Source organism: Aythya fuligula, chromosome 5 (assembly GCF_009819795.1).
Source record: "Aythya fuligula isolate bAytFul2 chromosome 5, bAytFul2.pri, whole genome shotgun sequence".
Lineage (NCBI taxonomy): Eukaryota > Metazoa > Chordata > Aves > Anseriformes > Anatidae > Aythya > Aythya fuligula.
Window position 1 is genome coordinate 36,871,498 of NC_045563.1, and position 129,475 is coordinate 37,000,972.

Below are 129,475 nucleotides of genomic sequence, written 5' to 3' on the forward strand. Positions count from 1 at the left end.
CTTGGAAAAAAAAAAAAAATCAGAAAGGGAGAAATGTTTGTCCCAATGGGCAGGAAGAGCCATGGAGTCCTTTCCCCACAGCAAATGGGGAGCAATCTGATAGTCTAACCATAACACCTCACTGTGCTCATCACCTGGATCCAAACCACCCCCCTGCAAGCCTTTGAGACGTGTTTACCCATATGGCAGTGCCAACATAGTAAAGTATGTGCCACCAGCCCTCACTGCCAGGGTTTGAAAAGAAAAGTTATCTGCATTACTCATCTCAACTGGCCAAATTCCTAAACTGCCCCAAGTACTTTCCTTTTCCAAAGAGCTTCCTCATGCTGGTCAGAGGTTGTGGGTGAAGGTTTGTGAAAAGCTACATTGCAGTGCCCCAGACCATCTGTCACCCTGCACACCCTTGGCCTCAGCCACTTGCCCCACAAAAACACAAGGAATGCCAGAAAGTCTAACAGACCATCTTAAACAGTTAGATACCATTCAGGCAGCCTCCAGCTGATCACCTCCACGGGCACCATAAAAAGGCCAGACAGAAATTACTCCCCTGGGAGTGGCTCCATCCTTAATTTATTCTGATGCCCAGTCAGAAGAGGCAGAGGGTGAATGCTGATTATTTCTGTGATTAACAGAAGATGAGCTCTGTAGGATGGCATATTTGCCAGCCAGGACAGAAATACCTTCTGGTTCATGGTTTCTGGCTGATGTCCAAGCAGTAAGGTGGTGGAGGGCAATGGCCCAGGTCAAAGTTAGGGCAAAGAGCGTACAGTTAACCAGGAATTGGAATTTTAATTGCTTAACAGTGCAATTTAATACAAAGCATCCTCTTAAGTGGTATTTAAGGACACTGTAACCTTAAAGTTATCTTCATGAAGATTTTTCTTAATGAAAATGAGAACTGAAGAATTCCCAATAAGCTATAATTAACAGGTCTGCAATGCGCTTGTGTTTCTCAAGAGAGAAGCACCTGCTGAAAGGCTAGCCATGGTCAGATGAATCTCCTTTGAGAGTCTGAAGGAGCCAAAAGTCTTCAGAGATGGTTATCTGGGACACGGGACCCCTGGGTGAAGGTGCCATTAACCCTCTATGAGGAGCGTCCTTTATGCAGTGAGGCTCCCTAGGATCAGTGTGGGGTGTCAAAAGGGTAAAGTGACTGATGGATTCAGGAGGGTGACCAGCAGGGCTGCAGACCTTTGAATCCAGGTTTTAGCTCAGATTAAGAGCAGCACTGTGGCAAGTAATGGTTCCCATTAGTGCCCCAAAACTGCCCAAGCAATTGTTGCCCACCCAGCTCTGTGCTGAAGCTTGCTCATCTCTTGGGACATAGCTCAACACAAAGATCTGTTTTCCCTATGGCAGAAGCCAGTCACATCCTGGTGCAGCTGAGCCTCTGCAGTCAGAATTGCACAGCCACATCTTCCAGCTGGGGCTCTGGAGACAACTGAGCCGATCCTGGGGCAACCCCTGGGCAGCAACTCAACACATCAAGGATAAAGAGGAATGGAGTTAGGGCAGAATCAGGCAGGAGATATCAACACACACACACAAAAAAGAAATCACTCTCAAGTAATGCACCCATCGTGAGATCTTTTGAAAGTGTAGAAACAAAATAAATATTTAAGTAGAATAAGTCATATATTAATGCAAATGATTGAACTAGAAGATCCACTTATAATCAACTTGATCAGCTTTATGAGCCTGACTTACAAAAAGCAGCAGAAGGCAGGATGAGAACTTATGTCCCTTTCTCGCCCCATATCATTTGCTTCTCCTACTTGCTGTATCTTGACTTCCCTAGGACAGGGATTTATTTCCCACCTTTATGGTAAAGCACGTAACACTTTTCTTGTGCTCAGAATTAATTAACAATAAAGTCTCTTTATTACAATCTGATGACTATTTGCTCTCCTTTATTGGCAGCACATCACAGTGCTGAATGTGACCTGAACTGCAATTTAATCCTCATAGAAATTCTAAGCTTTTAAAGCTCAATATAGCCACCAGGTTAGTGCTCATAATAGCCCTCTTAGCTGCAAAGCAGAAGCAGCTTGCAGTGCTCATCTGGCACAGTGATGAAGCTCCAGTCTCCCACTACAGAGGATTTCCAGACAAAAACCACTGCAGTCTGGGAAATAACCTGTGAAAAATATCCTACCCAGTTTCTCACATATCCCATAAGAGCAACTCGCGTCGTGCACAGCAAGCTGGGTTCAAGTCAAGTGCACTGAAAAAATGCTTAACTTTCCTAAGAGTCGCAGCAACATACTTATTTTTGAAGCTCCATCCCTCAAAATAACCCAGACAATTAACAGAACACTTCTCAAAACATTCCAGCCCTGGCACCGAGCATGAGAAACCTCAGGCTGAGGGAAACAGGAGCCGTGGATTTGACAGCCCCAGAGGCTCCACAATACCCCCGATATACAACCTTGGCCAGGTAGGGTCCAGACCCACCTCCAGGTGGGAACTGGAAAGGGAAAAGGAAAAAAAAAAAAAAAAAAAAAGAAAGAAAAATTTTGGAATCTGGAGGATATCAGGAGTAAGCATCCATCACATTAAGCTGGGGGAAAAAAAAAAAAAAAAAAAGAAAAAAAAAAAAGAAAAGGCAGAAATCCAGCATGCTGGTGCTTTCCAGCTTATTGAGCTTGCAGGCAGGGGGGCCTTGCAAACTCACCCCAGCACAGACAAACTCTGTTCAAGGGCAAAACACGGCCACCTCAGCAGAGCCCAAGGCTCCCTCCCAAGGTCACAGGATGCCCCTTTCTGTTCAGCTGCCTCTGGCTGGCAGTAGCGCAAGGAGGACCAGCACAGCACTTCCCATCTGCAGCACTTTCAGTGCCTGAGACTCCAGCCAGATGAACGCAGCACTGAAGATTTACCACTTTCTGCCTTTTCCTTTTCATGTTATATTGGAACATCGTAACTCACGGGAAGGCAGGAGTAAGGGATTTCTGGGATATTTATTGAAATCACAGCCTCAGTGGAACCACAGCCAAGGAAAACTGCCAAGCTGAAGCTTTCACAGAAGCCGAGCTGATGTCTTCTCATGAACTTTATGAAGTCTTCCAGCACAGAGACCCCTCGTGCTGGGATCACACAGGTCCAGCCGCTTTGCAGAAGCTCTCAGCAATGACAGCTCTGCCCAGCACAAGTTGGGTGATCCAGCCCCTGCCCAGGTGCCCCTCGAGGCCCTGCCAGTGGTGGGACAGCAGAGGCTGCATGTGAAGCATCCACCAGCCCCTTACCCAGCTGTGCAGAGAACTTCTCATTCGTTTTGTCAGGAGCAGTAGCAGCAGCCACCTCACTGCAGGCAGCAGGGTCTCAGCACTGCTCCACAACCTCCCTGGCAGCAGCCTGAGACAGAAACTGTGAGGCTCTGAGAGGTTCTGTCCAAGTCCCACAGCAGGCACATGAGGCTCTCTGATTTCCAGATAAGGTCTCACATGGCAAAATAAATAAATAAATAAATAAATAAAATTAGGAAGTGCAAACATGAGGGCAAATTTCCTCTGAAGCTCCCCAACACCGGTGTCTGAGGAGCCAGCCTCACCAAGAGCATACCTGATGCTAGGGGATACCTATTACAAAACATCCCAAAGGACTGGGCTAGAAGAGTAACATTTGGTCTTGCTGTTCCCACTAGGATCTGTTCATGGTCCTACATTCTATAACCTGTTTAATATAAACCTATAGTCTGTTAGTAGTGTCTGCAAGGTCCAATGCTTCACTGTGTCCTTCATGGTCTTGTCCACTCAGCCAGCCTCCCAAAACTGAGGTATCTCAGACTTTGTTTCCCCTTTACAGGCAAGGTGCCTGACCATTAGGAAGCCATTTTTATGGCCTGCATGATACAATAAGGCTACCTAATAGAAATTTATTTGCAACATTAACACAGAAAGTCAGATTCACATTCTTTAGAAATTCACATTTTAGGACAAATGTTTTTCTCCCTAAAGAGAAGAGTGCTTTATAAGTGCTGAACAAAATGACCTCCCCTATTCTCACGTAGAAGAGAGGAACAAGAATTACAGAGAAAGAAATTCCACTGTTTAAAAAATGACCCCTCATTTTTGCTCGTAATTATCTCCAATACCTGAATGCGAGGCTTGGCAATAAAGAGCTGTCACTGCAGGAGCACAGCAGCCAGAAAAAGGAGTGAGAAATGGGAGGAACTGCTTAAGCCACTGTGAACAGAAGCAATACTATTTCATTTGAAAGGCTGTGTGTCTACAGAGATGCTCAGCACATCAGTGCAGCTTTTTTAGATGCAGAGATACATCAACACACGAGCATAAGAACGTGCACACGTGTTTCACACACTCAGATTAGTTCCTAAATCTAATCTGAGCTTCCAGCAGATACTGCATCCTCTGCTGCTAGCTGAAAACAAGGAAAGTCTCTCCCGCAGGAGCTAAAAGCCATCACAAACCTGACCATTTCTGTTTGAAGGTCACAGCAAGATTAAAGAAATGTGCCATCTCCAGAAAATATATATGATCACTGGCGCATGCAGCTCCTCTCTAAGCACGTGCACTGCAACATACTTGCAGTGCAACATGCTCCGTGGAGAGAGGATGAAAAAGGCTGTGTGCAACAATTGCAATCATACTGCTTGATGGAATACTGGAGAACACTTAGGTGTTATTTTGGCACAGTAAAGCCTACAAAGACCAAAATAACCATACTGATAGCCCCCTGCTCCCAGGTTTTACATCCCCATGTAGAGCTGTGTGCAGCCTCAGCCTCCTGGGAGGCACACTGCCATTCATCAGCATGTTACCAACATTTACGCTCCATAGCCCAGCTCTGCCCTTCTTCAAGCTCAGACCCCATTGATACAGGACCACAAACACACCCCGTGACTCTGCCCAGCTGAGCAGTAGCCCCATGCCCACTCCTCCATGGATGGGATGCAGCTCATCCCAATAGCATCCCCAGAGCACCTAGGCAGGGACCAGCAGGCACAAAGAGCTAAGAAACTGTACCATTAGCACAAGAGAAATACTCCAGAAGGAACATATAGAGCACAGAAAGCAGCCTCCACTTGCCTTTATCATTTGGTGCAGGGAGGAGCTCAATGAGAGGCAGCTGTGGCCAAAGAGGACAGCTGCATCTTGTAGGGCCGTTTGGTCTCTGCCAAGCTCTGAAGGACGGGTTTGCTTTGACAGATTTCCAGCCCTCAGAGATCTCTGCATCCCAAGAAACATAATCTAGGATAAAACAGATTTTATCCACTTTATTTTTTATTTTATCTCTCCTGCTCTCCAAACATCACATCCTCATTCATCTCTGAAGGCTGTTGTGCAAGTAGCCTCGTTGCACTGGGGGATTTGGGCAGTGGTTCCACTCTCCCAGCTCTGGCCCACCTGAGACCACTCTCACCACATCCCTGAAATTAAACTTTGAAGCCTAACTCTAAAATTTACTTCCCAAGCCTGGGTTTTCCAGCTGTCCCTCTCTTTGTGTCACCCCCCAGGGCATTTATTTCTTTTCCAGTGTTTGGAGTGAAACCAAGATTCAAATTTAGCATGGTTGGTAGTATAAGAGCACAGATCTAATTTCATTAAACTCTGCCCTGAACAGGGGCACCAAGGAGAAGAATCACATCTCAGACATCCTGGCTGGGAGAGAACACGCTGCAGATAACTACATCTCAAGGAACGGCCTGAGACTAAAGCCTCTCTGATGCTTGTGAGGGAAAAACTGCTTCTCATTCTTAGGGGATATAAATAACAATGTTTGTCAAAAAGGAGACATGGGAAAAGTGGGAGAAAAAATGAAACATGTACATTTCTGAAGGATGAGAAAGGAGATTTGTTTTGTTTCTCAGAAACACTGTTACTAGTTGGGTTTTAGGAGCTTTACAAAAAAAGTATCTGTAAATTGAAAATTGAGCTGCTCAACCTTCCGTCTGTAACTCTTCTTTTCCTTGCAGATGAGCAAATACACCATGGCTGGGATGAGCTCCCCAGGGCACTGCAGGGGCTGGGTGTGGGAGTGAGGAGAGGCAGGGGTCAGATGTGAAGGTAGAACGGGGATTTCAAAGAGTTGAAACTTCCTCCACAGAAGGGATGTGGGGAGATGGGTAAACCTCAGGGCTTGTCTCAGTGAGCCACTGGTGTGGGAGAGCAGCAGCCCCTTTCCCATGGACGTGCACTTGCCAACGAGCAGAAGCTCAGCCAGCTGTGTCCAGGGTGGGCTGCTTATTTCATCTGCAGGCAGCCCTACTCCTACTGTTCCAGTCCTGTCATCACATCCCATGCACAAGTTTAATGTGAGCCCTATCTGGCATGGCTCTTCTGATCTCATCACTGCTCCTAAATCCTTAGGATTCACCTGAATCTGGAGGGGGCCTTAGCAGACCTGGGACCAGCTCACACAGTGATGAAATGGAAAATGCTATGACAGCTGTGGGACAAATCCATCCCAGGCAACCTCTGCAGCCTGTGGAGCAACAGTGACACCCTACCAGAAACACAGGGCTTTCCTTCAGCATCCTGTGTGTGCACCAGACATGGGGGCAAAAAACACTGCGAGGAAAAGAGACCTGGATAAAAAGAAACAGATGGAAAAGGATGGAGGTTTGCTGAACAAGCCAGAAGGAAGCAACCATGCTCAGAAATGTAAAACCCCAGTCCTTAATGGACAAGGTGAAGCAAATGCTCCACTTTGTCCCATCTCCCTCCTCCTGCTTTCTGCTACTCCAGGTCCTTCCTTGCACCTGGATTATAAAAGAGAGCAAGGAAGGGCACCATTTTCTGTTCACTAGCAGAGATCTAACCCTGTCACTAAATAAAGAAAGGCTGACAGCTTTTTATGACATGAGGAAGTGGAAAATGAAAGGTCTGAGACAGAAAAGCCAAGAATGACCAACGGGCATCGCAGTGAAACACGTCTGGCAAATCTGGAAATGGAAGCCCATCCGCATGGAGCCCGAGGGGGAGCTGACAGAGAGAGCATTTCAGAGGAGGGATGTTGTGCCTGAGGGGCAGGGCAGGCGTTCCCCAGCTGGGTGTCCGAGGCCTGGCGAGGAAGAGGCAGGAGGCCACTCCTCACACGGCTGCTCCACACCATGGAGGTCTGTGGGAGGAGGGAGAAAGGTCTAGGCTCTGAATTAGATCACATCCATCTAAATCTGAGTTTCTTTTAAATCATCTGCAAGAGAAATGATCTGTGATGGCATCAGACTGTTAGGCCTTTGCCCATTCATCATGAGCTGAGGCCCACCCAAATCTCCACTCAGGGTTAGGCCACAGCCCACTGCAGCATAAACAACAAAGCTTCTGGTTCATTTTTGGCTCAGACATTTCTTTCACTAATAAAATATTGGAACCAGTGACCTGGCGCTGCCTTCACGGACTGGCCTGAGGCTGACTCTGCACATTTGTTCAGGTGCCCAAATTTAGTCCCTAGACTGGGCCGAAGTCTGTATGTGTGCTGCAGGCAGTGCCCCTAAGTTTGGAAGGGTGTCCTGATACTTATGGTTTTGTCATTGCTTGTCCTCAGCCCACACATCAGGCTTTGCTTTGGGTTTACTGAAGTAAAGCATTCACAGCTTTGAGCAGGATTCAGGAGAGAATTGGTGGATGAGAAACAAAGTGGGACACAGACATGCCTGAAGGGAAGCGCTTTCTCCCCCTCTCTGAAGAGTGTTCAGATGTGGTTCTGAAAGTCCTGTTCAACACTTGTTCTCAGTAAAATACCCCAATCTCATGCTTTTTTGTGTGCTCTTTCCCCCACCTCAAGCTACGGTGCTGCATGTGGGAACCCTTTTTTCCAAGACTTTTACTGCTACACTTCAGGTGCAATGCCCTACCACAGCCCCACCTGAGGAGACATGAGCTCAGCTACTCTTTAGGGATTTGAGGTGTCAGAAATGAGACACCTGAGCCTTATGGCAGTTTGCAAGCACAGGATTTCCCTAGGGAGCCATCTGATGGAGCAGTGACACATTTCTGACATTCATTGTGTATGTTTCAGGTCTCCTTGATGTGAAAGCAATGGGGAGTAGGAGCAAAAGGTGAAATCATGAGGTCAGTGGTGGGTACAGTGAGAAACAGGAGCTCAGCTCCTCAGGACTGTTCTCCTGCTCCTTCACTCCTGAGGCAGAGGGCCTCTGTTCTCAAACAGCCTTCCATAATTTTCTGGGGGCACTCCAATGCCTGGCTCATCTGCAGGTTCCTTTGTCCAAGTCTGCTGGGCTACAGCAGGTCCAGGCTGCTAGCAGGGCATAAATATACCTAGCCAGGAGCTCAGGGCAGGGACACAGATTTATTCTCAGAAGAGAGAGAGAAAAAACAAGTATTTACTCACTGTATGTTTTCACTGTTAAAAGAAAGAGAAGCTTGTTGATACACAAGCACTACTGCTTTAATATACTGACAGCAATAAACCAGTACAACTCTCTCAGGATGGACACAGCTTCTGGATTTGAGGTGTTTATAGCACTGCACTGCCAGGGGAATAAGCTATAACTACATAACAGGCCTTTGTACACTCCCCCCTTGACAGCAACAAATCAAATTTCAGTTAGATAAAGAAACAAACAAAAAAAAAATCAAAAAATCCACCCCCAATCAAAATAATAATTAACAGCATGTAAGCAAGGTCTAAATTTCCGGTAGTCGTCAGCAGACAAAGATGGGTCCAGAGGGTCCTCTTCAGATGGCCTGGAGCAGCGCAGCAAGTGAGTCACTTCACACACCTCAGCAGTCATTAACAGCCACAGCTAGTAAGCTAGTAAGGACCATTGACACTGAAGCACTTCACTGCTAAATACACGGCCACGGTGTTCGTCAAGCCTGAACAGATGACATCCATTCGTCTGCCTCCTTGCAATTACTGTCTACCTTCCCAAATGGCTCTCCATAGAGTTACAGAAAACAGAGCTCCTCAAAGACCAACCTGTGCGAAGACCCAGAAGTTCTTCCTTGCAGAGTGCTCCGTTAACACACCGGCTGTCCCTCTGTGCAGGAGCCTTGCAGCCAAGCAAGCCCAGGCCACCCCCGAGCATGGGGCACCCTGCCAGCCCTCCTGCTGCTACTTTAGATGAGGTGCTGGACCCAGGAGCTGTGCGGTCTGCAGGCGAGCATCCTGTACTCCTGTACTATGGAGTAGAAAAGTGGGCTTCTACGTTAAATACCAGCACAGGCTGTTCTACGTTAAACACTAACATAGGTTTTTCCCCTATTTCTGAAGCTGCATTCACATCCTTTTGCCAAGACCATTCATCTTGAATCTGCAAAGAGTTGGCTATCACATTTCTTGGTGATAGGAGACTTGCTAAAACAAAACACCTCTCCCTAGCTCCTCTCAAACTAACACAAGAAATATCACTCAATTTTTCTCAGTCGTCCCTGAAAATATGAAGTGTGAAAAACAAACTATCTAGAGAGAACCAAGTTCTCACCGCTGACTGCTATGGCCAGATAAATTATCCTGAACTAACTGGACTTTGGCTTCAGTCCAGCACAGCAACTCTGACATCCTCATCCTTGTCCTCAGGGATCATTTGGGGGTACTTTTTCCTTTGTGCCTCTTTTTATTATTTTTTTATTTTTATTTATTTAAATTTGCCTTGTACACCACACCCCACTGCTTTTGGGATCCCCCTTTGCTCCAAGCTGATTTTGTTTTTCCAGGCTTTTCCCTTTGTATCTGTTCAAGACAAAAGTATAGTCCCGTAAGGATAGCAGTGGGATTATCATCCTGGCTTTACTGTGTTCCCATCTTCATTCCAGCACAATTTGTTTCCTTGTACAGCAGTTCCATTTAATTTCCCAGTAAAAACAAACAAAAAACACAAAACAACAGGGATTTATAGAAGAATAAGGCTAGCGAAGTTACTGACTCCATCCCCTAAATAAAGTTCTGAGATTTAAGAAAAGAGCAAATATTTAGCAAGAGAAAGTTTGTTCAGGGCTGGAAGGGTGGTTTTTGTATTTCTTCTCAAGGGAACAGGGATTTCTGGAAAGCTACTAAGTTACTTTAAAAAAAATTTGGCTCATGGGTCTTTTTTTTTTTTTTAAAGCATTTGTCTGGAAGAGCAAAGTGTGGTGCTAAAACACAGTGAGAAGAGCTAAGGGGAGGGAACACGTGCCAAGGTCACGTCCGCAGCGGTAGCAATGGCCAGCTGCACAGCAGCGATATTAAACCTCTCTCTGACACAAGATCCTGCTCACAGCTACTTTTTTAGAGCTATAAAAATCCAGAAGAGGCACACATTAATTAGAGCAGTTCACAGAGGAGAGCTGCGTGTCTGTCTTGGCAGCTGGTGACTGCAGGGCACGTAGCGAGCATGGGAGCAGCATGGCCGTGCATGGAGCTAGCTGGAATATTTTCATCACCTCTGGGTTCGTCAGTACAGACAGGGGCAGTACAGATGGCTTGCAGCTGGGGAGCCACTCAGAGCACTTATAAGGAAGAGATGGGACCTCTGTCAAGAAGCAACATGCACCATAAAGCCCAAAATCTCCCTTTTGTTGGCATTTAAGGCCATAACCTGCTGTCCTAGCTAGAGTAGACTAGAAAGCTGACCAGGAACCCCCCTTCCTCTTCACCACAATCTTCTGATTTGTCTCCTTGTTCCTTAGTTCTTTATTCCCCCTGAGTTCAGTTCTGGGCTGTGCTCAAAAGCCAGATTTCTGTGCCGGTGTCCCCTGCAGAGCACAAGACTGACCTTCCAGAGCTTCCAAGTGGCAGCTTCCAAGCAAAAGCCCCCATCTGGGCTACCCTTGGCTCCTTTCCCTCCAAGGTACAGGCAAAGAAAAGCTGTTTGAGGTCATTACCCTAGCGCAAACCTGCTAGCTGCAGTAATTTATCTTCCTTGTCCTCCAATGCAGTCCCCCCGAGAAGTTAGCTTTTACTATAAACCCTCTGACTAGCCACCACTGGCACTGAAATACCTCCAACCAAAGGATGCTGGCTAGCAGAACCCTTTTTTTTTTTGTGTGTGTGTGACTATTTCAGGTGAGCAAAATAAAGATAACACACCTTTTTGTTGGTTTTTAAAGCATGGTTGGAGACATCAGCTCTTCCATCTAACTCCTTGTACTTACCTCGCCTCCTGGCTTCTTTGCTGTTGCAGCAGAACTTCTGCACTGCAAGAGCACCCCCTAATATTTCAATACAAGCTGCAAACGTAGCAACCTAATGCCTAGTGGGCATTAGGATTCTTAATCTAACTTGCAAGGCAGAGGAAAAAGATACTTGGGTATTTCTGAGGGTCTAATACTCAGCACCATCTAGTGGTTGTCACCTATGCCTATCCTGCACAGAACACGCACAAGGCATGTTTGATTTACAGCAGCTTTCTCCTCCAAAGGCAATTTGTCAAGAGACAGGCAGTCTAATCTGATATTTTCCAGGGCTCTGTAAGGATTTCTTAAGTTCTAATCTTATTTCCTGGGCTGACTCTCTTCCTAGTGAGGAGATATTTTTCCTGCGGGAAAAGATCTGTAAAATGGAGCCGGTCTTTAAGACATCTGCAAAGCGCTATGAGATGTGCAGCTGAATAACATCTAGAATTGCTAGCCATATATCACAGGAGAACCAGAGGAGGGAAGAAGAGGGTGTAACGCTTGTAAAACATATGGAAAACATTATCCAAATGGCAAAAATCTGACATAAAGCTATATGCACAAACTTACAGCTCTGATTTGGGTTTTCCATAGCCTTTGCTATACAAGTAAAGATAATGTGTGTTGTTTTTTTTTTTTTTATTCACGGTGCATTTAAAGGAGGTCCCACTCTCATTTTCACAGCTTGCCACCAGCAGTCAGAGTCTCTCTGCTTTTATTTATTACTAAACATCCTGGATAGAGTTGGGGCACAAAGGAAAAGATGAAGAGCAATTGATAGATCTCAGCTGATGCAAAGTACCGTTCAGCATGTTACAAAGGATGATCAATCAGAAAGCACACTGCCGTTAATCAATGTGATTAGAGATACATGTCAGATCCCTACAGAGCACACAATGCAAAACAGCTTCTTAGAGAAATGCATTTTTGTGGAGGGGGCTTGGGGATGCAGTTTTTCTCTTAAGCCTGCAAGTCAGGCAGCTGCCTACTACTACCTTTTTCCCAGACTTGTCACATTCGTGCTGAGATATATAAATGTCTTCTCTCTTGTGCTCCTCCATCACTACACAATCTTTCCGTTTTTAAGCAAAGAAAGATAGAAGCCATATTTTGTACCATCTATAGCTGAAGCTGGAGTTTTTCCTGTACGAGGAAATGGTTTCTTATTATCTGAAAATTACATCTCTATTTTACAGTAAAAGCCCCAGTCCTATTTTTTGTTTTCACTCCTCTTTTCTTCCTCCATCTCCAGAACTGGACTAATCTAGTCCCTTTGCAAAAAATAATAAAAGAAAGATGGTTTTGCTCTGTTTCCTGGCGACCAGCACTGCTGAGACACTGGGTAGTATCACACTGCCTAATTCAAGGCAGAAACAAGCACGGTGATGGTTAAGTGGGAAGTGAGGGTGCAGCACTAACCTTGGTGCAGAAAATCCTTGCCACAGCTGCCTGCAGTTCATGGTGCAATTCACAGTGAAAGAAAAGCCTGCTCTGAATACAGAGAATTACGTCCCACGTGTGCTTATTTGGCTGATTTTTTATTGTTATTTTTCCTTAGTAAACTTCACCATGTTGGCTCTCCAGCATTACCCTCTCCACCTGTAAAAGCACGTAAAAAAATGATGTTGATGCTGGGCTAATACAAGAGGGCAAACTGTGGCTCCCCTAAAAGCTCCCAGAGGAAGCAGGATGCTGTCTTTGCGCTCATCTTAAACTGCCTCCCCCCTTCTCCAAAACAACGTGAAAGGAGGAGGTGACCAAAGAGTAAGTGATGGAAACTGACCTACTGGTTCAGACTGGAGGTGCCTCTAATCACACTGCACAGTGGCAAGGGCTGGTGGTGACTCCTTATTAGAGAGGCTCCCTCTGCATGTGCAAAGGTCCCAGCTCCCCAAAGGCACCTAGGCACAGAAGCTGGGCACTGAGGTACTTTTCACGGGTGGTGGTGGTGGGGAATGACACAAAACAAAAACTGTTACAGACAGTGCAGAGCTGAGATACTCCCTAGGGAGCCAGAGCAAGAGCAATGCAACAGGAAGATGGCTTTGCATGCCTGGCATTAAGGAGCACCAAATGCAAGAAGCCCACGGGGGTATGTTGTCTTCAGTCCCTGTCGGTCATGGGATGTGACAGCTGAGACCTTTAAAGACTGTCAAAGGAGGGAAATCAAGGCACTCCAAATGCCGTGTCTGTCTACAGAATAATTAATGTGTCGTGTGTGGACTGTTCACAAGTGCAGCACTCGCTGCATCTCATCCACCAGACTATGGAAAATTCTGCTCACCCGGTACTTGGTGCACCATGTAATCATGCCAAAATTGCTGCAAAGCCATGAAAAATGCAAAGTGTAGTGTTTGGGAGGGCGGAAGTCAGTTTATATCCCATGCAGGAAGGTTAGCTAACATATTACCAGTGCTGTTGTTGCTCCAGCTCCAGAGGAGCATCTCTGGAAACATGAACCCAGTCATATTCTTAGAAAAGTACTGAGTAAACCATAGCTGCTAGGGCAGCAAAAAAAATCTTACCTCAAGGCTTCACAGCAGCATTACAAAAATTGAAGTTATTTTGTCATTATCCTCTGGAGTGGCAAAATTTCTTGTGTAAGCCTGTGCAGCTGTAAGAACAAGGGGAAGAGGACTGCAGGCTGACTGTCCTTAACTCTTTGCTTTGCCGACTTTCTTTCAAGCCTTCCTCAGGTCTCACATGGAACAGAGGGAATCTCAGAGGCACCCCAAGCACATCCACTTCACAAGGACAAAATGCCTGAAATGGAAAGGATTGAGGCAAAAGCTGCAGGGAATTCATAACCCAAGGCAGGTTTTGAGGACCACAGCAACTGGAGGATGCTCCCCACTAACCTGCACAAATCGCTTTGAGGCAGGTAGCAGCAAGTGCCAGGTGAAAAGGAAACATTCTCTCCCCATCTCTGGCAGCGTACCTTGGGCAAACTCACAAGCATGAAGTGACAAGTGACTGAAAGAAAAATCCTTTGTTGTGAAAGCCAGCCCACAGAGAGCTCTGCCTCCACAGGAAGAATGGATGCACTGTTTATTGCAGGAGAGTCCTACCATAGGTAAGATGCTAGGGGCAACCTAGGTGAGTCCTCAGGTTGAGCCAAACCTAAGATTTATTTTAAAAGAGGCAGCCGACACGACTGACCAACGTAATCAGGGCAAGGACAGTACCTGAATCCACCTCAGAACAATTCAATTCTTCCTGAGCAAACTTGCCATTACATTGCTGAGAAGTACAGTATCCTGGTACCTGGGGGGTCAGCTGGGAAAGGCATTGAAAAAAGAAATCCAGATGATGGACTCACAAGGACAGAGTGAGACACAGGGACATAAGAGAAAAAACAGGCATGCAAAAAAGGAAAAAAAAAGAGCTTGACTGATGGTTAAGTCTGGTAAAAGAGCAGATTTTTACTGAATGTAACAATGAAGACATATGTAGATTTTTAATCTGTAGGCTGGTTTTGCTCTTCCTCTGACCACTGTACATTCCAGAGCCCGAGCAACTCTACAAGGAGGAAGCAGTGTACTCTGAGAATAATGTAAGTCATCAGTACATTCTGACCCTGCCCGTAGAACTGCTACTACCCTGTAAACCAGCAAGTGTTCTTGATAACCACACGCAAGACTTATTGACCAGAAAAAGCAAGCATATTCTATTAAAAGGCAAAAACATTTTAAATCACAATCATATAAAAATAATCGTTTTCTACACAATAAATATACCATTTCCCCCCTCTTTCAGGTTGACTTAAAATCATGCAAGTTAAGGCTATCTTTCAAACAATGAAGAATATTAAGTAAGAAAATACTTATGAAGGAAGTTTTCCTTGCAAACTCCTATTTCTAAACAAGTGATTTGAGCAAAAAAAAAAGTTATTTAGCGATACCACCAACTCCTTAAGTTTAGAGGACCCTTAGTCTAATTCCTTTCTCAACATCATTTTCTTTTCTCAGTAAACAGAAAAGACAACAGCCCTGTTGGCACCTATGGGTTCCTGTAAACCAGGGCAGCTTTATCAGGAGTTCATGCATCAGAACAAAGGGAGAAAAACAGAGCAAAGAAGTGAGAGGGACAGTTTGTACTCCTGATGGCTGAAAAGGGTTTTCAGAACCATGCAAAGAGCTCTCACCACACTGACCTGCTATAAAGACAGGAGATAACACCACCTGAACACATGCTTAAAATGCTTTGGCAAGAAGTAGTTACATCCAAGCTCCTGCTGTAGACAGGAGGTTCTTGCTGAGATTACAATCAGCTGTGTGAAAGAGCACAGTGACAGAACACATCGGCTTCATCAGTTTTTGTCAAGACCTGTCAATGGTGCAAGAAAGACATAAAATTGCCCTTATAATGAAAATGGTCTTGTTTGTGGCTCAGTGATAAGTACTATTTAACACAAACCTTTGATTCCTTTTGATCGGACTGCTTCTGCAGCTCCTCTGGGATGACATTAACGCACAATTTCTCCATGGCTCCTACGCATCTCAAACAGGCTCTGCTACAAATGCGTTTTTCAACCCCTGGCCTGGGAAATTTCTCAAATAATCTGATAGAGGAGACTTTCCACCACAATCACAGCAAGCCCAATGGCATTCTGCCCAAAGGTTATTACGAAATATGGGTCAACTGTGCTATACGCAGCAGCGTGAAGCACGGTAAGAGTCTTACCAAAACTTCTCCGCAGAGGCTTATAGAAGTTGAGCATAGTTTCATTCAGGAGAAGCACAATCATCTCATGCAATCAAAATCATCAAAAGTGATTTCACAGAAATGGATATGTACTTTTAAAAAGTTGTATTTTAGCTAGGGTCTAACACCAGGCAAAAAGCATGTCTATTTATGAAAAGTCAAGACAGCAGCACAATTTTAAAAACAACAATAATAATTAGCACACACTGGCTCATGTTTTTAAAGCATTTTACAAAAATCTTGATTAATTAATCCTCACAACACCCTTGTGAGATAGGTAAGTATTATTAGTCCCATTTTAGAGACAGGCATGGAGAGAGTATGACCTGCTCACCACCACACAAGTCAAATCCAGGAACAGAACACCAGATTTTCCAGTTTCCTGCCACACATGATCTGACCTCTTAAAAAATGCTGGTTTTTAATAACATTTGTTTCTTCTCATCCCTTTTAAGACACCTGGCTGCATTTCACTCTGATGTGAAAAGGTACCTGCTGAGAGCTACTCAGGATAAACAAGTAGAATTGGTAAATCTCTATTTATTTATTTATTTCTAAACAGACTCTGAGCTGCTGGAAGCTGTTTAAAAACTTGACATGGGCACTGCCACAATGCCAATCTTCTCCTCAAGCACCAGGACAGTGAGGCCTATCGGGAATGCTGATACAGCTCAGAATCTGAAAAGAAAAATAAAAATAAAGGTAAATTATTTGCTACTTCCAAATAAGGAATCTCTCTAGTGGGTAGTCTTCTCTGAGAAGAACTCATGTGAGTACAACTGCACTGAAAGCAAAAAAAGATTTTTATCAGGAGATTCTTGAGGTGCAGCCAAGGTGTATATATACATCTCTCAGAAAACCTGGAAACGTGTACATATTGTGCTCTGTGCTAAAAGAGATGGCCTGGAGGCACCAGACATCCCGGGGGTAGAAAATAACTCCCAATAGTCAACTAGAGAAGGATAATTCCCTTAGTATATCGCTCTTGCACTGAACTAATCAGTGAGTCTAGGATTAAAGATTCCAAACCACCTGATAAAATTCAAGTCAATGGATTTAGCTCCTTATAAATGCCAAATCTGGCAGACCCACTGCTGCCTGTTCACAAACCCAGGCTCAGGTGTTAGTGGAGAAACAGAAATAAAAACAGTCCTTCCACCTTCGGTTACGTATGTCCATTAGATCCTATCTAGAGTCCAGGAAGTGACTTTCATGACAGCTCGATCTGAAGATCCTCCCCGTACTTTCGGATCAGCTTTGTGTGGTTATGGTCCACTGACCACTGCTCTGGGAGGTATTTGGGCTGCATGCTGTCCAAGAAGTGCTGCCGCCAGCGTCTCTCCAACTGCATCAGGGAGCGCAGGCCTCCTTTGGCAAAGCACTGCACCACCTTCAGTCCGTGCGGCATGTAGCTCTCATTGCAGATCCTGCCAGGACAAAAGCAGAGTTCATTTTCACACAAGCCCACTGTCAGACTCCTGACCTGTCTGCAGGAAACAGCAAGGCACTGAAGATGATTTCAGTTGTGCGGTTTAATTACAGCCACATGGTGTAAGCTAACCAGGAGGGGAGCTGGGAGAGAAACTTCTAAGGCTTGCTTCAAGGCCAGGCTGCTTTCTGGAACACAGCTACACCGGAAAGCTGGCATCTTTGAAATGAGTTGAGTGAATTCTTTTATAACAATACTAAATAAAGCTCTCAAGGCCCATTACAAGCTCCTCAGGAGACAGACTGCCGACTTCTCAAGGCAAGAACCACACGATATTCCAGAGCTCTGACCCTGCCATTGGATTCCCTGCCTGGATAGGCACTGAGATGTTACATAGGCACATCACAAACAAAAAGTTTAACAAGGAGAAAATACTGTCTTCATGCAGACAAAGATCAGATACTAGTTAAGAACAGGTATTTGGGGAGGCTTAAAGACAGGAGACTTCTGATATGATTGTCCTTCAGTCTCCCTCCCCGATCCATCCTTCAAAAGGAAGCAGCAAATAGTAAAGGAGAAGAGGGATGAGCAAGAACAGAAGGAGATTGCTGGAAGAGAAATGAAGAGAGGAAAACAAGTGCTGCAACCCACAGACCACTACCAGCATGAGGGGAAAAGAGGATAAACAAGTGCACAATAAGAAGTTCAGGGTATGACTGTCTATTTAGAGCCTTAGGATACAGCACAATTACCTTCTTTCTCTGCTTTCTAGTTAAGTGTATGAGTACTATAAATCCACACTCTGCAGGCTTATGCAGGCGATAAAGTTGTGGTTTTAGGGGCTCTTTTTGCCTGTGCAGATCAACTGCTACTAGTCTCAAATTCAGATATTCCTTAACTTTACACCATGATTTTATGAAAGGTACAATCATATCCCAAGGAAACCAGCAATAGGTCTTATTTTCATTAAAAAGCTTAGTGGTAAAAAGCCAGCATGTGTGATCCTCAGCTCTGCAAATGCTGATGGATTTTATTTTGTTTTGCTCCATAAATATTTACCCAAGGTTGTGTGAGCAGACGCCCTTTTGTTGAATTTACATGCTCACATAAACAACTAAAATGTTACATCTACTGCTGGGCTTCTTATACCTGGTTTCCAGAGCAGCTGCTTCCTGGAGCATCTCCGGGGTCACCGCTTCTGTGTTGAAGAAGTCCTTGATGCCTTGCAGAAGTTCTGCCCTTCGGGGATCAGGCAGGCTGTCTGCATTCAGCAGAGCTCGGGCCCCTGAGCGCACCTGCCTGCGCAGAGGGTCCTCCAGCATGCGCACTCCCTCCTCGGAGCCAATGGGAGCACCAAACTCCTCAGCCAGCTGCTGCTTGAGGTGGTTGTCGTAGTAATTGGAGACGGCGTGGCAGGACGTGCAGAGAAGTAGCACGTCATGGGAGTTGTGGTCCTTCATCTGGATGGGGAAGTGTCTTCGGTATTCGTGAGGAACAATGTTCTTCCTGGGGAAGACAAATCAGCCAGCTCATTATACCTGCCTGGAGCTGCTACTCCCTGATTTCTCCTCTTCCTGGCCCACAAAAGTACAACTAATAATAAAAGTGCAGGAAAACAAACATCAGCAGTGCCAGGATTCTCAGTGCACCACAGAAGTTTCAGAAATCCCTCACCTGTACTTCTCTCTCCAGGTTTTCTACATTTCTCTTTTTTAAGAAGCACACCTGCTACTTAAACAGCAGCAAAGTCAAAAAGCTCACCTTTTGTGACCTCATAAAGTTCAGGCTCACCTAAGCCTTCCAAAAATATAAGGATTAAGTACCAGAAGGCATAGCATATTTATTTTCAGAAGAGAATGCCATCAGAACAGTATGTGTTTGCTACTACTGCCCCCTGTAATTCAACCAGCAACACAACGTTCTACCCAAGGACCAATTCCTCCACCCTCTGTAAGAGGAAAGGCTGACCTGGTCAATGTCAAACTTACCCAGATACACGTGACCAGAGTATTCAAACAGCGACAGACCTTCTCGGATGTGAACACACATATTTCAGCCCACTAACCACGCTTCTGGATGCTGAACTAGATGCAGACTTCAGTCTTGTTGTTATTTTTGTTTTTAAATTAGATACAACTTTTTCTTACCCCACTAAGCAACTCACCGGATGTAGGACTCCCGTTTGCCACACACAACACACAGGTTCTCTTTGACTGTCAGATAATAATCGACTTGAGACTCGGGACGTCCTGAAGGCTCAAACCGCAGCTTCACAACGAACGGGTCTGTGCTAACTAGGTCTGAAAGAGTACAGGCAAGCAGAGAATATTCAAGACAATGTTGTATTTGAAAGCGAGGATAATGATGCTAAAACAAGGGAGACATCCTAACAGAATTTTCAGTAAGAAAGGATAGCAAAAAAAGCATGCCCAGTTATCAAAGAAACATGAAAAAAATGCTGTATTTTAAATATCAACAGGGAAGTTAGTGTGCTCACCTCCGATCCCCTTGTCCAGATACCACTGAGCCTTCTTGCGATCGCAGGTGCAGAGGGGCTGTCCATCTGGTGCGTGCAGGAAGCAGTTGTCATACAGTGGAGATTTTCTGTGAAACAAGGATAACATTGCAAAAACTATAATAACATGCCAGAAAAACAGCTCTCTACAGTGATGTGTTCCACACTGCAACTCCTGCAACCTCATCCAAATCACAGGAGGGAGAGGAGCCCTTAAAGACATAGTTTATGCTGCTGAGCACTGCACAGGCTGCTGCTGAGGGAAGCAGAACATCTAAAAATGTATCTGAGGTTCATGAACTGACTGTAAGGTATCTTTGCTCTCCTAATGCCAATAGAAGTGCTAACTCTGAATCCCAGTTTTCAAGAGATACCACTAATGACAACGGTTTTCCAAAAAAAAAAAAAAAAAAAAAAATTACATTAGAAAAAAATAGATGAAAAGTCAAGAACAAAGATGAGCTCCAAGCAAGCTGAAGGAGTGTTATCAGCCTGTAGACAAAGCCATTTCAGGAATCTGCTACCAGCTACCTAAGCCCATGTTGTAATGATTTATGAAGATGATTTTTCTAAAACTTAGTGTTAACAGCAATTATTTCATTCATCCAAGAGCAACATTAGGAAAAAAAACAACCATTGGAGTACTGGAAATTCACTCAGTATTCGTTCAATTCACTGAGCATTCACTCAGCAGAGCTCTACAAGTTAGAAAGACTGATTCACAGGCCATGTAATCTAACAAAATGGTCTCTCCTGATGTCAGCGGGGGTGTGTGGGAGTAAAAAAAAGTTATAATGATACAGGAGATCTCTTCCCACCAAACATCAGCAGTTGAGCTCAATCACCATCATAATGAGTGCTTCCCAACTCTAAATTAATAAACATTCAAGCATGCTTACAGAAAGGAAAATAGAAAAGGACTTCTGAAATCACATCCAGCCTTACCCGAACTGGACTGCTGGAGATACTGCAAGAAACAGCAGGTCTACAAATCTCTCATGAAATCAAGCATGGTTAAAAACAATAAATTAATAACCAAGCAACCATAGGGAGATATCAGTTTAGTTTGGAATTCAATTGTGTTTAAATTTTAATCCTCCCATAAAGTATAGTCCTTCTGTTTTGTATGACAGGCTCCAAATTTAAGTATATATATCTGAAGGGACTTTTTGTGTACAATACAGTATTGTTAATGATTGCTAGTGAAATCTATGTTATTGACTACAATACAAAGGACTCTACTGCCAATCCTGTAAACTCCACTGCCAAAAAAGAGGAGAAAAATACCAAAATGAATCTTTTTCTTCCCAAGTAAAGGTGAAGGTGGGGCAGGAGGGTGTTCAAGTTCCTACATCCATGTGATTGATTTTATTAGAGTGCACCCTAATGTAAACAAATATACTAGGTCTCTGTGTTTCCCACTACGCTGAGCTTAAAGAGATCACTCCTACTTGTTTAATCTAAAAACAACTGAACTCACAATAGCAACAGGCCATAATAATTTAGCATTTGTCCCACAGAAGAGCCTGCTGGCTGGGGATCCTGAATCCAGCAACAGTTGCCTCTGCAAGGGCAAAGTAGAGCCATTCCCTCCTCCCTCCCTGGCATAAGGAGAAGCGCAGTGCTTTGATGCTGCTACAGATGGTTCTCCCTGTGCTCCCTGGCATCTCACATAATCCCTCTCACCCCTGGTACTGGTAGCTTTCAGGTCTGCTGTCCCCCGACATCTCTGTGACCACAGTGACCTGGAACAGCACAGTACGAACCAGCTCACGAGGCAGATCCTGCTCACAGGACAATCTCTGTGCAGCTGCCCCCTTGTCCCTGGAGGAGACAGGGTTCAGCTGTTTGGAAACGCCACCCAGACAGCCAGCTGGCTCCTGCTGGGCCTCTGCTCCTGAGCTAAGGCCTCCATATTGTAAGGGAAGGTAAAAACTGAAGACCTCCCCTCAATCTATTATGTAGTACAGACCCGAGTTCCCCTGTCACTTCCAATACAGAAGAACTGGGAAAACAGAAATAGGATCTGGCTCTCATGACTGTTTGGTGCTGTGTCCCTTCTCAGCTCTTATTGTCCTCTTTGTTTAATAAATAGAGCAGGAAGTATCAATCACAGTTTTTTCACCTGTGGTGCAAGGAGTAAAATTTGCTCACAAACTTACCTTGCAGAATATCCCACACCCAGAGGCTTTCGCTTCTGCCTCCGAGGATCTCTCACTTGCTGACTGCCAGAGGACTGGACATTCGCAGAAGATTTCCGATTCTTTATTTTCTGAGGGGAGCGTGCCTCTCCACTCTTCTCTCCTGCGCTGCCACTCCTCCTCCCTCTAAATGGGATATCCACCAAGCCCTGGCATTTGCTCAGTACTTTTTCCCAAGTAGCAGCAGAGTTTTCACCGTCAGATACAGCAGGGAGGCAGGCAAATCCCAGCAAATGGAGGAACAGAGCCACTGAGATCTGGGCATCCCTAGCAGCATACAGTACCTGCAGAAAAGCACAGACACTGGGATACTGGCAAGCAGCAAACACTCCCCCAAACACCATCAGTCTTTAACACTAGATTCAGTAAAGCCAGAAGCTGGATTTGTTTTCCCTTGTTCCCTTTTGGCACAATGCCTACTACCGTCCAATGTGATTATTTATCCTGTCACTCCCTCTACTGGTCACTGATTTTGTAGACATCTGCAGCATGACTAAAGAACACAAGCAATTAGGGAAACCATGATAGGCTAAAGATGGTGAACAAGGTTTCCAGGGTCTTTATCTGATATTGCACTGACTGCTATAAATTGGAGGAAAGAAAACAAACGAGTGCGGCTTTGGGTGCACAAACCGCTGGTTCAAGGGATCTGGCCTTACAGATCTTCCAGGATTAAAGGAAAACAAGGGTCAAGAATCCAGAGAGAATGACAGAAAATTGTCTTCATGGAAAAGGAGGGAAACTCAGGCAGAGGCTAAAATGGGCTTCATATCATAGTCACACAGAAGCTATTGAAGCAGAACTCAAAGAAGGACACGATCTCCCTGTTACAATGCCTCTCCTCTAATAAGAAGTTTGCTTTTCTTCCCAAAACACAGAGTTGAAGTGGAAGACACACCTGATGTTGTGTCAGTTCTTCTGCCTCCCAGTTGCTGCAACGCATATGAGGAGACTTGTCAAGTGGGCAGTTCAGGACTTTTTCAGCTAAGGACTTAAGGCTAAGGCAGTTGTGAAGTAGATCCTTCCTTCAGTTTTAACAAAGAAAGCAAAAGAGGCATATTAAAAATGAAACTAAACACTCATGCAAATTTAGACAGCCTCACACAACCTGGTTCTGCCAGAACACAACGCACTCGATGCACGACTCCCACTCAAGCAGCATACAGGCCCTCACCCTCCTCTCCACTAAAATGTCCGACCTAGATTTGGTAATTACCTAGTGTCTGCAATATGCAAAACAGGCAAGGCTGGGAGCTGGTAACATCTCAGACTGAAGTATCTGGCTCTGAACTACCTGCTTCTGAAATAGAGAGGTCTGTCATAGAGTGAAGGACTGTCTGCCCTAGGGATTCATCAGCCACTTAATAAACAAGCCTGGAGACATTTTCTGAGGAGCATGAGAGCCAGGAATGACTCAAGAAGAATCCATCCTCAGTGCTAAAAAGGCACCATCAGGTCACCAAATCCATGCCCCACGTCACTAACAATGCACATTGACTGAATATGAAGAACATTCCCAAGTAAAACTTTTTTTTTTTTTTTTAAAGAAAGAACAGAGGATGATAAAATAGCATCACAACTGTAACCTATAATAGGAAACACTGATATTAGAACAGAAAATTGGAGCTAGTTGGGTTTTTTTAGCAATTTTTCAAGAAATCCTGTAATTTAACAGTTCCACTTAAGTGCCACTCACACTTTTACCCCATAGTTTCAGGCAGTGTCTTCAAGCATCTGTTTACATTGTGAGCTCTCTGACCATCTTGTATCACTGTGCCTGGACTTCTTACAAGACAAGGCAAGATACTCAGAAAAGCCCTTACAAGTATTACATGAGAAGACAAACTAACACAATTAGCATTCATGATTTCATTTCCTTTAAGGCCACAGAATACAAGCCTGCCCATGCTCTAAAGAAAGTGTCCCATCCCAAGAACACCAAACCTACCTGCCTGACATCATCCAGCACACACAAATTACTTTTTAATATTTCAAACTCAAATGGTGTACTAGAAACAGAGCTGCCTCTGTCTTCAGACACTTACCGCTGTCTCATGGCTAAATATCGGAGATCCACGCTCCCTTTGACTGGAAGACCATAGTCCTGAAGTAACTTGCAAGCATCTTCCCAGCATCCCACCCCTACTTTCAACACAGCACTATCTGCCATGATGTCCAACAGGGTCTTTGGGATAGTCTGTCCACTGGCAACAAGCCTGGGCAACCGGATGAGGACACAGAAGCCACTGGAAGAAGCCATTTGTAGAAGGGATACAGGATTTGCTTTTCCCTCCACAGATACCTGAAATAAAGGTAAAAATCACAGCTGGGTTACTAGCAGTACTGCAACTGGACCAAATTGTAAAACAGCCCACCAAAGACAGGAAATACTTATCAGACTATGCAATTGAAAGCTTTTCCTGCACAAATTATGTGATTTGTTTCACAGTATTACTGTCCCACAATTACTTCTTGCTACAACCTCACAAGAGAAATTGTCCTCCTTTCACCCTTGCCCCTCACAGCTGGGCTGGCAGAAGCAAGCAGACACATTCCTTAATCCACGTCAGCACTACAAAAGTGTTTATAGCACACTGCTTAACTGCGGCTTGTACTAATGAATGTGGGGTGAATAAACTTCCAGCCAAAATGATGGTGAAGACAAGCTTCATAAATGACTCAAAGTCTGTTCCAAGAGCTCACACAGGCAAACATACAAGCAGCAGATGAATACTGCTTTCTGGTATGCCCACAGAGGTCTATCTTCTTATCAGCATTATCCTCCTCTTCTGGTTTATTAATTTGAAGAAACTCTTTGGTACACAGATGGACTTAAAATATTGTAAATCTGAACTATTTTAGTAAACTACGTGAAAAGAGATACTATATAAAACGTATGGTGCTATTTAGCCATGTTATCACTGCACGTTTAGAACTAGATTTATCACAGAAGTTCAGCAAACAAATGCAAGTATTGAACTAAAAATTTACAGCCAGCAGACTTAAACGTGAGCACAATCAAAACTAGTGGATAATTCCCTGGTGTCACGATAGATAATCACGGTTTCGATAGCCAGCCGAGCCGTGCCCATTCCAGCAGAGGCACAGCTCCTCCCTCGATGATTCCCTGCTGCGCTTTGCAACCTGGCGGCGAGGCCCTGCGATCACTCACCCACTCACAGTCGATCCCAAGCACCGGCCGCTGCTCCAGCTCCTTCTTCAGCAGGGGCTCGACCCGCTCCCACTCCTCCTGCTCGGAGACGACCACGATGTCCGCACCGGGGCTCCTCTGTGCCCGGGACGAGGCGGGCGGCGTGCCGAAGGCAGGCACCTCCTCACCCTCATCCTCAGCCTTCAGCAGCGCCTCATCTCCCAGCCCCCTGCCCGCGTCCCCTCGCGGCTGCCCGCAGCTCGCTGTCCCCCTGCGGCGCCGCGCTGCCCTCCACAGCGCCAGGCCCCCCACCGCCACACCCAGCAGGGTCGCCACAGCCACCGTCACCGCCGCCTGCCTGGGCATCCTTATCCCTTCCCTTCACCCGCTCGGCGCTTTATCGCGGCCTGCGAGGAGAAAGCAGAGAGGTGGCAGCTCCACGGGCCGGCCCCGGCCTCCAAGCCTCGGTCTCAGCCGTCCCCGCACCGGGCAGCCCCGCCGCTACCTGCGGGGGCTCGGCGGCGGGCGGCGGGCTCCGAGCCAGCCCCTCAGGAGCCGGCGGCCCCTGGGCGCCGCCATCTTGTAGGGCCGCTGAGGCGGGGCGGGCGGCGGGCCGGCCTCCAGCCCGGCACCGGGCGCTGCCGCCTCCAAAATGGATGTTTTTGGTGTTAACTTGGCCACTTGTAGCGTAATTGTCACAGCGGGGAGGAAGGGCTCCCCAGGAGAGCTGGCATTGAGCAGGCAGATCGCCCGCAGGGTGCTCCCAGAGGAGCAGGGTTTCAGCAGGATGACCCATCCATCCCCTACAGCTCCAGCAGCCAACAGCTCACCCTAAGGAGCGGGGCTCAGCCCAGGGCAGCGAGACGTCAGGTCTCACAGGCGATGGGATCAAGTTGGGAAAAGTTTGTTTTCCATTGAGTGGTCTGTTTTGAACACACAAATGCTTTAGTAACAGCTCCTGTATCTTTCTTTTTTTTTTTTTTTTTTCTCTGTAAAGACCCTCAATCTTGCTCTGCACCAAATAAATTTTTATCCACTTTGATATTAACCCCCCGGGCTTTACAGAGCAGTGCAACTTTGCACGCTGTAGCAACACACCTCTTGTTCCTGTTCGCTCTCCCCTACAAGAAGAGGTGCTCCTTCCTCACAGCCATACCCGGGCCACAGCTTCTCCTTCCATCCCAGATCCAATGCCCCAGACCCAGCTGACAGCTGAAATGCACGTCACAGGGCAGGAGGCTACGGCTCTGAGCTCATCACACAACGCAGGGTGTGCACAGGAGAAAAAGCTGGGGTGGCCTGGCTCTACCTGCGAGTTCCCACAGCCAGATGGAGATGTTCTCCTTCCCTCGCTTCATTCCCCTGCCTCCCCCGAATTGTACAATGCTTTGTGTTACATGGTCATTGTAACCAAGTACAGACCTGGAGCACTGCTTGGATTTTACCACAGTTCCCGTTAAACCCGACTGACTGCTTGCTCCCTGCTCCCTTGCTCCAGCACTAGCATTTCCTTAATGACAGGGGCATTCAGGCAACTGATCCACCTGTAAACTAATCCAAAGGGAGAAGAAAAAATAACATTTGGGGTCACTACAGACTTATTTCAGAGACCACATACCCAAGTCCCGAGAAGCCTCTGTGACTGCACTTCAAGGTCCAGCCACCCTGTTGGGTGCAGGCAGTGCATCTTTAAGCACTCTGTCAGAGACTCAAGCTCAGAATAGTGACCAAATCTGAACAAATCTGCAAAGTTTATTCATATCCGCATCCATTTGTAATAAACTGACATCCACCCAGAAACAGGCCAGTGAAGACAGGCCAACGTGAAACAGGCCAGTCTTCCCTTTTACAAAGTGTTTATTTCAGTTTCTAAGGTAATAGGACTTTTGTGTAAAGAGAGGGAAAATAAAATATCCTAGCACTTATTACACAGTACAGAGAAAATATGACATAATGTAATGCCCAAGCCTTGCTTTTCAATAATAACAAGATTGTATCCTTGGCTGCACCTAAAGCCTTTGTTTTTCATGCTATCACTGACACCGAGTCCTGTAAACCACAAGTCTCTTTAACAGCTTGTCTTACTACCTACATATCCATTTATTCAAGTGTAAAGGTTAAATTAAAAATAAATGAAAGCAACTGATGCATGAGTGCACTCTGGAAAAAAAAAAAAAAAAAAAAAAGTTCCCAAAGCCTGATGGGGACATTGCCAAAGATGAGAAGGTAACCAAGTGAGCAAACACCAACTGCTGGCTTAGCCTTACTTACGAGAAATCTGTTGCAGCAGGTAACTGAAGCCTTTACATGGTAAACAGCAAAATTTACTTTTCTTTGTCTCTCTGTAACCTGATCTGAGATCTCTGCAGAGATCGATGTCAGAAGACTCATTTTTAGCCTGATTTCCTAAGGAAAGAAGGCTTATGCAATTACACTGTCTGTTGGCGTTTCTGCCTGTGGGTCCCCTTTCTTCCTGCCTTTCCTTGCCAAAAAAAAGGCACGTTTAAGCCATTGCCCAATTCCATCTAAATTTGTACAAAGAGATAGAGCTTTCAAAGGTGACTTCTGTGAAATGCAAAGCTGAGTCAATGAAACAGACCCTAATAAAACTGCCACTGATAAAATATCAAGCATGTGCAGACACTGCTTAATATACATCAGAGAATCCACACAGCGGTGCCACATCAGGACAAGTCCATAGGAAACCAGGCTTCACTTGTTCTGCTGATCACAGAAAAAAATATTTTTATAATCCCATTAGCTCATCCTTTAACAGGGAGAAGACTAGAGTAAATGACTCAGTGTTCAAAGGAAAATCAATGATAGTGGAATATCAAAGGAGAGAGGCTCCAGTCAAGACCTAAATTGCTGCGAGCAGACAATGAGCAGGGAGCTGCGTGGAGTCCCCACTAGCTCATTAATAACCCTGCATTTGGGGCCCCATCCCAAGCTACATAAGAAAGCCAAACTCACATTTCAGCTCCTAATGTGATTTATCTTCCTTGTGTCAATGCTGGTAACCCCATGACTACATCTTCAAACCAGTCATTTCGAGCAGGATTTTTTTTTTTTAATTTTTTTTTTAAACAGGGCTGGTACAGGGAGGTAGTAGGACGACTTCTTTTGTCAAAAAGTCATAATGAGATCAATTTGAAATCAACTGTGAAGCCACATCCTAAAGGTGGAGTTTCACGCTGTAACAAGGTGGATGGAAGGTTTAGCTCCTACTGAAAAAACAATTCTGCTTCCTCCTACCTGTAGTCTTCCTTCTACTGCCTTCCTTCTGCGAACATTGGTGCCAGCCTGATTTAAGGAATTTAGTGAGCAGAAAGCTAACACAGCAAAAAATAGTTTTCTCCTGGTTTAACTCCTTGGAGTGGCTCACCACAGAGCCAGATCTCAGTGAAACTACATCCCAAGCCAAAAGATGAATCAGCTGCAACTCCCTCAGTGAAGGGATCTGCCAGAGTTTGCAGGTTTTGCAAAGAATCTGAAACAACAGCCCTCAGAGGTGTGAGCTGCCAGATTGATCCCATGAGGATGAGCTGTATTACCATTAATCATCACCAACATATTTCTCCATTAATTGCCAACTCTTTCATTGTGTATGTAGGAATAGAGAGGAATTTCACATTTTTGTTTCTTGAAGGGCTGCTAAACTTACCTCAGTGGTTGAGTTCCAGAAGACACAGTAAGTTGGCCCCACAGTTCATGCTTGCTTAAAAGGTGACAACCCCCATCTCCCAAAATCCTGCTCCCAGCTGCACCCTCCTGACTGGCCTGTGCTAATTTGGGCATCCATTGGGACACCTCCATGAACCAAATGAAATCAGTAAAATGTTAGACAAACAGGCCCAATGAGCAGCAGCAGCAGCACAAAGAAAGGGACGGAACACATAGCCAAGAAGAATAAAGCCTCCTTTCAGCAGCTACAAGTCATTAGATCAGCTCAGCTGCGTGTTCAAGCTACATCTTTAGCTGAACAGCCTCAAGGGGTGACATTTGAGAGAACAGCACTCATTCTCCCCACCTTTCTGGTCTGTGAAATGAATAAGCAAAAGGAGAAAAGCCCAGAAGCCACCTAATTTCCACTAGAGGGAATAAACTGCACAAGAGGAGTTATTAAGGGAAAAAAAAAAAAAAAAAGACATGGCTGAAAAATGATATCATCTTCTTGGCTCACCCTCCTTTTCCTTCTATTTCTCAAAAAAATCAAGCGTGTTATAAATAAATAAAAGCCTTGACCCAGACCCCCCTCCTTCTCTAATGGCTGCCCTGTCTCTGTTGCACCTGTAGACTAACCCCATAGATATCTGAGCATTGGTGTCCAAATCTCTTTTCTATTTCCACTTTGGATCAACCGAAGCCATTCAAAGGCTCAGCAGTGCTCAGAAAAATGTATTTAAACCTCATTGTCTTTGACTTGACACAATCAACCATGCTTCACTTGAAGTCTTCTCCTTTACTATTTAGGCCTTTCTTCCAAGTGTTCTTTGGCAGATTCTCCTCATGCTGTGTCACAGAGCTGTATCCTTGGCCTCCTGCTTTTATCCTCCCACGTTATCTCTGAGTTATCTCATCTGAAATACAAATACAACTACCATCTCTGTGCTGATGATTTACAGATCTGCTCCTTTCCCCAGAGCGATCTCCCTCTATCCAAACTCAAATCATAGCCTTCTCTTTTCTGTGGATGATGACTAGCAGGAAGCTAAAGCTCAGCGAAGCTGGAACATGGCTCTTTCTCTTTCCTAAAAGTCCTCTCATCTTCTTTGTGCATATCTATGGATAACATCGCTGGTCTACCTGCCATTCAAGCTTCCATGTCAACTATCAGTTCTGACTGAGACCTCTCTGTAGACACAAGCGCCCAGGGTATGTCTAAATTTAGGCTTCTGCTATGAGGCATCTTTTAGACAAAGTCCTTTGATCCATTCTTGGATCCCTTGCTTAGGTCTTTTGCTTCCATACCCAGACTGCCCCAACACCTTTCCCTCCAGCACTGACCAACGCGGCTCATAACCCCACAGCCTTTAACTGCTGTGAATGCCATGAACTGACAATACAGGGAAGCTGACTGTAGTCCTCCTTTTAATGATCAAACATGCCACAACCATCAAATGGAAACCACTAATGCAATTTTAACTCATTCTGCCAATTCAAATTTGGTCAGAACAAAATGTTGATGGGATAATTTTGTACAAGCAGACATTAAAAACAGATCAGGTATTGTCAGTCCTTCCAGAGGGAGAACAAAAACTCTGTAGCATGGGCACAAGCTAATGTGAGAGTAATGTGACAGCATGGCCATACCTGATCCAGATTATTTCAGTAGCAGTGGGAGATCTGGTTGCATACAGGTTTAGAATTAGCAACCCTGAAACCACAACCCAAGGCTGTTTATGTAGACCATTACTCTGACCACATCACTTCTCTGTTTGAAGCATTCTGATAGTTCCCTGTTCTGTATTGCAACAAACATTATTTACTTATCTGCATTCTCCTCTGCAGAAAGCCATCTCCCTGTTCATTACCTCCCATTTCCTTTTCCGTTGAATCCTTCCTTCCTATTGTCTACTTGTTAAAATTACAATCAAAACATGTTTGTGCTTTGTTTCACGCTGCTTTTGAGGCATGCAGGAGACTAACATCCTACAGAATCAAGCTGCTCAAGCAGTGGGTACAAACAGACCTTGAAGTACCCTGCCCAGCCTACGGTCTAGCCAGACTCAGGCCAGCTTGGCCCATGTTGCTCAAACAGTTCCAGCACAGCACCCTTTGCGCTAGCATGTCCCATAAAATAGAAATTTGTAGAAGTTGAATTGGTTTGACTAGGTACTGTCCAGGCTGAATTCCATTCTAAGCTGCAGAAGTTTCCTGTGAAGCTAGAAAAAGATGCTTCACTGGTGCTACTCCAGCATGACTCAGACCTATCGATGTATGCGTTCTGATGAGACTACAGCATTCAGGCATTAGCGCAGCAACATGTTATTTTCAGAGGAAAATGTCACCAGTACAGGTCGCGATGAATTTCTTAGGTGTTAAATATTTTCAAAATTAATACAAACAAAGGAGTTGGAGAGCAAAATATGCTTACCAGTACATTTTTAACCTACATGGATATGTGAAAGAACACTGCATTTTGCAGAAAAGCTTGGCAGTCTGCTATTATTTTTTCTCTCGAATTCTGACAACATGACATCTTTTTCTGACTGCTGACAAATGTGATTTAAAAAAAAAAAAAATCAGTTAAGCCTTTCTTGAAAATCCTAGCACTGGGGTTTTAGGGAATAATTTTGTTTATTTATATTTGTTCATGTAAGTACACAGCTTTCCTAGAGACTGGATCCAGTACACGGAGAAAGAGCTTCAGTGATTTTATTATGTCACATTTCAAACAAAATGTTCTTACACTTATTTGTTTCAGTATAAAAGCAAAAATATCCAACCTAAGCAATACTTTAGGAAAGGAGAAAAAACGAACCACATGTGACAGAAGTGACAGCCACATTACGTAATGTATTTCTGGAAGGCTCTTGGATCTTGTAGGGATGCAAGCTGTATGAAAACTATACAGGAGAGAGCAGAATACAAACTGATAGAGTCAGTTTGAAACCTATAGGTAGAAATATATAATATTGCTAATCTATGCTGGGAATTTAGAAGTAACTGTCAATTTCTGATGTAATTGTAATGCTACAGAATGTTTTAGCATGCAAGCCAAAGAGCTGTAAAATATGGTTTATACCAGTACAATTTACCTGTTTCTGAAGCTAAGGTAATAAACACAAATCATAACTGTCAGGGTCTTTGCCTGTCTATACCAAGGCTTGCTAGACACGTTACATTGCAAAAGCTGGCTATCGACAGCTTTAACTAGAGCAAAATCCTTGTACAGCTCAGATGAAGGAAAGACTAAGTGTTCTGGCTTTCATTTTATTGTTAACATTAATAATTATCATTCCACCAGAAAACTGTTAGTGGACTGTGTCTGGATATTTCTCTCAAATTATTATTGTAACCTTTAATTAACTTTTACGTTCTGATATTTACACCTATGGATATCACATACGGAAACATTGTCTAAAAAGCTGAAATATGAGAAATGTTCACTGATTTTTTAAAATTCCATTCAGATAGTTCGTTATTTTATTAGAAGTAAAGCTATAGCACTGTCAACTAAAAAGTATGTTTTATAGGATTTTGTGTTCTTTCTATAAGTCTGTAAGTCTTAGCCAAGAATACCAAAGCACTCAACTGACTTCCTATACTGAAATCATTTTAATTTCCACTGAAAAGCCATCCCTGAAACATGGCAGCAGTCTAGCAGTACCCGGTGATGCTGCCACACCATGGTTAATGTCAGGAAGGGTTTTGTTTGTCTGGGGACACCTAATTCTCAGCAGGTGCAGTTCTGCGTAAGGAAGGCCAGGACTACTGGACTAATTCCTCAGCTTCCCAAAACTGTAGCTTCCATGGGTACTGGCTCTGGTTCTCCTGCACCTGTGGGGAAATACAGTCTTGGGAATTTCGAGCCACAGGTCTGGGAATACTCACCTCGTGTGCGTGGTTGTGCATTGCAAAGTGGGGCTGTGGGCCGCACCTCACAGCGGTTACACCCCCAGGATCACTGCTGTTGTCCTCACAGTGTCAGGTATTACACATGGCAGATGCAGTCCTGTGAAAGAGAAAAAAAAATGTTGTTTTTTCCTCTCACGAACACACAGGTGAGGGTGTCACGCTGCAGTGAAGTACAACAGATTAATTTCACCTGTTTAACCGAGTGCCATTCAGCGTTTTGTCGTTGCTGATGAGGAGATTTGCCTGTGCTTCCTCTGGGGCAAAGCCCTGGGAGCCCTGCTCCCCTCAGGAGGGGCACCCATCCTCTGGCCAGCCAGGAGCAGGAGGGAGCGAGCAGCAGCCCCTCGGCGAGCCCTGCAGACACCACCTCAGACCCAGCAAACCCCTCACCACACGCTTTCGGAAACGCCACAGAAACCGCTCAGCGCTCACAGACGACAAAACCCAGCACCGGGGGGGGATGCTTTTCCCTCACGCCCCCTTCCAGCTACCGCTCTGGGGTGGCCCTTTTCCTTTTACTTCAGTCGGGGCGACTTTCCGGAAGGAAATTATAATAAAAAAAATAAATAAAAAAGGGGGGGGGGGGGGGAAGAGAAGCGCCGCGACGGGCGAGTGTGGGGACGGTGCCCACCCGCGGCAGCACCTGCCCAACGTTGGCGGCGGGGAGTGCTGGGCTGAGCCGGGTCGGGTCGGGTCGAGCCGGGCAGGGCTGGGCTGAGCTCAAGTGAGCCGAACCGAGCCGTGCCGGGTCAGGGGACTGCGAATTTCCCCGCTCCGCTCCGCTCCGCCGTTAGAGGAGCGAGTTACCAAGCGGCGGCGCGGCGTTAGAGCCGGGCCGGGAGCGGCGGGGAGGCGCGGGCTGCAGCTGAGGATCAGCTGCTGAGGGGAGCGGGGAGGAGCCAGCGGGATCAGGAAGCGGCGGAGTGTCTAACACCTCTCTGCCATGGCTGGCTAAAGAAAAATCATCATAACCATAACAAGGGGGGAAGCGGGGGAGGGGAGGCGGCGGCGGGGGAAGGGGCGGCGGGGGAAGGAGCGGCGGGGAGCGGCGCAGGCGGCAGCATGAAGAGGCGAGGCCGGGGGGGCAGCATGCGGTCCGTGGTGGGGTTCCTGTCCCAGCGGGGCTTGGAGGGGGACCCCCTGCTCACCCAGGACTTCCAGCGGCGACGCCTGCGGGGCTGCAGGAACCTCTACAAGAAGGACCTCCTGGGCCACTTCGGCTGTGTCAATGCCATTGAATTCTCCAACAATGGAGGCCAGTGGCTGGTCTCAGGTAAAGCGAGCGCTCCCCGGCCCTCACCCCCCCCTCCTCTCCCCTCCTCCGCCGCCCCCTCCCCAGAAAGCATCTTCCTCCTCCTCCTCCTCTTCCTCCTCCTCCTCCTCCTCGGCCGCCTCCCCTGCGGCCATGGGGGGGGGGGGGGGGGGGGGGGGGGGGGGGGGGGGGGGGGGGGAGCAGCGGCGGCGGCCCCCGCAGCCGTGCCTCCGAGCAGCCCCGGCCCGGGATTAATGTTCCCCCAAGTGGGGATCTAAAATGGTTGACAGGTTTTAAATTCTGCCCTGGCTGCTGCTGCTGCTGCTGCTGGGGAGCCCCGGACAAAGTTTCTACGCGAGTGTTTGCAGGACGCCGGGGTTGGGTTGAGAGGGGGGGAGCCGGGGGTGCCCTTTTATTTGTTAGATCGTTTGTTTTGCCTCCCCTCCTTTAATAAAAAAAAAAAAAAAAAGGGGGGGGGGGATTTTATTAGGGGAGGGGAAACAAAACTGCGGGGCTGATGGTGGGAGCCCAGTGACATTTGTCAGCGCCCGCCCGCAGCAGGGGGGGACCGGGGGGGCTCAGCCCGGCCGGGGGCACCGTGGGGGTGGGCACCCGGCTTTGGGGGGGGGGGGGGGGAGGAGGAGGAGAAGGGGTTGTTTAGTTCCTCCTCTTCCTCCTTCCTCCCCTAGCAGGATGCTTGGGGGGAAGAGAGGGGGATTATTTCCGCGGTGATGGGGTTGGGGGGGGGGGGTTAAGGCTCCCCGCTGCTGCCTGCCTGGAGCAGGGGGAGGCCGGGGTGGTGGTGGTGGTGGGGGTGATGCTGTCAGGTCTCAGGAGCTCGACCCCGAGGAAGGGGGTGGGTAAAGGGGTGCCGAGCCTCAAACCCCGGCAGGAAGGGCCGCGGGGCCCCCGCTGCCTCCCCAGCGGCGCTGGGCGCAGGTGCCTGTGCCCGCTGCCCGCCCCCGGGCTCGCCGGGGAGAGGAGGCGACTGGAGGCCGGGGCCTGGCCGGGCGCTGCAGGCCGCGCTGCCCCCCCCTCCCCGGGGCTGCTCGCAGACACGGCCCGGGGGATCCAGGGCACGGCCCGGCCTCGGGGGCGGGGGGGAGCCCCGCTGCTCCCCGGCCCGGCACGGGGACCCCGCTGCGGGGCGGGCACAGCCCTGCGGGGCGCCCGCCGGGCCGCGGCAGGCCGCGGGGGGAGGCTGTGGGCCTGCGGGGAAGGGGGCGGGAGGAGAAGCTCCTCGCCTGCCTCCTTCCCTCCCTGCCTCCCTCCTGCCCCCGGAGAGCCCCATCCCCGCCGGGGAGGCCCCCGGGGGGTGAGGCCGGGGCCACGGCCTCGCTCAGCGCCCGGGGCTGCAGGCAGGCACCGCTGGCAGCTCCCGAAATACCGCGGGGCTTCCGTAAAAAAAAAAAAAAAAAAAAAAAAAAAAGTTATTATGGCTGTTCGGGTGTTTATTTTAAGCGATTGTGGGATAAAACCACCAAAATCGTGCGCTTATAGAGCGGAGGCTGCTACGCTGAGGCCTGCCTAATTATAACTTTCTTATCTGAAGAAAGTTTGGAGTGTAAGTCCGGTAATTTCCAGAAGAAGTGTCCCTGGAGGATTGTAGCTTTGCTCTCAGGGAGTCTTGTGTCTGTGCACACACCACTTTCATGGTACACATCCATTTGTCTTGCAGGTATACATACACGTGCATACACACATGGCTGTGTGCTGGGGCAGGGCTGGTGCCTCTGTTCCAAAGCTCTCAGGTGTTCCTCACCCGGCACCCTGCTTTGTACCAGTCCTTCTCCACAAGTAGGCAGAGCTATGCTTTCCTACTTCCAAAGTGCTGCTGAGAGCTCAAGTGCGTCTCTCATTGGTTTTCTTAATTTTTTTTTCATCATAAGTGATGGAAACACCATCAGAGTTCTCTGTTCTTGCTCAGGAAAGCCCTAGGAGATGTTTTGGGTCTTGTCACATCACTGATGCACTTGCTTATGTCGACATCCATTCTTTAGGTAGAAGTATAAAAAAATGAGGGCTGGAAGGGACTTAAAAAATCAATTTAATCCAACTGCCTGAGTCAAGGTAGGTGCAGTGGGAGAATGGAAACAGATTTCCTATCAGGTGGCTATGTGGGAAAGGAAGGCTTTCAAACCATGTCTGTTTCACAATTTCCTATCTTCTTTTAAAGCTACAGAGTGTTTACAGGGGCTAAGCGCTTACTCAGTACGTAGGAGATGGTGCTAGAGTTGTACCCTCCTAAACTCATAAGGTGACTAAGAAGCAAGTGAATGTTCTAGTATAAAAAATATATAAGGCAGGGGGGTGGATGGGTGTGGAGTGGATGTTTAAGTTGCATGTGTTAGGAGTGCACAAATTTAGATAATTAAGAACAGACTGCCTTAAGTCTGACCTTGTATTGATGCCCTGAGAAAGTGAAAAGCTCTAATTACGGTAACTTTTAAAAGAAGTTTTACATTATCTGTGACCACAAGATCTAGAAAGCTATATTTGATACAGCAACAGGCAGGTGCTTTGTTCTTCATTCAAGACTAAGAAGTTAAAAGGCAAAATATTTATGGATGCTCTGTTAAATTTGATGCCATTATAAGTACAGGCTTCATTAACGTTACACTCAAAACACTACTTTTTTAAGGTCATGCTTCATCTTGAAACACCGAGAGAAAGCAGTGAGAAGGGGAGCTCAGATGAAAGATAAAGGAGGGGTGTAAGCTGACAGCAATCTGAAGTTCTTGTAGAAGAGTTGCTTCAGAAGTCTTCCAAATGTAGATAGAGCCTTAGAATAGATGGCATGTGGGTCTCTCCTCCCTCAAAATAGTCAGTGTGCTGAGGTAAGGATGAGATGTTAGATACTTCCATCTGCGCTTGTAGCAGCTCAGAGAGTTAACAGGGATATCGGAGTGTGTGAAAAGGAAGAGCGCAAGCAGTTTTTCAGTTGTTCAGTTTTAAGTAATATGTATATTACCATCGAGAAGTCTGCCTCGGCTAATTGACTTGTTAAGAAGTTAGACCTTGTTAGAGCTGTTTTAAGTGCAGCTGATACAGTGCATTCGTGCTGCCTATACTGATCCCATGTAAATTCAAGCCTGCATCCGAGTTAGTGCTGTTTTCATCAGCGTTGGCCGGAATCCTTTTTTCTGGGGACGTGTCCCACTTTTTCTGGTGTGGATTTTGTGTTGTTTTTGTTTTGTTTTGTTTTTGGTCACATCTCCCAGAAGGAAGTCTGTCAGGCTAATGATTACTGCTGTTTTAGTAAACATTTCAAAGTGCTTAAACAGGGTTTACATTACAGTTCCAGATCGTTTTCCTGTTAGGATTTTGGAGAGAGCTTAGGTGTAGACAAGCCTCAGCAAGCCCTTTGAAAGCATATTTAAAACTTCCTAACCTCATTAAATCTTGTGTTAGAGATTACACCTTTAATAGTAACTAATTTTGTTCCTAACCATGATTTTACGTAGTGATGTTGTTTTTTTTTTCCTGTTGTTGTTGTTGTTTTGTTTACAATATTTCTATGTTCTGGAGCCATTTGACCACTTCAGCCACTATTAAAAAGAAAAAAGAAAGGTTTGGTCAACAAATTGCGTTGGGGATCTGCCTGTCTGGGCTTTTGCTATGCCTGTGTGGACTTAACAGTGTTACTTTAGAGAGAGAGATGATAATGTTTTGGGGCAAGACTTCTGGAAGAAGGGGCAGGCATAAGGAAATGAGTTAAAGAAAGTAAAGAGAAATGAAAGGAGGAAGTGCATGCTCAAGAGACGACGGTGCAGTGGGACAAGTAGAAAAGACCTATCTGTAGAGTGACACAAGGGAAGAGGCTGAGGTGAGTTAAAACTAGCTGCTGGGTGGAGTTGAACGATTTCATTGGACAAAATGCCTCTTTGCAAGTTTTTATGTGCTAGTTGGTGGTATTTTTCTGTTAGCAGTTTGAGAAACACAACTGTAAGTGCATGGAAGTGAAATTCCATGTTCAATGATAAGCAGCTGACTCCTTCCCTCAGACATGCCAAGCATCTCCTTCTGCAGTTTAACTTCTTAAAAATCATCTGTATTTATTCTGCCTAATACCGTTCCTTGTTCCCATCCTCAAGCTTGGTGGATGAATTTCCCTATTTGTCTATCTGTCATTTTTCATGTGTGCTATCTGTTGGAAACATGAGTATCTTTATCAGAACCTCCCACTTCCCCCCCCCCCCCCCCCCCCCCCCCCCCCAACACACACACTTTAAACTGTACTTTCAAGATAACTTCTGGGAAATAGTGTAATCTGAGGCTTGCTTAATCCATGCATATGTTCTTTTTCTCGGACTCTCTCTTTGCTCCCTTGCCAGATAATGCAGAAATAGATGGCTCTTCTACGATTGTAAATTTGTAGGGATGCAAGAAGTGCTGGTAATTCGCCTGACGTTGGGTTGTCAGGTAGATCTAAGAGGACAACAGAATGATGTGACTAGCAAAGGTAGTGGAATATTACTTCTGAATTAAGGGAATTGTGTATCAAGTGTGATTTAAGGAGGGACAGTCCTGATCTTGGCCTTTTTGTGTCGAGTAAAATTCTGGGTGAGGAGGGGTGAGAGGTCCACTTACTACATGATATTTTTGTTACTGTCTGAGAAATTAAAAAACTGAAGGTGATAACAGGAGAGGCAGCAATAATTTCAGAGGATAGGAGTTGAATTTAAAATTAGAGACATCACCTGGAAAAAAAAAAAGTCATGCAGCTTAACAGGGACAAGTGCAAACTGTTTCAAAGTGGTCAACTCTACAACTACAGTATGGAGGCTAGACAGCAGTCATGCAGAAGTGAATCCAAATGTGACAGTAGATCACAACATAAATAACATCAGATTTGATAAAGCGCATGAAGTAATCCTTCTGCTCTATTTGGCGCCATTGGGGCCTCAAAAAGAGCACTGTGCTCCGTTTTGGGCACAGATTTTGGAAAAGATGTGGCCTAACTAGAGAAAATTCAGAGGAGACAGTGAAGAATGGTCAGAGGTCTAGTAAAATAAAAGCCTGGAAAGAAGGGGTCTGTTCAGGTTACAGATGGAAAAACTGAGTAGACAGGCAAGTCTTCAAAGTGTCTTTAATTATTGTCATATAAAGTTGTAAACTCTTCTTTGTCCATTGGGAATAGGTCAAGAAAATGGTTTTAAATTGTAGGGTGCAGTTCAATCTTACCTAATGTGCTATAACTTGCGTCTGCCTCCAGAAAGGGCAGCCTTTTTTTCTGGCCCATTCATCCTGTATTTCATTCACTTTTTTTCTCCTTTCCCTTCTTTGTAATGTGGCAGTACGATGATAGCTTAAAGTCATAAACGGGTATGACTGAGGGGTCTGGGTAGGAGGAATAGGGAGAAGTTGTTTGTCTGTGGATTCTGATTGCCCCTGAATACGATGGGAGGGAGAATACCAAGGAGCACATGGCAAGGGGCAGTGGGATTATGTGTAACGTCAAACTGCACCCTTGGGCTAGATATTAGGATAATCTGCCTAATGGCAAGGATAACGGCACTGAAATAGGCTGCCTAAGGAGGGTGTGAAATCTACCTTAGTGGAGTTTCTTTAAGAACAAACTAAACACATAAATACTCTGGTGGGAGTAGTTCAGGTGGTCTGCCATTCTGCCCAGGGCCAGGATCAACTAACTAACTGATCAGCTTCTTGAAACACCTTTTCCACTTTGTGTGATTCTTATAGCTTCTCGAGTAGGTGCAAGCAATAAGAGTAATCTTAGGTAATGATTTAGAAGTGCTGTCTGCGGTGATGGGGCCTCAGGAGGTGTATTGGAGACAGAGGTGTCGTGGTCTTGAGCTTTATCCGCAGCTAGCCCAAAAGTGGGGCAAACCTGGAATGCTTTGGTTTAGAAACTGTGGAGACAGTGTTCTGCCCATATTGTTTATCTGTGCTACTTAAAACAAAAATTAAAAACTTTTTTTTTTTTTGGCGGGGGAACCCCTTCTTACTTTTTTTTTCCTTTTCCCAAATCTCTTGAGGTATGCAGCAAGCACAAACTGTTCTGAAGTGGGCAAGCAGTGTTTGTTTATTTTGTCTTCTTCAGGATAACTATCTCAGGATTTGAAATTGAAGCTTTCTTTTTAGGTATGTTGTGTTGAGCATCCTCTGGGTAGGATTCCTTGATCCTTCCCATGTCTCATCAGCTTTAGCCAGAAGGCCCTAATCATTAACAAAATATTCCGGTGGTTTGGAGTAGGAGAAGAAACGTGTGTGTGTTTGTTTTTCATTCATGAGTTCTTGTTATTTAATTAAAAAAAAAATACTGCTCTTTTCTACATCAAGAGTAATATGGAAAGGTGATAAAGTTTCCAGCTTCTCTGACCACAAATATTTCTTTGGCCTGAGTTCTCTTCCTGTCTGACATTCATTTGACATGTAGCAGCAGGTTTCAGCGCTATGAACACTGAAGTGTTTGAGTAAATCTTTTTAAATGCGATTCCTTTCTGAAGAGTAGCCGTGGCATGGCACTGCTTGGTTCTAACCTGGGTCACACAAACTTTCCCTTTTCAAATTGTTGGTTATGCAGTGCTGGACAGGATCGGGGAAGTAAGGTGGAAGTGAAACTTTTCCCACTTCGTAGATGTCAAACTGACTACTTCTGACACTTCTGTATTCACGTTGTCCCAGGTAGCTTTCACGGTTTAAATTACTTGGGATTTCAGTGAGCCACCCTGTAGCCCAGGAAGAAAGAGGTTGTTATATGCTGTTAACTCTCTTGGTTTAGGAGTGCTAAGAGATCCTGAAATCCATAAAATGTTCCATATATATGTGTGTGTGTGTGTGTGTGTGTGCAAATACGTGCAATTTTCTTCATTAGGAAACTTCTGATATTTGTTCAAACATTATTAACGGTGTCGTAAGCTGATAAAGCAGTGCTGGGATATACCTGAAAGTGACTGCAGCCACCATTCTACACTTGTCAGTGGATTGCATTAGGATTTTGTGTAGCTCAAGATTTTACAATAGCGCTGTTTTGAAAATTGATGTTAATGCTTTTCAGGTACCTCTTGCACCTCCACATGACTTTCTTTGCAGAAATCTGAAACAAAAACACTTAAACTCTGAAACTTTCTGAAAGGTAGGTTCAGACTGGGAGCTCATGAGCTCAGCAATGACAAACTGAAGCCCTGGTGGCTCAGGTGCCTTCAGCTGAGGCCATCCATGCAGGTTTCTCAGTGTAGGAAGCCTGGTGCTGGTGTTGTGTGCGCTGTACCAGGTAGCCACACGCAGGTGGTCTCTCAGGGGGAGTGTTGCAGAGGTGTCACAGTTTATGCAGCAGGTCCGGTGCTTCCTGAAAGTGCTGAGTGCTTCTGCTTCATGCGCTGCAGAGCTGGTGAACGTGCACAGTAAGTCCACCATGAACAGAAAGCATCCAAAATGTTCTGCATTCGCTGACCAGCCATACAGGACAAACGCTGTAGGCCTGAAGTTTGCTGTACTTCTCAGGCTTGTATCTTATATTGGCTGGATAACGTGCATGCATGTTGTGTCTGAGGAATCGTAGTTCCTTTCTACACAGCCATCTCCTTCCGTGTCTTCAAGTTTTCTTTGCAGTTTCCCTGTATACCTGTGTCTCCCTGTATACCCATCCCTATATCTGTGTGCTCCCTTCCTTCCCTTCTTTGTATTCTGACGATTTTTTGATTCTGGTGGAGCTGGCCTTAAATCAAAGTGTTTCTGGGATAGCTGGATTGGAGGCAGAAGGGAACACGCTTCTAACCCAGTTAACATTTTCATTTTATTAAGCTTTTTTGTCTTACTGGGGCACAAGGGGAATGAAACTGAGGCATGAAACAGAGGTGTAGACATTCTCAAAGACAAGCGTGTGCAAGACAATCTGGAGATGGAGAAGGACAGAATGGCATGTACATGGAGAGCATGTAAGCTCCTGAGCTGTGAAACATGCACCACTGCAAAGGCAATGCTGTTTGCAGACTGCTGGGCAATAGTGAGGCTTTTTTTGTACCAAAGTGGCGTGGAGATCTCTGTCAGGGAGCTGAGATTCATTAGGAACAGTTAGGAGGCATAGAAAACAGGCACTAAGAAATAGGAACTTTTTTTTAAAAAAAAAAAAAAAAAAAAAAGTTGTGGCAACTTTTCACAACAGTAAAGGCCTTTCTGCATGGGCTTCAATTTCTCCGTCTCCTGCTGTGCTTTGTGCTGGAAACTACAGTCAGGGCTCTCATCTCTGATCTTCATTGTTCTTGTTTGTGCCTGGACCAGGTGGGTAGTAACAGTGAATGAGGATTTGCTGTTGAAATGAAACCTTTAGCTAGCAGTGGTGTCAGGTAGGAGGATGTGTACACTTAAAGCAATGTTTTTGCAAATTGGCTTGCTATGGTAACAATTAATAACGCTGTGTTAATATGTTTTGCTCTGAAATGGCTTTTGCAGAAGTCTTGAAAGACAGGCGATGCGGTGTGGTAGGAGCAATGCGGTGTTCACCAGCCTCAAGCGTCTGCTAAATCATGTGCCAGGGAGTGATAACGTTAAGACCTGGCTGTTGACAGCTTCAGAAAGCGATCCCTTTAAGTGTGACGATCACTTCTTTATTTTAGTGTGACTAGAGTGGTCATCTATTTCACCAGTTGTCTGTTTCAGTGTCCCCTTACTACTCCTCTGTAATCACTAGGGATAATAGGAACTTTCTTTGCTTTTTCTGGACAGAAAGGAATCCAAACTCCTACCAGATCAGTTAACCGTAAGTGCTGAGTTCTTCTGGAGCCGTCACGTTTGACTCTTGTTCTCAGTAGTTATCAAATTCATTGCAAATCTCCTTATCCCGCATTAGTTGTTTGCTCTGTAAAGTACAAAATCAGAAAGAGGAACACACATTAATAATTTCACGGAGCATGGATAAGAGTGACGCAGACCTGTGCTGTCTATCAAAGTGATTGGGATAAAATCTCTTAAGAGACTTAAAGGCTGAGAGACCATTAACTTAAGGGATGTTGGACATAACTCAGTTCCATGGGCAAACTTCCTGATAGCATCGTATTATGTGAAAATTGTAAAGAAATCCGATTAACAGTAACAATGCATTCCACTCGTGCATTTACCTCTTCTTGAAGGAAAACAGAGTAATTAATTTCAGTTTCCTTTTGTCTCCGTTTCATGATTTTTCCTGCAGGGTAGGAGCTCAGGAGGCACAGGTTGTGCTTTTGATTGTGCAAAGAAGCAATAAAATGTTTTAACTGAAATGAGCAGGTTTCTAGTGGCACTTCTGACTTGCGGAGCCATTGTCTTGCATTTGTTACTAAAGATGGATAACAACATTTTGATTTTCAGTTGAAAAAGCTTTATTTGAATTTTACAAGGCGTCCAAATTTGATGTTGAGAGCACTACCAAATACAACAGAATCTTGGAAAAAAAAAAACCAAAGATTTTTGGAAAAGGTTGAAAGATTTTTCTCCCTTCCTGGCAAACTGTTGTTTAATGCAATTAAAGCATGAACATGGTCTAATATTTCTTTTATTCCTGACTCTTCACCATATAGAGAAGGAGGCACTTAAATATATTTGTGCACAGAGTTTTGAACTGAGAACTACAACTAGGCAAACTATTACCAAAAAAAAAATACAGAAAACTATAAAACGAGAGACATTTGAACTTCTTTTCTGCAGTTACCCTCTTTGTCAGGAGGTTCACCTCAGAAATATCTGCCTTAACCTTTACAGATCTAGAAGCATGACATAACTGTCTATACTGAAGCATTCAGGAGTCTTCAGCAATGTCTTTCTGTCCCCATACCTCAGTCCTGTAACTAACCTGTGCTATGAACAGGCGTTGCAAAGACTGATAGTGGAGATACGGTTGTTGTTGGGGGGGGAAGGTTCTTGTTTCACGAACAGTATAAGCAATGGTGTAAGCAGGGATTTGGTTGGAAGTATTCTTGCCAACATGCATATGTTACTTTGGCATGTCATTCATTTACAGCTTGCTACAGAACTTTATGTGCCAGCAAAATTCTGAGTCTGCAGGTTGCTATAGGTTGTCAGTACATATTGGCAGAATAGAAGGTTTTTGTTCCAAACTCTTCCTGCTGATTTCTCTGCTATCGTTAATATTAATTGAATACCTGACTGCATGGCATATTTATGTAAATACTTGTCTAAGTGTCCAACCCATTGCGAGGTACAACAATCTTTATGCTAATTTTTTGTTTTGGTTTGTTGTTTGAGTAACTGCAGAATGAAATAATTTGGCTATCATCAATTTACACGTGACTCCAGCAGTAACTCAAGTTTCCTTTCTCTCCTCTAGGAGGCGATGACCGCCGCGTCTTACTGTGGCATATGGAAGAAGCCATCCACTCACGAGTCAAACCAGTTCAGCTGAAAGGGGAACATCACTCCAATATCTTTTGCCTGGCTTTCAACAGTGGCAATACGAAGGTGTTCTCTGGAGGTAAGGAAGAGCAGCCTGATTCACAGGAGTCTGAGCTGTAATTGCCTTAGAGTAGAAGCCATGAGTGAGATCCTACCCCATATGAAAGGTCTTTTCCATAATCCCCTATGTACCTGGAAGCTGACCTTAATCAGCACATGAAGGTTCTTTTGGAACAGGGAATTCTTTAGCAAGCACAACATATTCAATCTCATCATGCTTCTCTTTTTTCCAAATCCTGATGTAAGGGCATTGTGTCACATACTATCGTGAGAATCCTCGGTGCAGTCCTGCCCCTACTTGCGCTACAGACTGTGGAATGTCATCTGTGTCGTTCCCTCCTAGCTGCGCTGCATCCTGCCTGGCACTCTAGTTTGATATTTGAAAACCTCTGCTGCTACTAACCAATTTTAATGCACTCTTAGATGGCTAATGAAGGACTATTGCCATCTATTGGTGGGTCACTTTTTCCTCAGATCTCATTTCAGTCCTCAATAGGTGTCTGCCCCTTACAACTGTTGGCACATCAGGCTCAAATTGTCCTTGATATTCTTCATCTTTTTGTATATAAATCCACATTTTAACAGGAAGATTAATTTAGTCTTAAAACTAATACAAATAAACTGGACATGTACTTGTTCTGAACCTAAATCCCTAGAATTTATGTTCATTTTGCCTCTCATTGCTTGATTTTGAAGTGTTGACATAGGAAGGAGAATTGAATTGAGAGGAGAAAGGAAGCTTACAAGACTGTTGAAATGCAGTCGTTGTCCTTTTCTGCTATACTTTATTTCTATGTCTGATCTGATTATCAGAAGGATAGGGATTTGTATCTTTCATCAGTATGTCAGTTAACACACAGCTAGATTTATTGTAGAGTATTATGAGACCACTTGGTCAGAGCCCTTCACTGCTTCTTTGTTACTGAGATTTGTGAACTGCAAATCGATGCTGTGAATTGGTTCTAAGGACATGGGAATGGTGGAAACTTCCCATGCTTTAATGCTGGATTAAAACCATAATGTCCCTTGGGGTGGGGGAAAGACAGCAAAGCTTAAGATAGTGTCAAATTTCAAGGTTGAAATGATTCAGATATACTAAAAGATGATGTGGAGAAAAAACAAGAATGTTGAATACTGATGTCTGTCTTCTGATTCTTGAGACTGCTGTTTATTTTATGAGAGACAGCAATCCACACTGTCTACAGAATGGATGTTTCTCTTTGAGGCCTGTAGTTATTCCAGTGGAATTTTGGGCTGAAGTCTGTTTTGCTTTAGCTTGAATTTAGACAAATGGAAGCTCACATGAATATTCAAGGGCTGAACTGACAGATTAACTGTGCTAAATCTTGCTGGAGCAGCTGTGATGGTACTTGCCACTTCCAACTCAACCCTCTGTCCATTGGGCCATGCTGTCAGAGGCTACAGTTATCACAGGAAGAGCAGCAGAATTTTTCTTCTGTACCTTGCCACTGCAGTTAACACCTGCAGTTAGAGATTTGTATTGATGATTATAGTGTATTTTTGCTAAGATGCCAGGCTCAATGAGCTGTGACAGCTGATGCACAAACTGGCCGTGCTTATCTCTTTCTCCTCCTCTGGTCCACATACACGCTGTGCCTCTGCCAGAAATTATTTCCATTGGAGGAGTCAGGAACTTATTCATCTGCTCCACCAAGATTCACAGAGCTCATCTGCTGGGGCTGTGAGGCTGACTCTTGGATCCTATGTAAAAAGTCACTTTGCTGCATGGCCTAGATGTACCATCTGTCATCTCTCTTCCAGTAAAATGGGGCTAACTATATTTAATCACTCAACAACATTCTTGGAGATCCTCAGAAGGTCTGAAAGAAGTGCGGGTCCTAAGATCTGTTGATTTCCCCTCTGTTCAATAAATTCAGTTGGAGTTGCATTCAAAACATGGAAGCTGAAATACTGTAATTTTTAAGTTTTTAGGTTTTAAGTGTGGAAACTAGCATAAGGGGCACAGAACTTCATTTGTTCTGTAAACAAAACTACCAACAGCTAATGACTTAGGGTTTGAGGACGTTTCTGTCAAGCATGTCTTAATAGCAGAGAAGATTTTCCAATTCAGTATAAATTGAATTCCATCCAAGTAATTTCAAACCTCCTTGATGTCAAAGAGTGCGTGTGTAACATGCACCACACAGAGCCAATCCTAAAACGGAAGGTAGGAACTGAGTGGATAGTGGTTTGCATGTGATCCTGGGAAGGGGGAAGAAATCTGAAGATACCAAGGAAGTTCCCATCCCTGAAGAATACCAGGGTGAAGGGTGAATCCTTACCAGAAGCAACTGAGCAGTTTGTGGTTAAGCTTTGTCACTACCTTCTCCTTCCACGCACAAAGCACAGAGAAGCAGTGGCTATTCCATGCCCCCCTTTCTTTTCTTTCTTTTTTTCCCATTTTGGAACTTGTAATGGAAGGGGAGGTTGATCCTGTGATGGCTGGAGGCCTGAAGCCAGGCAGCTAGAATGATTCTCCTGTCCATGCTGTATGGACAGCGAGGCACAGTGATTCCTGCTCCTCACCTTCCTGCCACTGAAGGGGAATTTCATCACTGGAGAGACTAGGCTACATTTTTCATGGGTGAAATACATAGGCACTAGTGTAGTTTTACTAGGTATAAACATAGCCTGTAATGTATAATGGACAGCTTCCATTGCAATTAATGATCAAAGGACACTTACACATAAGTGACTCGTTCATTGTGCCATGGAAAAGATGAGCTACTGCAGTCATCTAAGGCTGGCACAATTTAACTGAGAGCCTATGCGAAGAGCAAGTGGATGTAGAAAATCTCACACTTCGTTAGTAAAAGAGAAACTTTCTTATATTTCTTATGTTGGGACAAACAAATCGAAATGCACACAGGATAAATGGAAACTGAGTCATATGAACAGTTAAAACTCATAGCAGAAGAAATTTTGCTCCTTATAAACATCTGGCTTTGGTGTACACTGGAAAAGCTTCACAGCTTGACACCACAACTACAAAGTTATACTGAGCACAAAAATATGACTTTGGGTTTTCTGCTTATTTTCTTCTGAATGAAATATGAATCTGTCTCCTTAAATATTTCTAACCAGGAGGTGCCAAATTAGGTAAATTTATATTTTTGGTTTCTTCACTGACTATTTATTCTGTTGCTATAACTTGAAAAACTCTGAAGAAGACAGTGGAATTACTTGGTAGCAGTGATCCTCTTTGACTGCATACATGTGGTTAGTTTCCATTGTAGTCAATGGTTGTGATCAAAGAAAACTGACAGGATTGTCTGAGTACTTGGTTTGGGTTTTGTTAATACAGAAGAAATTGCATTTTCACTGTCATGTTTGTACCTTCTCAATAGTTGCAAAACTCTGAAGGCTGACAGCATGAACTGGCATCGTTTGGCACGCGAGCCCAATGCGTTTTGCTTGCGGCACCCTTTTTTTTTTTTTAATCCTCCATTATCTTCTTAGGAAGCATCTCTGAACAGGAAGAAAGATGCATGCATGTGAGAGTCAGAAGTGTTCTGCTGCTTTGTAGTATATTCTTCTCTTTACTGCAAATGTCCCAAAACTCCAGCTCAAACTGACCAGGGCATGATCAATAACACAGTTCAGTAGAAGTTATCTGTTGACCAGTAGAAGGTGGAATGGATCGGTGCATTTGGAAATGTCACATGGAACATTTCACAAAGCTGAGCACAGTGCTGATCGCCTGGCAACAGTGCTGGTCTTTTCTGTTTTCAATTGTGTTTTCAAAATAGAAATTTTAAATTAAAAAAATACATATATACATATATATATATATATGTTTTTATTTTTCTGCTCTAATGTGTTTTTTTTGTTGTTTTTTAACCACTGGAACACGATGTTAAATGTTTATATTTTTCTTTATAGGCAACGATGAGCAAGTTATACTCCATGATGTTGAAAGGTAAATACACAGTTTGTGTTTCCACTGCTTCGTGAACTCTCTTAATACCAACTCATTGGAGGCAATTTTGTTTTAACTTAATGGTCTGGGAGACGAGAACAGTCTGATTTAATCCTGAAACATGTTTTTTATTTATCTAAACTCATATCTGGAATGAAGTATTCCCCATCACCCCATTTATTTATTTTTTAAAGTACTTGGTTTCTGCATCATTTTGATCTTGGGAACGAGAGGGATTATTAAATACATATGCTTTCCTGCAGGCAGCATATTAGGTTTTGGAAAGATTCAGAGCCAGATTATTGTGGCACTTACAGGCTCTATTTTGTGTGGGATTTTTGTTTGTGTGGGATTACTTTTTTTTCCCAAAACACTCACATAGGTGTATTTAAGATATTTAGGTGGCCAAGTGCCAGTTACCTTTTAAAACTTTGGCTCACAGCTTCTTGATTCTCCATGCTGATGTGAAGCATATTTATTTTACAACTTTTTTTAAAAACCAAACCTGCAAAATAGTTGAGAGTTGGGCTTTGATTAACCAAGATTAGGCTGTTACTCAAAATCTAATTAATATAGTAGTGGTAATATATTTGATTGGAGCTCTCTAGATAGCATACCATGTCTTTTTTGCTTCTTACGTTTGAAGTAGAAAATTTAAATGTAAAATTTTGGTCTGTACTTTTACAGATTTAAGCAAGGACAGTTTATTTCTGCAGGGGAATTTAAATATTATTTAAAGGGTTTTACCAAAGGAATATAACAATATTAAAATCTCTGTCTTAATATTTCAACTTTGGGGCTCTCCATGCCACTCTTTCTGCCTAATTAAGGTGACCTAAAAGGTTGGGAAAAGTGGGGTGGGTGATTTATTTTTTTATTTTCTTTTTTCTCTTTTGTAGCTGTGCCGTGTCTGAGGGCTAGACACTTAGGGGACTTTCTTTATTTTGTTTTCTTTTGCTGCTTTTTCTACATGGGGGAGGGGAGGGGGGGAGAAATTGTAGTTCTGGTTTGTCCTTGAGAACCAAGAAAACCTAAAATATAGCCAGATGGAGTGTTGCTCTTGGATGTGCTTCAACTGAACTTAAAGAAGCCTGTATTAATGAATCTACATATATCTTGTTTTCAGACTAAGTACTATAACTTGGTCTGCAGGTCCCCAGACCTCTTTTCCTTTCCAATCACCTCCTCCCAAGTGTAACTGTAGAATGGCATCTTGGTCACTATACATGTGGTTGGTGGTGGTGTGGGTTTTTTTGTTTTATTCCAATTAAATGCAAGGGGCTTGTTAGAAAGATACGATAACTTTGTCATTAATATTACCACATAGATAAAGCTGTAGATATTTGCTTTTTAAAACAGTAGCAAAAGAAGGAATGATAATAGTGTGTCTTTCTTCCAGCACTGAGACGTTGGATGTGTTTGCCCATGAAGATGCAGTATATGGCCTTTCAGTGAGCCCAGTAAATGATAACATCTTTGCCAGTTCATCAGATGATGGCCGTGTTCTTATCTGGGACATCCGAGAATCTTCCCATGGAGGTAAGATCTCCAGATGGAAAGATCATTATTTTAGGAAGAATTTGGGATATGGGCAAGCCAAGGAATGCAAAAGCTATGTTTATCTGGACAATCAAAATGAGGAATGTTGGAGAAGGGTGAAAATGATGCATAATTCTTATGGACTGTAATAGGCAAGCCCTGATCTTTACCGTTCTGTGTTACTGTCTTGAATGGCTTCATAAAGTACCTGCATATAGCCCCGGGTAGCATAGAACCTGGTATGGAATTGGTTTTAACTTGAGTTAAAGAAACAATGGAGGACACATTTCTTCAATAAAAACGTTTTGCTAAACTTTAAACCAATTAGGAATGTGGATTAGATGTTTCTTTTAAAACACTGTTTTTGTATATACCCTGAGATAAAAGTTTGTTTGGAAGTTTAGGAAGCTATTTTGATTGAAAAAACTTTCCAAAGTGAACTATGTATTTCCCTGTGACACTGGTAATTGTTCTTATGCATAATGTTTTCTGTTTCTCTTGTGAAGTGTGGACTCGAAATGAGAGAGCAAAATCAATTTATCTGACTGGGAAAAAAAAGATTTCTTGCATTTATATGGAAACCTAGATCCCTTATGAGATAACAGGGAAGACGCTAAATTATTACTTCAATCTTTGTTTTCTAAATCGAAACACTTGCAATCTGGGTGGCTGTGGGTTTTTTTGTTGTTGTCATTGTTTTTCTCCTGGAGAATTTCAATTTAGAACTGTACTTACATTTCGGAGAGGAATACTTCAGTAACTAAATTTTAATCTAGAAGTACGTCAGGAATACTTCAGTAAATTAAGTTATGCATTCACCCCATCCTAAAGAACACAAAGCTGATAACTTAAAACTGAGCAGTCTGCGTGAGTACTGAATGTGGTTCCCTTCCATCATAGCTGAAATGAAGTTGCATCTCTTTTGTAAGCTGATTAAATGCAATTGCATCACTTCGTAGGTTCTGTTGTTTTTACAGTAAAGTTGTTTGTGGCAATTTGTACACATGCATTAATGGGTCAAAGTTGCAGTTTAACTGAATTAGCTTTTTTAGCTGAAACAACACATAACTTCTAGTCTTTTAGCAATCTTTTAGCCCTTACGACACTAGTGGCTCCTATTGAACAAGCATGACCAGAACTAGGTCTGTCTTGATGACCCCCACCCCAGAATACTCAGAGTGGGTTGCTTATTGATGCCTTCCTACATCAGGCATGTTGCCTTTGTATAAATAAAAATTAAATCTAATAGCACTGCATTCGATTTTCAGTAGTCTTAAGTCTTACTGTGAATTTTGATTCTCTTGTGCAGTTGTGGTATCCTTTATCTCTGTCCCATCTGGTAATTTTATTAAAATATTAAAACATGCCAAAAAAACAGCGAACACGTTCAGTGTAGGTGTGAAACTGACTTTAATAAAAATGTCCGTAACGTCTCTTCTCTGGATCAGTCCTTGAGAAACTCATTACTGACGTTACTCGTGCTCAGAAGTCCCTTACTAGTACAGGGAACTATTGTCTTCCCGCCAGCCAGTTTCTTGCCTACCATGCAACTTCCAACTCCCTTTGCTAATCCCAGCTGCCTGTAGCTAAACTTTATACCGTGCCACATCTGAAATTAGTCCTGATTAGTTCTGCCACATTTCCCCTGAATAATAAGTTCACTACTTTTATCAAGGACAGAGATCAAATTAATCTGATGTGATGATTCTATCTTTAGTAAATCCAAGTCTCATTTCATCCCTGTTTTTCTGTTTTCATAATATCCAAGTGATTAGACCAGACACTGAATAAATATGACTTCCAAATTAGAAATGGCAAAATGTTCACTTATGGCCTTTTCCTGAACTCTGCACCGTAAAGATCTCTGTTAGGAGAGCTACCTTTGGTGACTGGATGTCAACAGGTGGTGGAAATGGTCACTGCTTAAATGCATCCGTATGAACTTGTTCAGTATCCTAAGATGATGTCCAATCTTATCAAAGCTTCTAAAATTGTATAAAAAGATGCAATTAAACCTTGGTACTGCCTTACTAAGTCTTTGAATGAGAAGTCTGCACCAGTGAAAATAGGATGAAGAAGGTTTAGCTGTGGTACGTGTGGGGTTCTTTGGAGTAGTGTCATAGGTTCCCTGAATTTTAAACAAAGAGCTTTTGTACACTTACTTAGGATAGGAGCCCCAGGTCAGCATTTAGAGGTGAGCCCTGCCAGTATTTCCTACAGGAAGATGCCTGTCACTGGGGTAATCTCCTTGTCTGCGGTGGTGTTGTCATGGGAATGCACGCTGTGCATGCCAGTATGAGTGTAGTTAGTTACACTGGCTAATACGTTAGGATCTTGCAAATAAGCTCCTGGTTCAAAATAGCGCATTACGTCCATCCCTGTGTTCCTCTGCTGAGTGACGTAAGCAGTAGCTTTTATAAACCTGCATTTAATTTATGGAAGAGACTCTGTTGAACTTTCCTTTGAGAAGCATTTTTGTCCCCTGGTATTTAAGAGCTACAATTGTGAAATGAGCATAAAGAATAGTAACAAAAGTAAGCCCCCTATTTTTCATTAGTGACTTTGTGCCCCATTAGTTTGGCTGCTGTAATCAGTCTTTAATTTGACAGACTGAAAGGCAACTTTCAAAATCTTAGAAGAACACTGTGATTCCGGGCTGTGTATAATACAGGTGTGAAGGAAGACACCAGTAATTAGTGACAATGACTTCACTAAGCAAGCATGCACAAATTTAAAGTTCAGTTTAAAATAACCAAACCAACTCATTTATTTGGCAATCGCGTTGCTTCAGTCTCTACTCAGCTAATACGTGCCATTGCTTTCCAGTGGGGGCTGCCATTTTAGCAACATGTCAGCAGGGATCCAATTTGGTGATGCTAATGTAGGTCGGTGTTGATATTAAACCTTATTTGGAACTGCTATAAAACCAACAGCCATCTCTTGAAGTCTTTGAGCAGGCTGGCAGAACAAAAGTTTGCTCCTGTTCTTCCCCTCACCTCTACCTCCTATGATAATTAATAGCACCAGGGAGCTTCAGCTGTGGTCTGAGACCATTGTTTTGATGTCTGCTAAATGAATACTGAAAAGAAATGTCCCTGCCTTAAGCTTGTAATAAAGCAAGGGGAGGAAACAGATGGGGGCAGGACAGGTACGTATTAATTCTGTCTCAGTTGTTTGATAGGCAGTAGTTTCAGGTGTTGTGAATTTGGGAGTACTGTATGTCTTAATGAGGGATATGAGGAAAGAAAATGAAGAATGCAAGGCTAAAGGTGCCTGCACACAGTGTCCCAAACAAGGGCAGCAGCAGTCTCCCAGACACGTGAGCAATGCGGTAGTTGCATCAGTGAATGGCGAAGTCTGGCATAATCTTGTTTCCTAGTTGCATGACAGAATGGCAGCGTGCCACAAAACATACACACCAGAGACTTCGGCTGTGCCTAAAGCCATAAAGCTAGCAGAAAGAGAGAGAAGGATGACAAAGTGAAGGCTCTTTCCCATTCTTCATGGAGGCAACGTTGTGATGGAATGAATAGGGCAGGGTAGCAGGCCAAGCACAGCCTTGCTTGTCTCATCCTAATCAAGATGAGAGGAAGAGAGCCTGGATGAGCATGTTTGTTTGTTTTTTAACTGTGTGTATGAATAGCAAAAGGTAACTGCTAATGTTTTTATATAAGAGAAGCCCCCTTTCTTGCATACTTACACAGTTGCTGAATAACACTTTTAAGAGGCTTTGTTTTCCCCAGGGATGGTAGATTGCTTTTAGAGCTGAGTTCCATACAAGCTTCTCTCACTCTATGTAACAATATTCTCCAGTGTAAGCAGTCACTGCTACATTTACAATTCGGATGATCATCAGTGGCTGTGGAGGCTTCAGACGTGGTCTTTGCTAGTAAGCCTTCAGAAGTCCTCCCTGTGGCCCTTCTTAGATGACCATTTGGTCATGAACCATGAGAAAAGTCAAATATTTAATCTTTGCAAGTGCCTAGTTTCATACTCTGACAACCTTCCATAAGCAAAATGAAGTCTTGAAATCCAGTTTCTGTCCTTTTCCATATTTAGACAAAGTTAACGTACGTGTGGGTGGGTTCTAAAACTTCAGGTTTTTATATTGCTTTGGATGTGTCAGCTCTAGAAACGGTTTGAACATGTCTCCGTATCTTCAAATCTTGTTATGCTGTTTCCATATTAAGCTGCCAAACTCATTGCATCAAACAGTTGTACGCTTTGTTTGTTCTTATGTCTGAAATCACAACTTTTTCAACAGAGCCCTTCTGCTTGGCACACTACCCATCAGCCTTTCACAGTGTGATGTTTAATCCGGTAGAGCCCAGATTGCTGGCTACAGCCAACTCTAAGGAAGGTGTGGGACTCTGGGATATTCGTAAACCTCAGAGGTAAGATCTGTCTCTCCTGGTCTTAGGCTGTGTGATTTCTCTCTTGAGAAGCGATGGCATGCCACTCCTTTTAAGTCAGAGCATGCAATGGGAAGAGAAGATGCAGAATCAAGTTAACAGCAATGTTAGTAATGCTGAATTAAATTATTTTGCATAATTGCCCTTCTTTACACATACTATCTAATTTGATTCAAAGTGGGGCTAGATTTTTCCAATGTTAAGGTAAGTGACATTGTGAAAGTCTGCTTGGCCTCACCACTGCAGGATGAACACAGATGCCTTGATGTTGTCAAGATCTCATCATTACATGTAGCATCTTTCTACTAAAACTGGAAAAAAACATGGTGGGGGCACCACCCCTTTTACAGTTTTTTATTTTTTTTTTCTACCCAGCTTAGTTTTCAGTGGCTGGTCAAGTCTGCTTTTTACTCAGCATTTTATGACTCCCTAGATGGAGAGTCAGCTTGGCTAAATGATGTGCCTGCATGAGTGCATAGGTTTTTAAACAAATTGACAACTTAAGAGATAAGTTTGCAGTACGGAGTGCTACTAACTGGACTGGGTTCTAAAATGGGCTTATGCAATGCCAGATACCAGAATTTTAAATGAATGAGAGGTTAAGCTTCTGTTGGAGGTTTTTCTTTTCTTTTTTTTTTTGTCTTTAAATTTTTGAAAACAATTTCCTTTTTTCTTCATAACTATCAGAAAAAAAGTTGAACATTTAGAGAAAATGTTTATCCATTTTATCTCCAGCTTTTGTTTCCACATTTCCAGTTATAAATGGAAACAGAATAATTACAAAGGAAGTGAAAAGAGGAGGAAAGAGATAGTAGTTGTTTTATGATATAGTAGCCTCAGTTATTTAAAATCGTCCATAACATACACTCCCTTTATCAACAAATTTCTCAGAATATCGAGAAGATGCATATCACTAAAAATACTTCTTGGCTTTGTATTGTACAGACAGAAAAAACAATATCATTTGGAGTTAATTATAACTGGTTGAAAAAAAAAAATCAAAATGTTTAAACATCCCCTATAATAGCAACCAAATTAGAATTTCAAGGGGGCTTATTATTCTTAAGTTGTAAACATTATTGGTTTGAATTGCCTTTTGCTTTTAAATTTGAATTGGTAGTTGCTTGCTGATGCTCATGGCTCTAGAAGTCTCTCATATTTGTAAATTTTGTCAGAGCCCTTGTTGTCAGCTGTTGTAAATTCTGCTATTGCATTTAGGATTGAATAAAATAAACTGGAAGGGAGTTAGAAGATAGCCTAGACACTTTCCTCTTATCCCTGTCAAACCCTTTGTGTAGGTCTTAGCTTTCTGACAGCAAACTGTTCATCACTCCCTGGAGAGAGGGAGAGAAATTCAAGTTGTTAGGTTTATTTCTTTCTTAAAACAAAACAAAAGTTTCTTGTTTGTTTCCATAAAGTTTCTATCATTTTAATTTGCATTCATGCTGTTTTTTTCCTTATGAACTAATATGCATAAACTTGGTGTCCTCTTTACAAGGTAGCTAGCTTTGTACTGTTCCTGCAGGATTTATTTTTTTTTTTATTATTTTTTTTTTTCTGCTTGTGCCTCAACTTTGTGATTTAAGAACTTCCACAGGTTAAGGTTGCTCTCATTTTGAAGGGGAGTTATGCCAAAACACTTTCCTTCACGCATTTGCTCTCAGAGTACAAACATAGATAGGATTATGTTGAAATAGTGCTATAGCTTATATTTAATAGAAATTATACACAGATGCAAAATTTAGGTGAAGCCTTTCATTTGGGCAGCAAAGTGAAATGGAATGATACATGTGACTGGAAAGGTTAAAGGGAATGGAGAGAGGAAGTACCTATTTCAAAGGATGCAGGTATTGCCTCTGATAAATGCAGAAGCAGATCACTAGAGAAAGGAATTCTTCTCCCACAAATTTTAATAGCTGCTTTCTGATACTTTTGTTATTCTCGTTAAGACTTTGATTATCCAAAAGTTTCTCAGCTTAAACATTAAAAAGGGTTGATAAGTTATTGTTTGGGTGTGGTAGCAGCTGTCAGGTCATAGAAACCCTGAAGATCTCCTGTCTAGATGCTGTCATGCCTTCTTCCTCAGTTTTAACTCTAAGGCAAAAGGCTTGTTAGGGGCAATTGTGTGTGTATGGGACAGTCTGTGTGCATACATTTAAGGACATGGATTTTACTTGTAGTGTGGCATTGTTCTTTCTAATGCCGAATACAAAATAGCTATAGCATAATTTCATTGGTGATGCTTCTTAGCAAGTATTTTGTATTTCTTCAGGTTTAGAACCAGTATGTGAATGACTTGATAACTTTTGATAAATCTGAATTCTAAAGTCTTTTCTTTAAATGATGAAAGGGGAAGGGAAAGGGTGCCTTATGTTATAACTTGACTGAAGGCCTTGAATGAATTAAATGGGTGGAAGCTTGTACACTTATCTGATGGACAAGAGCTACCCTCTTCTGGTTCTAATCTGATCAAAGTAAATCTTTCCAATTAAAAAGCTAAATAGCGGTGGTGAAACATCATACCTTGCAATAATAGTGCTGAAGTTCCTGGGTGGGTAGGCCACGCCACTTTTTCCATGTGTAAGGGAACGCTTACAACATCCTTACGGTACTTACTGGTGGATGTGCACTGTGTATAACATGCAGCTGATCCTTAAGCACTGAAGTCTTATAGCATTTGCACCTACTAAGTAGGTCTGCTGCATGGTGTATAACAGGTACATGTTTTCTGCCTGAAGCCTGTTCCTTCTAGAGGGCTCAGAAACAGGAAAGAGAACAGTAAGGGACAACCCTGCCCCGCTTAGAGTAGATGATACTTAGAGCCTCAGACTTGGGCTGAGGAAGCTGTAAGGTTAAATGAATGCAGGTGAAAACAGTCTGCTTTCAGCTGTCACTTTCCAGGACAGCAATCAACTTTATTCCGTGGCATGACCAGAGGTACATGTATGCCCAAAGCATGGTAAAGAGGGTATTCTTGGTGGTGGGAAAGAAAATGGCCTAAAGCACTCTGGTGCTACTACAGTTTGTTACCAAGAAACTCTCAAGAAAGAGAAATCTTCAGAGTGAGATGTCTGTGTTGTGCTGGTGGGCTGCCAAAGCCAGTCAGTCAGATTTAACCAAATTAAACCAGATTTTTAGCATCTTATTTTTTTTCTAACAGTGTCAAAGCATTTGTCAAAGCTTCCACTTGTCTTGAGAGATCTAGTTTAATAATCTGGAAATACATAACTTTACTTTCAACACATTTGAGGCCAATCCACTTTGTATTATAAGGAAACATTCTATTAATGTGTAGATCAGTTAAGATATAATCCTTGTTCCAAACGCTATGAAAAAAGGAAAAAAAAATTCATGTTTTTGTCAGTGGGTTTTATTTTTTTCTAGTGTCTTCCAGAGAAAATACATTAAATTTAAATATATTTGTAGTAAAAAAAAAAAAACTCTCTTAAGAGTGAAATAATCCACATAGTGCTGTTAAGTACAGTATTAAATAGACTTTACATAGAACTGAAGTTGGTACATGAGTGAATTTCTGTCTATTTTCCCTATTTGTATTAATACTAAAAAGAAAGGATAGTTTCAGGTAAGATGTGTTCCAAAACACTGTTAAGAAATTTTATAGGGCTGTTAAGAAATTTTATAGGGAGAAAGAGTTAAAGAGCCTTGAGGTTCTCCATAATCTCGGGATAAACAGGAAGCTGCCTCTATAATTGCATGGCAGAACAGCAGCACAGCAAGGAGGGTAACCCCATCAGCTGCTTTTCTCATTGTCAAGGCTCTGCTAATGGTGGAAATTCTTGCTTCTCTGCGGGTTTCTTTCTTTGATGCTGTTATCGGGATCCAAGAAAATGTAACACTGTATGAGGTGTGAGAAGGATAAAGGGAATAGAGGCTTTGCTGGGATACAGCGTAGAAGTATTAACTTGCTGGGATTGTTGAGTACAGCAGTATATAATGATAGTGTAAAATTGCTAGGTATATCTATCTCTTCCCATGACTATCTTTTTATTTCTATTCTGTGCATGAAGCTCATTTGTGAGGGAATCTATTTTATGCTCCAAGCTGTTAAGGGAAATTCCATGTTTTTTCAGTACCAGAGTAATCCTTCACCATACTGTGACCATTGTGGGAACGTTTCAGTCCTATCCTATCCTTTTGCCTGTGGTGCTAGCAGAAACGACCTAGGTCAGGCAAACTTTGGGTGTTTTGTCCTAGTGTGCAGTAGTGGGGTTATGATCAGAGGCTAAGTGGCTAAAAAGAAGGGGAGGAAGTGTACATACCTAGAAATTTGCTGCGGATTGCCAAAATAGTAACTTCCAGTGGCTTATGTATGTCTGCAGCACTCTGCCACAAGAAAGGTGAAATGGGTATAAGTAGTTAATTTGCTGCTAGTGAAGCACTTCATTTAAACTGATGATGCAGCTCTCATTTCCCAAAACTACTGTTCCATCTGTCAGGTATCGGATGGAGCAGGGTTAAATTGATACAGGCACTACTTGGTTTTCCTTATAACTAGAGACTGTTCAGGGGAATCCTGCTGCTGCTCCCCTGCAAAATCCAGAAAGCAAATCAAAAGCCTGGAAGTCTGAACACCAGCTGTTTGGGGCCAGTAGTAGCACTGTAGCTAGCAACACTTTCACTTACCATGTATTACAGCCAACAGCAGTGGCACAGGAATACTCTTCAGATATTCTTCAAGCCAGGGGAGGTTTGTTGATCCCACAGGATTCAGCTGGCCTTCAGTCATTGGAAGGGAATCAGGCTTAATGTAAAATTTCTGGTTTTAATCTGCAAAGGCTCCTCAAGTGAGGTACAGTTTAATATTGATCAGTTAGATATGATGCATTGTCAGAAAAATAATGGTTTGCCATTAGTTTCATAACTTGTATGGTAGCTGATAAAATACAGATAATTGACTGCAGTTTTAAACTAAAAGCTCTAAATTTTCAGGGGCATTGAATTTAATTGTCTCCAAAGGTCACCATTTCTGGAAGCTCAACTTGGTCAAAACATTTCATCAACTCAAACTGTGTCTAATTGGTGCTTCTGAAAACTCCGATTTAGTGTCTTAAAGGCAGAGAGAATAAAAAACGTTTTAAAAGCTTTTCTATTCAGTTTAGAGGAGTAAAAGTGCTCTTAAAGACCTTGAAGCTCAAAATTCTTGTAGCTTACAAAACCTGGCATCCATACTGATCACTCCATTTATGTAACTAGTGACTGTATAATCGCATTTTAATGACTTTCTGCAACAGTTTCGCAACAGTAGGATCATGCACCTGGAAGTGGGAAGAGACCAGAGCTTCTCTTCTCCACTTACTGTAACCAAAAGTAAATTAACATCCACAAATAGCCCCTTGATGCCACATGGATAGGATTGCAATATAGCTACTTAGCAGCGTTGCTCCAAGGAATGTCACCTCAAAAATCCAAACACTAAAAACCCTCTTCCCCTCTTCCCATTTGTATTCCTCCACCACCCTTCTAACTGAACACAAATGCAAGGGTAGCCACAACTTAGTGCTGAACGGATCACTGTGGTATAAGCACTGTCGCTAAGGGTCTTATTTTCAATTCCTTTTTGTAACCTTATTAGGGAAGGCGTCAGTATGTCAAAATTGTCAAGTTAATAGTGTTCTGTGGTGATTCAAAATATTGAATGGAGCGATGATAAACGAGGAGATTAGTGACTTTGGATACAGATTTCACCATTTGTTAGAAACAAATGAGCTGTATCTACTTACCTATCCTCAAAAATCTGAGGATTTTTCTCCAAAATACACAGTTCTTTTCGACTTGAGTTACAGGAGTGTGGCTTCTTGCCAGCTGTTATATGCCTCCAGCCAGGAGAGTTAGTTTTATCTGCTTTTTTAGGCAGCTCTAAGCACCTTCTACAAATTATAAATAAAGTATTCTTAGGGCTAGGGAAAAAAAATGTCCTGATTAAGAGTAGAGTTTAGTCATATACTAAGGAAGTGGTTAACTTTCTGATGGGAAGCTGGGAGTGCTTCAAGTTCAACCACTATTCAGCTACAACAGTGAAGAAGGTAGTTGAAAAGAGAGTTTTTCTTGGTGTGCACAGGAGCATTTAGGGTCAATTGCACAGCTCTGAATTGTGAAAAGTTCAGCTCACTTCAAATAATCATAATTTGATTGCTCTTGCTCGTTGAGATACAGAGACTGATTCATTTTGCTTTTTTTTTCAGAGTTCATTCACAGCTTGGTATCTCCTCATCTGTCTCAGATTTTCTCAGTGCAGCAACTGAGATTCCTGCCACCCCCCTTCACAAGCCTGCTAATAAGATCTAAATGCAATGGGTTGGCTCATCAAAGGTAGCATAGGAGGCACTCTTAAAACAGAACTAATAGAAATCCAGCATGATTACGAGTTGGCTGGTGATTCTGGAACTAATTTTTCATTTTTTTTTTAGTGTATTAATACTGTCTTTTGTTCAGATGGATGTTAAACCACAACCAGCTGTTTTGTTTCTTCTTTAAAAATAGCGTGGTGAGAAGCTTAAATATGTTCTCGATTAGTGAGGAGGCTGTTGTAAGGCACTTACAACGCTAGATGGAGCCTAGAAGCTGTGCCTGTTTTAGGTAGGCAAAAAAGGCAGTTCTGTGCATCACAAACTGTTTGCAGCAAAAATGTATTGTGGATCTGTATTGTTACAGAACTGCTGGGGGCAACTCAGCAAGTCACTTCACTTATGTATTTCAACCAACGACTGTGTAACTCCAGATATTTTTAAGTACTCTTGTGTTCTTCCTTTTTCCACTCCATGCCTGTCTCCTTTTTTTTTCCCCCTTTTTTTTTTTTTTTTTTCAGGAAGGGCCCAGTGAATAGTAGAGATGATGAGAACAAGTCTATTCGTTATGGATATAAAATTTCTGATTATTTTCAGATGTTATCTCTGTGCTAATAGCTTTATTAGGTTAAAACATAACTTCTTTGTATGGAATATGGAATATCTCTCTATCCATCAAAATCTAAGGATGTAGAAGTCCTGCAGGTGATTTATGTTGGATTGACATACTGACATGTAACTGAAAAAGCGTGATGGTCTTTGAAGTTCACAAGTCCTTTGTCAGGTGTGAAATAGAAGTGGCAGCTGTCAGGACTAGAGGCAGTGTGAGTTAAATGCACGTCAGGCAGAGCATCTTTGCAGGAGAGGGTGAGGTAGTACCTCTGAATAGAGGTGTGGTTTATTCTGGTGGTGGTGGCTGAGGAGGGAGGAGGAAAGGGAGATGGATGAGTATTTTCAGCTCTGCCTGTGCCACAGGTGGTGATATTTATAGCCTGTGAAACAGAGAGGGCTATGGAGAACCAGTGTGGCAGCAGGGAATATTTTAAAAGTCCTTAGCTAGTATCATAGCTGAGTCCATAGATGCAGATCTCCAGCAGTTATCAGTTTTAGTTTCATACCTGGCCCTGTTATTTGATCCTTAAAAATGATGCCAGAAGAACAAAGGTAGCAGTTCTTTTCTGAGGAATGCTCATGTACATGCTGCATGTTATGCTTTCCAGGTTACCTTCCTGATTTCTCTCTAACAAGTAGCTGTCACCTAGTTTTATCTCTGTGTTACCAGGATGTCTGGTGTGTTGATTGAAATATACCCAGCTCCAGGAATTACAAGTGTGGGGTCCTGCACTGTTCATGGTTATGTTGCATGGGATATTAGTCCAGTGGGTAGCCACAGGGTTTGCTTTTGACAACAAATTTAGTGAGGCTGGGACTGTTCAGAGGCTAGAGTTGGTGGACTGGAAATTTTTTTTCAAAGTAGGATCTTTGGCTGTAATTATTTCATCCTTACAGGTTTTTGATATGATAATACGTGAGGTCTGCAGGAGTGGGATGCCAGGAATATGAGAAGATTTAAGGTTTTTCTATGACTGTTTTGCATTTTGACCCTGCATGTAAAGCAAGGAAGCCTGTGATACTACTAATCACTTGTAATGCACATGGTTTAGGATTATCAAAGCCCCTGCAGATGGAGAAGAAATTCCTCTGTATCACTGAATCTCCAACTACCAGTTTTAATTATTTCAGTGCAATAAAAATGTGCTGTGTGTTTCTGTTTTGAGACCTCTGATAGTCCTCCTCTGAGCAGAGCACTGCATTAATGAGTGAAGAAAAAATGTGTGTATCATCAGGTCATTTCTTTCCCTTCTAGTAGAACTATTTGTTGTGAATTTTGACTATTTTTATGCTGTTTAAAATAACTCATTTAGCTAGGTTGCAACATAAATTTTAAATGCAGCATAGGCACTCACCAGTATAGGTCAACCATACCACTTAAAATAGTTTAAATAATTATTTATCCTCTCTCACTGCTTGGGAAATACAACTCACCTCACCGCCCATACTTCTCGCATCCTCATCTGTTTTGCAGTACTGAGACAGCTCAAATGATTTTTGTCTCAACCTAGAATTTGAGGCTCTCTCCTGACCCAGTTCTGATTTGGTGTATTTGCCTCACATGGCACAGAATATAAGGTTAGATATTTTTTTTCCTATTTGTTTCCATTATTAAACATTTCTTTTTGTTATAGACAGTGATTTTTTTTGTTGATGTTTACGGATAATTATCCTTTTATGGAAATCTTTGGGGTATGTTGAAGGAACCGTTGAATGGTTATGGTGAGGGGTGGTATTTTTGTGGAATGTGCATTGGATGTGTTTTCTTCATTGCAACCATAAATAAATTCACAAACTGTTTGCCACAGATTTTAGCCAAAATCAAATTACATCTCTGAGATGAGAGCCACTGAAGAAAAAAGGGAGTGCTTTCAAATAAACCTTTTTGACTTTGGGCAAAGAGAGATGGTTACAACCATTAAGGCTTTATACAAGCTGTATTTCTGCTGGGCAGAGCACTTCGCTGCATATGGACTCTTTCTTTGTGGTTGGTGCTTCTTTATCTTTTAAGGACAGAGGTGCTACTCTAAAGTTGCAAGAGATGTAAATCAATGAATTTAATGCTAAATATTTTTATTCTGAAGTAAGCAATCTTTGCTGGCATGAGTGCCAAATAACACCTGATCTAGAAACACTTCCAATAAGTGTGCAAGTCTGCTGGATACTGCCTGGTACTCTTGCCCACCTTTATCTGACATAACCTTACTTAAGAGTTAACTAGAACAGTATGGTATGAAGGCCTCCCTCACTTGGTGCCTGTTTTAAATGTACACACGCCTTGGTTCAACCCTGTTGTAAGACATGGGAATTAGTTGTTGAAACATAAATTCATAGGAAGCTGTGGTGGAACAACTTGATGGGACCAGAGCTGTGGTTAGAGTTACATTTAGGTAGGTTTATGTGCCAGTTTGCATTCTTCTTGTATGTACTGGAAGGCAAAAGCTTTGGTTCAAGACTGGATGGTGCTTCTGCAGGGAGCACCTTAGATCCTGCCACTCTTCCTCTCAAAAGAAAGGAAGGCCCCAGAGCTGAAGGCAGTGCTCCAGGTGGAACAGAAGGGGAGAGCTGCCTCCCTTAACCTGCTGGCCATGCTGCTTTTGGTGCAGCCCAGGATACATCTGGCTTTCTGGGCTGCAAGTGCACGACACTGGCTTATGTTGAGCTTCTCAGCAACTAACACTCCAGGTCCTTCTCCTCAGGGCTGCTCTCAAGCTGTTCTCTGCCCAGACTGTATTTGTGCTTGGGATTGCCCCAGCTCAGGTGAAGACTTTGCACTTGGAGCAGCTTCGCTGCAGAAAAGTGTGTGGCTATAAACATGTTTTTATTGGATGAGGAAGCAAATCTGCAGCTGATGTTGTTCAGCTTTAATGCAATACAGGAAACACAGTACAGGAAAACGCACAGGGGAAAAAATCAATAACGCAGTCTTACAAAGGATAAGGGACTGGTCTTGTGTAGGCCCTAAGGTATAAATATGGAGTTACTCTTCATGAGAAATTACTCTCTTTTGCACTCAGATTATCTTTCTGAGGTAACTTTCTCTGGCAGCTGTGTACTTTGTGTTACACTGACTTTGGTGTGTGCTTTGTTTTGGAAACAACTATTGTTCCGTCGTTTGGTCTTGAGGTCATCTTCCCTTGTCACGTCTGGCCGTACTTGCATCTTCTCTGTCTGGTTATCTGATGGAACCCACTCCTTTTTGGTTTACTGCCTTCAGCTGAGCAGTGTTCTCTCCCACAGTCTATACTCCATCCTTCAAGGTGCTATTTCTGAACACGGTGAGTAATAGACTGATTTTAGAATTTAGAGATTAGAGAAGGAGAAAAATGATGAGCTCGTTTAGCTAGTTTGCTTGTGGTTAGTGGACAGTTACTCTTTACTTTGCATTCTCTACTTTTATTTTGCTTTTTAAAATCCGATTAAATGGTTTTTTTTTTTCCCTCTTATTGCAAAACCGTTTCACTATCCAGTAGATCTCATTTATTACTTACTTGATAGTAACACCTAGATAATTCAGGCAGAGTGAGAACAGGGCACTTGTGCCTGCTGACTCAGAGCTGTAGTGAGGGCAAGGCTGGGCTGGTGAGAATGTTTGGGAACAGGTCTGTAATAAGACTAAAACAAACATTGAGTAGAGCTGAAGGAGGATGTGAAACATTCAAATAAATAGGGTTGTTTTTTCATTGTTGTCATTTCCTAACGCTTAATTGCCATAATAGCCTTAAACCCTAGAAGGATGTAAGTGATGCAGAGGAGGGAAAGAGTTTGGTACGCTTCGGGCCTCTGCTCTGTCATCCTAGTCAAAATAATGACATTTTATAGGTGGGTGTTTTCTTGTTTGTTTTCTGTTTTTCCTGTGAATAAAGGTAAAGGAAAACATAACAGTGCTTTCTGGAGAACTGCCCACGATCACTGGTGAAGCAATATTAGCATTCAGCACCTCAATTAGATCGTAAGGGCTAAACCATGCAAGCCTTTGCTGTTACAAGGTCTGGTTGCCCTGGGTACTAAAATCTGGTGATGTCGGATGATCTTAAGGCTCCAGATTCTGAAGTCAATTATCAGATAAGAATCTGTCATTTTAAAAAATAAATTATATACATATATATATGTATAATGTGAAATATATATATATAAAAATATAGCCTTCCTGGCTTGGAGGGAAAGATCAAGCTTCTGTTCGCTTTAGAGTTTGTCAAGCACAAAAGATTATTAATGTTGGGAATTGATCTTTCTTCTAACGTGTATGTTCCTGAGCCTAACAGTAAAGGTGAGAAAGAGTGACATGTTCTTTGAACATACAGAATTTTCACCCTGAACTACTACAAACAACTACTACAGGATTTTCACCCTGAACTCCCTACTTTTCCAGTCTTGTTGTATGCAGGTGATTTTACTTGTTTGTCCTCTGCAAAGGAAAGCAAAGGTACTTAGTTTTACTAACAATACACAGCCTTCATTTGGTTGTTCTTTGAAGTTCAAACAAATAGCCTTTATTTTCCATCTCATGTTCTGAGGGATGTCGTTCATCTACAGAAGATTTTTTGTACAAGTAGTGAGATAATCAAATAGTGATGACAATTTAGAAAGAGGAGCATATTACTATGAAATAATAAAATGTTGGCTATGTCTTGTGTATTCTTTTTTGTAAGACACTGATGGACGTAATTTAGATTTCTTAACACTTCTCAATACTTAAAGAGAAATTCCAGGCACTTTTTTACACAACTGTGCTGCTTTTTAAAGAAGATACCTTGAGATTTCTGTAAGAATTTTAATCTCCTTTAAAACAGGAAAAAAAAAAAAAAAAAAGCATGCATGTTAATTGATACCTTGCTTGCTTTTCTGTCATTGGTAAATTTGGCTCTTCTGAATTGTTTGCTCCAGACTGAATAAGAACTGTGTGTTTTTACATGCACAGAATTACTTTCTTAAATAAATAAATAAATAAATGAACTCTTCTGTGGTTTTCCAGGCCAGGATTTCTATTTGCCAAGTTTTATGCCAGTTCTTTTTGCACAGTTAGAAGTTCCTCAATTTAGTGGTTACAGAACTGCTGACAAACAGGGCTGTATGCAATCGCATGTATTAGTTACAAGCAGTCAATTCATTTTTCCCTTTTAAGGTCATTCTTTCATTATGTTGGTTTCACACACTGCTGTTTATGATACCAGTACTTTCTCACTTCCTTCCTTCCTTATCCCTCTTAAATGACTCTCATTTCCCAAGGACAGTATCTGTACTGCAGTTCACTGTCAGATTTACAGCTTATCGAGAGAAACTATTCAAATGGTCCTATTTAATGCTGTCACACACGCCTCTTTTATTTTACTTCTGCCAGGACACTGATCTTCTCTCAGTTCTAGTGCTCACTGTCTGCTGTCAAGCAAACTCGGGAGTAGTCTGGGTTAAGCGTCTGTTACCAGTCAGGCAGCTGACTTTTCTAAAAAGGATGAAACAACCTTTTTTTCTTCAGATAGCGGGGAACAGGAGAGAAACATTTGTTTCAGGTATGGTCTTTTGCTGCAGAGGAAGCGATTGAGTGGTGCAAATTCTGACTGCAGTGAGACGACTCCTTCCCTCACCCCGCTAGCTGCCAGCAGAAGCGGATTTATTTACTTTAGTGGTGCTGCTCTTGGATTGAAAGCCTTCCATTGTTTGCCTGAGCTGGTATTTAGCTACCACTCGAGCGCTGCCTGAATGCAGCATATCCAACTACGGAAATGACCATATTGCACATAACTGTCCATTTACTCCCTCCAGCGCCAGCATGTGTGTTTGGATGTAATGTTCCATCTGTGGACTAAATATTTCTCTTAATCATACAAGATGACTTTTTTTAAACTCAGGAGTGGGTATGGCTCTGTTGCTCCCAGAGCTGGTAGGCAGCCCCAGCATTCCCCGGCTGCCTGGGCAAGCCAAGTTTGGAAGCAGTCTGACTCCTGGCGTAGTCTGGGTCTGGGTGCACGACGATAATGCCTGTGGCAAAAAGCGGGTGCTGCCCATCTTGCTCAGGCATGTCCTTTTGGGTTCCCCCTTGGATTTCTCCTTAGCTGTCGTGGTCTGGGTGCTTGAGATGGGAGTATTGGTCTTAGTCTGCCGCGTCAGTAAAGCTGTAGGAACTGCAAGGTGGTGATTCTGAAATTTGTTTGCTGGAGCATGAAGTAAGGAGCTGGCAGAAGTGACAGTTGTAACATGGGCAACACATCCAAGCATGTCTGCAGTGCCCCACATAATCCTGTCTGAAAAAAAATCCCAAAGTAGCAATGACTGAAGGTACTGAGCAGCAACATGATGCAGTCTGAAAAGTGGGGGCAGTCATTTTAACACTGAGCATGCTTAAGCACAATTTTCCCCTCCTCATACTACTGTTGTCTTCGTCTTCCCTGTTGTCCTTGTCCTTTTCATCAGGAAATGGATGCTTGGGGAGCTTTGATATCAGTTTTTCTCTCATCCTCACCTAACTACCTAATGTCTCTTTTCAGAGTCTGTGAAAGGTAAATGCTTTATAGAATAGGTCACTAGTCCACATGAACGGTAAATGTCTATTGTAGCCTTTCTTCCTCCTTCAGCCAAATTTAGCCCACTTTTTTGCAGGTATTTTTATTTATTATTTTTTCTTTGAGCCAGATGTCATGGTCAAGAACAGCACAAACTGTATTTGCATTGCAAGTGTGGCTGAATGGTACGGAGTAGAGATACGAAGTAGACAAATCTGTGAGGCTTCTGAGAGGTGCTCAACTATGCAGCTTCTTAATATTAGACTTCTAATCTGTGTATGTGATCATAATTTCTGAAGTTCTACTTTTTCTTCATTTAATAAGTAGAATACTCTTTTAGAGCTTTGTTTCACTGAAGTTACTGAAACAGGATACAGAATTCAACTCTAATAAGTGTTTTGTTTGATAGCTTTGACTGCCATAGGAGCCCAGTGAAAACATCTGTAAGCAGAATGGAAGCTAGTTTAATGTTATACTACTATTACTATAAAACATAATCTCAAAATATTTCAGGCAGGGCATAATAATAGTAACCATGGAAACTGCTTGGAGATCTGAAAGGATGGGGTATCTGGTATGCTCGCTTGCAGGCACGAGAGGATCTGGGCTGCAGTTCAGGCCCAGGAAGAGAACTGGTAATGGGGAAGGGGGCTTAGTCTTGGTGCAGCATTGGCCTGCATCTTACCATCAAATCAAGTTGGTCCATGTGCATCATGGTGTTCTCATGTGGTGGAAAACTTGTATTTTTATAGAAAAAATGACCTTTCTCAACCAAAAAAATGCGGGTTTATTTCTTCTGCAGTATTTTAGTTTATATTTTTGTGGTGGTGGGGTGGGGTGGAGGGGGCAGGTTGGTTTTTGTTTGTTGATAAGCAAGATAACCAATGGACACAAGTGACTGATCAGGGGACAAGAGGAAGGAGGTGCAAGAAGCTGGCAGGCTGGCACAGCTGTCTTGTATAATGCTCTTTTACATCTTACTTGAAATCGGTTTCCACAAAGCCAAAATCTAGATTGATCAAGAAGCTACATACCTAAGTGCTCAAAAACAGCATAGTAAAAGGTGCTAAGAATTCTTGGTGCCCAGCCTGAAGCTCTGTGGAGCTGTTTTTGAAAATGTGGCTTCTGGTTCTTTCGTGGCACCTTGGCTTTGACTCTTCAGCTCACAAAGTTTGTGCGCGTGGGAGCAGCGTATTTCTAGGGTGTTCGTTATGGGGAGTCTAGTCTCCTGTTTTGTTTTTGGTTTTGTTTAACTCTGGCTTAGGAACAATAGATTTTTAACTTTACAGTATCTCCTGTAGTGATGCATGCTTCAACCTGTGTGGAATGTGGCTTCCCATACACGCGGAGTGACTCATTTTTCACAAATGTTGAGGCAGAGGGCTACATCAGAAAATCTGAAGCATTAAAACCAGTGAATGAACTCCCTTCTAGAATCTACAAATTATGTGCTGGCGTGCCTTGTCTGGTCCAGAAGGTGCATAAAAATCACAGCTCTTTACACAAGATTTGATGGAGGCTGCTCAAAACCTGTTTATAAAAGGTCTGGTTCCAGTACGGTTTAAGGAAGCTTCAGTGGTCTGTGTGTGGGGAAAAATAAAAATAATAATAATAATAAAAGAAAAAAAAACCACAGATAAAATATCCTCCTTGTTTGTCTCCCTCTCCATACACATGATGATTTCAAATACAAGGATTAAGTCTTTGAAAAGACAAGAAAGCCTCTAGAATGCATGTTAAATATCAGGTGTGCTTTGATCATCATTAAGCTCACAAATGGGTCAAATTCCATATCCGTTACTGTTCTAAAAAGAGTATGGAAAATTATGACCCTTTATTTTTATGCTGTATATGTCAGTAAGAACTGATACAGATACTCCAGCTCTGGTCATACAACCTTATATGGGATAAGGAAACCAGCTATTTCAACCATGTGAGATTTTTAGGTGATAGTGTCATCTGTTAGCATAATTGTCCTGCCTATTTGGCAATATTTGTACATGGAGCAAGTCTGAGATTAGCTAAGTGTCTTATTTTAGCATTTCTTGCAATAACTTGTTAGTAAGGTGGCCTTTTATTTAAGACAGCTGGAACTGATTTTAGAGTTCAAACATTCTTCGATGTTTTGTAGAGCTGTAAATAGAAGTGGAAGTAAGATAATGGTCGGAGTATCTATGCTTGGAGAAAATGCCATCCATTGCCAGAGCAGAGAGACAAAGTTTGGCTTGGCTGGTTTAGGGCACCAGCTGAACAAAAAGAGCTGAGTAGGGTTGGTTTTAGATGCCAACATCCCAGAAGTACAAGAATAGCCTTTTAAAGGCTTACAGTTACTCTGTGGAACTTTGCTCCCAGGCAGGAAATGTATTTGTTACAAAACTCTTCACAATCTTAGCTTCACTGTTCTGAGACTTTATAGTCTTATCGTTTTGATAGTTTGTCATCTAGGCTTTGAATGAAGTTTATTCAGGGATTGATGCTTCGAAGCAGAAAATATACAAGAATAGAGTTTATGGGCTTGTCAGCTTGAAATGACTCAGTAATGTTAGAATTCTGTTTTTAAGCAGTTTGGTTCATCTGTGTAGCCCATCTGACCTGTTTCCTCTGTCTTTTCCCAGTTCGTTGCTGCGCTATGGTGGAAACCTCTCCCTTCAGAGTGCCATGAGTGTCCGCTTCAACAGCAATGGAACCCAGCTGCTGGCCCTGCGTCGGCGCCTTCCCCCCGTCCTCTACGACATCCACTGCCGACTGCCCGTCTTCCAGTTCGACAACCAAGGGTACTTTAACTCATGTACCATGAAGAGTTGCTGTTTTGCGGGCGATCGTGATCAGGTAATAAGCGGGTAATGCTGTCCTGAGTCTACAAAGCTTCCATCAGTATTTGAAAACACCTTCGTAGTGTTGCGGTTTTGGTTTTTTGTTTGTTTATTTTTCCCTGATTCAGTTGATAAAACAGAACACGGAGCATGTATAGGCTTACTTCAGAACTGTTCTGCAACATAGGCTCTGGATGAAGCAAAATGTATACCAAAGCACACAATAAGTTTTACCTCTTGACTGATGTGATCTAGTACTTATTTAGGTAATATTCACAAGAAAAAAATATTTGCAGAGGCCTTTTAGGTCCATTTAATATGATTTTAGAACCACGACTAAACAATATTATCCCCATGTGATAAGGAAATATTTTCATTTCAATACTGTTTTTGAGAATAGTAGAAACAATCCCAACACTTACATTTTGTTGTGTATTCATAAAGTCCTTAATTCTTATTTCAAATTATGTTTCTCCTTTACTTACTTTACTTCTGGATCCGATTATAGGTCTTTATTGTTCAGTGTTCTGTTAGTGGTGATGGCAGGGGGTTAGGGAGGAGTAGTTTGTTCCTGTACTGAGGCAGGACTCTGTCCCTACTAGTAATCACAAAAAATAGGTCACACACAAAGTGGCTGTATATTTCTAGAGCTGAACATTGTCTCTGGACAGCTGTATTTAATAACCGCTAATGATGTTTAGGGACAAAAGATGTATTGTCAAAACACAATAGTGCAGGACTAACTAAGATCTGAACATTTTTTTGCTGTCATCCATAGAAGTCCTGCAGTCAGAATTCAGTCGCTAATTCTATTGCTGCTGCAGGAGGCAGAGTTGAGCTTCTTTCAGATAACGAGTGGGAAATACATTTGCATCACTGAACTTGAGCAGTGTGATGAATGGGCATGGGAAATCAGTGTGTTGCACGTTCCTTCTGAGTTTTATATAGTTTTTGGCAGAAGGAGAATGAAAATGCAATACTGAAACCATCTTAAAAAATTAGAAGTATATACTGTAAAGAATGGCAAACACGTATATAACAACAACAGAAAAAAAAGAGTAGATGAATTAGGGTCCATTTGCTTAGTCAGCCTAAAGATGACACTGTTTTCTCCTTTGGAAATCAGAGTAGAACTGTGTACACTTTGACAAATAGTTTAGCTTCTTGTCTGTTACTGAAGATCTAGAAAAAAGCCTTAGTGTCTCTTCTGCTTTTTAAGCTATTTTCTATTGGGTATAGTGTTGTGTTTCAGAAGCCTGTCTTTTTAAAAACCTTGATATTCTTTTTGCTTGATGGACCTTCTGTTTGAATAAATACTAGCACATAATACTATTAACAAGTTGGAAATCAGAGCAAAAGGAGCTCTATTCCCTTATTAGTGCCCTAAGAAGTTAATAGGAGAGGTAAGGTTTAGTATGGAATATTAGAAATGTGGAATCTGACATCTAGATGCAGGTTTGTACCCACCCTCCAACTGGAGTAAAATAAAGATACAGAAGTTGCAGGAAATGCCAACGTGTGGTCCAACTGCATGTCTGAAACTGTCCAATAATGCTCAGCTTCAGGTGACTAAAGGTTGTCAGCGCTACTGACAGTCCTTAAAGACCATCTTTACAGAGAACCCAATTCTGTCTCCAGGTGTGTCTAGCAAAGGTTAGAGCTCAAACCTCCTGAAGATAGACAAGCTGAGTAATAATAATAATAATATATTTTTTTAAGGTTAGTCCTTCTATACAACTAGTATGCAGCTGCTTTTTGGTCAGTTTTATGAGTATGAAATAATACATACAAGATAATAACAACAAAAAATCTGTTTTTAATTTAAACTGGTTCCAGTGCTGCTGCCCCCCCCCCCTTTAATATTGCTGTATTTTGCCTTAATAAAGAATGTCTTTCATTTGATATCTATGGGAAGTCCCTACTGAGCTTCATAGAATTCCTTGCTTGTACTTCCTTGTAGGATCAAAACTTTGTGAGCTGAAGTTTTTTGTGCAGGGGTCATTTGAAGGGATCTAGGGATAAGAAAGTTGTGCTCAAATTGTGAGTGTCATTTGTGGTAGGAAGGATTCTTCAGAATTTTTCTCTTGTTGCACCTCAGATTTTCTGTCTTCAACTTTTCTTTTCATCTTTATTAAACTGATAATTCAATTTTTTTTTTTCTCCTTTTGAGCTGTCTTAAATAGTTAGGTTTAAATACTTCATCCAGAGTCTCTAGTAATTTAAAAATGTGACTCTCCTGTGTTCAAAAAGCATTATGTGCTGTCTGCACAGTTAGTTCATCTGATAAAGTTGCATTTCAGTTCCCTATTTTAACCCTAACACCAAAAGGCCTATCGTTAACTCATGAGTGCTTAGGTTGCTGTTGGATTGAAAAAATAAGCGAATGGCTGAAGGGGGAAGCCCTTCTTTTCAGCAAGATGCAAGACCTTTAACTGATTCAACTTCCTAACTTGGCAGAAGTATTTACTTTTTCTTGATTAATGACTTATATTGACACTCAGAGGGCTCTGCCAAGCGTTTGAATGTGATATAAGAGACTGGAGGGTGGATGAGAGGTGGCCTTTTATCGCTGTGAGGCTCAGCTCCTCACAGAACTGCATCCTTTGCTAATCTTTCCATGAAGTTTGTACATGGAGAATGGTTTACTCATGGGAAGTTTCCCTGTGAATCATGACCATCAGGGCTTAAAACCACCACCCCCTGCAGCTCTTAGTATCTCAGTACTTGCCTTTGGAATCTTGCTGCCTCACGGATATCTACAGAGAGGTAAATAAACCCATGTTCCATATGGAGATTTTGGATTCCAGTAAGGCAAAAATGAACAGGTTCTTAGCTGCAAGCACACAATCTACAAGTTTTCTTCGACATCACAGCTAAGCATTGAATTACTTTAAGTATAAGTTCCCATAGTAATCAGATGTGTTATTCTTACTTTGACAAGTTGTGTGCGCATGTGATCACATTAAATACATAGTTAAATAAATACAATTTCTTTACACAAATAAAATACAGACTACTAGCTGGGGAACAGTTTGATTGGTTTGTTTCTTTGGTGACAGTTGGACTCTGTGTGCCAAACTGAGCTCAGTGTTCCCATTAGTCCCCACAGATTGTTGGGACTCAACAGGATTCAGCTCTCCTGGCTTGTCATGCAGGAGGGGAGCCTGCAACCAGCAGGTATGCAGTGATCTGGATAGCACCTCCTTGGACTGAAGCACCTGTGATACAAGTAGATTGAAACCTCTTCACAGTGAATGAAATGCCATTAATGCTTTAGGGAACAAAAACTATAAAGATTCACCTGTTAATCCCAGTGATTTTTTTTTTAATTTTATTTTTAATTTAAAATAGCACAGTGCAAAGCGCTTTAAATGGCTTTGAGTTCTTGTAGGTATTTTGTGGGGAGAACATTGCAGCTCAAGCAGGGTGACAGAGGTCTTGGAGGATGAACAGCTTGGCTTCTTTTTGTGTCCTTGCAAACTGCTTTCCTCCAAAAGTGTTAGTGCCCTTGTCCTTGTGAGCTCGATTTGAAAATCAGCAAACAGTATATGCAAACGTTTTTCCTAGAAATGCTCCAGTCTTGTTTATTTCAGCTACCAAAGCCTGAGAGGCAATGTGTAGCTGGCGCTTTGTTTGCACCCATTTTTAATTGCCTTCATTTGCTTCTCAGAACTGTCTTTTGTCCATGTCATGAGTGTAATGACCTCATTCACATGCCACCAATCTTGCCTTTCTTTGTAGGAGAGCTCTGATGCTCACAGTTGAATGAGTTCAAAATTGTATGCTGTGGGCATTATCTAGGAGCTCACTCGAGCCATACAGCTGTGGGAGGAAGGAGGAATAAGATAGGCGAGATGGATCAGGTAGGACCCCCAGCTGACCTCTCTCTCTGTTTGCTACAGAGACTTACGCAGGAGCAGAATCTGTCCATCCTTCTGGTACAGGCATCCAGGCCCAAATTCTTAAAGCCTGTTTATTTCTGCACCTATCTCCCATGGATTTTCCTCTAGTGTTCATTTACGCACAAAGTGTGTGAGAATCTCAGGTTGCATCAGGAGGACTGAGGGGAGTTCCCTTTCTTCTGGTCAGCTTTAGGATTTGAGAAATGCTTAGATGCTAAGGATTTTTAATTGATGTATGGCAAATACCTTCTTGGATCTGAGGATACAGGAAGAATTGGAGTGCTTCAGGTACCCAAATGTGTTTTTAAGCATAGGTTATGGTGATGGACAGGAGAAAGAGAAGAGGAGGGGGGGGGGGGGAAAAAACACACCAAACTCAAAAACACTTCCAAACTAAAAAGTAGAACAAAAATTATTCTTGCTCAAGTACTGTTGCCTGTGTCACAGTGCTGAGCGGTATCATTTCGCTGATTTATTTGTTTTTTTCCCCACTGTGTAGGTAATGTGGGGTTCTACAGCACTTGTAGCTGTGAAAACTGCTGCTTGGTGCCTGCTTTAAAAAAGGGGGGGTGGGGAGAAATAACTTGTACCCTGTGAATCAAACAAAAAGTGTCTTGACTCTGGCATGCCCTCAGACATTACATCACCACTCAGCCTTTTCTGTTGACATTACGCTGGTATAGGAGAGTTTCAGGAATGCACCACTCACGGTACTTCAGACTGCTCCAACTCCCTATAAAGTTACAGCCTTCATTATGTTGAAGGCTCTGTACTAAATAGCCCTGGGTAGGGACAGCCCCATTTTTAACAGCACAGAATTACTGCGTGAACGTAACCCTTCTGCAGGAACAGGGCTACTTGTGCAGGTGCCAGAGGTCTTACATGGCTGTGCATTGCCCTCCTAAAGAAATACAACTTTTCTTCTGTGTTCTTCTTTGTCATCTAATATAAGGACCATTTATCTCAGGAAATAGTACTTATCAGCGTCTAGCTTTAAAACGGAGAAAGCAAAACGAGAAGTCTTTTTCTAAAGAGCACGTTTTGTTTCCTATGCATAGAAGACTTCTTAATGACTGGTAGCTTACTGCAGTCATTACTACTTAGTACATGAAAAGCAGTCAGTCTGCAAATATTTTGTAGTGCTTGCATAAAAGAAAATGAGTCTTACTGTGTCTTAAGTTGGCACCCTTCAAGAATTATTGACGAGGCTGTATTTTGTTTCTACTTTCTCTAAATGGCAGATTCAGTCCCAGATACATGCTAACATTACATACATACAAAATACCACATGAGCAGTGCATCTGGCTATGGACTGCTTTGTTTATTTATTCCCCATTGCTTTTGGTAATTGACATATGGGAGGCTTGTACTAAAAATGGCTCTTTAGAGCCTGGGTCTTGGCAGAAGGGGCTGGGAGTTTCCTCTAACCCTTATGGTTCAGATCACCCCTTCCCCTGTTCCCTGGGGCATCCTGCCAGCCCTGTTTCCTCTCTCCCTTCTCTACTGAATTCCTGTAAGCCACTGGTGGAGGTTTTTAGACCTCTGGATAGTCATGGATAAACCCAAAGGGACCCATACTGAAGCTGAATTTTGGAGCCCTGACTCAGAAGACTTTGAAGCCTGCAGGTTTGGTGTTCCTTGTAGGTGCATCGCAGGAGACCTGCAGTTCAGTAGTATCACTTGCAGGACAGGGGAGAGGGAAGGGAGAGTGAGCACTACAGTGCTAAACAAGCCAAGGGGGCTGTACTGACAGCTATACTATGAATTCTGGATAATCCTGACTAATACAATATTTGATTTTAGCATATCTTTGACAAAGTAACAGCCGAAGAAATCAAAACAGAGCAGTTGGGCTATATGCAGTTTCATCCATCCAACTAAGAGTTCCCTTAGTATGTTCAGATAACGTTGTTGCTTTCTTTGGAACATAATAGGAACATTATGGAACATGTTTCCCTGCCATAGAAATCCACAGTAAGAGTTTCTAAGTTGCTTTTTTGTTCGTGAATAAAATGACTGTTATGGCCCCTGTGCATAGCAAAAAGGCAGCTGTAAAACGGTGATGGATTGCTCCTGATGATGCTTCTGTAAGCATTTAGGACTGCCCCACACAGAGTTGGCTGCTTGTAAGATTAAGGATTTAGGGAGTGGGAATACAAAGTTTTGGCTTTGAACTTTATGTACTAGCAGCGAGTTGTGTTTCTCCAGTCTGCTGTGTCATGGCTTTTCTTTTTCCAGTTCATGAGATAGGCATGCTTCATGCTGAGGAACAAAGTTACTGCTGGAAAAAGCCTTCGGAGGTACCTTCCTGGTTCCTAGGCCAAGATGGAAATCTCAGGCTCTTGTTTGTGCCAGTTTGAACCCTCCTGAAAAACAGTCTCAAATGCTGCAGGTTGCAAGCTGCTCTCCTTGCTTGTATGAAAAAAGGTGGCTGTTTAAAAGCAAAGGTTTCATAATGCCATGGTGCTATGAGAACTAGTTGTAGGTTAGTTTTGCATTATGTCAGACTGCACAACAGATATGATTCAAGCCATAGGATTTATTACAGAGTAGAAGATAAAAGAACTTACAGGTATCCTTTTTAGTAGATAAATGATATTAAGAACCATAAACTTCCCAAAACATGTTTCAGTAATAATTTTCCTAGTTATTTCTCTTCCTGCTTTAGGTCTAGTTATTGAAAGACACGAACAAGAGATGAATAGCCTGCACAGGTGACTGTTCTTTGTTACCCCACCCTACCCCCAGGTTACCTAGCTTGAAGGGAGGAATTTCTTAGTTGACAACAGTGACAGCTTCTAAAATAAGAAAAGGGAGCCACTCTGGCTGGGGTTGCACTCTGAGGGGACAAACAAGGCAGTATGGCATCAAGAGGAGAGGTCCTGTATGTTACTTGGGCCCTTTTGGCACTCACCTGAACCTGGCTGAAATAGCTGAAGCAGAGGAAATGGATTGGATGACTGATTGTGATTTACTATAGGATTTTAGTGTTCTAGGTACTGAACCAGCCTCTACTGTGCCATGAGCTCTGATGTTGGCACAAGGGGTGTAAGTGGAAGCATACCCGGCAAAGAGGCCAGCAGATGATCATTAGAGCAGATTTTTCAAGTTGTACTTGGTAGGAATTCTATTCTGAAAGCCTAGATTCATCAGCATACAGAAACAGCCTGACACAAAGATCAGGGCTTGCAAAGAGATGTGATATTTAGCCCAACCGATGGTTTGCTTCTTGACTGCTAAAGGAAAGAGCTATATATCTGCTTTGTGGGAGTTCTTTTTTTTTCTTTATTCCTCTGGAAATGCCCTTCTCAAACTATGTTATCTCACTGCTTTGTGTGCGTGCTCCTTGTTGCTTCTTGAATAGGAAGACATGTCTTCCTCCTCCATAGAAATTAGACCTTCGAGATGATCAAGTCCAACCATTAACTGTATGCATCCTTAACTCGTCTTCCTCCTGGTTAGTGGGTATTCTAAACAGAAAGATGACTTGAAAATAAATGTGGGCTTTCTGCTTGCAGAGAAGTGCAGACTTGGCACTAAATTCTGTTCAAATTGTAAATTAAATATCAGTCATTTAAAACAAAAATTCTGGGGTTTTTGAGATGCCAATACTGCATTACACACCTTTCTCATAAATGAGACTGCTGCGTCTAAGATGTAGCTGTAAGAAAAGGAATTGGTTGTCATGTCAAATATGGTTCTCACTATACATTACATATTTAGCATGAAAAATATTTATGGTTGAGATATTTTATATATACACGTATATATATGTATGAGGTCACCTTTTGAACGTTTTGGTTTTATGTGCTTGTACTTTGCTTTCTCATCCCCTTTGCTTTCTCATCCCCTTGGAAATCACCATGATCTGAGAGGTAGATCATGGTGATTTCATTGGCATTTTGTTTGGTTCAAGGATGACTTCCTGTTTGGGCTTCCTTTTGTTCATTAGGGAGGCATGATTTTGGTACTGCCTTTCTCTCAAAGATGTAAGTAGTCACTGTAAGTAGCCACTGTTTGTGTTTGTTTTTTTTTTGTTTGTTTTTGTTTTTGTTTTTTTTAAGAAATAAAGTAAATCTGGCCAGTTCATAATTATTGAGCCCTCAGGTCTTCTGTCAAATTTGAAATTGTCTGCAAAGCTTAAAAGTTCTTGAAGTTGGGTTAGTGCCACAAAGAACAAAATAGCATACACCTGGTTTCCTTAGGAGACCTTTCTCCCTTGGGAAAAATACTCAGTTCTTATATTCTTCATGTAAGTGGTTTCCTTCCCCAAAGTGCTGATTGCTATGAATTTTAATCTCTTGGACAAGTAGTGTTTTTCCAATTCACATCAAACTGTGGTTTGTTCAGTGCATACCTCACCACAGAGTTGTCCAAGGTATCTTCTCTTATGCTCAAGTGCAGTTAGGACTTCAGCCTAGCAGACTACCATCAGTCCAGAATTTTTATGAGTTGTCACTGGGAGAAAAACAAAAGCCTACACCCCAACCATGAATTATATTACAGGCAACATACGGAGGACGTTTTGTTGGTCCCTTTGAGGAAAGGACAGGCATACTCAAATGAGTGGGAATTGAGATTTAAGAAGTTGAATCTCTTTCAGAGCTGACTTGGTAAGGCTGTAAGCAGCAGCATGGAATATGAGCCTGTCCAACTCCTTGCTATCTGTAGGGTGAGTGACCGTAATTTGGGTGTCAGTGGGCATGTTCAGGGCTTCTTCAGGTTGGCACTTCTCAAATGGTCACCATGGTGCTTTTAAGACAAGTTTTGTTATTTATGTTCTTCTTACTCTTCCTTACATTAGTAGGGCCATTCAAAAGATCTACACATATTTTGGGAAAAAACTATCCGTGTCTGCTGGTCCTTTGTCTAGGTCTAAAAGCTTGAAAATGCCTCTGATCTAGGTCATTAAGTAAAGGGATTTTATGGAAACGGAAAATGTGGATGTTAACAAAAAAAAACAGTGTAAGGTTTGATATAGATATAGTTTTATTAAGTAGTCCATATTCAGTAGTACCTGAGGAAATACAGCCTGTGGGATTTTGAAAGCTTTGAAACCAGCAGTGGTAAGTATAAAAATAAATTCTCCAGAGTGGTATTGCAAAATGCAGTGCTAATGCTACTGTTACAAGGCTATAGCAGCAGCTGATTAGGTCTCCATTTATTTATATCAACTGTTCTAATCTCCTTGGGGAGAGAGAAGACGAGAAGAGTTGCAGGGAGCGAGTGGAGATTGCTAGTCCGAAGTAGCGCTGCCAGATTCCTGATGATAGCTCATGTTAATCATTTCATGCGTACTTGAGGCTCAGACTTTCTCCAGCAGCAGACTCTAACCACGCCTGAGAGTTTTCTTCCTTCTAAGGCAAACTACTGAATCAGCAGCTGGTAGTCATCTGGAAGCCTTTTCCTGTCATTGTTAGTAACAGCTAGACGCAGCAGCTGATTCTTCCCTGCTTAAAAAATAAATATTAATTATTAGCAACTGCTTTTCTCTGTAACCTCATGTTCATGTGAATATGCTGAATGTTGATTTCTGAAGCCCTAGTCAGATACAGCAGCAAAAAAGCAGACAATCAAACAGGTGGTTTTAATATTGGTCTCTGCCCCCAGACATCTGAGCATCTGTACTCTCTGCTCAGCATCTGCTCTCATGCAGAACTCAGCACTACACCAGTTCTCTGTGTTATGCTCTGCTTGCAGCCTCTCTTCGGAGGGGAGGGTAAAAAGGAGGGAGAGCGCAGCCTGTCTTAGCATTTACTTGTTTTTGTAAGCACACATGGTTTTGCCTCTTACTAGCTTGCCTGTGTGATTTGATTATCCGGGCTTTTGTTCTTGAAGCAGAAGGTGCTCTGCTAGGAATTACTCTTTGCGCATCCCCTCAGGACCAAAATCCCTTGGACATAATTAAAGTGGAGTCTAAGCATATGCAGCATGATGTTCTTTCATCTACTGTACTCCAAACCCCTTTTCTTTCCTTTCTTTTCTTCCTTTTAAGAAGTCTACTCTATTCCCTCAGGATTTTAGCCTTATTAACAAGGGCTTGGTGCACTTCATAGCAATTATTTCTTTGAATTCTCTAGTAGCATGGAATGACTTTTGCAATTCCTCAGTCGTCATCCTGCAGCTTTCAACCAGTGGGGAAAAATATTGGCTTATTTGTTATGCTAATAACAAGTACATGGGGGGAAAAAATCAAGGAAATGTCCCAGTACCATCAGTCCAGCTGTGATCTCCAGAGTTCCTGGGTTCCCATTGCCTTGTGCAGACACTACTGATTGGCATTGCCAAATGTCAAATTGCCACATGGCACAGTGCAGTTCTGGCTTCAGCAGCTTGGGTGCCTGCTCTTGAGGCTTCAGCTGGCACGTTGTTCTTCAAGTAGCAGAGTCATGAAGTTGTGCTTCTGGCTGCCTCTTGGTCTGAAGCTGCAAAGTCCATGCTGTACTTCTCAGCTCCCTACTATCACCTGATCTCACAGCAAAAAGGCAAAAGGAATGGGAAAAAGGCAGAAGGCCTTGAATTCAGTTTTATATTACGAGAACAGCAGGAAGAAGCATGTACCCTAGAGGTACAAACCTCTTAACGTGGTAGAAGAACGGAAAACCATGGCAGCTGCTACTGTGGTGGCAGTAGAATGGTGAAGATTCCAAATTGGTTGGGTATTTTGCAGAATACGGTATGTTTCTAAGGATTACTAGCGAGAGCTAATTGTTGGAATAAAACTTGAATATATATAAAAACTTCAGCCTGTAGTTTAAAACATCAAATTTGTATCTATCAGTTTCTGGCCGTTATTGATGACTGTCTGGGTTTCAAGGTTAGACACACAGCTACTTCTTCACAACATCAGCTCAAATCCTCAGCTTTGTTCTGTGATTAGACATAAATTGCAATGTGGGTGCTGCATTTGTACTTACTGCCTCCAGAATGATTTGGCCATATTTATTTGGTTGTTGCAAATGTCACCGTCTTCTGGCTTAATAACTAACTGAAGGACATTGTGATGCTTTTAAGTAGATAGTGGAGTTGAGTCTCTCTGTCCTTGGAGAGAGAGGAAAAAAAAAAACAAAACATTCTGCTAAGCCAATTCTTTCCATTTTATTTCTTTGGTACTCGCAGAATCAGAAAAGAGCTCTGGAAGTCACCTGTCCAAAGCTGTTTTTCAGAGCAGGCATTGTCAAAGTCAGCTCAGGTTTATCAGGGAGCCTAGTTAAATTTTGGTTTTGCAAGGGTGGAGGTTCCCCTGTATTTCTGGGGCTGAGTTGCAGTGTTTGTCATGCTCCTGAACACGTTGTTCCCTTGTGCTCAGCTGGAATTTCCCTTGCTGTGACTTGTGACCATTGCTTCCTGAGCATTCACCGCATGCCTCTGAGAAGTGTCTGTCCCTGCCTGCTCTGGGTTCCTTTGGATAGCGGAAGACTATTGGGGTCCGCTCTGACCCTTCACTTTCTTTTCTTCTGCAGTTCCCAGTTCCCTTAGCTTTTCCTTGCAGGTCGTGTGCCTTTGTAGCTTCGGTGGCCCTCCTCCACTCTCTGCCCAGTTTATTAGGGTTGCTCTTGTACTGGGAGATCCAACCGGACACAGTACCCCAAGTGTGGCCTCACAAGGGCCAGGTAAGGGGAATAATCACTTGTCTTGACCCTCTGTTTGCATTCAAAATGATGCAGCCAAATCGCCATTAGTCTGCATCGCTGCAAGGACACAACAATTCTCCCTTTCTCCGAAGTCAGACTAAGTCAGGAGCATCTGAAGGTAGTGCGTTCCTCTTCAGTGGACAATGATACATCAGATCTCCTAGACAGTTGACCACTGAGTCTTACAGGACATACAGCATTTTCATCCGCAGATCAGTTTTGAAGCTGATTTGAAGAGCCTCAGAGATGCTTGGTTCCCTGCACGTACATAATGTGATTTTACTGTGTTTTTTGTCTGGTGCGGGATATCTGAAACCTGTCACTTCTGGGCCTGACATTGATAGGCGTGTTTGATTTCAGACGTGAAGTGGTAAATTGCTCTCATATTAAAGGAGTTGTTGGAACTTTTGAATTTATGACCACAATACATTAAAAAAAGATACTGAGCTTTTTAGATGTTTTAGAAGTCTTTTTTTTTTTTTCTCCACATCATAGACAAACCAGTTCTTGCTTCAGCTGCACACTTCAGTAATAAATGTCAACAACAGGCAACGTTTTCATAACATTAAGCATAAGCTTTTTTTTTTTTTTCCTATGGGGCATTTTCTGTGTAACAAAACACATGAGAGCTGCTTTCTTTCTGGTTGCTGGGAGGTTGCCTATGAGAGCCCTGATTTGTGCAGATCTGGCACCGCGGCTCAGCCTGCTGTGGGCTAACGTTTATAAGTAGCGAGATGAAAGGGAAGCACGTATTCCTGGCACCAGTAGGTCAGTTTGGCAGAGGTAAGCTGCCTAAGTGCTTGAACACGTTGACTTGTAGAAATTGCTTTCTGGCTTGGAAAGGAAGGGTCTATGAGTGATGCAGAACTAGCGCACACACGTTTGTAATGGAACTGGTGTTTGATCAATGCTTCTTACCTGTCAGAAAATGTGCAGAGTTGCATTCATAAATGCTTACTCACATCCTACATCCTTAAAAATAAGAGAAAGAAGAATGGCTGGATTGTGATAGTTGGACGCCAGACAAGGGACTTCAGTGGTTGGTAATTGCAATTTTTGTGGCTGGAAACAACCAAACTCTGCAAGAATGTAATTAGCATTGCAAACAGAATATGTGTAAATTTATAGCAGCTTCTCCATGTTGGTATATATATTTCTTGTTTATTTGATTCTCAGTCCTGTGTTATTCCAGGATTTATCTCCTCACTGCTTGATGGTACTTTGCCTGATGAGATTATATATCCCTGGAGAGTGAAAGACAAACCGAATTATATTTGAGCCAAACAAAACAGAGTTTTCTCCTATCAACGGATAAAGAAAGCGACAGACTTGCTCTGTTTATTTCTTTTTCTTCCCTCCCTCCCTCCAAATAATTATAATAATAAAATAATTAAAAACCAGCTTATTGATTGCATTGATTAAGCAGAACCCGTAAGTGTGCTGAGGATGGTAGATTTAAACTGTCTGCACCAATGTAACTGGAATTGGTATCTGCCAGTGTTTCCACTATGTGTCTTCTCATCTCTTAATTAGGGATTTACAGTTTATTGGATAAGAGATATTTGAAGACAAGGCACAATTTATAGCCTCTCTTAACTGAGGGGCATAAGCTTTTTACCATGTCAGATGTCACTTGTTATTCCAGTAAATGTTTGTAGTTTATGAAGTAGGGCTACTTCAGATTGCATTACTTCCAAAACTTATACACCATAAAGCTTGCTTGTTGTTCATGTACTGTTGAAAAAGGGCAGCTGTCCATCTCTTCAGAGTAGCTGTAACCAAGAGAAAAATAAACTATACGATTCACATGTGGTTTTTGAACAGTTTGAGACTTGGTGACAGTGTTTAGCTTTGGTTTTGTTCAGTGCTGAAGATTATCATCATTGACTGACCTTTGATGGTCTTCAGCAGACTGCTGTGAGCCACACATGTTGTGCTTACGTGCAAGTAAAGTGCTAGCTCTCTTCTTCAGGTATGTGTTCGAAGAAGCTTTCCTCAGTAGTTCAGAAGGAGAGAAAAAAGGGTGAGTGGCAGACATTAAAAAACTGGCAAGAGTTGCAGGCTGCAAGATCCATGTTTACTCTAGTCCTGTAGGTGTTAAAGCCAGCCATAACCTGTAGCCTTATTTGACAAGAAAACTTGCACTTTGGGCAGTAGGCATTAGATACACGAAGCATGCTTTTGAGCTTTGGTCCATTTATAAGCATGCAGCATTTTTCTGCTGGTACCTCATCCCTATTTAAGGGTAAGTTGATCAGTGAGGTGCAAAGAATGAGGAAAACTATCTCATTTTCTTTTCTTTTCATGTTTGGAGAAACTAGATCAACGATCACATAATGTAATTCAGGTGATACCTTGTGGTAAACTGCTTTTATTTTTATTCTTAACAGTACATTCTTTCGGGCTCTGATGACTTCAATTTGTATATGTGGAGGATTCCTCCAGATCCAGAAGCAGGTAAGTTCTGTTGTTTTGGAATTTGGGGGTTTAGGGTGGAGAATGCCTGACAAATACTAATCTGTTTTTGAAAAATTGCTGTTTTCACTCAGCCACTGAATCCAGAATTGTTCTGATGAAAGCTGGATGGGAAGAGTTTACAGACACATAGTGCAGTCTCTGGGTAGCAATGGACAATGCTATTTGAATCTGTGATCATAGTGGGTTTCTTTGTATTTCTTTTCTCTTATAATGATCATTTAAATCATCTGGATGAACTGACAGAGAGAGCTGTGGCTGGAGGCAGGGTCTGCCTTTCCTCCTTCGCTTGGTAGACAAGAGTCTACCAATTCTGCTGCTTCTAAGCTGATCTGAGCTCACTGAAGTACTCAGATCTGTTACTAAGAAACTTCATCCCATAACGAAGCTTGCAGCGTAAAATGATTCTGGCCAGTTTTATACAACGCCACCCTCCTCTTCCTTTCCTCCTACCCCAAAAACCTCCTGCTGAATTCTGACACAGAGCAGGTATGCTCTTGGACGTTCTGGTGGAGCACTGTAGCTGGTAGCAACGATGATCACTTATGACTGTTTTGACCTTTCTCCAAGCTGGGGCAGACACAGTAAGCAAGTAGCAGCAGTAACCCAAATCTGCATAGAACAGGAGTTGGGGGTGTTAAAGAAAAGCAGCAGAGTGGGATATAACAATGGTGTTCCAAATGCTATACAGTTGGTCGGTGCCTAATTTGGTACTGTCTGTTATTGTGTAGGATCTGACAATGCGACACCATCCATTACTATCTCTAGGCCTTATAACATCAGCACCTCTCTTCTGTGGAAACAATTCAAAATGCCTTTTCAGAGTGGTGCTGAATCTTTGTTGAAAGACTTAAGACTCCAGGAAAATCCACTACCGTTTTGGTTTTTAATGGCTCTCACAGTTTAAACTCCACATTGTAGTGGTATTAAGCACAACCAAGAGTTCTTTCATGGTCTCAGGTGCTCTAGCAATAGTGTGAGAAAATTACAGTCTGCTTTGGAGGTGAAGTGAAAAGATTTTGTTTTGCTTTGAAAGGCCATTAATCACCACGGTGTAATCCACAGCTAAGAGGATGACTAACCTCTAAAAGGGTTGTTTAATGCCAGAATTTTGAGGAAAATGTCCTTCTAATCTTGGATTGGTTATTTAATGAACATTTAGTGTTGCAGTCCAGAAGTCCTGAAGATGGCCCTATTAAAAATATCAGTACCTCAGCCTTCTGCCCTTTTCTTGAAGGGTTTATAGAGACTTCCATCTGCTCAGCTTTCCACTTGTATGATTTCCTTCTTCATTTGTTATTATTTTATTACTAAATATGGAATTTCTTTCTATCTAAAGCAAAAGTTACATACATTTACATTAGTTACTTATCTGTATATTTTCTTGTGCACTGTAGTAACATATACAAAATGTAATTCTATACTTATCCTCACTGCATTTATAAATTCTGGGTTTGGGTTCTTGTATTTGGCTGTGATGCTTTTGAAAACTCTTTTTTTCCAGACAGCTACAGCTGAAAAACCTTGTATCTGGAACTTGTGCACAAGGACTGATAGCTGGAATTGTCACAAAAACCTGTCTTATGTGTTTCAGTCAGCTTTTTTGTTTCTGCTTCTTGTAACTTGAGGAAGGGTGTCAGTAAACTTGCAACATTTCAGTTACAAAATTAATTACTTAACATCAATTGCCATCAGTAATTGCTTAATAGCATCTGAAGATCCTGTAGTAGGAACCTGTCTGTCTTAGAGAACTGCTCATGAGACTTACTGAAGGAGTTTTAAAAAGCTCATGAGTATTGCTTTGATAAACCTAGAAATTTGGTTTCTGTGGCAAATCTCATTAGCCATCCAAGTCACTTGTGATAGTCTTAGGGAAGTTCTTCTATTCTTCATGCAGCCCTTGAAGGGTTGGGCCTTTTTTGAATGTGATGAAACATCCTTTTTTTTAAATCTGGTCCTGTGGCTCATGGTAATTCAACTGGAGAGTTTGCTCTGCCTCCTTCTTGGAGAAGTCTTGCTATAGGGTATGGAGGCATTAGAAACCTTCTGCTTCAGTGGAAAACTCCTTATTCTCACGTCTTAGCTTAAAATAGAAATGTCTTTGGGTCTGTAATCTGAGGGGGTGGGATGTGTTTTTTTCATTTAAATGTTGTACAAACTAGACAGGATGATGTAATGTCCTGTACTGTTGGTTGATATTTTAAATAAAAATATCACCCTGACCGATATCTATCTTTCCAGTTGAATTCAGACATTGTGTTGCTATAAATATTTACGGTACAACTCCCTTAAATTATATCAGCTATTAATATAAATAACGTAAATAGCAACTTATTTGCAAAAAGAAACCTTTTTATAGAGCTGTGTGCTTAGGGACAGCTCTGAAACAGATTGTTTTGGTTACATCCAGGTATAGCAAGCATTAGCTAACTCATGGTTAGCAATATTACTACACAAAAGATGAAGAAGACTAGAATAGAATACATCAGTCAGACAACTGCAAACTTATTTCATTGTGGAGGAATGCAGTTACCTGTGTTGGTATTTTGCCAGGAAGATGGAACAGTTTCTGCTGGTTTTATGGCAAATAATTATAGTTTAGAGGTGTCTTCCCAGTCGGTTGCATTGCGTCATTCCCCCTCAGCTGGAGATTCCTCCTGTGGTTTTGTTCAGATGAATTTTTAAGGCAAGTTTTATTTGGGAGCTGGGGAAGAGCAAAGGATATTCCCCAAGCTGCTTAGGGAGCTATTCTGCTGAAGAGCCTTACTGTCTTCCTTCACAACTTTAGATTGTTCTAAATAAGCCAGGACTTCCAATGCCAAAAAGGAGTTTCTTTTTTTACCGCCTTTTTGTCCTTTCTTGAAGATGGAATAGCTTGTTGATAATTCCGCTTCCTCTTCCAACTGAGTGCTACCCAGCTTTCCCCTCTTGCCAATCGTGTGGTAAATTTGTTAGCCAACTTCCTCTTTAAAGCACGTATTCCAGTTTTCTTCAGAGGCAGAGGTTCTAGCACAACAAATACATTGATCTGGTAGAAGAAAAGCAGTCCTGAGTTTCCATGGCATTTATTTGACTTGAAGGCAAGCTAGAAGTGAGAGCAGACATCGGCCCTAAGTGACCTGCCCAGCAAGCCTGTTAAACAGCATAAGCACTTCAGGCAGTATTTAAACCTAACTTCCATAAATACAGCCTCTTAGTAAAGAATCCCCGTTCAAGACAGAACCTGACATGTCTTGCGGAGTAATAGAGGGCTTAGTAGGAATTTACATTCCTCACCCACTACTCTGAATCATCTCTGCAACTCAGAGCTTGTCTCTCTTGCTTTTGAAATACTGCTCGAAGATGCTGTGTGAGGGACATGGTATTTGTGATAGAGAAGGCAGTTGGCGATCCTTCAGTTTGCATTGTCGGGCTCTTACCAGAGAAAGAAAAACTTGACTGAAGTCTGAAAAACTTGACTAAATCAGAACAGCAAACTGTTTCAAAACCTCTTCTTAATTCTCTCTTTAGCTGCTAGCAAGAAAGGGCCCATCATTGTGGTCCAGTTACTAAACTAATTGCATCAATTTTGAGCAGAACTGATGCAATTTTTTCTTCCTTTTTTTTCTTTGGTCACTGTAAATGCAGACGGCTCCTTAGGCTTGAAGAATTCCTCAACAGATCTTTTCATATTGGAGACAGCTTTCCCCAGAAGCACTTAGCAGTCCAGGAATGCTACACGAGACTCCCCTGATGCCTCCTGTCTTACCAAACCCTCTCTTACCTGGCAGGGAAGGGAGAGGTTCTTGACCAGCCCTTGCTGTTCTCACTATCAAAGATGCTGTTCTTTGACATGACCAAAGTCAGCCTTGCCTGTGCTGCAAGGAAACGGTGAGTTTGCTCTGGCTGCTGCCACAGCTGGACTCAGATTCTTGATCCCACTAGAAGGGATGGTGCAGGCACCTGTGCCCTCTGGGCAGTAGTATTGGTGTTTAATCTAGCTTCTCTATAGACACTTCTCTGAGGAGCAAAGCTATCTGCTGGCATGCATTGGACAAAGCAAATGCAGGTGAGTAAGTGATCAGACGGACATCGAAAGGGGTCTGAACATAATTTGCTGCCCTGACAGCAGAAGCCCTGTACTCTGTGAATGTTTATTTGCCCGACTGGTGGAAGAACATGAAGCAACCTCAGAGTTCTACAACATTGAGCAGTGTTGGTGCTTGCATAGCCTCTCTCTTCCGTGAGCATTTCATGACCTCATAGGATTCAAATTCAGGGCTGTGGCTTATGGACTAAATGAGTCCTGTATTATTATTATTATTAATGAAAACTAAATTATTTTTAAGTTAGCTTTCTTTGTAGTGCCAAGTACTAGAGTGAAACGCTGTGCTGTGGCACACTGGCAGCAGCTGCAGATATCTGGTTCTTCTCAGGAGCTTTCAACACTTTGAGTAATTTGCAAGGCTTGTATGAAGTTATGCGTTAGTTTATGGAGCGTCTTTCTACCTTATATGAACATCCAGTGGGACTTCTTTCCAGTGTCCTAGATAGAAAGGACTTCTTTTTAATGAGGTCATTTAATTCCTTTGTTACAGAGACCGTGGAGATTGTTCCTTATCCCAGGAAGTTCTCCAGTACTTTGACTTCTTTTTAAATATTTGGAACAATGCAGCTTCTTTTACTTCAGAGACTCTTCCATGTTCTTACAGGATTTCTGCACTAGGGCACTCTTTTGAATAAGCACTTCCATTTTTTCCTTATTCTGCAGATAATTTCTTCAATTGTTTGCTTTAAATACTGCTATGTGTTACGGAACTTCTCCATGGGAGGATTGCTGTCCAAGTGGCTCGCTCTCACTTACTATGTTTTCCAGTGTTTATTTGGTTTTTAATATGGTGGTGTGTACCATCAAACATGTTCTCTATATATGAAATGCTAGATTATTTGCATAAATATGAAAATATGCATAATTAATACTTCATTGGCATAATATTTTAAATGCATAATAATAAAGCAAGCAAAAATGTACTCCCTTTGACAACTCAGTAGACATCTACTGCAAGGCATCGTACTGTTGTTTCCTTCAGTCTGTATTAAACCTATAGGTACGCCATGTTACCATGGTATTCTTGTCAAGTGTATGTAGAGGAAATCACTTTTAAAAGTGTATATTTAAAATGTGCACTTTAGATTTAAGCTCTAACAAGTTGTTTGTGGCAGCTGGACAAATATCATTGTAGGATATATTTAGAGAATTTTTTGAGACTTTGAATTGCTCCTCTTTGGTACACCTATTTGCAGGGTATACAAAAAGAAGGATTTTCTTGACATTTCCCTTTGTGTATCAAATAAAAGCAGACCAGCACAGCCAGAACACTAAATCACTAGTCAGAACTGTCTGTAAGCATAGCAATTTTTGGAAGGCTTTGCAAAACCAGCTAGTATATCTCCATCCCCTCCTCCAGTGGGTTAGAAAGTTAAAAACCTTCTAAAATCTGAATAATCAGCCTGTGAAAACTTTTAAAAGTTTTTTTTTCTTTAATAGCACCAACATGTATGTGAGCTAAATCCATGACATTTGTATAAATACTGTGTGTACAAGTGTGGTAACTATCCAAGAATATGAAAGCTGTCATGCTAAACCAGTTGCAAGACCTGTGCATGCCACTAAATTTGAAAGCAACACCCCCTTCCCAAAAAAAAAAAAAAGCCAACTTCAAAAGCAAAATTTTAAGTTTTGTTGTGATAACAGAAGCAAAACAATGGAAATAGAAATACCAGTTTAAGTGAAGACAGCAAAAAGAAAAATAAATAGAAATCATTACGTATTAAAATGGAAGATGGCATCAGGAATTTGAGCGCTTGGTAGCCAACCTCAACTTAATGCAGAGATTATTTTTATTTTTTTGGCAGCAGACGTGAGCAAACTCGGCTCACACTGTGCGATGGCTAGAAGCTGTACAGCTGCAGCTGAGCCTCTGCTGAGCCTGGACTGTTGAGGCCTGCTGAGAGACCAGGGGGATTCCAGACAAGTCTGGACACAAGCATGTCTGCCACATAGATACTCATGTAATATGATAGCGGCTTTGCTGGACGACTGTGAAGTGGAGAGGATAAGGATGAGAAGGATAAAGATGGAGAAGAAGGCTCTGCATTAAGCGTTGGTTTAGAGACATCACCGAAGCACATAGGAGTTGATAGACTAAAACTGCATCAGGCGAGGGAGTTCTCCAAAACCAAGGGCCTGGGGCAGTCTCTTACATTTGACACAAAGATTATCAGGACACTGCTGGAGTCAGTACTTTTCATTTTAAATTATTAAAACCTTTCATGCTACTGGAAAAAGCTGTCTGCTAAACTGTGGTTCCACTAATCACAAAGCTCTTGGGGACTTTTCCTGTAATTGGCAGTTAGTTGTTTTAAGGGGCTTTGTAGGGAAGTTCACTCCAGTGCATGTTTGAGTGTTGTGCTTCCTCTTTACTATTAACAGTGTGAAAGGACCTATTAGAGCAAGTCCAGAGGAAGGCCACGAGGATGATCAGAAGGCTGGAACAACATCTCTCCCATGAAAACAGGCCAAGGGAGTGGGGGTTGTTCAGCCTGGAGAAGAGAAGGCTCAGGGGAGACCTAATAGCGGTCTGACAGTACCTAAGGGCAACCTACAGGAAAGCTTGAGAGGGATTCCTTGTCAGGGACTGTCATGACAGGACAAAGAGTAATGGCTTTAAACTAAAAGAAAATAGATTTAGATTAAGTTTTAGGAAATTCCTTACTCAGAGGGTGGTGAGGCGCTGGAACAGGTTGCCCAGAGAAGCTGTGGATGCCCCATCCTTGGAAGTGTTCAAGGCCAGGCTGGATGGGGCTTTGGGCAGCCTGGTCTAGTGGGAAGTTTCCCTGTGCATGGCAAGGGGGGTGCAATTATATGATCATTAATGTCTCTTCCAACCCAAAGCCCCTATGATTCTGTGATTTTTAATTCAGAGAACTTCACTGTTAAAGCAGAAGGCTTTGGAGTTTCTTCACACTTTCTGAATTTGAGTATGGCCATGGGAGAGCTGTGTTCTAGACATGGCATGCCGTGTACTTTTCATCCAGTGCTCTTAGTAAATTTATAAGCATTTGAAGTTTCAGAAGACAGTTGTGACATTAAATAACTGTTATAGCTGTTCTACTAGGAAAGTAATGGTGGGTAAATTCATACCGCTTATGGTCCCAGAAGAGGCCAGTGACTAGCTTCGAAATGCAGCCCATTATAATTCCCTATTTGCTTATTGTTTCTCTAACTTCAAATTATTTTGTAAGTGTTTCATTAGGTATATTTCTTGCTTTCTATGGAATTCAGGCAGCTAGAGTCCACTGATAGTTAAAACTTGTTTTCGCCATTACTTACAGACTTGGAAATGTTTCCTAAGCAAATTGTCTCTTCACTACTGAGGCCCTCTTTCCTGGAACGTTTATCTGCTAGGTCAAGATAAATGTGTTAAGAACTGGACTTGATGTAACCATCTACAGTTGGCTTGATAGATGCAAGGGGATTGACAAGTGTGATTTGGCTGGAAGGAATGCTGTGGGAGTAGGGCAACTTGCCATCAGCCACAAATGTGGTCGTGAATGTCTAACCAGGGCGAGCAGAATGAAAGGGTGTGAGGAACCTCAAAAGGAAGCGAAAATCAGAAGAGCCCAATCTGACATTTAATGAACTTGCTCTCAAATCAGTTATTAAGTAGTCAATTTTGCTTACCCTGGTGAAATCTTGCTGGAATGGCTGAAGGCCAAACTTGTCCTTATGGAACCTCTGCAGAAAATACAGGTGTGCTCGGATAAGAGTACTCAGGTAAGAGAACTATTCCAGGTAGCTCAGTCTCAGAGTAGTTCTAGTGAATGTGTCTTGAAGTTAATTGGAATGATCTCACTTTCAAATTCATTGAATTTCAAATGTCTTCACTCTATAGACAGTCTTTAAAATTCTTTTTTTATATTTTCTTTCTTTTGCTCGCCATCTCTCTTCCCTTCTCAGGCATGTTATCTTTCTATTCCAAAGTGCCTGCAAAAATTGATCTGTGCAAATAGAACACTTCGTAGAAGCTGCAAAGGTCTGTTTGCAGATAGGTTTGAGATTTTTAGGGGGTTGTATAACTCTTCATTTCTGAATCATCATCATTGAGTGTACACATCAGCCTGGTCTTTAGACTGTAGTTGAGTGGAATGGATAGAATACATCTAAGAGGAGAGGGGCTAAACAGAAGCTCGCAAGCTGCAGTTCTTTATCATTTATGTGACCTAACAAATGGAAGGTGATAGAGGAATGCCTTTTTTTCCCTCTTTTTATATTTTGACTATTTTGTCTTGCTACCCTTTGATGCTAATGCAAGCTTTTATTCTGGAAGTGTGTACTGTGGAGAACTCTGACTGCAGAAGACAGATGGTTTAACATTGGGTTTAGAGCTCAAACCAGCAGCCATTTCAGAAGAGAGCTCCTCTTGAGGACAAAGAAGGATAGCAAACACTTGCAGCAAGAAGAAGCAATTATGTTAAAACTTTACATATGCATATCAGTTTACATACACATAAAGTTTACTTGTTCAGTGTTAAGATGACTATAAGTAGCACATAAGCTATTGAAGTGATTTTAACCTTCTATAAGGTGTGCTTATGACCTTTCAAGTTGTAAGTAGCAAGATTGTTTTCCTCTGAAGTGGTTTTCAGTTTTTACCTCTCATCTTCTAAAAGTCTTGGTTTCTTTCACTTTCACTGTTAATCGTAGTGTGTTGATTGACTCTTGTTTATTCAGATACGAAGGTATGCTTTCTAATAAGTTAATCATTTTATTTACTTTAATACTACATAATTTGTGGATATATATTAAAAAAAATACTGTGTGACAGTTTCTTGCTTTGGTGTATGGACTTAGTAAGAGTCAATAACTCAGCTTCTGTTTTGAGTTTTACAATTACTACAAAAGTATTCTGCTTTAGTTAATTCTCTCCCTTGTAGAAGAGAATGCTATAACTTACTAGTCAGATTTGTTATTTCAGGGCCCTCTTTAAGCTTGATTCACAGAAATATGAGTTGTTATAGATCCTGGTCTAGAGAAGACTGTACTAAGTCTAGCTGTACTATAGTGACGCAGGTTAGTAGCCCTGAAGGTTTCCTATCCATCTGACTAGAGTTAATTGTGACAACGATGAATTGCTGATTTTTTTTAAAAATACAGCTAATAGGAAGTCAACTCCTTTATTAGTCTCTGCTTCGCATTCACAGACTGAGTAGTGTCATGCCTTAGGCACTATGGTTTCACTGGTGATTTCATAAAATATGTATGTTGCTCTTATTCACATACTTGTCCTATTGGGTCAAAAACCTTCTTTGTTTGTTTAGATAGTTGAACTAAAGCTAGCTTCCAAGTCATAATTTGCAGGAAGGATGCTTTTCATCAAACTTGCAGCTTTTCATAGGGGCATTACTCATAAATTTGGAATTCTGCAGCCAACACAGGCCTTAAGTATTGCAGAAAAAAGCTGGAGCACATTGTCAAATATAATACGACTTTAAATTATTATGAATGAAAGCAATATGGAAACTTAATTATTCATTTCAGTTGTCCTTGTTTTTCTTCTAGGTGGCATTGGCAGGGTTGTCAATGGTGCTTTTATGGTATTGAAAGGTCATCGGTCAATTGTAAACCAAGTCCGGTTTAATCCTCACACTTACATGATCTGTTCATCTGGCGTCGAAAAGATTATAAAGGTAAGATCAATTATCAGAAAGTGTGTTCTTTCAGTAATTCAGAAAGGAGTGCTTTGTTTTGCTCAAATTCTTCTCATCATTCATACCCCACGCCCATCCAGTCTTCCCATTATCTTCTTTTCTAAGGTGGTATGTCTCGTTAACTGGCTAAACTGATGCAATTGGCATTTTAACTTAAAACTCCATTTCAGTTTTAAAGGTTTTAGAGATAAGCAATGAGATTGTGATTTCATGTTGTTGTTTTTGTTTTACCTTGAGAAAGGATATATTTTTCCCCACTTTAATTCTGTATGTTGCTGAAGTACCATACAAACCTAGGAGAGTTTGGTAACAGCCATAATATGTGATCTCCTAAGACTTCAGTGAAAAATTTAGCAAATTCTCTCTGAATGGTACAGTTGAGCCATAGCATAGCCTGACCTAGCTGAACTTGGCCCAAATACTGCTTCAGGGTCCCTTTTATAATTTCTGTACACACCTCTGGATTAGATCAATTCAGCATCCCTTTCTGTGGCTTTCTTCTGAATCATGCAACAATTTTTACAATTTTTTAGAAAGTTTGTGTCTTGTTACGTGGAATGTAAAGAGATGGCGATCTCTGTTATGCTCTGGTATTTTTTTGCTTAAAGAAAGACAGCTGATATTGTGGGACCAAGGCAGAAACTTTTTTTTTTTTTTTTGCCATTTTTAATAACAGAGGTTGAGAGTGGAGAGATGGGATTATGCTATGCTAATGCACTTTGCATTCTGCTGCTATAGAAATTTTGATATTATTTATGTCTGCCAACAAGAGGAGGAAAACAGATTTTATTTTTATTAATTTTTAACTAGGATAATAAGAACTAATGCTGCTTCTACACTTTTGTTGAATGACTTCATAAAGGTCTTAGCTGCATGTGGCTATAAATCAGGTCATTTATTTCTGTGAGGAGTAAATAAATTCTTTAGTAAACTACAAGTTGACTGAAAGAACTTGCCCTGGTAAGGGTCTGCACACTATGGACCAGAACTGGACAAAATAGTGGGACCACAGCCCAGTATCCAGCTGCATCACTTGCTTTATGGCTATCAACCTTTGGTATCTGGTCCTAGTTCAACTTCTCTTCTGTCTTCTACTGGTACTTTAGTTTGTTTTTCTACGTTTTACTTCATCTGTGTCCTTTGGATAGGTTTGTATGCAAATATCTTGATCACAAATCCGTCCGTTCACAGGCTTTGAACAAAAGAGCATTGAACAGTCTTAGCACCTCACTGATTTTTTCAATTTCCACGCAGCCAGTCTGCTGCTGTTTAAAAGCAGTTTAGCGAGAGCAATCCATTTGCTTTGGGAATTTGATTCACACAGTCTCAAGCCTCCCTTCTGGACTTCAGATCTGCTGACCCTTCACCCTATGAATCCTTCCTGCGTGAGTGTGCTTAGACTATTGGATTAGCATTGGTATAAACATCCCCTGTGTTGCTTTTGTGTACTTCTGCTAGGGTTTTTCTGTTTTGTTTTGTTGGTTTTTTTTTTGCCTAGTGATTAAAAGGTTAGTTTGATTAAGGTTCCAGTCACAGGTTGTGTAACTCTTTGAAAGACATCTCTGCTTGAATGCTTCCTTAAAAGAGAACCACCCGTGGTGTCACAGAATGTGCCGTGCATCTTGTGTAGCTGCTTTGAGCAGCTCAAGTCCCCAAACACTGCAAGCCAGATAAAAATCCAGGGAAAGGTGTAGGAAGTTTTAGAGTGCCTGAAGTTTTTATGCTTTTGTTGTATGCTGTTTTGGCTCAGCTTGTAAAGCACGTTGTTTGGTGCTCGGATTGTTTTAAGGTTCATGTCTTGTTCGTTCTGCATGGCTTTACTGTTTGAAGGCACAGTCTGAGTAAACAACAGTTTTGCAGGTGACCATATGGTGGTTTTCTTCTTCATTGCAGCTACTTCTGAGGACAGGCTGGACACTAGTAACAGCCACTAGCAGTAGGGCAAAACAGGAGAAACAATACCAGCAGTTCTGAGACTCTTGGGTCCGCCTGGTGCAAAGATGCAAGAGCAGCCTGAGGAGAGAGACCTTGCAGGGGCAGGGAAAAACGTGGCTGGATTGAGGAGTGAGGGAGCAAGGAAGAGAACATCCATGTGGGGAAACAGGAGTAAAGGTGGTGGTGGCTGGCAGGAAGGTGAGGGAAGTGGCAGATTGAACACCTGAGAGAGAAAGACAACTTGCAAACCAGTGGAAGAGGGCTGTTTACTGCATTAAAAGCAGCCGAGTCCTTCCCTTGTATGGCTGTCTTTCTCCCACGCAAATGCTTGAAGCGCTTGCCTGGAGATGTTGAGATGACAAGAGGAAGAGCCATAAATAAAAACCGTTGCTAGTATTTTATTTTTTTAGTCATCTGTTTAAGAAGTATCTGTTCTTCCACAGTCCTTCAGGTATCTTTTAAAAATCTCTCTGGAATTAAGTCATGGGAGATAACTTCATGAAGTTCGTCTGCTGTTCCATTCCCTCAATTGTAGAAACTGTGATGAATTAAAATGTGGATGCAAGTAGTCGGTTTGCCTGAGCCCTTATTTTTCAGACTAGCTGGCCTAATTTTAGTTCTTGTAGAAGTGAGGAACTGATAGCACCAGCATCAAGGCGTGATACAGACAAGCCATTCAATAATGCCATGTGCTCCTGCCAACACACTTGCTATTTTAATGCTGATTGCAAATGAGATACAAATTCATCTCAGGCCTAGCCCTGCTGCAACGAATAACATTTGCGAGAATGATTTTGACCTTTTCGGTTATCATATTTTGCTTTATTTAATTTTGTAGTAAGGCGGCACCTGCAGGAATTTAATTCAATAATTCAGTATTTTAGGGTTTGCCCCCTACTAGGAATGGGGATACAGTGGTTAAGCTGAAGTGTGTATATGTATGTATTAATATTCAAGTGAGGAGGCTTTAGAAACCTAAAATGGTAGTCAGCAAGCTGATTAATAAAGGATGCTTGAAGCCTTGACTCCGAGTATGTATGCTGGATCCAAACAAATTGTTCATTGCTCTGCATTTTGAAAACCTGAACCTCAGAAACATAGCATGGGAAAGCACAGCTGCCAAATAAAAGTGTCATTTTGCTTGAAAGCATTTGCCACTATGGCTAAGCAACATAAAATAGGAAAAAAATACTACTTTTTCCTCAGTTAAGTATAAGAGGTTGGGATGTGCTGGCAGGAACATGAGTTGCACTACAGGAGAAATAAACAAGGCTTTCCCTCCCTCTAACGTGTGGGGCTTAGAGGAGGGCCACGGAGAATCATGCAGTTAGAAGACAGCTCCAGAAAAGCTAAAATGGATAAAGTGTGTAAGGATTTTTAGGAAAAAAATACTATTTTGTATCAGAAATGGAAAACTGCCTGATTTTGAGGGCAACTGTCTATCAGGACAGCAGAGCCTACTGGCCTTGTTGCTATGGTGACAGATGAATGTCATTGTGGCGAGCTGCCTTTGCCTAATGAGATAATCTGATGTAGCTGGCTTTAATTATTCTCATGCTAACGGCATAACCATTTCTCTTTCAAAATTTTGGTGGTTTGCCACCATGGAATACAAGAAATTCAAAGATGCTCGCAGCGGCATCTCTGCTGAAGTAGCGAAGCCGTTTTGTGCTCCCTTTTTCTGTTATTGTTCCTATTTTTATATCTGTACTTGGGGCATCAGTGACTAATATTCAGCTCCTTAATCCTCTGACAAGGAAAGAACTTCTTGATAGATTGTTGCTTCAGTGGGATGAGCTGCCAACTTATTTTCTCCAACTTGCTCACATTCTTCCCTGCCATGGCATCAGTCAGAGGATGAGAGAAACGCAAATGCATGCCATTTGCAAGGAAGCCCATTTCAGATGCCACAGAGAGAGCACTGGACAAATTGCTGTCAATTTAAAAACTTCCCAGTTTTGCTGAGGAAAGAGTCTTTGATTTCTTTCTGGGACTCTGGCAGGCCCTTCTACTCCCTCATTGCAAAATGCATAAAAAGTAGGGACATCAGTCTCCAGTGGCATCTGATCCTGTGCAAACTGTACCAGCAGGCATTCGTGGGGATAAATGCTGAATTCCCCCTGACTTCCCTTTTTTATGTACTCCCTAGTGAGAGTACACAAACCCATCTCAGAAGGGAAAACGCCTCACTATGGACTTTTTAGTTATCTTTTCGATATTTAACACTGATTTACTTTTTCTGATGCTTGCCTATTGAGCAGAAAGATCGTGTAGCAATATAAGGATGTGGAATCTCAGTGCTCACTTCTTATACCTTTTTAGATGACTCTTCATCATAAAAAGGACCTTTCCCAGACTGACTTCAGAGCAGACAATCGCTCCTCCACTTATATTGGTTCATGCAGAATCTAAGAGTTTTTTAATTCTTTTGCTTAAAAAAAAAAAAAAAAAAGCTCCTGGATTTTGTCATGACTTAACTTGCAATGGTCTTACATGTCCAAGAATATTTAAAACTTGTTCTCTTCTTAAAAGTAAATATTGTCCAGGCAAAACTGCACCTGAAGGAGATTCAGGAATCCATCTTTGGAACAGAGACAAGAGAAACAGAGGAAATTTGTCATCCCAAGCAGGGGGCAGAAACAGGAAGCCGCTGTGATGAGTAGGCCTTCCCTTCGCAAGCTGGAAGTTTAGGACAATTCTGCATTCAAGATGTAAAAACATGTATGAGATGTTGAACTGGATGGCAAAACATGTTCAGAACAAAAGTTTCATAAAACACGGTGATCAGTCGAATGCCACTAGGTCTGTCTGTTTTGAGGAAGGGGTATGCCAGCCTGCTTGTCCAGGCACACAGCATGAAGCATTTACAGGAAGGTGTGTGCTCCCTGACCACAAAAAGGTGTGATCTACCTGCTGAAATGCTCAAGTCTGGGAGAACCGTAGAATTAAGGTTACCTTTCCATCTTAAATTTGGCTGCACTGAACAAGTAGCTGCAAGATAACTTACTTTCTTATACCTTTAATATCTGAAGAAAAACATAGATAGTACAGTAGTGAAAACCTCTGTAAATACAGAACTACTGGAATTCTTATGGGCGCTTTTTATTGTGCTTGTCATGGTGGTATGAGATTGAATGTGTTAACTTTGCATCCATGAGATGACTGCTGATTATCCCATTTACAGGAGCAAAACACTCTATTTGTGAGTGATTTTGGCTACTTGGAACAAAACTTGTCTAATTTTTATTGGGAAAGGAGTTGGGTGTTTTTGCCGAGGTCTATCCCAAAAGACCAACCTAGAGTAGGTAGCTGGCATAGAAACACATTTTGTGAGTTTATTAGCGTGGTTAAACCAACGCATGACTGAAATCACATATTGTATCAGAACACTGAGGCAGTCTCGTGGATAAGGTACCTACTAGCTCTGTGCCCGGTAAATGCTGTGCACGAGATTAGCAGTGACCTAGAGGAAGGTGGTGGTAGTTGTCCAAATATGTGTTTCAGTTGTGTTGTCCCTGAATCTGAGTAAAACTGAGAAAGGTAAGGAGATCCTTTTGTTACGTTTGCTATGGATTAACAGTTTCTTAAGAATAGAGGTGGATCTTCTTTGGGGCACTTTTTTTTTTTTTCCCCTTCATAGTAGGAAAACTGAGGAGATAATAGACTGAGAGTACGGTCAAGGCTGCTGATATTGGTGAAATCATTTCATTTTGCAATATTACTACCTCTTCCCACTTCAAAAATAGCTTTCAGTAAAGCTCTTCTCCCTCACCTTTCTCCTCTAACCGAACCTGCTGCTGCATCTTGAGAGGATGTTGGATGCTTTCTTTCCTCCTCAACGGTTCTCTAAAGGGAGTAGTGCAAGACAGCTTCTCACCTCCATGCATTCAGCTCCCTGCCTGCTGATCAGGTGTGACTGACTGTGCAGCTGGATGAAATGTTGCTCTACATCACTGGCACAAGCAACTCTAGTTTCCTGGGAAACAAGTGCCTTCATCCCTCATTAGTGCTAAGACTATACTGTAGGCAACAAACTATTCTTACAGTTAGTGAGTAAGCATCACCTATTACATAAAAATAGAGCCCTGCAATTTGGGAAGAATTATTACACGCTGAAATATTGAAACGGCGGATAATCTGCAGTGTGAGAGCTCTTAGCTTTCTGGATGGGTGAAGAAGATGCAGGAAGAACACGTTTGTGAAGGGGGAAAGAAATCTCTGGAATAATTGTGAGTGTGGGTGTAGGGGGTAAACATGAATAAAAAAATCTGCAACTTGCAGCTGTTATTAGCATGTGCTCTACTGTTCTATTGCAAATGCTTTAGTAGTTTATGAAGTCAAAGCTGTGTGTACTTTATTTTATTTTGTTATTTTCTGTTACAGATCTGGAGTCCTTACAAACAGCCTGACTGCACAGGGGATCTAGATGGTCGGATTGAGGATGACTCGCGTTGCCTCTACACTCATGAAGAGTACATCAGCCTCGTGTTGAACAGTGGCAGTGGTTTGTCTCACGATTACGCCAACCAGTCGGTCCAGGAGGACCCGCGGATGATGGCCTTCTTCGACTCCCTGGTGCGCCGGGAGATCGAGGGCTGGAGTTCTGACTCGGACAGCGACCTCAGTGAGAGCACCATCCTGCAGCTCCACGCGGGAGTGAGCGAACGCTCCGCTTACAGCGAGTCGGAGTCCTCGGCCTCTTTGCATCACTCCCCACCGCACGCGGCCGAAGAGTCTGATGAAACTGCCTACAACTTAAGGGCCTTAAGATCAGCAGAATCCCCCTCGGCCAGAGAAGACGTGGCTTCCCGTCAGCAGAGGCTCTCCGCACTGCGAAAATACCAGGATAAACGTCTCCTGGCCCTCTCCAATGAGTCCGATTCTGATGACAACACCTGCGAGGCAGAGCTGGAGACAGACCTGTTCCCACGGCCACGATCCCCGAGTCCCGAGGAGCACGAGTCCAGCAGTTCCAGCAGCAGCAGCAGCACGGAAGACGAAGAGGAACTGAACGAACGGCGCACGTCTATGAGGCAACGCAACGCGCTGAGGCGCCGACAGAAGGTGCAAAAGGAGGAAAGGACTAACACTAACACAGAGAACGTGACCCCTTACATAGGTGAGGATATCTACGATTACCCCCAGATCAAAGTAGATGATCTTTCTTCTTCGCCAGCATCTTCACCGGAAAGGAGTTCAGCCAACAAAGAAGTTCTCAAAGAAAGGACCTCTCCTTGTTCAGACAGTGAATCAGTGGAGAGAAAGATTTACAAAGCCTACAAATGGCTTCACTATTCATACATATCGTATTCGGCTAATAAAGATGGCGAATCCTCCAGAGGAGATGGGGAGAATGATGAAGGGAAACCAGGAACTAGTGGAAGGCACAGTACAGCACACGCGCTAAATAAGGAGGATGCCAGGAACTTGAGCTCAGTGGTTCCTCAAGGTTCCCCAGCTCTTTCTGCTGAAAGCCACAACAAAGAAACTTTAAAGGAGTGTGGTTTGGTAGAAAATTCTAGTAATGGTCAAGCTCATGAATGTGACAATCATCGGCGGGTGGAGAGTCAAGAAAACACATCTGAAGACACTACCAGCGGGGGCATAGAGCATTCCTTTGAGACTAAGAAGCTCAATGGAAAAGCTAACTGCAAAGGGCTAAATAGTTGCACCGAAGAGCCTTGCCTTCAGCCCGCCGGCCTGGTGGAACAGAAAAACAGTCAGAACTGTCAGCCAGCACCAAGCCACCACTCACTGGTCCCTCCGTTCTCTGGCGTTGCCATCTGTAGCATGTCGGGTCACTGCTCCAGGAACCAGGCTGACGACAGCGAGGAGAGGAGCCTCGACACCTCCTGCGTTAACCACAACAACGGCCACTTGCATCTTCGCCCTTCGTGCTTCAACAACGGACAGAGTTTCGGAGAGCAGGAGGCTGTGATTCAAGGACTACAGGTGCGCCCAAACGCTGACAATGGCAACCTTGCGCAGGTGGGTGCGACCTTGCACAAAGACTGCTGCCTGTCTGAAATGGACTCCAACAGCTACAACGTGAGCACAAGAGAGGATCCTGCTGACTTGCATCCCACAGGCAGTGAGAGCACTCCGTCTCTCGGAGGACTGAAAAGACACAGAGCGGAGCTGGAAGATGCAGATTCAGAGAATTCATCCTTAGAAAAGAAGTTAAAAACATGATAAATGCAAATGTCTGTCGTAGTGTGCACTCAAAAAAAAAAGGAAAGGAAAAAAAAAGAAAGTATTAAAGGCACATAGAGCTTGGGTCTGAAATGTTGCGTTTGATTCTCCATTCCATTCTTCAGTGGGTCTGTTTTAGATTGCCAATGGTTCATGCTGTATAAAAATCCAACTTACTCCTTAATGAGACTGAGTCTAGTGTACCCATACAAGGTTCTGTTTAAAGTAAATCCTTATTAAGACGGTTGACTGAATTATTCTTGTGTGAACATGTGTCGTTTGTTCAGCCAGCCAACCAGGATGGCTGCTTTAAGTTTTAATTGTTCTTCTTAGAAGGAATTTTTCCATTCTGACACTTATTACGCATTACAGGCTGAAGAATGATTGAATTAGATCACCCTGGTGGTAGCTCGGGGTGTGTTTCTTGTTGAGGAAAATGGGGAATAAACCTTTCTGGCCCCTGTATTCTACTTCAGGAACTAAAGAAATGCAGCCCTTAGGGGAGGATGTTTTCAGAGCTTACTGATACCTTTACAGATGATAGTTCATAAAGCACTCGCTTCTGATACAGTTCAGTGACATTATTTTTATGCCAACAGAAAAGCTATAGGAAATAAGCCTCTTTCCAAAATCAACTTTAGACTGTTCCCATGGTGACATTCAATTTTGTGGGTTTTGTGAAAGAAAGGAACTGAGTAACACGGTGTCATCATTACAGTGCAATGCGATTGTTTGGCAAGAGGCGGCTGTTATGCTGCAGGCCTCGCTCTAACCAAGGGCATCAGAAGTCAGGCATTGAAGCATGCAAGCCTAACGCACAAAGATTCGGTGTTATTATTATTACTCAGAATATGGCTCTGAGGGCTGGCATGTATCCTGACCGTGCCTTCCCCTCCCCTGTGTGCTTGCTTCTGGGAGGCAGTGGGCCAAAGAGGAAGCAGTGGAAGGATGGGTGTTGTAAGCGGTGCCTGTTAGCAGCAGCACTCGGAGAGGTCTGGAAAGTGAGTCAGTGAGCAAAGGGAAAAGGAACCCCCTATAAAGGACCTGACTGTGTTTGTGCCCTGCAGTGCTGACAAGGGAAAGGTGCTGCTTTGACCGTAGTGGTTGTTACAGGCTTTCAAGCTCAGTACTGATAAAGGACTAGCTGAGGTTAAGGAGTAGGGGACTTGCTGCATTGGGCAGGACGCTAGCAGTACAAGGAGTGTCTCAGAGTAATTATCTCACACAGACAGCTACCTGGTACATGGGGAAAGAAGCAAGACACCCTGTTAAAACGTGATGAAAGTAAAGGACAACTTTGGAAGGGATGCTGGGAGGGAAAGGGAAAGGGATGGGAGGAAGGGTAGTCATGAGCTGAAAAACTTTGTGCTACAATTGCTGTGTGCATTATGCTGCTTTCCCACACTTGATCAGCTTTGCTAAGTGAGAACTTGGAGTAAGCATGTGATGCAGTACTGGAGAAGCACGTTAAGGAGGCTGAAAGGGAGAGGGATGTTCTCCAACACCAGTGCAGGTGGCAGTGAGAATGAGCTGATGTATTGCTCCCTTACTGAAAAAATCGTTCTGTCCTGGTCATGTTTTGGACCACTCCAATCACTGTAGGAGTGTCCTACTTGGTTATATAAACACCTTGTTGTAAATGCTGGTTTTTAGCTAAAATCTTTATTTTGCCCTGTCAAATCTTTCAAAAAAAAAAAAAAAAAAAAAAAAGATATTTATATTAGAAACATTTTCTCAGCTGTTACACTCACTTCTGCCCTCCTCTGAAGAAAGCCCAGATTGCTGGTGAAAGCATCTCCACTCTCGTATGATACGATAATTTTTCTCACCATTTCTCCAGTGCCTCATGGTCTCACTCTCTGGTTCTTCTGTTTGTTTTCATAAGCTGAACAAAAGCTCTCCAGTTTGGTGTTAATGCTCCTCCCCAAGCCTGGGACATAAAGATTTGCTGTGTTTTCCCAAAGGTAGCCTCCCATGTTGTCTGCGTGCTTGTTATTTCTAGTTTCTGTGGTGTTGTCCGTGTGCTTGTTTTTTCTGGTTTCTGTGCAGCAGGAGCAGGAAGGTAGGTTGCAATCTTAACCTTTTGTTCACAGGAAACTTCGCTGCACACAAGACCTGTAGTTTCCAACTCCGTGGGTTCACCTCACACAAATAAATCATGTCCTCAGCACTGGGCAGCTGCCTTACCTGTAAAAGACAAAGGGGAAAAAAAATAATAATAATGTCTGCTACAGGTAGACAACAGTGAAAAGAGCTGCTCTTCCAGAGGGTGGTTTGCTCCGTCGTTGATCCATACGCAGACCTCTGCTCCTTCCCTCCACCACGCTTTGAGCTGCTACGTGCTGGTAGTTTGCTGGCTGGGTAGGTCGGAGTGTTGCTCTGTGTCTGGCATCATCACTCCCCATTTGTGGGCAAAGAGTGGGCTTTTCAATGGAAAACCTTACACGTCGGTATCTGAAGAGATTTTACCTTTTCTAATAATGTGTGCTGTGTACTTAGAAAGGTTGTGTAAATATTGGGTTACCTTGCTAGTTAGCTACTGTTGACTTTTCATGCAGCTTGCTATGACAGGAAAATTGCTAGGTCGGACTGCACGGTTCATCTCCGAAAAAACTTATCAGTGGGAAAGAATAACCCCCCTTTATGTCTCTTCATAGCATGTTGGAGGGAGAAAGATTGATCTTTAAATGCTTTCTCACATTCCTATAAGCTCACAAGCTACACATTTGCCTATTTCTGTTTTCTCTGTTTAAAGCATTAATGTCAAACCAACCTGTTCGACATCTGAACTAAAGCGACCGAGACAAAGTTGGCTTTTCCTCTGAAGCAGGCAAGAATGAGGCTTTTTCAGAGATATGAGAGATAGGGGATTAATCACCCCACAGCCCTAGCGTGTTGGTTTTTTTCCAGCTCTCTTGTGATTCTCTTACCAATGCTGGTGAATCTTCTCCAAGGTGAGTGGCTCCATGGAGGCCACCCTGAGCTGTCAAGGGGTGGCTGTGTCTCATGGCAGGGTTCATGCCAAACGGTGCAGGTGCTTTGAGAAAGGAAGAGCACAGGGTTTGAACCACAGGTGTACTGGGTGATTGCGTTGAAGTCCAGCCTGTCTCAGCTGGCGCAGTAATTGGGGAGGACAACTTATTTCAGAATCTAATTTTCTCTAGAGATTGCAGTGGAGTTTTTTTTCTAAGTTTCGTAATAGAACCGCTCTCAAGTAATTGAAACCTAATCCTAATCCCTCCTTAAATGTTCTGTCAATTGGAGGCTGGAAAATCACCTTTCATGTAATGTGTCAGGGGAGTTAGGTCTGCTTCTGTGGTGGTGTGCTCCTCTGCGTTGTCACATCCCCATGAACAGAGAGATGTCTCGTGTGGCCATCAGAAGCTGATGTGGCTTGATATTGCTGTGGTCTAGGGATGCTTTCATTTGGGCTTCTAATTTATTTTGCTGTTTGTGAACAAGAGCAAGACAGAATTGTTGTTGCTTCTTCATTGAGTTACAACGTTACATGTTAGTGAGTTCTCATCTCCTACAGGCAGTGCTGCTGAGAGGTACCCTGTACTTGTGATGCTTTCTCTCAGTTTTACCCGCTGATCTCAGAACGTTTCTGCCCCTGGGAGCTGTGTGCGCTGCTGCAGAGTCTGCAGAGTCCCAGAGCAATGCAGATAGCTGTAACAGCCAAATTGCTGTGTAACAACCTCATTATTATATGGGGTTCTTGAGGAATTCTTTATTAAGCCAATTCTAGCGTATACATAATTTATAAAACACATCAGTGTACTCCTGCTTCAGGGGGTGCTAATAATCCCAGTTAACGCTACATTAATACAAACAAGAACAGTTTCAAACACCTGTTAAGAAATTGGCAGTTCTTTAAAGAACAAAACAAAACGAAACTCCCACTGGTCCTGGCAGGTGCTAGGGGTTGCAGAGTTGTCTTCAGTGGCTGTGCGGGTCAAAAGCAGTGAGAGTCTCAGAAGAGCTCCCGGTGTCCGTGTCGTCAGTGCTCTCACACCTACATGGTGCAGCAAACAAGCATTTGGAACTGGTGTTTGCATTCTGCATCGTTCGAGTCAGGGACTTGAACTTGGGTCTCCTGTCTTGCATCCTACCCATCAGCCCACTGCATCATGCAGGAGTGGGCTTCTTCCTTCTTTTGTCTGAAACACACACGGAGAAGTGCCAGAGCTTTCCCCAGGCTTTGACCGGCTGATGGGGTCTTTTTCCTACAGCCATCTGGTTCAGCTTCGTATCACCTGGGACTTGCTGCAGAAAGCTTTGTAGAGAAAAACACTTCGTTTTTAGTCTGTGCTTGCCTTGGGCCTTAGAAGGAAGTTTACGGGCTTCATTTGTGGGTGATCTTTATGCAGCCAGTTAAAACGAAGGAAAATAAAGCAACCTTGCAGGAGGAACAGAGAACTCTAAAGCAGGAGCCACATCTCACTCTCTCTTCCCCTTCCCAAGGTTCCCACACCTCACTGAGGAACCTGCTGCCTTCTTCCCCCTTCTAGGTGAGAACCTAGAGGGACTTACAGTGCTGGGGTGACTAGAAAGCAAAAATGAAACTGTCCCCAGTTGCAGTACTCTGCTTCAGTGACATTTCCTGTATATTATGGCCAGATGTGGAATTTCTCGCTTGGATCATATCCTTGAATATAATTTTCTCCAAAGCTTGAGGAACATCTGTTTCCCACCTATCTAACCTTTGGGGAGGGAGAAATGGAAGGTGATCCAGCCTGAAACGAAAGGACGTACGTGCTCCAAGTTGTACGTGAGCCCTCTTGAAGCTCTCAACGTTATCAAGGGTTGCTTTTCATACAAGCTGACTGCCGTGCTATTTACTTCCATGCCTGCAGTGACAGAGAACAGTAGCAGTCCTGTGTTTCCTTTGAATTCAGTGAGAGGACTGAGAACTGATTTAGTGTGTCCTACAGGGCATATCCCTAGGCTTTCCATTAAGAAGCATTTTTTTAATTATTTTTTTTAAAGCTTTTGAATGTTTCTGATGATGTGGAAGACTTATTTTTAAGCTGGGAAAGTCTGTAGCAATGTTTTGAATTCCTGAATCGCAGTCTGGCTAGGGTAATCTATCTGAGGAACAGTGGAAGCAGTTAAAGCCTTAGATGGAGATTTTTGTTTACTTCCACATACTTTTAAAGTCAAAACCATTGCAGTTTGTCACCCAGCGCAGGGGCACTTCAGCTTTCCTCTACCATATGTTTTGCCAGGAAGGGCACGGTTTTTCCTTCATCTCCCTAATGATACGGATGCAAAAGATACAGACTTTCTGTGGCCCAACTTCCCAGCAGCTAATGAGCAGGTTGGGACGGTAGATCACCTTTCTGGAGACACACAAATTGCAGTAGACAGCAGGAGTAATGGCTCATTAATCACTCAGCTGTAATCTTAAATTGAAAATCTGCACAAACATGGGAGGATTTCAGTCTGAGTGACACATCTTGAGGTCTCATGCTGCCGGTCCTGAAATACCTTTGATGTTTCTACAGTCTGATGCTGTTGTTTCTGAAGTCAGTGGTTGTTTCCAGCCCAAGGGCAATTCTACTTTAGTCTTACTTTTGGCAGATGAAAAATTTGCAGAACTCAAAAGTTAGCATGTTGCTTAGATGATTACATTTGTCATGTTTAAGCCAAATGAAATCCTTAACCTAATACTAAATGACAACTACACTGCCAGGAAAGGGAGGATTTCATCTGTGTAAAGCTGGGAAAATAAAAAAGCATTTTAAAGAGCAAACTGCACGAGAATGAGGCTGATGGCTTCAGGAGCAGCTGTTAACATGAAACTGGTGCCCAGGGGAAACCCCCCTCTTCCGCACTGAGGCAGGCCAGCCCCTGCCACTGGACATCCCATGGGTGCCAGTTCAGCTGGTGGGAAGCTGGTAGGTGTCTCCTGGTGCTCCTTCACCCTCATGTGAAACCCCCAGGGAGCAGCAGCAGTGGTTGGTGTGAGCTGGGCTGCCCGGGGGTTGCTCTGCCCCTCATGAGCAGGAGGTGGGAAAGGGCTCTTCCTTGGAGCCGGGGTGACTTATCAGGCAGGGAGCAGACAGGAGTCACTGGGACTGCTGCCTCTTTGTACAACACCCTTTCTCTTGGTTTCAGGATGTGAAAACCCAATTTCACTGCCGGTACCAGGATACAACAGCTGCCAGGGGAGCTGTGGCTTCTTTCCCTCCAGCCATGACTTAAAATGGTTTTAGGACATTTTCCTAGAAAGTCTAAAAGTCACGCCAAGAGAGTTCGGTGCCGTTAGTTTGCAAATGAGCTTGGGTTCGGGGCAGTAAATGCGGTAATAAAATACATATTTATGTTAGCAAACAGTGGAAAGGGGAAGTTCACTGCAATAAATATAAACCAGAAATGAGGAAATGTGAGGAAGTAAGGAGGGGAAAAAAAAAAAAAAAAGGAATAAAGGGCAGGGAGGAGAGTGAAGTTAAATCCAGGTCAGGAGGAACCTGTTGCTTGCCCAGCACTAGCTGAAAATGCCATTTTGCTGCAGCAACACGGGATGGGCAGCAGTGCACAGCGGGTGTGTGGGATTCCTGGGTTTGAAGCCACCAGGATGCCCATTCTGCTGGCGAGACCTGACCTCCACCCAGCCCCTCCTTGGTACCTTCATGCTGCCACAGGGTGTGCAGGAGGTTTCAGCACACCACCAGGGAGGTCTCTGGCCCATCCCTATGGGGTAATTAATAAGACTGGGAGCTCCGCGGGGCTGGAAGCCACCAGAGAAGGGGGCTGACCTAGTTCCAGGCCCATCAGCTGGATCGCAGCACGATGGAAGGCTTCATACGGGACGGAGCTAAAATGGAAGAAAATATCGTCGTAGCTAATTAATAGTGCAAGCTGATGGCACAGAAAATAGGCTGTGTTGAGCTAAGTGTGTTTTATGGGACTTCAGCTCTGACTGATAGATGCAGAAGCACTGGCGCAGTTACCCGAACACCTAACCTGAGGGAAATCAATGCAGCACAGGCCTCAGCTGTCCGTAGGGAAGGCACAAGTGGAAAAAAATGGTTTGTGTTTGACTGACTTGGGTTGTTTTCATGTTACCGTGCATGCTTGCACAAAATGGTGGTGCGAGCAGAGTTGCGGTGGCTCCAGGCCCTGGCACATGGAGGGGCTTTGCTGCAGCATTTGCAGGCTGCCCTGCAGAGGCCCTGGCTCTTACGTCCCGCAGGGGATCAAGGGGTGCAGTGTCTGGAGGGCTTGGCCTGTACAAAGCGAAATGGCTGCTTTATAGAAACATGGTGGTGCCCTGAGGTGGCTCCGTCGGGGCAGACAGAGGGAAAAGCTCTGAGGCTGCCGAAATAAAGCATCGCTGATGCTCCAGAACCAGCATGTTGCTTGCCACCAGGGAGCAAAGGCCAAGCCCTATTTCTTGAGGAAAAGAACAGCTTTCAGATAAAAAGTAAATCACAAGGCTGCTTGTCTTGGCACTCACCTACTGTGTGTACTGGATTCTCTGCAGGTGCCTGCAAGAGGACACACGTGAGGCCTGAGGTAGCCGGGCCCAGCCATCCCATGGCCTTGCCCCCTCAGAGGGTTTTGGGGGAAGGCTCTGCCCAGCGGAAAAATGGAGTTGTATGGTTGAGGGGCAGGAAGGAGACAGCTCTGGCATTTACTGCCTTTCAGCACGTTACTTTTCCCTGGAGTTTTGCATTTCTCTGCTCAAATTTTACCTGTTTCTCAGCAGCCTGCAGTGCAGGTTGTGCCTAGTCTGTGCAGGAGGAGCTGCTGGTGGCTCTGGCCAAATCCTTCAGGAGAAGCCCCTCAGCAGCAGGTGACCTGGCTGGTATTAGTTCTGGGCTCAAATGTGGCCTTTAAATCAGCTTCTTCTCCAGGGAATCTCACCTTTTCCTAACATTTTTAGGAAAATGAAAATAGTCTCCAAGTGGTTTTAATGGTTCATGCATTTAATTGCTGTTCTGTTGATTGCCTCATCTACTGCAGCACGCCAGGCCTGGGAGGTCTCTCATGAACAGAAATGTGTGTGTGTGCAGTGCGCTGGATGGGCGGCCGTGTGATGCTGACTTCTGCAGGATGCAGAAGATGCCAGCAGTGCAGACAACCCATCCCTCTAAATTGTGTACTAAACAGCCCAGTTTCCTACTGGGACAATAATGGTGCCATGAAAAACACTGCAAGGTGCACCAGCCTGATACACTGGAGTGCAAGCAGAGGAAATCCTTCATTAAAAAAAAAAAAAAAAAAGTCATTTCAGGTAATGAGGCTCTGTGCATCTACAAGAAGATATGTTAAGCCCATGCGCACTGGTCCTAAGGCATTGCAGGTGGCCAGCCCAGGTGTTTGCTCTTAGATGGATTGTTTACCTTATGTACAAATGCAAAATCCCCTCTCAGCCCATTTTCTAACCAAGACAGGCTCTGACTCTTCTATTCTTGCAGATTTTCCACTTCCCCCTAGCCAACATGGCTCAGCCCATGTTCTGCAGTGCTATTCCCTGTGGAAGCGCCCTGCCAGACCCTGCAGGATTCCTGCTGGTGCTAAACCACAACCAGATGAGGAGATGGGAAAGAGACTGATAATAGCATAAATTTGGTTGTAACGTCATTGAATTCTGTCTCCAAGGGCCCCTCGGAGCACTGCACTGAGACTGTTCCTTTTCTTGTTACTCCAATTGTTAATTGGTATCTTCAAATCTATTAATTTAGACATCTCACTGGAGAGTAACCCATGGGGCGTCTGATTCACTGCGGTGACAGACTAAGGGTGGGATGTACAGGTATTTTGTCTACATGATCTGTTCTACTTCCACGGTAATATCCCTACTCTTTGAGACATAGTAAACTAATTCACTAAACAGTCATGGTGATGTTTGCTAATGATATTACAGCATTTGTTGTTTATCTCAGAATAGTAGCAGCTCAACATTTTTCTGCAGAAAGTTGGATGTTAAGGTGGTGCCTGACCACCTTCAGCAAACCGAGCTGGACAGAGTTCCCTTCTCATGATGGGGGAGTTGGTTTAATCTGTCAGGGAATTCATCGTTGCACAAACAGAGGAAGAGGCTGAATTAGCATTAGTGAGAGATCTATAAATGTTCGTGGAGAAATTTTATTACTTTAACACAAAGAGCTGACTCTGGGGCTTGGCTTTTTCTCCTTAGCTCAGTAATGTTTCCCAGTAGAGTGCTCCATGATGAATAATGCCTCAGTTGTTCTTCTTTTCTTAAATAAATCTAATTATTTTTTTCATGCAGGAAATGAAATAAAATTATAGGTATCACTCATCCATCCTTTTATAACTCACAGAATGTTAACAATACCATATCCTGCTGGTGAAGGAAGCAGCATGCTTTGCCCTGGCCATTAGGTGGAAGAAAATGGAAGTATCTGATCAAATTACTCGGGTTCCCAAAGAAATCATTTTTAGAAGAAGATCCTAATTACCTTGCTGCTTTCTGTCCGGGTTGTTCCTAGCCACGGAAGATCACAGTGGTAGCACAGCGATGCTGACCTGAGGGCTAGGGCTGGTGCAAACTGTGAGAATGCCACAGGGACAGCAGGCTGGGATACCCATCAAAGTACTCAGTAACCTTCTATGGACCTCAGATTCTTATACAGGACTTAAAGCATGTCACCACACCCGTCCTGCATTATATATGAGTAGCTGATGGGGCGCAGCGTAGCTGTGTGCCCGTGGTGTTATCCACCCGCCCGAGAGCTGTTGGCTGTGCCAGATGGGGAACGCCAGCTCCTGTGCATGCCACCTGCGCTCTGACACCGCATCCTCCTCCTCCTCCTGTGTCAGAGCCCAGCTGCCATCAGGCTGGGCGGCCTCTGTCTCAGTGGAGGAGCTGGGCCTTCACACGAGGAGGACAAGCTCAGGTGGCAGGAGCCAAAGGACTCCTGGTTCTGCCTTGGCCAGCCCCTCCTGCTGCTCAGCACCCCTGTGAGCAGCAGGGAGCTGTGACACCATGGCCGTGTGGCCCTGTGGTCACAGGGAGCTGTGACGGGTGGCTCCCCTGTCTGCAGGCTGACCCCAGCACCACACGGGCTCAGGCAGAGCGCGTTGCTGGTTCATCACCCCTCCCCGAGCAGCCACCAGCCCCAGGGAGCTGACCCAGCCTGACCCCGGCCCTCTGTTTATTTCAGGTTTTATAGCTTTATAAAGCTTCCTAGCCAGCGATTTAGATGTACTCATACCCTGCTCTGGTGTAGTGAAATTCCACCAGCATGAAGCAATGTTTCAAACAGGGACCGAACTTGCTGTTGTGGGCTGAAGCTCTTCATCATTATGAGACCAGGTCTTCTCAAAGCCTCTCTCAAATGTTTGTCTTTTCCTTCATGTCCAGAAAATTAATCTAGTAATTAAAAATCCAGTAATCTGCACTTTTTTTTTGACCTAGAGTAAAATGAAAACTGGGGCCCTTGTCCCTCTTACAGAAGTCCTTGCCCACAGTGCAGCCAGGAGCTCTGAAGCTGTAGCTGTGGTGGGACAAGCAATGCTGACCTCTCAGCTAGGCCAGTGACACGTTTTTTTGGTAGGACACCCATGAAATCACCTCAGTCCTCCAGTTGTGTGGCATGCTCTGCACTGGGGCCTGCTCACTGGGCACCCATGTCAGTGTTAGCCCAGCGATAGGGCCCTGAGTATAGCACAGCCCTGCAGTATGGGGGTGGTCGCACTACTTTGGATATGACACATGGCATCCTACCTAGTGCTTCCACTGTGCTTGGTTAAAGGGTGGCAAAAATCCTCTAGCTCAGGTGACCATGTGGAAGGGAGCACAGTGGTTACTTCACCCCAGAATACCATACCAAGGCCACTCTTGGATGTCCCACCACAGCTTCATGCCTGCTGGTTAGCTCGTGCTGCCTGCAGACAGCGTGTCCCAGCATGGGGCCCTCTGTGTGTGAGAGGCAGCTGATCAGTAAAACCAAAGCAATTGTAAAGTCAGTTATCTTCACAAAGCATTTCTATGCGTCAGGGTAATGAGCTCCAGGACTTCTGCTTCTTAGCTGTCCCTGTGAAATGCTGCCTAGGCCAGGCTGTGGGCTCCCCATTTTTCTGGCTGTCATCTCCTCACGGGCCCAGGCCCTGCATCTGTGGCCTCTGGTGGCTCTGGAAAGGACGAGTGATGGTGGTGATGGCAAAGCATTGAGGGTTTGTGAGTGAGGACAGGTAGGGAAAACAGATGAAGATAGGTCCATAGATCTGCTAACAAAAGGGAGGGAGCAGGACTGTGGAGCTTTTGGGAGCCAGCTCCTACGGTTGCTCCCATCTCTGATAAGGTATATAGGTATGTCGGTGTCCCGTCTCAGTCTCTGCTGGACAAATAAGGGGGTTAAGAGGGATCTTCCTTTCTATATGAGGGGGAGGAGAGGAGGAAGAATGAAAGACTGGGGGCTGGAAACCTCGGCAAGAAGACTGAGCACAACATCAGTCATGGTAGCATGAGCTTCAGCCTTCCCCAGCTGCTGGTCCTCCCCCAGCTCTGCCACCACAGCTCCTCAGTGAGCTGACATGAACAAAGCCCGAGCTCAGGCTGCTTCCCAGCTAGAGGGAAGATGTCATTCACCCCGGGCAGCTCTGACATCTCCTGTCAGCAGCACTTCCAAGTTCACTCGATAACGACAATAAACCAACCCCCGCCTGAACTGCAGCCCTGTTTAATACAGTCTGCAGGGTGCAGGGGCAATCCTGCAGGATGAGCTGATGCTGGACAACAACAGCATCTGCCCCAGCACGGTGGGGCCTGGCTGCTGCTCCTGCAGCCACCCCAGAAACGTCCCCCTGTGGTGCCCGTGCCCTGCCACAGGCACACTGCCCTCTTCCCGAGCCTCCCCGTGCAGAAGGAGAGCGGGGACACCGCAGCGGCTCTGTCTGACCTGCGCCTGAAATCTTTTTCCCTATCTGACGTCGCCTCCTAATAGGATTTGGCTGGTCAGTGCTGGCTGGTGTGCACGGGGTGGGAGCATTTTTAAATGGGTGTTGAAAACTCTTTTGTGGAGAGTTTCCAGCCTGCTTATTGCTCCAGGTGGAAGAAGCCTGGAAGAAAGCCACATGCATGCAACAGTCTAGACATGTTTGATTTCTTTTTGGAATTAAAGAACAGAAGTCCCATAATACCCTTTTTTTTTCAGCATTTGTACAAGTAGCCAATATAAACAATTCTCTCACTGCCCTGAAATTTAGAGTTGCTCACAGGATGAAGCGGTGACCTACTGAACCCCTGGGAAGAGTAATATTAGCCTCCGTCTGGTCTGCTGCCTTCTTGGCTGGGGCCTGACGCCTGCAGCCCAGCTGCCCCGAGGGCCGGTGCAGGCGCTGACGTGTCTCCAGGGTGCTGGTGGGGCTGTGCTCCCGTAAAAGGCGAGGAGACACACGGTGAGATCCCTGAATTCGGGTATTCCCCCCTGCATGAATCCCAGCTGTTTCTCAGGTGCAAGTTTCCCAGCCCCACTTCGATCCACATGGTCACAGCAGCCCTTGTCATCCGCCGAGGACTAATCCTGGTGTCTGCAGCCACCGTTAGATCCCACGAAAGTGCTGACCACAGAGTACATCTTCCATTGTTCCCAGGAACCGCTTCTCAGGATGGATGTCGAGGCGTCTGCAGACACACGGTAATGACAGCAGAGCCCCAGGCTGACCTGCAGGCAGTGACTGCTACTTAGCAGAGATCACCTCTGAGCTCCCCAGCACCGACTGGCTTTCATGCAGGGGTGATGGAGTTTCCTGTCCATCTTGTCTTGTTTATTTCACACAGCGAAATATTGGGATAAGTGTTCAGGAGGCCAGATAAGTAATGCATTTACTCTCAAGTGAGGACAGGGGCTGCTGGCTCCTCTCTCACAGATGGTGATGCTCCTTTGGTCTTCCCTAACATTTCTTGCCTCCTTATCATTGCCTGGACTACTGCTGCTGCCACTTCTCCAGCTTGTTTTATTCAATTGCATTTTACTTTTCTGGGTTTTCTATCCCTTCAGCTTTGCATCTGCCTGCACAGTCAGCCATGGTTGGAATTGCACCGAGGAGCACCCAACAAAGAACAACAGGAAGCAGCTGCCCGTACATCCCACCTGGCTTCAGATGCAGTGGAGCTGACAGCTGCTCAGGTTGGACTCCTGAGTATGGAAATGACTCACAGAAGGCTGAAAATATATCAAGTGAACAGATCTGCTCAGGAGGCAGCCTCCCTGACTGCTCAGGGAGGAAAGCTAGGTGCTGATAAGTTTGTGAGAGCTGTGTAAGCCACCCTATGAAATTAGGAGACTTATTTTTGTTGAGTGATTGCAACAGCCAAGAATGGGGTGTCCATAATTTCCCTACAGTGGTAGGACGACTGCAGGGAACACAGGGAATGCCTAAGTGGGGTGAAGAAGAGATTGTTGCCTTTTAGCTAAGCTTTTGTCCTTGCTTCTCTAGGACTTTGAGATAAAGAACAGGCCTTTGGACCTAATCAGGACATAAGGAAGCATCCAGGCTGATAACACATTTGAAGTCTTTCAAGCCCCTGGAGTTCATTTTGCTCTAATCCCGATGTAGTTAATTTTACTTCCCAAATCCCATTTGTAGCATCTATTGCAGGCTCTGTTCTTCCTCTGGTCCCTCACCAGGCGTGTGCCGCACCGGTGAGTCACCGTGCAGACATGCTACACCTACCACAAGTGCAGGCAGCCAGCTCCCTCGGGCTCAGTGGGCTCAGGAAGGCAGTTTGGGGTCCCCTGGCCCAAAGATGCAACCCCAAGAGGAGCAGCTACTGCTACCAGCATGGCTGAAAATTCCTCGGGTATCTCTTGCTGAACTTCATTTCCTGCTGCTCTCTGGCAAAGCTCCCCGTTTCCATGGCGATGATTTATTCCCTTAAATAGTTCTCATTCAGGAACAATATCATGAGTCCTTCTCTGTTGTTGCTTTAATTAAAAATAACCTATGTGGCTTATGGCATCGCTCCTGGCTGATGCTGTGGAAGCTGGACACGCCATGAAACCCTGACCACATCAGCTTTGCTGGGCTGCAGGGGATGGCGTGGCAGGTCCCCTGCCCACAGGGGGACACTCCTGCACCCCCAGGGCTGGGGTGAGGGCACTGCACAGGGACATGGTTCTCTCTTTGTGGCCAAGACACAAAGCTTTCCTCATTGCTCTCCATCTTTCACTCCTGCCCTGGGGACCTCTCTGCACGGGGAAGGTCTGACAGGAACAACACCGCAGAGCCAGTCCCTGTGGGAAGTGGATTCCTTGGCTTGGTCTTCTCAGCAGTACAACCCAAAAAAGTGCCTCCTTGGTCTGATTTCAGAGCATGAGAAGATGACCAAGGAAACTGGGGATAATGGAGAAGCTCTGGCACCATTACTCTGCCCCATCTTGAAAGCAGCAGCCCCATCGCAGGGGGGCTGGGAGGAGAATGCAGGGAGCAGGACTGAGCTCCTGCAGCACAGCACAGCACAGCCCAGCCTGATGCTGGTGCTGCAGTGGAAGAGGAGCCTGGCACCGCTGTGGCTCTGCCCTTGGGCTTTCCATGCCATGAGCACGGAGGCTTGTGAGAAATAGGAAGCTTTGTAGAACAGCATGGCCTGCGATGAAATGGTCCATGGAGCATCACTCATCATTGCAGTCTGGGCGTTCAACTGGGCTGCCAAAAGGGAGCCTTTCCCATCCTCCCCAGTCCTTTGTTTTCAAAACTTTTTTTTCAAAGTCAAATGACCGCACAGCTAAAGTACATATTTGATATATTTTAAAGGGTTCGTTGTGTTGCATGGAAGCCTGACAGGCAGCCTGGGCTGTGTACAACATGGGCCACGCAGTGTTTCCTGGGACACTTCTTGCTTTGCAGAAAGAGGAAGGTAGAGAACCTGGTTTCTTTGCTTCATTTTAAATGCCAGTGCTTATTTTGTTAATATGTTTACATTCTACTTTTCCTCACATGTAGTGTAAAAAGGAACATTTGAGGGAATTTTATAAATAGAAGCACATTAGCTTGGCTGGTTTTTAGGCAGCAGTAACAGACGTGCACCCAGAGCCTGGAGTTCAAAGATCGGAGAGGAGAACAGACCGGGGACCCTGAATTCCCATCTATGAATGCAAATTTCTGATTTGCTGCAGAAACTTTCTGATGCTGCCTTGACAGCAGGGCAGAGCTGGCTTAGGCTGGGAGAGGGACAACAAATTTTCTGCAAAAATAAAAGGTTTCTAAGATAGCCTCACAAATGCTTTTTGCTCAAGCACACAAAATAGCATCCCAGGAAAGCCAGCTAGTTCAGGATGGCAGGTACCAGGTACGTTTCTTTCTGCAATACTGAGAAACCTTTGAAAGCAATTGCAGCACCTTTTGAACGTCCTTATAAGGTGGAAAAGCTCCATGCTCTGCTGCTGGAGGACTGGAATGCGAGGACAGCAAGGATTGCTTCACACGAGCCTCTTATCTGAGAGATTTGTGATAGAACTGAAGAAGTTCATGTGATACAAGAAGAATTTCCCTCTTATCTAAAGGAAGCCAGAGATGGGCAAGTAAGAGGTATAGCACGCAGGGTGAATTATGAGGAGGAAATGATGTAAATAGGCCAGACTGTTTGGAAATCTGCCTGCTTGCTCAAGTGTGTCCTATTTTGTGCTTTGGAGGATTTTATTGACATCACCACGACATCAATTTTAGAAACACTTGACTGGAGACTTGAATCTGCTGACTGTAGGGCAAAGTGACAAAATCCAAGGTCTTTAGAGACCCTCAGTTTTTGTCATCCCTATTTTTGACCTTTCACTGACATTGAGTTGGGTGAGAGCGAGGGAGGATTTTGACATAAGCCTTTCAATCTATCAGTTGTTTGTAATTTCCCTCAGGCAATTTTTCCTGAAAGTAGCAGCCTCTATGCCTCTTAAAATACAGTGGGGAGACGTTTTGATATCAAAACAGATCGTTTGCCTCTTACCAGACACCCACCAAGTTTGCCCAGCAGTGATTTTTCAATCATTTAAATCTTCGCTCTAAGACAACTTATTTCCTCTACAAGCAAGGAGGAAAATGCTACACTTTTGTATAAAATACAGGCACACCAAGCGTTAAAACCCAGCTGTTCTCTCTGCACCCCTTTCAGTGCCTGGCTGGGAACGCCTCGTAGGGCTGCGGGAAGCCTGTGTGGTCCCCAGCTTCTCCCGACACGTCGCTTCAGACAGTGTCTCTGCAGGCTCCATGCTTAATCTTCCATCAGACCCCTCCTGCTTCCCTCCCTCACTCCACTCTCCCTGCATGTTTCCAGCACTGGAAGCTGGTCCCATTTACCCCTTTTACAGGACCACCAGCAGGATGGGTGGCCACCATGTCTCACGCTGGTGGGAGACAGTCACCTCTCGGGCACTCAGAGGAGACCCAGGTCCGGCTTGAGACACTGAGGGTAAGGAATTTTCTTCTGAAGAGAGCAGAGGCTTTTCCCACACTCATAACTTTCCATAGAGGAGTGAGGACTTGATTTGTGAAAACAGGGTGCTAAAACCCACTAAGCTTCCCACTGGGAATACATCACCTGATGGCCCTGCTGCGTTATTTCTCTGGTTCTTTACAACTTCTCCTTCCTGCATTTCTTTTTGCTCGGCCTCAGTACTCAGCCAAAATGCTTCTCACCCTGCCCAGCACTGGCCTGGGTGAAAGCCAGATACCACAGCTTCCCTTGCTAGCCCATGGGTTCCAGTGAAAGCTGTTACAAGGCACAGGACCCTTGGCAAGACCAGAGGGCTGTGAAGGAAGGAGCACAAGCTCTCCTGGCCTCAGGGCAGTGCAGACCCATGTACCCTTTTGGTTTGGCCAGGAGATCTCCAGGGCAAAACCCAGGTGCCACAAGAAGAGGTTATCAGTGCTATGCCAGTTGGGCTGTTATCAGGTTGTGCTATAGCAGATAGCGTTTTTCAGACAATAAATATATTTTTTTAATTGAAAGACCTTGTCCTTTGTGAGGCACTCAGAACATGTTTGTTTGTTTTTTTCCTTTTTTTTTTAATAATAGCCCGGGAGTTTGTTGTCAGAGACAATGGGGCCACTAGAGGTAGCATAAGGAGGTTCAGAGTGACTTGCTTATTCCCAGAACAAAGCCCATTGTTTTGGTGTAGCTGAGGACAGTTTGGGCCCTTACCAATTCCCGTTTTTATATAAACCAGGAGGAGGGAAAACAGAACCTGACTCCTCAGCTGGGCAGAGCTGCAGTGGTTTTTGCATTGCTAGTGTGACTAAAAACGTGGTAAAAACACAGTCCAGTCTCTCAAGCCAGCAGATAGGATGAATAAGAAGTTGTTAGTGGAATCATGCTTTTTTGGACTGAGAAACCTGAGCAAATTGGCCCTGCCTTGAGCAGATGTCCTCCAGGGGTCCCTTCCAACCTAAATTACCCTGCGATACTGAAGGGTGGCGGGCTCCTGACAGTCTGCAGAAAAAACAGTCCTGAAATTTCATAAACATTAAAGCAGAACAAGACTCGAGCTCCTAATGCCTTCTTACACTACAGCCCCAGGAGGTGATGTGGCTGTTTTTCAGCAAACCAGGGGCAGGCAGCACCCAGGGCTCCCCACCAGCCAGTCCCCCCAGCCAGTCCCCCCAACCTGGCAGCCTGTGTGCATGCCCATCCTCTCCGAGGGCAGCACCCTGCAGCTGTAGCTCTTCCCAAGCCTCCCTGCTGGTGCTGGAAGGAGCAAGGTGTGTCTGTAAAAAGTAAAAAATGGGACCTGATTTTTCTCACCAGGGCTGAGGGTGGAGTGACTGCTGCTTCTGTTCTCACAAGGGAAGTGGAAGGCGGAAACTGGCCCTGTTCCTTCTCTTCCCAGCCCCATCTGAAAACAGAGCCTCACGCTGGGACCAGGTTGGTGCAAATGTCATCTTCTGCCTAATAAAAGGGATGGTGCAAACCTAAGAGAGTGCCAGCATGCCAAGCCTGCGGCTGTCTTCAGGGGATAACGCAGTCCTCCCTTTGAAACGACACCAGCGGTAGCCACGGGGGGCTGGGGGTTTCTGGGCTGCTTGTGGGAGCGCTGCACTCAATGGAAACAGCTCATCCTTCAGGAGGGACGAGTTTGCTGGCCAGAGATCCGTACTGCTGCTGAACCAGGCCAGAGGAAGGCAGCAGGAATTTTCCAGCCGCTTGCACCCATCTCTAATTTTCTCCCACCGCCGCTCTGGCAGAGCTGAGGTCTGTTGATGTTTCAGAAGCTCTTGGAGCCTTTTTTTTTCTTCCCGGGGTGTCCTGGATGCACGCAATACGCTATGCATATGCTCCCTGAAACCTGCTGGATGGGCTGTATTTTGTGTATATAAATGCTAAATTACAGATAAGCAGGTAGAAGAGAGAACGCTACTGTAAGCCCAGGTGTGCCTCGTCTGCTGCTTTGCTCGGGGATGGGAAGATGCCAACCTCAGGCCCGTTCAAGGGAATGGTAATTTTGCTGCTGGTTACACACAATTTGGACTGTGCCCAGGTCCTCTTTCTCCCTCTCTCTTTTCTTAATTGCTCTTTCCATAATTACCACTATTGTTGTGTGGTGGCTTGGTGTTTCTTTTTTTTTTTTTCTTTTTGGTTTTGTTTTGTTTTGTTTCCCTTGTGAAAGTTTTCATTACTGGAGTGTAAAAGCTATGACGCAAATGAGAGTCACTCCCAGAGAGTGCCCAAGGGCTGGGGTGCAACCGCGCCGAGGTGGGATGTGCTGCAAAATAAGAAGGGTCGGGGGGCTTGTTCCAGACCAGCCGGCAGCAGAAGAGATGTTGTGCCATCGCTGTGGTGCCAAAAAAGTGCAGGTACCAGCAGGGTGACGGCTGGCCTGTGCCGTGCCCCAGAAGAACCTGCATGGCTGGGCTGGGACGTGCCTCTCCTGGTGGTCACACAGCAGGGGCTGGGCTTTCTTGCCCCAGAACCGCTTGAAAAACCTGGGCAAACAAGGAAACTGGCCCTGGGGAGGAAACGCAGCAACTGCACAGTGCTGACAAATGTCCAGAGAAAACAAACCACGAAAGCACGGAGAAAGCAGGGAGCCCTGTGCCCTCCGCTGTTTTTGCCTTGAAGGGATCTCAGGTGTCACGCACGGAGACCAGACGTCTGCAGACAACCCCCTGTTATTTACATTTTATTTTTAGCTAAAGCAACGTACCTTGTGGCTAATTTGCTGCTTTAATGAAACAGCATGGGAGAGGGGTGAGGTTATTTATGTGTTCAGTGAGACCCACGCAGCCTGCTCCAGCAGCCCTGGGCCCCAGCCTTGGGCTGAGGGGACGTGCACGTGGATGCCACCACATCAGGAGCTGCGATGGGCTCTGCCAGCTATTAGCAGACGCTCTTTGAGTATGTTACAGAGAGATATTCCCTAACCTTAAATTCATATATTCTCCCCTTTTCTCTCACTCAAGTCAAGCAGTGGCATTAAACTGAACTCAGTACAAGGAGCACCTTTTAAAATCCAGAATGGAGCCTTCATTCAAGGGATGGAGAAATACTTACATTTCTTTTCTACTACATTAACTGTGCATTCATTGCATTGCCTGTCATTCAAAGAACGGTGGCTTAGGAATCCAAAGTAGTGAATGGGGGTATTTGCTTGTTTCTTTGGCTTAGCAGAAAATCCTGCTTGAATGAAGACATGAGTCTGGAAAGCTGCATGGTTCAGAAGTTATGAGTGTGTGGAACAGAGAACATGCACAGAGCTACAATGAAAATCGTTTCACAGCTCTGACTGCTAAGAAAGCAAGGAGCACAGGGTGCCCCAAAGGGGTGCTGTTAGGCCAGAACTGAACCCGAACTCCCCAGCAAAAACCCTGCACCGGCCAAGTTTGCATTTGTGCAGTACTTGGGCTGAATTTGGCACTGGCTTGGCAGCAGTTTGCAAATGAATAATTTGCATCCAAGTTCCCTTAGGTACTTAGTCAAATATTCACACTTTATTGCTTTCCATTTCCATTATTCTGTAGAGCACCAGTACCTAAGTACTTCAGGTGCTTTGGATCTGAGAGAAACAGAGAGGAATTAAAGTATGCTTCATTGGCTGTAGGTGGACATCTATCAGTGGAGAACTGGAAGTGTGTATCTGAGAGCAGCATTCCGGTTCTGCACCTGAGACTGTCATGAGCATTAGGACACATCATAGTTGCAATGATTTGCTTTCTCTAGTTCTGCAGAAGAAAGGAATATATTTCACTGTATTTTGTGACCAATATTGTCAATTCATTTTACATGGATTTTTAAACATTATTTTTCCACAGACCTGTCCTTTCAGAACCGACTCACCTTTCAAAAATGATCTAACTGCCTTTATAAACAGACAGGCAGGCTATGCCACAAGGGTTTTCCTTTTATGTGGGTGTTGCCATAGAGAAAGAGAGGTTATAATCTGGGGCTGTCACCCACAGGGCATCTCGGGAACCACCTGTGTTCACCTATGACAGTGAAGCACCTGGAACAGGACCTCATAAGAAGTAATCAGGGTAATTCACAAACCCACAGCATCTTGGCATTTCCAGTTCCTCTCTGCCAGGCTGCAGCACTGGTGCAGAGGCTGTCCCAGAGACATGGGGTGTCAGAGGGACAGCCAGAGCAATGGGATAGTGCCACCTCAGCCCCAGATCTGCTCAGTCCTGCAATAAGACCAGGATACTTTATTTGTCTTTGCAGGCTTTTAGTGCCCTCTCTGCTTTTCAAAACCCTTACAGTACCTGCAAGATGCTTGTTGAGCTCCACCTTATGAGTGAGGGCTGAGAGTGCCTGTGGCTCTTTACCACAACCATACAAAAAACCTTCCTGAGCCTCCTACTTGGTTAGCTCAAATCCTCGAGGCCTTCAGCCCCAGGGCTTGTGCGCTGCCATCAGCTGTGGGAGGCTTTCTGCTGGCCCCATCTGTAACTCTGCTTCCAAATACCTGCAAGCTCAGGAATCATCACAGGAATTACTGTAGTAAAAATACCTTATGAGATGAGGTCATTAAAAAAAGAAAAAAAGAAAAAAAAAAAAAGCTAGAGATGAGTAATTAGGAGGCAGAGGCCAGCACACTGACCTCACAGCATGTTCTTGTCATCTCTCTGTAGCCCAGATGAGGATGCCCTCCCTCCTTGCAGCAGTGATACCTGCATGGGGTCAGCTTCCTGGGGCTGTTGGTCAGAAGGAAGACATGCCAGGATGCACGTCACCAAAATGCTGAGATGGAGGAAGGGTCAGAGCCTTTCTGTCTGCGAGGGGGCTCCCACCGCACCCCTGGAGCTGCCCTGCTGTCACTGAGTGACCTGCTGCCCTGGACCTTGGGTGCAGGGGCAACAAAAAACTGAGGTGCAGCAGCTCCTATGCTTAAAACACCCTGATTTCATGACTATAACAGTGTAACTGGCTCTAAGGTGAGTTTGCTATCAGCCATGGCAGGTTATTGTCTCTCTAAAATGCCCGTGTGCCCTGTGCTTCCCAGAGCTGGTCTCCCATGTCCCCACCAGGCAGCCTGCGGCCAGGCTGCTCCTGGTCAGCTGAAAGCAGAAGCCACCGAGCCCTTTTTCACTGCTGTGCTGTGGAAGGATGGGGTTAGGATGCTGGGGGTTATGGTAGCTTGCTTAGGTTCGTGATAGGCTTGGATGGAAGGCACAAACAGGTAAGCATTGCTCAGAAAAAAAAAAAAAAAACAGCAGACACAAAACACTGCAGGGAGCCCTGGGCTCACACTGCTGGTCTGCAGCCTCCTGTCACAGGCAGGGTCACAGGTGCGCATCATGTGAGACGATGGCGAGGAGGGGGAAATCCTACTAGAGAAGAGATTAAAGGAAGCTGGGGAGATTGGCTTAGCTGGTTTGCTTGCTGTCCCTGCTGTGTGCTGCCCGTCAGCACCTCCTCACTTGCTGCTCGTCTTCTCCAAGCTCCATTTTACACCATCCGACATGTTGCTCCACGAGTATCCTCCTCCTGGTGGTAGAGCTACTGCGAGTGTGAGGATGTGGGGTTTGCTGCTGCTTCCTGAATAAGAAGCTCTCTGATGTAGGAGGTAACTTTGCACTGTGTGGTTTTATTTGGGGTGGCTCTGCACTGTTGTACCAAGGAAAAAACTAACAGGGAGAGTGAGCCAGTTAGGAGAAAACCATAACGCACACAGGATGACTTTTTGTGTGGAAGTATACATAACCCACAGCAGCTGCTACACAGCAGCTTTTGCTTTTGGAGCACAGAAGCTTAATCTGCCCTGTGGAAGTAGGCAGGCTGCTGGCTGCCCAGCTGCTCCCCACACAGGCTGGAGGAGCAGGATGAAATGGTTCCTTCAAGCAAAGCCCTTAGCTGTCCATCCTCATGGGATGGAGATCTTTGGGCTCAACCAAGTGTCCTTTGGGAAGGCAAGTTAATGGCGCAGTGGGTTTCAGTGTAGCTGATGGGGTCTGCTCCACCTCTGATGCATATCTGAATGTGGAGCCCAGCCTCGCTGACTCAGCATCGGGTTCCCCGCTCACTGCTGGGCCACCCTGAGAAAAAGCTGCTGTGTCTGAGAGGCTTTTGGTGTGTTTTCCAGCTGCACCAACTGTTTTTCTAAGAAGAATGAGCTCTTCCTCCACAAAACACTGTGCTTAGCTATGCCACTTCTGCTGCTGGTGACTGTGGGTGGCTTGGCACAGCACAGAAGACACCAAAAATCTGCAGCTTAGCTGTTTTTCCCCGATCTCCCAGGGCAGCCTTCAAGCACTAGATGATGCTACAGGAGCCCTGACTGGTATCCTGAAGACCACAGGTAACATTTAATAACCCCAGTTTTAAGAGCACTCATGTCATATGGGTGCATTGATGATGAGGGTGTGGGGTCCCTTCAATCATACAGATCTGTATTTTCTCAGCTCCTTGTGAACTATCTGTTGTTGTGGCTCCATACCCAAGTGCTGATTATATGTATAGATTGCTGCCAGGAGTCCAATGTCACTGTGATCTGTCTCGCTACTGAAATAGACAATTTATGCTAAAAACATGATGAGGCGGAAAGGCCACGAAAGTCATGTTTGAAAGTCAAACCAGGAGTGAAGCATCTCGTCTCAGCATCTGGAATAGTGATGGTGATTTTTGCTGTTGGCCATGATGCAGGAGAGCTGCATCTTTCTTTGTCAGAAAGTGGATTTGAAGCAGTTTATGTCAACATAAATGTGTGGTGTTTTGTGTTTTTGTAGTTGTTGTTTTTTTTTTTTCCCCCAGCCCGTTTTACCCTAGTTATCTCTCAGCTGCCTTGAGTTCCAGCTGCTGTTGTGCTGCAATATGTTTCACATGGGTGTGTTGATGGGACCATCAAGGTCATGGTCCATGTGTCTGCTTTTACATTTCACATCCCTGCCTTTTCCCGGCAGCTGTATTTGCTTTTCTTCCATCACTAGTCTCTTTACAACCTTGTCATGTTTCTTCATGGTGTTGTCTTGCCCTCTGAAGCAGACTGTGCTGCAGGGCTATGAAACAGAGCTGAAGGTGATCCTGGAAGGTGACGTAATATTCATCCTCTGGGCCCACAACAGGATCTGTTGACCTATCCTAAAAGTTCAACCTCTTATAGGTCCTTTACCTGTTCTTTAAAGCCTCCAGCAGTGGAGATTGAGCAGCCTTCTTTGGTGGTGTGCTTGAGTGCTTCACTAGCCTGACCATGGTCCTGTAGCAGCTAGGGCAAATTGTTTACTGACTTCCACTTTTCAGTAAACTTTCACATGTTTGAGGTCTGCTACTGTGTCTCACTTCATTTTTTTCTGCCCTAGACTAAACAAGTTGAGTTCTCCCAGTCTCCTCACAAAGGTCAGGTTTCCTAGACCTCTGAGCCTTCTTGTTACTTCTCCTTTGGACTCTCTCCAACTGGTGTGGATCTTACAAGCAGGCACCCGAAGCCAGACAGCCCTCCAGCTACAGCCTTACAAATGCCAAGGGGAATGGAAGATGGAGTCCTCATGTCCTGCAAGTGGCACTGCTGTACGTGTGCACCACTGTCCATTGTCCTCTGTGGTTTCCTCTACAGGCCTGCATCATGTAGGGACCAAACACGGTAAGCCATGTGCACAGTCAGGTCTTATACCAGCTCCCAGGGGCTGCATCACTTGAGTGAGCTGTGAGCTCTCTGGTAATCCCCTTGGCAGGCCCAGCATTCACTTGAAGTCTCCCCTAGAGATGCCCTTCTTCTGCAAAGTTGGGGGCTCCAGCCCAGTACAGACTGGTAAAACAGCACTGGGAACCTCAGCAGGCATTCCCAAAGCACCTCTCTTAAAACACCTGAGAGTGGTGGTGGTTTTGGTCAGGTGGGGATAACTGACATACTGTTGCAACAACCATAATCTACTGTTGCATGCCCTAAATGTAGTAACTAACTGAAGGGACCCAATGTGTCCCAGACTGGTGGCAGATGGCATGATGGTGCTGTATCACTCTGTATCACTACTCTGGCCAAGGCTTAAGTTCACAGGTTGGTGGCAGGGCCAGGAGGGAGGGCTGCTGGTGCAGCTCACTGTGGCTAAAGCATGGTGGGGGAGCTGCTCTCCTCCTCAGAAGTGAGAGGGTTGTTGACCATCTTCCTGGAAAGTCCTCTCTGGCTCTAGATGGAGGGGGGTTCTGCTGGAAAACAGCCTGAGGGTACCACTGCATTGGTGGTAGCCACAGATGAGGGAGCACTACTTTTTTTCAAGCTTTGTGCTAGAGAATTGCAGGCTTTCAATTACAGAGAACATCAAAGAGAAGGGAAGGGATCTTTAAGCGAAGTTTTTAAGCTGGGGCTAAATAATGATAGGTCTGAGAGCTCAATGATTCTCTCATGAGAAAAGATTTTCTGTGAGGGCAAGGGTGGAGCTGGAAAGCGGCTAATCCCTGTGCTTGCCTTTCTGCTGCCATCTTGCTGCTGCTCCCTTTCAGAGGACTTCACTCCAAAGCCTGTCATGATCGCTCCATGGCTGGTTTTGGCACACTGGAAACAAGAGCAGCAGCAAATTCCTGATCTCACATCTGCAGGCAACGGGCAAGTCCTCCGGCAAGCTCTGCAGAGACAGAGTGAGAACAGACTCAAAGCTGAGTGTTCAGCTACGTGGCACCAGGGGTGAGCCAGCCTGGATTTCACCCTCGGTGTCCAGAAATAAGGAGGCTCTCTTGTTTTCCCTCTGCCTTGGCCTTGGGGGAGGCACAGGCTTGATCTGCCTGAAGACAGATGCTCTTGTCTTTAGCATCTCTGGCCCTTCCCTGAGTCTCCTTATCATTTGGGCCATATCACAGAACTGTGCAAGGACCATGACATGGGACACTGTTTCAGACTGACACAGGAAAACAAAAGGTGTGAGCAAACAAGTCCTCAGCCCCTCACTACAGGACAATGAACAGGTAAAACATGGAAAAAAAGGAAGCCCTTACCACAAGCAACTGGAGGTCACTGTGCCCACACCTTAACACAAGGATGCTGACCCCACTGAGGTGGTCATTTTGCTGACTGTAGGTTAGGTACCCGTTGTCTGATTTTACTCCCTACATCCCTCTGCAGAACCAGCTTGGCAGCTGCCTGAGCCGAGCCTGCTTTGCTGGCACGTGATGCTCCCGTGCGTGTCTGAGCAGCAAGCTCCTTCCTCTGCAGGGCTGAATGGGAGGAAGCAGAGGCAAATAAGTATACAAGCAACGTTGTAATGTACTCGATTAATCTTTCAGGATACAAGTAGATACAGTGGGTACATAATAACAAGGGCATGGGAGCAGATGTATAATTCCCGATCCCATCCTTCAAGTGACACTGTGAAAGCAAAGAGAGCAATCAAGGGACTCTTCTGTTGGAAAAGTAAAATCAGTGTCCTTATAGGATGAGCTAACACATTGACACTTCAAACAATATTAGAAAATTACACCCACTTGCAGTATGAAGACAGCTGTTGTAAGTCAGTTTAACCTTAAATCTTCTGCTCTGAACAAGCACATCTGACACCGAGTCAGCAGGAGGAGATGGCACGAGTACCTGGAGAAGAAGTTGTCCCAGCAGCTACATTGGCTCTGGGGTGCAGGGCCAGGGAGCCAATTTTGGAAGTTCAGCCAAATGGGAAGTACAGGGAAAGAGAACTGAAGAAGGGGAGGACAGGGCAGGGTAGAAGAGGAACACAACTCAGGTGGAGAGGCCCTGATAGGGAGATAAGAGGTCTTGTACCTTACCAGGCCCCTTCTTTCCTCTTCCCCAAAACACAGTATCCCTGCCTTTGTGTGCATTTGTTTGTCTCATTTACATCAAATGAGCCCTGGATAATGAGTATTGTCACTGTTATTCCATGACACTTCTTAAAAGCATAGATTTTACCCAATCTCTGGCCATGAGACAGCTTCCTTCCTCACATCCACCACGGCATGCTATAGCCCCCTAAATTCCACCAGATAAATGTCTGCATTTCAGAGGTGCCGAGTTCTTACTGGTAACATGTCCTGGGCTGGGAGGGTAAGAATGATGCGAGTGTTAATTTGTTGAGATCTTAACTGTGAGAGTCCAACACGCAGTTCAAATTTAAGTGCTAAGTCACAGAGCTACAATGGTTTTGAATACCTGCAGGACATAAAAGCTGAAACTTGGCCGTGAGTCTCCCCAGAAAGGGCAGACCACTTCCACACGGCTTTGTGTGCTGCTGTGCAGTGACCCAGCTCACCTGCTGGGCCTCCTACAGGAGCTTATGGATGCTCCTGGCAAGGGAACAGCTATCTCCCCAGGGAAGCTTGGACCTGTAGCCGATGTGTTAAGCAAAAGAGCAGCGAGCAGAGCTACCCGAGTGTCCTTGGGCTCCTTCATCTGAAGGGGTAGGAGGTGGGTCCGACTGTTCCCACTGCCCTAGGAGCACCCGCTCCCCTTTTGTCGGATCAGAAGGACCTCGCTGGAGCCCTGTTTGGTCCAGCGAGGTTTGAAGGATCCCCAAGGAGGTCGGCATTAACATCACACAGAGAGCTTTAGGAGGCTACAGGAGGAAAAGTGGGGTGCTGCTGTGCTTACAGGCACCCCCCGGGAGCATCGCTGTGCTCCTGTGGTGTCGCCGGTACGGTTCCGCACCAGGGCAGCGGGTCAAGCGGGGCCGGGAAGCGTCCCAAGTCCAGAAGCGACATTTATTTTCCTTTCCGCCCCCCATGCTGCTGCCCGTAAGTTCGCAAACTGCGGCCAAGAGTTTTGTTACGGAGCCCTTGAGGATCTAAGGGTCGGGATTAGTGAAAAATTGC

The 129,475-nt window shown here is 43.8% G+C and overlaps 2 protein-coding genes across 5 annotated transcripts; one reads left to right on the plus strand and one right to left on the minus strand.

Moving 5' to 3' along the window:
* Positions 1–15,872: 15,872 nt before the first annotated feature.
* On the minus strand, positions 15,873–25,652 carry EXD2 (exonuclease 3'-5' domain containing 2). The gene is made up of 8 exons (XM_032189296.1): positions 25,100–25,652; positions 23,973–24,229; positions 22,826–22,952; positions 21,889–22,211; positions 19,709–19,815; positions 19,376–19,511; positions 18,361–18,717; positions 15,873–17,209 (listed from the first exon to the last, which is right to left on the minus strand). Exons 1-8 carry the CDS (start codon positions 25,442–25,444, stop codon positions 16,993–16,995), a joined length of 1,869 nt encoding a protein of 622 aa, XP_032045187.1. The 5' UTR covers positions 25,445–25,652; the 3' UTR covers positions 15,873–16,992.
* Positions 25,653–33,721: 8,069 nt separating this feature from the next.
* DCAF5 (DDB1 and CUL4 associated factor 5) lies at positions 33,722–102,570 on the plus strand. Of its 4 annotated transcripts, none has more exons than XM_032188814.1 (9): positions 33,722–33,932; positions 44,197–44,340; positions 48,225–48,261; positions 49,661–49,800; positions 54,065–54,194; positions 70,245–70,458; positions 84,369–84,435; positions 94,055–94,182; positions 100,522–102,570. In XM_032188814.1, exons 1-9 carry the CDS (start codon positions 33,722–33,724, stop codon positions 102,328–102,330), a joined length of 2,880 nt encoding a protein of 959 aa, XP_032044705.1. In that variant the 3' UTR covers positions 102,331–102,570. The 4 variants fall into 4 exon arrangements, with proteins under 4 accessions (XP_032044705.1, XP_032044706.1, XP_032044708.1 ...); XM_032188815.1 differs by lacking the exon at positions 33,722–33,932 and adding an exon at positions 37,371–37,737; XM_032188817.1 differs by lacking the exon at positions 33,722–33,932 and adding an exon at positions 41,272–41,278.
* The last annotated feature ends 26,905 nt before the right edge of the window (positions 102,571–129,475 follow it).

What these genes read in the sequence shown, in the direction of transcription:
- EXD2 (XM_032189296.1), bottom strand. Translation starts at nt 25,444, where the DNA reads ATGCCCAGGCAGGCGGCGGTGACGGTGGCTGTGGCGACCCTGCTGGGT. An exon ending in TATTTAGCCATGAGACAGCG is followed by an intron (nt 22,953 to 23,972) that starts GTAAGTGTCTGA and finishes TTAAAACTGAAG; the next exon opens with GAAGGATCTACTTCACAACT. An exon ending in AAGAACTGACACAACATCAG is followed by an intron (nt 22,212 to 22,825) that starts GTGTGTCTTCCA and finishes GCTTTTCTGCAG; the next exon opens with GTACTGTATGCTGCTAGGGA.
- DCAF5 (XM_032188814.1), top strand. Translation starts at nt 33,722, where the DNA reads ATGAAGAGGCGAGGCCGGGGGGGCAGCATGCGGTCCGTGGTGGGGTTC. An exon ending in CCGAGAATCTTCCCATGGAG is followed by an intron (nt 49,801 to 54,064) that starts GTAAGATCTCCA and finishes CTTTTTCAACAG; the next exon opens with AGCCCTTCTGCTTGGCACAC. An exon ending in TTGCGGGCGATCGTGATCAG is followed by an intron (nt 70,459 to 84,368) that starts GTAATAAGCGGG and finishes TATTCTTAACAG; the next exon opens with TACATTCTTTCGGGCTCTGA.